General features: G+C 32.1%; 17 protein-coding genes and 2 pseudogenes across 37 annotated transcripts; 11 read left to right on the top strand and 8 right to left on the bottom strand.

Moving 5' to 3' along the window:
• The first annotated feature begins 4304 nt into the window (after positions 1–4304).
• On the top strand, positions 4305–6244 carry LOC114398059 (NAC domain-containing protein 2-like). Its single transcript, XM_028360185.1, has 3 exons — positions 4305–4574; positions 4725–5011; positions 5348–6244. Exons 1-3 carry the CDS (start codon positions 4397–4399, stop codon positions 5894–5896), a joined length of 1014 nt encoding a protein of 337 aa, XP_028215986.1. The 5' UTR covers positions 4305–4396; the 3' UTR covers positions 5897–6244.
• Positions 6245–9203: 2959 nt separating this feature from the next.
• Positions 9204–13545, bottom strand: LOC114398060 (syntaxin-71-like). The gene is made up of 9 exons (XM_028360186.1): positions 13390–13545; positions 13132–13257; positions 12499–12658; positions 12317–12402; positions 12075–12143; positions 11946–11990; positions 11765–11827; positions 11589–11665; positions 9204–9482 (listed from the first exon to the last, which is right to left on the bottom strand). Exons 1-9 carry the CDS (start codon positions 13543–13545, stop codon positions 9467–9469), a joined length of 798 nt encoding a protein of 265 aa, XP_028215987.1. The 3' UTR covers positions 9204–9466.
• A 5652-nt stretch (positions 13546–19197) lies between these two features.
• Positions 19198–27818, top strand: LOC114400510 (probable E3 ubiquitin-protein ligase RHG1A). 7 transcript variants are annotated; one of them, XM_028362991.1, is made up of 9 exons: positions 19198–19381; positions 20694–20751; positions 23514–23570; positions 25221–25391; positions 25520–26269; positions 26360–26772; positions 27064–27162; positions 27260–27397; positions 27493–27818. In XM_028362991.1, exons 4-9 carry the CDS (start codon positions 25292–25294, stop codon positions 27640–27642), a joined length of 1650 nt encoding a protein of 549 aa, XP_028218792.1. In that variant the 5' UTR covers positions 19198–19381; positions 20694–20751; positions 23514–23570; positions 25221–25291; the 3' UTR covers positions 27643–27818. The 7 variants fall into 7 exon arrangements, with proteins under 7 accessions (XP_028218792.1, XP_028218790.1, XP_028218788.1 ...); XM_028362989.1 differs by having other exon boundaries at positions 23514–23661; XM_028362987.1 differs by having other exon boundaries at positions 21091–23661.
• Positions 27819–29015: 1197 nt separating this feature from the next.
• LOC114398378 lies at positions 29016–29707 on the bottom strand (annotated as a pseudogene).
• Positions 29708–35431: 5724 nt separating this feature from the next.
• LOC114399190 (MLO-like protein 3) lies at positions 35432–44360 on the top strand. Its single transcript, XM_028361321.1, has 15 exons — positions 35432–35572; positions 35680–35737; positions 35852–36009; positions 36165–36284; positions 37778–37838; positions 39477–39565; positions 39781–39855; positions 39981–40072; positions 40204–40253; positions 40346–40386; positions 40484–40657; positions 40763–40798; positions 40918–40985; positions 41089–41149; positions 41532–44360. Exons 1-15 carry the CDS (start codon positions 35447–35449, stop codon positions 41811–41813), a joined length of 1491 nt encoding a protein of 496 aa, XP_028217122.1. The 5' UTR covers positions 35432–35446; the 3' UTR covers positions 41814–44360.
• LOC114399191 lies at positions 43086–44403 on the top strand. Its single transcript, XM_028361322.1, has 2 exons — positions 43086–43501; positions 43626–44403. The coding sequence occupies exons 1-2, from the start codon at positions 43235–43237 to the stop codon at positions 44136–44138; spliced, it is 780 nt and encodes a 259-aa protein (XP_028217123.1). The 5' UTR covers positions 43086–43234; the 3' UTR covers positions 44139–44403.
• A 4728-nt stretch (positions 44404–49131) lies between these two features.
• Positions 49132–50801, top strand: LOC114398029 (DNA-binding protein S1FA-like). Its single transcript, XM_028360141.1, has 2 exons — positions 49132–49304; positions 50344–50801. The coding sequence occupies exons 1-2, from the start codon at positions 49251–49253 to the stop codon at positions 50557–50559; spliced, it is 270 nt and encodes an 89-aa protein (XP_028215942.1). The 5' UTR covers positions 49132–49250; the 3' UTR covers positions 50560–50801.
• A 778-nt stretch (positions 50802–51579) lies between these two features.
• Positions 51580–53524, bottom strand: LOC114399688 (annotated as a pseudogene).
• A 2195-nt stretch (positions 53525–55719) lies between these two features.
• LOC114400612 (cell number regulator 8-like) lies at positions 55720–58643 on the bottom strand. The gene is made up of 3 exons (XM_028363141.1): positions 58239–58643; positions 57378–57580; positions 55720–56203 (listed from the first exon to the last, which is right to left on the bottom strand). The coding sequence occupies exons 1-3, from the start codon at positions 58480–58482 to the stop codon at positions 55964–55966; spliced, it is 687 nt and encodes a 228-aa protein (XP_028218942.1). The 5' UTR covers positions 58483–58643; the 3' UTR covers positions 55720–55963.
• Positions 58644–63487: 4844 nt separating this feature from the next.
• On the bottom strand, positions 63488–65765 carry LOC114398860. The gene is made up of 2 exons (XM_028360975.1): positions 64977–65765; positions 63488–63526 (listed from the first exon to the last, which is right to left on the bottom strand). The coding sequence occupies exons 1-2, from the start codon at positions 65763–65765 to the stop codon at positions 63488–63490; spliced, it is 828 nt and encodes a 275-aa protein (XP_028216776.1).
• A 6574-nt stretch (positions 65766–72339) lies between these two features.
• On the top strand, positions 72340–77510 carry LOC114398013 (DEAD-box ATP-dependent RNA helicase 57-like). Its single transcript, XM_028360120.1, has 12 exons — positions 72340–72533; positions 72635–72770; positions 72867–73000; positions 73085–73176; positions 73303–73399; positions 73557–73637; positions 73718–73950; positions 75288–75482; positions 75593–75683; positions 76116–76238; positions 76537–76687; positions 76839–77510. The coding sequence occupies exons 1-12, from the start codon at positions 72453–72455 to the stop codon at positions 77036–77038; spliced, it is 1614 nt and encodes a 537-aa protein (XP_028215921.1). The 5' UTR covers positions 72340–72452; the 3' UTR covers positions 77039–77510.
• A 1196-nt stretch (positions 77511–78706) lies between these two features.
• LOC114398136 (pentatricopeptide repeat-containing protein At3g53360, mitochondrial-like) lies at positions 78707–81844 on the bottom strand. 2 transcript variants are annotated; one of them, XM_028360293.1, is made up of 2 exons: positions 79321–81844; positions 78707–79245 (listed from the first exon to the last, which is right to left on the bottom strand). In XM_028360293.1, exons 1-2 carry the CDS (start codon positions 81218–81220, stop codon positions 78932–78934), a joined length of 2214 nt encoding a protein of 737 aa, XP_028216094.1. In that variant the 5' UTR covers positions 81221–81844; the 3' UTR covers positions 78707–78931. The 2 variants fall into 2 exon arrangements, with proteins under 2 accessions (XP_028216094.1, XP_028216093.1); XM_028360292.1 differs by having other exon boundaries at positions 78707–81844.
• A 2647-nt stretch (positions 81845–84491) lies between these two features.
• On the top strand, positions 84492–87242 carry LOC114398944 (probable beta-1,4-xylosyltransferase IRX9). Its single transcript, XM_028361034.1, has 3 exons — positions 84492–85361; positions 85679–85910; positions 86853–87242. Exons 1-3 carry the CDS (start codon positions 84691–84693, stop codon positions 86982–86984), a joined length of 1035 nt encoding a protein of 344 aa, XP_028216835.1. The 5' UTR covers positions 84492–84690; the 3' UTR covers positions 86985–87242.
• A 5526-nt stretch (positions 87243–92768) lies between these two features.
• LOC114400289 (protein IQ-DOMAIN 1-like) lies at positions 92769–97208 on the top strand. Of its 3 annotated transcripts, none has more exons than XM_028362662.1 (6): positions 92769–93054; positions 93698–93797; positions 93899–94222; positions 95275–95496; positions 95601–95720; positions 96260–97208. In XM_028362662.1, the coding sequence occupies exons 2-6, from the start codon at positions 93723–93725 to the stop codon at positions 96950–96952; spliced, it is 1434 nt and encodes a 477-aa protein (XP_028218463.1). In that variant the 5' UTR covers positions 92769–93054; positions 93698–93722; the 3' UTR covers positions 96953–97208. The 3 variants fall into 3 exon arrangements, with proteins under 3 accessions (XP_028218463.1, XP_028218464.1, XP_028218465.1); XM_028362663.1 differs by having other exon boundaries at positions 92874–93054; positions 93661–93797; XM_028362664.1 differs by having other exon boundaries at positions 92874–93054; positions 93532–93797.
• A 7753-nt stretch (positions 97209–104961) lies between these two features.
• Positions 104962–109786, top strand: LOC114400653 (interactor of constitutive active ROPs 2, chloroplastic-like). Of its 9 annotated transcripts, none has more exons than XM_028363207.1 (7): positions 104963–105154; positions 105569–105622; positions 105710–105829; positions 106398–106494; positions 107318–107498; positions 107676–109361; positions 109456–109652. In XM_028363207.1, the coding sequence occupies exons 4-6, from the start codon at positions 106475–106477 to the stop codon at positions 109344–109346; spliced, it is 1872 nt and encodes a 623-aa protein (XP_028219008.1). In that variant the 5' UTR covers positions 104963–105154; positions 105569–105622; positions 105710–105829; positions 106398–106474; the 3' UTR covers positions 109347–109361; positions 109456–109652. The 9 variants fall into 9 exon arrangements, with proteins under 9 accessions (XP_028219004.1, XP_028219013.1, XP_028219008.1 ...); XM_028363205.1 differs by having other exon boundaries at positions 104963–105207; XM_028363208.1 differs by lacking the exon at positions 105710–105829.
• A 1900-nt stretch (positions 109787–111686) lies between these two features.
• LOC114398947 (40S ribosomal protein S23) lies at positions 111687–113452 on the top strand. The gene is made up of 4 exons (XM_028361040.1): positions 111687–111842; positions 112597–112752; positions 112851–112977; positions 113122–113452. Exons 1-4 carry the CDS (start codon positions 111838–111840, stop codon positions 113260–113262), a joined length of 429 nt encoding a protein of 142 aa, XP_028216841.1. The 5' UTR covers positions 111687–111837; the 3' UTR covers positions 113263–113452.
• A 2236-nt stretch (positions 113453–115688) lies between these two features.
• LOC114400325 (flocculation protein FLO11-like) lies at positions 115689–120045 on the bottom strand. 3 transcript variants are annotated; one of them, XM_028362739.1, is made up of 9 exons: positions 119704–120043; positions 119396–119587; positions 119034–119312; positions 118635–118669; positions 118016–118114; positions 117712–117865; positions 117475–117612; positions 116972–117393; positions 115708–116731 (listed from the first exon to the last, which is right to left on the bottom strand). In XM_028362739.1, exons 1-9 carry the CDS (start codon positions 119828–119830, stop codon positions 115988–115990), a joined length of 2190 nt encoding a protein of 729 aa, XP_028218540.1. In that variant the 5' UTR covers positions 119831–120043; the 3' UTR covers positions 115708–115987. The 3 variants fall into 3 exon arrangements, with proteins under 3 accessions (XP_028218538.1, XP_028218539.1, XP_028218540.1); XM_028362737.1 differs by having other exon boundaries at positions 115689–116731; positions 116972–117612; positions 119704–120045; XM_028362738.1 differs by having other exon boundaries at positions 115689–116731; positions 116972–117612; positions 117712–117862; positions 119704–120045.
• Positions 120046–123897: 3852 nt separating this feature from the next.
• Positions 123898–133529, top strand: LOC114399251 (probable DNA helicase MCM8). Its single transcript, XM_028361399.1, has 17 exons — positions 123898–124155; positions 124830–124970; positions 125067–125184; positions 125322–125544; positions 125639–125802; positions 126689–126952; positions 127382–127477; positions 127666–127818; positions 128276–128346; positions 128444–128562; positions 129321–129450; positions 130699–130750; positions 130848–131028; positions 131127–131301; positions 132322–132492; positions 132576–132689; positions 133122–133529. Exons 1-17 carry the CDS (start codon positions 124015–124017, stop codon positions 133170–133172), a joined length of 2364 nt encoding a protein of 787 aa, XP_028217200.1. The 5' UTR covers positions 123898–124014; the 3' UTR covers positions 133173–133529.
• Positions 133530–134215: 686 nt separating this feature from the next.
• On the bottom strand, positions 134216–139174 carry LOC114398070 (nuclear transcription factor Y subunit B-10-like). 2 transcript variants are annotated; one of them, XR_003663494.1, is made up of 8 exons: positions 138968–139174; positions 138652–138879; positions 138419–138548; positions 138220–138225; positions 138032–138106; positions 137873–137923; positions 135921–135989; positions 134216–134601 (listed from the first exon to the last, which is right to left on the bottom strand). XR_003663494.1 is itself a non-coding variant. In XM_028360203.1 (7 exons), exons 2-7 carry the CDS (start codon positions 138864–138866, stop codon positions 134563–134565), a joined length of 516 nt encoding a protein of 171 aa, XP_028216004.1. In that variant the 5' UTR covers positions 138867–138879; positions 138968–139173; the 3' UTR covers positions 134216–134562. The 2 variants fall into 2 exon arrangements, 1 of the variants encoding a protein (XP_028216004.1); XM_028360203.1 differs by lacking the exon at positions 135921–135989 and having other exon boundaries at positions 138968–139173.
• Between the last annotated feature and the right edge of the window lie 1328 nt (positions 139175–140502).

Raw genomic sequence — 140502 nt, 5'->3', positions numbered from 1 at the left:
GCCATTCATTATATGCAAGACAATTTTTTTACAGGAATATACAAGGCAAATCGGAAGCCTCGGTTTAAACATTTATAATTAGGTAATTAAACAAATTGAAAAAAATAATTTTAAATTCTCTTACAATATCTTCCTATTAATTCTCTTATTTATATAAAAAATATTGAATTTTTTTTTATATTTCTAACACATTCACATTCATTTGTAGTTGGAATATGTTTTCAAATTCCTATTGGTATATTTAGATAATTACTAATTGGAATTTGATTAATATATATCAATATCTTTTTTTATATTTGAATATTTATAAAAAAATTCATGTAAAAAGTTAGATATTTTATTTTTTTACGCTTTATTTAATGTTTGGGGTGATGTAAATGAAGTCTTTCTTTAAATTTTACTGTTTGATTCATCCATGTTTATTTTTTTGTTTTTTTGAGTAAGTTTTGAGGTGGACAACCTTCATAGGCGGTCCATAATACACCATATTTTCTTTTAAAAAACACCTTTTTTTTTGAGAAATTATGTTTTTTCACTATTGGACCTAAAGACTCATTTGTTCTCATGGCTGGACAAAAACCAAATAAAAACATAAGGCTATTGTTTCCTGCACCTTCCAAGTTGCTTCCAACATCTCCTTTATGGCTTCTGGAATGGTCAAATCCCAAATGTAAAATTACATTACGGAATGCACCCCTTTTTTGGCTTCTGGAATGACCAATCCAGAAGGTAAAAAAAAAAAACATTCCAGAAAGGGTGCAGGAAGTAACAGCCGAAATATAAATGAATCAACTCCAGATCTCCATCTGATCCATTTAAATACATAAGATAATAAAAAATACTAAGTTAAGCGTATATCTACCAATAACTGTGAGGAGTGTGGGGCTTCTTCAAAGGACTAAAAATTTATTGATTGAATTGATTAGTTCCAAGAACAAGAAACCAAATTACAGAATCAACTTGGTCTTATTATGCTTATTCATCTTCTTTCCTTAATGTTCTATTTCTTGGAGTTTTGTGCAATAGGGTGTTGATACGGTAGGAATGACGCCAAATGACATCCTTCCCCCCCGATTCCCTTTGTTTTTGTAATATAAGCCAGGAAGAATAATAAATTTAAGCCTTAAAATTTTTGGGTTGAAATGTAATATTAAATTTAGTTATCTGATTATTTATGTTCTATTGATGAAGATCTTTATGATCTTTTAGTTTAAATATTATAATTTTTAGTTATATTAAATATTTTTTAATTTATGTATAATAATTTTAAATATCAAAAGATATGAAAAGAAAATAATATAATTCTCTTCTATGTCAAAGTATGAGACTCACTATAAATTCTTAGGCAGAGTTTTTTATGAAAAAAAGGCGCTGAAATTTAGCTGTGGTGGTAAAGTACTTACTAAAGAAAGAGAAAAACGAGAGTATAAAAATTAAATAAGTTAAAGTGGATGTATAATTACACCAAAAAAAAAAAACATGTAATGATGACATACGAGAATATATTGGTAGATTACAAGAAATTAATTAAGGTGATTTAGACAAAGAAGATTTCTCAAAAAAGCAGAAAGAGGAAAGTATACTGTATGGTTATTAACCCTCCGAAAGAGGATATAGTAAAACCAGAAAGACATAGGAGAAATCATTAAAAAGATCTCATTGTGAATGATAAATATCTTGAGAATTTGGTTTTTAACCAAATCCAAATATGTGTGATTTATGTAACTTGACTTCACCTAACAGGATACAGGCATTACTATTAACGGTGTATGAATTAATAAATGTGCCTTATCTGCTATACCCGTGGATTGTCTAAAAAAGGAGAAAGAGGAAAATTGCAAAAACTAGCACTGTAGTAGTACAATGTTTAAGGAGATTGCTTTGAATAATGGACTCTCGTGGGTTTCATGCATTTCTGAAATCCGGGTAGCATTTAACATGCTTATGGCAAGTAGTGCGGCAGTGCCCCTCCATGTTTTTCCCGGGAAACATATATTCTATATAAATAAAAATAATTAATTTTACATTAATTAAGAAAGTTAATTAAAATCATTTAATTTTATTATTCTTAAAAAATAATAAGATTATTTCTAAAATATTCTTCATTAGAATAATAACAAAGAGTTATTGAAAATAGAATTAAAATTAAATAAAGGATGTTTTAATAATGATAACACTAAATATGACAAAATTAGTTAGATTTTGTTTATATTTAAGTCCAATAAATAATACTTCTTTTTTTCTCAAATATAAGTTGAGAGGAAGTACAGTCAATTGTCAAAGGATAAAGTGAGAGAGAAAATAAAGTGTCAATGATTTCTTAATGGCAAATGCTAATTAATGTCCTAAGGGTATTTATTAAGAAACTTAAAGTAGAAATGTTTTTATTAGGAGATAGAAAATTGTGCCTTTTGTAATATTTTTTACATTCTCCTATGATTTAGATAATAAATACTTTTTCCGTTTAATTCTTTAATCAATGCCCAAAAGAAACTGATTAGCAAGACCCTTTCTTAATTATCGCTTGAGATTGTGATAAATAATACAATCGTCTCTATATATAAGACATTTTTTACTTTATTCTTTTAATTGTTTGGTGCATTAAGTATTTGTTTCCTATTATACCCTTGATAAATTAGATTCTCTCTATTGTTAGGATTGGAGAATAGAAGTAGTCACATTGATTAATTAAGTAAGAAGTAATTAAGTGAAGAGAGAAATGAAGGGTAATTCTAGAAGAGTAGTATAAATTATTAACAAATTCAATGTGATTAACTAATTAACTATCTTTTTTAGAGTGTGAATTAATTAAAAGTGTCTTATGTATAGGGATGAAGGTAATACAATGCTTCTTCCGTTCATAAGACTATTTTCAGAAATTTGTTTGTCCTGAAAAGATGTTTTTCTAATTTTTTAATGTATTAATTATTTTTTTTCTAACATACATTTACTTAATTATTCTATCTCCAAACATTAATGAAAAACAATTAAGTGGATATAAAAATAAGAAAAGAATAATTTTGAAATAATGGTATAAATAATTGACAGATTTAATGTAATTAATTATTTTTCTTAAGGAGCATAAATTAATTAAAAGAGTCTTTGTAATTAGAAAAGGAAGTATGTAAATATGTAATATATATAGCATTATGTTAAAATATTAACGATTAAAATTTTAACCAAACAGTGTGAGTCGCCCACCTCCCTGAGCTAACCTTGTAATTATTTGATAATCCTCTCCTACTAATGAGTTACGATTAAGTCCAATTCATTCTCATTTTTATATTTCAATCAGAGCCGTATCCCCAATCTGCAGAGCATTCTAGCTAGTACATCACTTATGTGGTTCCCATTGTAACAAAAGAAGTATTTCAAAGAAGCTACCAAAATATTCCCTTAGAATAATATGCTCCGGGGATGTGCCCTTCACTTCGCTGCAAGAAAATGCTCCATAGACAAGAGTTATATTTATTAATGGATTGACAATAAGTAATTATATAGATGTTTTTGCTGCTAGTTACAAATTGATCAGCAGGTATTATGGCTCTGGTGAATATTACCATAAGCCAATTGAGATTTGACAAGTCCGTGTTTTTTAGGCCATGCCTCCAATGATCTGTAGCAATAATTTCTTCACAAATTTTATATAGTTATTTTTCTGATTAAATACACCCAATCAAGATTATCTCCTCTTATTAAAATCAAGTAGCCAGATTATTATAGTTTCATCCGTAGATATTGCTACTTAATGTTAGTACTAACTCATAATCAAAAGTAGTTACTCCAGTACAAAAATGAAAACCAGGTATAGGTTAGTTAGCCACGCTATCTAGATAAAATGTTCAACTCTGCGCCATCCTAGGGATGTGACTTCCCCGGACATTCCTATGAATATGCAATCATATCTGAAGTTCTGAACCACTAGCTTATATTTTAATTTTGTAATGCAACTATATTACCTGCAACTTGAGGCATATAAGCTATTTGATTTAGAAATATTGGATAATTTAAAGCGGAAAGTTGACAAACTTAGCCATTGAATCCTCAAACCAAGCTGTATCCTATGTGTGATTCAACCTGACTTGCGGCGACCCCAGAACTCAATCTTTTGCCTAAATTGCTAAGTAACCGTGCTGATGAAATTATTTGGCATACCCTTTGAAGTTTGAAGCATGTCGGTCATACAACATGGGACAAACGGGTTGCTTTCAGTCTCTTTTCATTTCACACACCTATTTAGTATTATATGCTGAATAATTGTCCCTCTCTGCATGGCCAAGCAGCTTATATATATAATCCATGCACAGTGTTTCAAGCTTACAGACATTTTGATCGATAATATCGGTAACTGATTGATACATTTCCTAGGTTGTTCCTCCTGAGGCATCCTACCTTCATGTTCATGGACAAAGATGCTAATTCAGAAATCCAACTCCCTCCTGGATTTAGATTCCACCCTTCTGATGAGGAGCTAATTGTTCACTATCTGAGAAACAAAGTGACATCATCACCCCTTCCTGCTTCATTCATAGCAGAAATAGATCTTTACAAGTATAATCCATGGGAGCTCCCAAGTCTGTGTTAGCAATTGCACTGTTTTAGTTTGTGTTTCATTCTTTTCTTGAAGTATTTACTCAGTGGGATAAGGCTTTTGTTGTTATTGTTGTTGCTATTGTCTTGAAGTAGTAATTACTAAAGGAATGATAGCTTTTCATTTTGAACAGGCAAAGCTTTGTTTGGGGAGGATGAGTGGTATTTCTTTACTCCTAGAGACAGGAAGTATCCCAATGGAGTGAGGCCTAATAGAGCAGCTGCTTCTGGTTATTGGAAAGCTACTGGGACTGACAAACCCATTTTCACTTCCTGTGGGATGAAGAGCATTGCTGTGAAGAAGGCACTCGTGTTCTACAAGGGTCGTCCACCAAAGGGATCGAAAACCGACTGGATCATGCATGAGTATAGATTGCATGATTCCACGATCTCCAATTCAAAGCAAGGAGGGACCATGAGAGTAGGTCAATTTCATGAGTTCAATTTTTCAATTTGGTGGTATTTTATGACCAATAGAGTAAATTATTGAGGGAATTCTCAATTGCATTTCATTGATACTGTATAGTACACTTATAGAGTCTATGTACAACTGATTGACAAGAGATCCAATCTATCTTAATCTAAACTAAGTTGTAACTAATAGACAAGATCTTCATTTAAATTACAGGATCAAATAATAGATAAGATACTAGTACATAAGATTAAGATTACAGCATCATGTTGATCCATTAGAGTGATAGTATCTAAGTTTTGACAATATCTTGGTTTTGTTTTTGTTTCTGTCCCTGTGCTTCAGCTGGATGAGTGGGTGCTGTGCCGGGTTCGACAAAAGACTATCAGCCCAAGAAGCCTTTGGGAAGACTCAAATGAACCCATTTATGAACCAACAAGCTACTTTCAACAAATGAGCGAGAAATCAAATCCTGAACCAGTCAAAAACTCTCTGCATAGTGAATATCCAATGTTGCCTTATATTCTGGCTTCTAAGAGTGCTCTGCCTAATTCTATTGACATGGCCTCAAGCTCGAGCTTTGGCTGTAATGATGATGTGAAAGCATATGCTTCATTGCATGATGGCAACTTAAATAATATAATAATAGGAGCACAGTTCATAGCACCTGTAGCTGAGGACTTGTTTAATCCTCTGAAGAGAAGAAACATTGAAGAGAACGAGTTGGACTTGTATGCTCCCCTCAATAAAAAACTAAACGAAGAAGTTGATGTTGGGAAGCAAATACTTGAGAAAGATGTCAACAAAGGCTACAATTTCAATAACTTTGACCAGTGGACTTCCATCATACAACCCCAAGAGTTTAATAGCTTGGCCTTTACGAAATATGCATGAATAGTTTAGGTTCATATGTACATGCTTGTTTGTGTGAATACGTAGAACCTGTGGAGCTCTTTCTGCATGGGATGGAGATACAGTGAATTCTATATATGTAAATAAGAAAGAATGCAGTTAGTTTTAGTTCGTGCAGTGTGTGATTATTCTTTTCAGTAAGCAGAAATAATGTATAAAGGTGAAATGGTAAGGCATTTGCTATACTTAGTTATAGGATATTATTTTATTTCAGCTGTGTATAGGTGATGGATGTATGGGAGGTAGAATAAAGTGCCATCATAGTGCAACTGAGTTGGTGATTGTATTATGATTTGAGATTAATTTATGGAATGAAGTATTTCTTGCAAATCCTTTCTTATTTCATCACCGGTAAACACGTTATTTGTAAATACTGAAAAGTGAAAATCCCATGTACTAGAAAACTAGCGGTTTGAAAAACCATATTGTGAAGCCTTTTTGGATCTGTGTCGCAAAGTTACCGAATCAAACTAACATAATATCTTGCGGAATGTATGGGGAGTGATGAGTTCAGCTGCGACTACGCATCCAGCAAACTTTCTTCGATGAAATGTATCTTAAGCGGGCAAGTTAGGAATCATTGGCCAGCGACATGACCAAGACTTGGGAGTAAAGAAAGCAAGCCAACACTTTCTAGAGTAGATACATGTATGCCTAATGGTGAACTTTGAACTCTTAAGTTTTTAATTGAAAAAAAAAAGTTTTAAAATACAAGATCGACTAGAATTTTAGAAGAAAAAAAAAGGATAATATTAATTTTTAAATTGAGAAAATCATATAATATTTGTAAAATAGAAAATGAAGACATTAAATTCATGTTGATTTATCATTTTGCTTCTTTTATTTGAAAAATTAGCAAATTAAAAAATATTTATTTGAAATGAATTTTTTGCCCTTTCTATTTTCTCTTTTATAACTTGATGAAGAAATAGGTGAGAAATGAAGAGAAATTTTAAAAAATGAATCTCAAACCTAAATCACTCAACTTTAATTTAAATATTTCTTCGCTATTTCATTCAATTTCACCCTACCAAAACAATTCTTAATGGTTTGATAAGATATCATTATCATCAAGAAACCATGAAACTAGTGATCTTATAGAAAAAAAAAACATCGATTAGAGGCTGAACAAATGAAAATAAAATTAAAACTTAAATATATATAAGGTTCCTGATTAATAATTAAATTTTGTTTTGAGTTCTCAATATATTAAATTTTTTAGTTTGAGTTTCTGCTGTAAGTTAAGTAATGACATGTTATCTTATAAATTGATCTTTTCAACATTATCAGCGATTGTAATGGTGTCAGAGCATCACCTAACTAACAATGGAGACTCAAAATAAAAATTTTAATATATTAGAAACTCAACAACAAATTTTTTTTATTAGGGACCAAAAATAAAATTCGATCATTTATCTAAATCATTTAACATATTTAAACCTAAAATGAATACCAATCCATTTATTGCATTTTAGCCTCATCGTGATTTTAGGTCGCTAATTTCTATTTCGTTCAACCTCTAGAATCCCCTTTTGTCTTCCACGCTAATAGTGTGTTTGGATGAAACAATTTAACATGGAAATTCATTTTTTCAAGGAATTTAAAATGATTCATGATAAAATAGTTTGTTTGGATAGAGTATTTGAAAAGAGATTTAATTTTTAGTATTTCTATGAATCATTTTGATTGACTAAAACAGTGAGATTTCAAATTCTCTCAAAAAATATAGAATTTGAAATTATTTTTTCAGAGATGCTGATTCTAACTCACGTTTTTGCTCGCGACTCTTTCTCGTTCAACACTCACAACTACGGATAACCAAAGTTTTTACGATCGATATCGACATAAGTTGTTTTTCATTGATGTTGGTTGAGGTTTTTTCGTCAGAATTTTTTTTTATGATGTCAACCAAAGCTATTTTTTGCCGATATCGGCTAAATTTTTTTTGAGATGGTGTTGGTTAGGGTTATTTTCTCACTGATGTCAGTCATGGGAAATTTTTGCTAACGTCGGCCAAGGATTTTTTTGGTCGTTGTCATCCAGGTTTTTTCAATTGATGTTGACCAATGATTTTTTTGGCCGACGTTGGCTAGATTTTTTCTACTGACATCGATCATGACTAACTTTTGAGTAGATACCTGTTAGGGTTTTTCAGCCGACATCAGTTAGGTTTTTCTAGCCAACATCAGCCAAAACTATTTTTAGCCAATATCGACTAGGGTTATTTTATGTTAGCTAGGGTGTTTTGGTTGATGTCAACTAGATTTTCTTAGCCGACGTCGGTTAAGATTTTTTTGCTGAGATCAACTAGGGTTTTTTGACTGACATCACTCAGAGCTATTTCTTAACCACATTAGCTAGGTTTTTTGGTTGATGTTACTTAGGGTTTTTTCTGCTAACACCAGCTAGGTATTTTTGACCGACATCAGACATTACTATTTTTAATCGACATCGACTAGGTTCTTACAACCGACATCCACTAAAGTTTTTTCGGTCGACATCGGTCAAAGCTATTTTTTAGGCAAAACCAACCAAGACTATTTTATAGCCGATGTTGGGTAGGGTTTTTTGTCCGACATTGGTCAGGGCTATTTTTTAGCCAACTTCGACTAGGGATTTTTCGGCCAACGTTGACCAATATTGGATAGATTTTTTTGTCAACGTCTGCTAGGATTTTTTAGACCGACGTTGGCTAAAAATAGTCTTGGTCAATGTTGTTCGAAAAGATCCTAGCTGGTGTCGGTCAAACAAACCCTAATCAACATTGGTAAAAATATCTAGCCAACACCGGCTGAAAAATAGACTCAATCAACGTTAGCCAAAAAATAACCCCGACTGATGTCAACTGACAAATATTTCCGGCATACTTTGACAAAAAAAGCCTTATTTGATGTCGATCGAAAAATAGCCTTGGTTGATATCGATTTAAAAATATCATTGGTTATGGTAAGATAAAACAACCCTAATTAAAAGTATCAATATTTTGTATTTATAAATTATTAAAAATTGAAAATATTTTTAAATTAATATTTCAAATTTAGATTGTGTTTATTTTCTATAAAGTTTAATATTAAAATTTAATATATTTAAAATATAAAATTGAAATTTTGCATATAAAGAAAATTAAATTACCCTATCCAAACAAAAAATTTAAAATAAAAGAAATTTGAATTGATTTATCCAAACAAAGCATTTGTTTGAAAAATAAAGGAAATTAAAATCAAAGCAATTCAAATTCTAGACATTTCAAATTCCTTAAAATTTTAAAATTCCTGATTCAAACACAGGATAAATGAAAATAGATTACTTGAAATATCCTCAAGGCAAACATTGAATTAGTATGTTACACAAGTACAAATCTATACAGTTTGACATAATATAGCGGCATATAGAGTCGGTTTATAAAGGACAAGTGCATCTCTCAAGTAGCAAGACAAGTTCCAAAATATAGTTTTAAAAAAATCAGACGCGAGCTACACCACTATATTACGAAGAAAATACAAGAAATACAGATAAGCCATACAAATTGATCCCATGGTCTTCTATGCCGTATCATTTCTTTAGCACACTGCAATAAAAGAACGGCAAGTCAGACTCAGAGAAGGTATCTCAAGAAGCAAAAGGAAACACACAAGACTAGTAAAGCCATCTCAATTCAAACTCATGATGTTAAATAAAAATCTGGACGATGCTATCAAGAAAGAAACAAGAACCAACCACCTCAGAAATTTGAGGATTTCAGTTAAAAAATGGTTCAATTTGATATATATATATTAAGTATAGACGGGACACAATATTTCAACAACATAGCCTTTGAAAATTGATTCATACTGTAACTTTTATTTTTATATTTAAAATAGAGAATACAAGTGAATACGTGGAAAATAAAGACATCAACCAAGGTTAACAAATCAAAAGACAACATTAATATGATCCCTACACATGTAGTTAAGCTTTTTTATCTGTTGGTATCATTACTAACTTCTCAGAAGTCAGAAATTCATTTGGTCGGAAGGTTGCTAATAACCATTTCAAATTAAAGTTCTAGATTCGGTAGATAAGTTCTTATGCAATAAGCCAGCAATGGAAATGAAACAATCACACAAGTATTTGGTAGACTAATTATTATTAACTAGATCACCATTAAATAGGTGTAGAAAAACATTTGTCAACAAAAACATATAATCAACGCACTTATATAAAACTGAGCTTCTCCCCTTTTGGATGTATAAAATAAAGCCTTGCATAAACATATATACTCCTTTAATTTCAAAGGAATGCCTAATCAAACTTAAAGCAGACCAAAACTTCCCCCGATTAAAGCAAAGAATTCTAGTATTTTTATTATTGCAGAGATAAAAGATATCTTGATATGGATCACAAAGAAGACAAACGAGAATTGCATTTCAGAAAACTAAGAAAAGGGGCTGTACTAGGAAGGGAATATAATGAGAATAATTTATACAGTAAAGGCTGCATTGTCATGAATACAGGTTAGGGAATAAATATTCCTGTTTGATCGGAGTTTAGAAAAAAATTATTCCCTGGTATAAGTCATTCTCAGGGGAAAAAAAGAGTTCCCAAGTGGCAACGGATTTTCATTCCCTCACAATAGGTCTGGAAAGATGCATTCCCATGCATAGTAGTGAGAATAAAACTTTTTTTCAGAACTCCTAAAATACCCTCGTATGTCCCGCATAAACTTCTCCTCAAATCTCCGGTTTCCGCTCTAGTTCCCCTTGTTCTATGGCAGGCATGTATTCAAATGTTGGTATGACTCATCTAGGGTAGCTCCCCTTTGCACTCTGTTTATGGCTATGCCAATATCTTGCTATGTAGCAATTTGACGATGTGGTTTGCAGAATAATTATCAATGTGGCTATTGTGTTTCAAAATCCAAACAGTAATAATAATAATCATAATACAAAGTAACCAAAATAACTGTATTTCTGTTATTTTGTATCTTGATGTTACCACTTACCAGTAATTTTACCAACCAATAAATATATTAAAAAAACTAAAAAGAACGAATACTATTACTACTGCATATTAAAAAAGATAGAGTCCTCTAAAATAATATTTAAAAAATGAACACAACATATTTTATATTAACTGTATGAAAGCATAATATTTAGATAATATCTTCAATTTCTTTTTTAAAAGATAATATCTTCGATAATAGGGGCAATTTGATAATTGTAAAATATATTCCTAGAAATGTGTATTGTAAACCAAAAACATTTTAATTACTCCTAGGAATTTCAAAAAAGATTTCCAGGAATTTTAATTGGTAACCAAACACATTATATTCAAAACACCCAAGAATATCATTCCCATCATAATATTCTCAGGAATGAATTTTCATACCCTAAAGGCCAGAAAAAAATGCCCTCTAAAAGGAACATGCAATGAATGCTTTTTATCAAGAAACCAACACCAATTTCTAACCTAAGACACAGCTTAAGGTCATGAAATGAAATTTGACGTTTTTAAGTCTACATTGGGAGAAAGATTTAAATATTCCATAATCCACACAATCAAATTTCCAGTATTCAGGTAAAAAAGAGGCACACAAGGCAGTACTAGAATATGAACTGAGCTATAAATCCACACAAGAGAAGGGAGTAGAGACTAGCATATATTTTTATCTGTAGAAAAGAGATAGGAACCTTACTTGTACAAATAAGCAGCAATTCCCAAAATTATAATCAACAAAACAATATCAATACAAAAGTTCCGACTGGATCGAAGCTGGATCAGAACAAAAAACCATATAAGACTCTCAAAATCTGTCACTGATGCAACTGGAAATTGATGAAAATCTAAGACTAAGAGTTGCAGTTAAAAAACCTGGTTCACTGTGTCTCTAAGTCTAACATTGGTATTTTTAAGGTCAGAAGATGCCCTGTCCACCTGTAACGACAACAAAAAACCGTTCCCTATTAACTTTACTAATTCCAGTTTTGAAAACTTTGATTTCCTTTCCATGTTTTTCGGCTCAAGGGTGCAGGCAGAAATTCACAAATCTCACCTTAGTATCGATCTCATCCATCAGTGGAACTTGTCTATCCAGTTCCTGTATTTGGTACATAAATAATGAACTTAAATGTGGGAAAATAAACACAAAAAGAAAGAAAGACAAATACAACAGGAATCTGACCTCATTCATATCATGTGCCATGTTTTTCAAAGTATCCAATCCTTCTGCAATCATATCCAAACCTTGATCCTAAAAATGGTCCACATAATTAGATTTGAAACCATGTCTAGAACAACATTCAACATATATATATATGTATGTATGTATATATCTATGTATGTATGTACGTATGTATATATCATGCAAAAGACGATAGAAAAAACTGTCAGTCTTTCTGGTCGCAACTGCTAAAAGTTACTTGCCTGTTTCATTTTACGCATTTCGTACTCTTGCCTGAATCGACTTGATTCTTCAGTTTGTTGGAAGTATTCATCATCAAATTTCCCATCTGGAATTGACATGATACACAAAAATGAATGGAGGACCATCAATTACAATGTCTCCCATTGATAAACTATAATGAGACACGGATAACTTCAATTACCTGAATCAAATTTAATTCCAGGACGTGAAGCTGAAGCTGCCCAACTTCCAGTTTGTTTGGGTGCTGCAGGGGCCCCATCTGGGATAGCTTGAATCCTATCCGGCAATGCAAGAGCCAAATCATTTCGGGCAGCAAATTCTTGTGATGAAAGCCCCTTTACCTGCGAACACATCGTACGATTCATTGGACAAATGTATAACCCTATTAATATAGAGCATTTGCATGCCAGTGCCAGTAAGTCACTAATTCTTAAAAATTCCAATCAAGCTATTGAGAGAACATACATGCCAAATAAAATAAGTCAACAGTTTCTGGAAGTAGTCAGAACTACATACAGAATCAACAATAAATCTACTCCATTCCTAGAAGTTGAACATGTTGTTTTTAACTTGTCTTTTCATTGCCAAATTTTATTATAAAACTCAACAAAAGTAAACAACTAATATTTTCAGATAACATGTTATTAGCTAGATATCTTTATAACTGCATAAATCATGAATTTGCGTCTTCACTTCAGTTGAAAGTGCCAGCTACAAGATTTTTTGACAATTCACAATCACAATACTTCACGAATTCAATCAACCGGAGCTAAGGCAGATATCATATGTATTGAATGCAATTCATAGTTCCAACCTTTTTCATAGCCAATCTCTGCAACTTGGGAACCTCCTCCAACAATCTAGCCTTGGTTCGACGAATCTCGGCATTGATCGCTACAGTGGATGCCTTACTTTTCTCCTTGTCAGCGGTTTCTGCTTTCTGCACAAAATTGATTCCACACATTGTCACACATGTTTGGGAGATGAAAAAAAAATCGAAAATTCTCATGAATTAGGGCACAAATTCGCTCATTTAGTAATGAATTTGAAAAAGAATGAAGGAAAGTGTGACCTGAAGTAAGGCCTCGATGTCGGCGTCGACGGAGGCGTAGAGTTTGGCGAATGCATCGTCGGCGGAGAGATTGGAGTCCCTTTGCTTTTCGACGTCGTATTTGTCGTACTTTTTGCAAATGGAATCAACTCTGGTGAGAATGTCGATGACACTCATGGTGTGTGGTCTTGTTATTTGGGATCTTTTATGTTCTGAACAATAGTGTTGTTGTTGTTGTTGTTGTCGAGACCACGGTTACAGATCAGTGGGTACACCACACGACAGCTTGATCGGTTTGTTAAACTGAACACACAAGACTCTTACACCGTCCAGCCTGTAACAACTATGAACTCCAACAGCTTCTTTCTTGCTTGCTTCAGCCATGATCGTGTTTTGTTTTTGTCAAAATTGATTGACTGGATTGTTTAAAATTTTTAAAAATAAATAAATGGTGAATTTAGTTATTAAATTTGTATATCGCTGTATTTTAGTCTCTAATACTAAAAAATAAATAAATAAGTCTCTAAAATATTTTAAAGTTTTATTTAAATTTTTGTAACTAATTCAATATTATTTATTTTAGGTCCTCACTGTGGTATTTTTAGTTTTGAATTTCATAATTTTTAAAAATAACAATCAACTTTTAGTTTTAATTTTTAAAAAAATTAAATAGTTTTTAAAACATGATTATTTTCAAATACAATTATTTTGAAGTTTTCATATCATATTAAAATTAGTTTAAAAGTATTTTTATGTGGTGATAATGATAATATTAGTAAAGGTGATGGTAGAGAGATACCAATAATGACGATGATAGTGATGACGGTGGTAACAATGTCTATGATTATAGTGATATTGATGATAATGATGGTGGTGATACTGTTGTGATTGTGACAGTGATAACTAATTATGACTAGAATGAAGATGATATTGGTAATGATGATAATGGTGATCCCAACAAAAAATAACATTCTCAAGTGTGAAAAATGTATTTTTTAAACTAAAAATCAAATTCATAAACTTTTTTCTTGATTTTGAATGAACATAAAAGTATTTCAAAAAATGTTTTAAAATTACTTTAGCTTCATTTTTGTTAAACACATTTTATTTTGAAAATAAAAAAAATAAAAACTCACAGCCACTCCAAACATGTCTTTAATTCCTACACTTATGTTTTAAGTTGCAAAACAACGAATTAAAAATTATAAAAAATCAAAATTACAATTTAACCTAAAACTCGTATAAAATTTAATAGTTTAAATATGTTTTAAGTTTCTTGATGTTAAGCCTACATTCAAATATGATTTTGTCTCATTTTCACAATATCACACATTCACCGTCATATTTTTCATAATATTGTATATTTTATCCCCTAATGTCATGTAATCTCGTCAATGCCACATTATTATCATGATATCAATCCATGCTAATACCACATATAGTCAATGCTACCACATCAATTATTCACTAACAAAAGTGGAAGTGATTGATGAAATGACAAAATTTACTACATTTAAACCTTTGGAGGCAAGAATTCAAAAAAATAAATTATGTAGAAGCACAATCTGCAACACAATGAAACTCTATGAAGGTAAAAATTACAATTAAATTATTTTTATACAATTTAAATTTATACATCATTGTTTGCACTTGCCCGTCAAGTAAGTGCACTGAACAATACAAAAGGATTAAAATGCCTAGGAACAAGAGGCTTATTTAATTCATTTGCAGGCATAAATACTAGGGTCCAACCAAATATGAAGTAGAATTCAAGTTTGCAAGTTCTTGCTAGCAATCACTTCCTCTCAAGTCTCAACTGTCACCTTAAAACTAAAGTCTAAAAACACCAAAGTCATTTGAAGACCGGAAACAGGTAGCGTAACCATCCATTGGCATTGGATTCCGTAACAAAAGGCACAACAATTGTTTTTCCTACAAGAAAGGCATCCACCAGTTGAATCACAAGTCATATAGCAACTAGCAACCAACCACTCCCTCTCCCTTAGAATAATAATCAAGATTAAGAGATTTATCTAACTCATAATAATATTCACCTATATAACACTACCAAGTCCAATGGTGGAGGGACCCTGCTTCCATTGATCGTGCAGCAATTTCTCATGATCTTGTTTTTACTTGCCTCTCTTTATGGTCATGATCTTGTACCAATCTGTTATTGTCGTGTAACCAAACCACGTCAACTCTAAGGTCCAACAAATAGTATTCACGAAAGGGGTTGGAAATTGAAGTGCGTAGCACTCCAAATTAAACGAGTCCCGAACAGATATCTAGCCCGATTTGATTTAATTGTTGAGAAAATAAACTCGTGAACGTCCCCAGGAAAACGTGTACGAGTCATTCATGATTATCACTGCACCGCACAGTGCAAGCTGTGGTCTTAATTACGCTGCTTTATGGGTTAGTCATTAGTGTGTGTGACTTCATTGACTTAGAAGATACTTATAAGATAAAAAGGGCTGTCACTTTTTTTTTTCAATCTCGTTCAGAAATGGTGTCACAATCGTTTTTTTTTTTTTTACAAATTATCATTTTAGACAATTTATTTGTACGATCTATGCTAAAATAATACCATCGAACCTTATTTTATTTGTTTATTTAACTTTTGAGTTATAAATTTAGAATAAACAGGGTATATACTAATAATTAATAATGCAAAAGATTTTTGTAACATCATCTAATCATATAATCGTATGATGGTTGGTATAATAAATTTATTAATTTTTATCATAATTATCTTGAAAATTATAATAACAATAACTTTAATTGGTTGATGGTGTGGAAAAAATTATATTTATAGTGAATAAAAAGTAAATTCACAAGTTTATTGAATACAATATTATAATTAAGCAATAATTCTAACATTACACTTTTATTAAATAATATGATTAATTCATTCGATTTATCTTGCAGTATGGAAAAGTAAGAATCAAACTTTTCTGAATTATAGGAGGAAAGTTTATATGATATAAAAGGACAACAATATCCTTATTAACTTAGCAAATACTTCTATGCAAAGTCAAGAGATTCAAAATTTCACAACTAATTTTGGAGAGTATGTCATTCATCTTTGTGTATAGTCGATGAACTTTAATTACTTGACGAGAACATTACAAGATTTACTCATTATCTCAAACGATTCACAATCAATGTTAAATCTTAATTATAACAGATTTTTCATTTCAAATGGGCTCTAATTATAAACAAATAAACATAAAACATACATTACATGGAAGATAAAATTTTCAATTGTTTTGTGAATTGACCATCAATATCATTTCAATAATATTTTCGCAAGTGGATACATTTTTTAAACTTTACAACGAGACAATATATAAAACACACAATGGACATTAAAGAACACAAACTTGCACAATTAATCAACTTCTCACATTAATTTAATCCTTAGTGTATAGGCTTAACCTATGCTATGATCCAACACGAATATACACACGAGTTTCCAACACGAGAAAAAAAAAATACAAAAATATAGAAGAGTGCATTAAGAAAAAATATGGTGTAAAAGAAGTTATTATCACTACTAAAACTGAGTGACTTAATCATCATGAGCCACTCATAAAGCAAAGTCCATACAATTTTCATCAATTTGGTATTATAAAAATCTCTAATAACTAATTTATGCTAATTCATTTAATTAACTAATCTAACATTTGCTCTCCTGATGTATAAATTAAAGCACAGTTTCCATACTTTAGTTAATGTTGAAATACGCCAACCACCGATAAATACAAAGTAAATAGTGGTCGTAGGGCTAACATAAAAAGCATGCATTTGTTTTTCAAAGAAATGAGAATGCATCTTTTGTTGTTTTTAAGATGCTTCTTTGAAATTATATGGTGAAATACTCACATGTGTCCCCCCCTCTTTGTTTGATCGGCTAAATTCGTGTACCACTAAGCAGTGAGCACATTTCAAATTCGCAAATGAAAAAGCTAGTGGGGACCTGGTGAACTAATGCTGCCTATAAATAAATATTGTCGATCGAAGCATTACCCAAGCCAGACCCATTGCATATGCTCTCATTGTTGGATTGTTCTTTGTGAATTAGGTCCTTTTCCTTGCAGTGCAATAGTGCATCATATATTATTCATTTACCACATGCTACCTTTTTTGTCCCTAGAGTTGATTTTTATCAATGTTAAAGTCAAAATTTGCGTTTCTTCTTTTTTTTTTCCTTTATATTGTTAACATTATGCTCAAAAGAAGGATGGGATTCAAGGGAAAGAAAAGAAGAAGGGGATTTTACTTTATTGAGTTAAATGCTTTAAATTTATTTTTTAATAAGTAATAAAGCATTGTGTCCACATGCCATGGCCGGAATATTGCAACCAAAGAACGTGTCGATCATTGTGAAGGAAGGTAGGCACAGTAATTAAATTAAAACCCACAAGAATAACTTCCACCCGTCAATTGTACGAACAGGGCCATGAACTTTTCTTTTGTTGAAGTCAACCAGACATAATTCGGAAGATACATATATATTCAACATGAGGACCATGTGCTGAATGTATCTTCATCTCAACGTTTTTTTACTGCTCAAAATCATAATTAAACAAAATGTTAGCGTAAATTATTTCCTTTTTTCACTAAAACTTTTCTTAGTTAAGACATTCTGAGTAACTAAAATTACATTCATAGCAAAACAAAAAAGAAATTTATTGATGTAATTACTTTTTCATATAACTAGTGTGCAAGCAAGTTTTCATGTGACACCTTATTAAAACTATTAATATATGATTTTTAAGTAGAATATATTGTATCATCCAAGTATAATTTTTTATATAATTAAAATTTGTTGAATTTTGTTATAATAACTTAAAAAATATACTTAACTTTATTTTAATTGTCATAATATAAATATGTTTATACTAACAAATATCAAAATTAAAACTCTAAAGTTATAATCTATTTCTGGGGTTAAAAAATATTTTTTTTCCCGCTCCGAACATGATATTTCACACATTATAATGAGTATTCAATTAATTCAAGTCAAATTAAATTAGATTATGTGGATGAGAAAAATCTCCTCATAAATTTATATAGCATAATTCTATATATAATATAGTATGGTAGAATTGATAATCATACCTTTTAAACATGTTTAAGCATCAATTATATGCTTATTACTTTATGTTTCAAGCCGAATTCAGTTGTATTATGTATGAACTAAAAGTACACTTCACATGTTTCATGAAGTGCAAACTATATATATATATATATATATATGGACTTATTTTTTCTTTTATCAACATATTTAGTTAATTACACACATTTAATTTCTGTTAGTTTGCATCTTTTTAATCTCATAATTAATTTTGATTCGGTTATAATTCAATTTTGTCAATGATTTATTAATCTTGATTTCTGTATTTTTTTATTTTCATATTCAACATAAGTTAACATATAATATAAGAAAAATTGTCATAAAAAATAACCAAGTTATAAAAAAATTCAGTTAAACTCAAAAGTTTTATTTTATTTTTCTTAAACAAGTTAAACTCAAATTTTTAATTGAACTCGTTTGAATAAATAAGCTAAACTTAAATAGTTTATTATTGTTTTTAATTGCCAAATCTAAACTACAAATATTCTACTTAACTCAGACTCATTTAGTCAGTCAGTGGAGTTAATTATGATCAAAATGGAAGCATTAATTATGATCATTGTAGTTTAATAAAGAGGAACTGAAAATTATGAAAGGAGTTAACAGCATACGAGTTGCATCGGTAACCGGTAAGAACGTGGGAAGGGAATTTCTCCTCCTCTTGTTTTTTTCATTTTCCTTTTCATTTCTTATTGCTGCTACCAGCCGCTTTATTTCATTGTCTCCTTCTCACAACAAACAAACCCATTTCCCTACACCTTTCTTCTTCTTCTTCTTCTTCCTCTGCAACTCTCTCTCTCATCTTGCGTGTTTAAGATCGTCACTCAAACGGCGCCGTCTCCTCTCCGATTCCTCAGCCACGTTTATCAGGTTGGTTCTCCTTTATCAATTCCGTATTCTGACGTTTATTCGTTTCCCTGCTTCTGTGAGAATTTTGCTGACGATCATACGCTTTCTCTTTCTTTGGCTTTCGGTATGCACTCGCTTCATCAGTTTCAGCCTGTTTGTTTCTGATGCATCCTCAAGCCGATTTTGCAGTTTTTCAAGTTTTATTCTCTCGCGTGTTCGTTGTTGTTTGTTTTTGCCACGTGTTTGTTCTTTATGATGCTACTGATCCTCAGATTGTTCGTTTGCTCGAGAGTTTTGGATTTCCCTTGGGAAATTCTATGGTTTATCAGATTTTTTTTTATAAGAGTTTGATTAATTTTTTTTTTCTGGTTTTGTTTGTGTTTCGCGTTCCTTTGTGAGAATGGTAGAAAACATCGTGAGTCCACTTATGTTTCATCTTAACATTGATGTATCAACTTCTTATATTATATATAAAAGTAAAAATAAAGAAAAAAATTGTATATGTGGTGGCATAACAGAACTCTTGTTTTATCCACGCATGCTCTCTTGTTTTAGGAAGTTATGTGATTCTGAACCCCTCCTACAGGAATCTTATCGTTGTAGTAGATTCTTTCATTGTTGATGTTTTTGTGTGCTGTTGCATTTAGTTTTGTTGAGCCTATTTGAAGTGCCCCTAAAACCCTGTTTGGATCAACTTATGTACTTAACTTTTATAAAAGTTCTCTCATCTAACTTCTCCAAAAGTTGAGGTGCATGAATTGATTTTAACTTATGGGAGAAGTTTAATTCATTTTACTTTCTTATTTTCTTCTCTTACAAGTGCTTATGAAGAAGGTAGTCTAAACCGGGCGTAAATCACCATTTTTGCCTGATACGCTTGATGATGGATAGACATCGCAGAAAGCTTTCTTACAAAATATCTCTTTGTAGCAGAAGGGAAAAACAATGAATGTTGATATTTGCTTGTATTACACGACGTACATAATTTTTCTTTGCATGTGTTCATATCCTGATTTTTAGTTAGGATTTCCTCCCCTGCCTTGTGTAAGAAAGGGAAAATCTTATCCCAATGTGTTTGTCTCATGTTTGGTTGTCTGTATATCTGCATCACAGGGGGTGCAGTTCATGCCTTCCAGTATATTGGTTTTATCTTGTACTTTTTTTATTTATATTTTGATATTTGTCTTTGCAACTTAAGCTAACTTGCTGAATACTAATTTCCTGTCAAGAATTATAGTTTTTTATATTGGATGCTTTAGAAGATATTGTTGTTGGTCTGATTTTTATCCGATTTCTTTAGAATCAATTGGGTTTTGATGGTTTTTAATTGCAGGTTTCTTGGTGCTGTTTGAGTGTTTGTGCATTGTACATTATTATCTCTACATGTTCTGGTGAGATGCGCTTCCATTGGAAATTCTCCTTCATTCCCTCTCTTTCCTACTTTGTTTAAATAATAATTTACACTTCATAGATCTTTTAAAAAAACGTTTATTTATATACGTACTTATACCTGTGGGTTTAAAATTTAAATTTGTTATTATCGGCAAAAATTGGGTTCGCTTTCGCATTTGCATTATGCAGGTTATGGAAGTTGGTGATTTCTTCTTCATTTGGTCTATTCCATTACATTGTCTGAATTGCAGATGATGTTGTAGGTGCTTTCCAATCTTGGATTAATGGAGAGAAAATAGAACTGATGAGTGTCAACTTTGCATGTTCTGTTTTCTCAGGACTTATTAGCATGATATGCCACAATTATGGAGTGTTTTGTTAGCCAACTTTCATATAGGAAGAAGGTATATTGTGCCGAAGAATCTCTGTTAATTGGAAGAGTTGTATAGGCCTTGTTCAGTTGCATTGTGTCCTTTAGATCATGGTCATCCTTCTTTTGGAATTGGATGGTTGTTTGGCGTGAGATGGCTTAGCAATTGTTCTGAGGATACTTTGGCAATAGACTGGTCACATCCAATGTTTAGTGATGCAAGATGTCATTGTGAGCTGTTACAGGAAATTTAGGGAGGGTCATGGAACTTCTCATATACCATTGTTATAGTTCTAATTGGTGCTCTGAGGTGCTAAAATATGGATGTTGGTAAACCTCAGTACTATCTTCCTGTAACTTCTAAATTTTCTTGTTGAATGCTTGTTCTCTTAAATATGGAATCTGCCATGGAAGTGGTGCTGTTTAGTAGGGGCTGGTATAATGAGTGTAGGAGTACAATTTCCATAGAGCATTCACAACACATTAACATGCACTATGCAAACTGCCATTTTGAACCATTAGGGCATATGATAGATGGAGGAGGCTGCTGTAGTGATATGCATCCTCTCTTAAATGACATAGGCTGCTCTCTATGTCAGTTCATCTTCTGGTTCAGCAAACAGTTGGTTTCTCCAATAATGCAACAATTCATGGCTGGGATTGGTGTAACGCTGATGATTCTTTCTTTTGACGTGAGCCTATGAGTTCGTTGACATGGAAGCTGTTTGATAGGCATGAGTTGGTTATATCATCTTCCTTCATGGTTCTAAATGAGGAATGAAATGAAACTTATGTCAAGGTGTTGATAGCCTAACCAAATTGCAGGCATTCTTCCTTTTACTTTACCTATTTATGGGGGATGGAAAATATTTTACTTCCATGTTCGAGCCTGTACATCCTATTTTTTAATTGTCATGCCTTACTGGGGGCAATGGATGGTCTTAACAAGACAAACAATTATGTTTGATTGTGAACAAAATTGATTAGAATTGGATATGGCAACATGTTTCAATTGTTTGTATTCTGGTAAATGGAAAATTTTCTATTTGGAGATAGCCATAAAGCTTTTATACTTATTTGAAATTTTCCATTATTTTTAATGTAAAGCCAATATACCCCATGATTATAGCTTTGAAGAACAACATAAATAAGAATGTGTTTGGTAGAAATAAAATATCATGTAAAATATCATTTAACAGTGAAATCTTTATACTTTGAAAGCTTAATGACTGATTGTCTTTTTTGATGTCTTGGATATCATTTAGTATTTGGATTTTAGCAAAATCTGAAACCAAAGTTTAATATTAAGTGAGGCCTGTCTAAATATATTGTTTTCTGATGTTTAATTTCTTCAATAATTAATAGTTTAATTTACTTCTCCATTGAGTTTGGATTTATCTCACTTTGTGTTAACAAAATTTTATAATAAAAAATTTTCAAGACAGAGCTTTTCACTGAAAAACTATTTTTTTCATAAAAAATAAGCATAACGAATCATGTCAGAACAATGGCATATAATTATAATTATAAATATGCGTGGTGATACTCAGCTGCCCAAGCTCTTTTTAAAACAACTTTATTTGATTTATCATGATTTATTTAAGGTAACAAAATTTCTGAAGCCTTCTCTGCTTTCCACGTGGAAGCCGGAAGCTAGGTTTTTATTCTTTTAAATTCCTGCTTATAAAATAATTTTATATTTTCTATTTAATATAATATAAATTAATGCTAGAGTACAGTTGTGCCAATATAATATTCTCTTCTATGATATTTCTTGTTGTAAAAATACTGTCTAGCAGTAAACAGTTTTTTTCAGACTGTCTTATATGCTCTCATGAATGCTTTCCTCTACTTTTTCTGCTAAGGTATTAGACATACACCTTTCTCTATGTCTCTCTCTCCACCATCTCTAATAGAAACAATATCTAATTTTGTTCTTCAAGCAAATTTCATTATAAATTGCTTTGTATTTTTCCCTATCAAAAAGCTGTGGAGTGGAATATCCTGTATTTTTTAGTGGTTCCTAGGATTTACTTAATTTTTTTTGTTTCTTTGGTCTTGTCTTGATTATTGATTAGAGGGCAGATAGGAGTATTCCCCCCCCCCCCCCCACCATGTGCTCAATGTGCATAGTTGATTATTATTTTCAAGTGCAGGAAAAGATTAGAAAATGCTAACACCTTCTAATACTTGCTAAACCTTACCAGGTAATATCTGATACGTTAGTCATCCTATTCTCCAATCCTTCCTGTTTTTATTAAGTTAATCGTAACTCTTGCTGCCATTCATGAGAAGCTAGAGTGTGGATTCATCATCTAATTTATATCTCAGCAATGCCATTCTTTTTCTTGTGTTTATTTTTTTTCCATCCTCTTTGTTTTCTTGCCTCAGACTAGAAGGTGCTCTTTCTGTATCAGTGGATAGAGGCATATGGGTAAATGGCATCAAGTGAGTGGACTTATTTGGGGAAGTTGGTAATTTATTACTGTTAAGGAGACCATGAGTGCCAAGTATTTAGTGTTTACAGGATATTTTTTAGGTTGATTTCCTTCCCTCCTGAAATAATTGTTCATGGTGTTTCTCCTCTTTGGTCAAATTTGAATGGTCGTTATCTATGATTCAGTTTTCATGCATGCCTTTTGATGGCATTTCAACTCACCAAGCTTATAACCTTCATCTTTCATGCATTTTTGGGCAGTGTCAATGGATTGGTATTGTAGATATCAAATAAGCATATGTAAACTAGTTATTTGTTTCCTCAAGAAAATTAAATTGTCCAGATGGGGATCATTTTGTGGGCCTAGAAAGTATTGAATGGAAAATGGTGAAACCTGATGAATAATATATGAGAAATTGATGGATTTTTTTTTAATGATGTGGAAGTGGCAATGGTGGTTGTATTAATGTATATTCTGGAAGTAAAAAAAGAAAGTCTGGCTAGATGTAATAGTGTAGTACACTTTTTCTTTTTGGAAGGTCGAGGGGAAGACGTATTCTGATCACACACATCTTACATCAACTCTAGGTTTTGGTCTCCTGCTGTGCCTGTCAATAGCTACTCTTCCCAGTCAAGTCGTCCTTGACATGCTACTTGCAGTTTATGATAATGAGAACTACTATTAACTTTAACTTAAAAAAAGAAAAGAACCTGACAGAGTTGTGACTTCTGAGTTCTGACCCTACTCTCTTTCACATATTTGTATGCATATGTATCTCTAATGTCTTCTCTCCCTTCCCCGTGCAAATATCTCCAAATGATTAAAAGCATGTTTGGTTTCATGTAGAAACCACCCTAAACCTTGCTTGTGTATGAAAAGAAACCTCAAACACGGTGGAATCCTGTTTGGCACAGTTTAAGGCAAAATTAAGTTTGTTCTCAAATGTAGTTTTGACTCCTTAAATGCTGAAGCAACATTTTTGTTACTTTTGCATTAGGGGAAAAATGTTCATTTATGATTTTGACAAAAATACCTTTACAATTTAGTATTATATCACCCCAATAATATTTTATTATAATATTTATATCTTTTTTTGTAATTACAAATTCCAAAGTGAATTTGATTTATATCATCCTAACAACATTCATTTTGTAAAAAAAAAAAAAACATTTTGAGACAAAAGTATCTAATATAAATCATGTTACTCCAAACACAATTCTGACCAAAATAAAATTCACAAACTTTATCCAAGTGTATACTGATAAATTAGGTTCATTTTCAACTGTGCTTGATTCAACGTATCTGCTATTTGTTATGGTTTTATAATATATGGGTTGTCATTGAAAGTGTCTGAGTTGAATTTGGCATCTAGTCAAGTCTTGAGATTTTCCTTTACATAATTATTTTGAATAGGTTTGTATAAGTGATATGTATGGTACATATTAATATGACAATGCAAGGCTGACAGGCTCAATTGAGCATTTTTAACCAGTATTTAATAACAATTATATTTTGTTTTAATGTTATTGCATACACTGCAGTCATGATAAAGCTTTAGTCTTGCTAGTTGTGGATTGGAAGCAGCTTTGCTTGATTGTTAATTTTTATTTTTAATTTTGATATTAAGTTTCTTCAGTTTCAGATGTTATTTTCCTTGCAGGTTGTGAATTATTTGCAAATCTGATTCAACTACAGTGTCTATTTTGACTCCCAAGATTGCAAGTGGCAGTTATGGGTCATAGGCACTTACATAACACATCTTCATTGTTCGATGGTGAGCCTGACCAGAACTGGAATCATTTGCATACTGATCAACAATATGTGCACCTTGGTAATGTTAAATATATATGCCTCACTTCTTGTATTTTGGTTCATTAGTCCTTTTATTTTTTAAGTATAACCGACTTAGTTGATTGCAAAAGCACCATATTACTTATATTAGACGGCCCTCTATTGCAGGTAGGACTAACACTTCAGAGAATAGTTCATTTATTTATCCTGCTGAAAATATGTCCATAGATAGCATATCTTTCCCCTCTCATTGGAATTCTTCCTCAAGGTCAAATGGATATGCATCCTCTAGTCACAACATTGTTGTACCTCCTCACCAGTCAGATGCATCAGGCACTTCTAATGATCATTTTGTGCATTCGTCTAGTGCTGGACCATTCTTTACAGTGTCGGAAAATTATTTACACCAACCTTCTTCCTCCAATTATGACAGACAAACATTTCATGTTGATGCTGGTTTTATTGATCTTACAATGGGAAGTGGACAAGGGCATCACAAGCGTAAGAGCCCTGGAATTCCTTCAGTCTACGAGGGAGGCAGTACTAGTAGATACTTTAATGCTGGGAGTTCAACTGATCTTCCTATATCTTCAGAATTGTGGCAGGAGAAGCCAAATATTGATTCTCAATATATGCCCTGGGATCATTTTACTATGACACCCACATTCAGAGGTACTGGCCTTTCAATTAAGGGTGAGGGTTCTTTGCGGAATGTGAGGAGCCGTTCTACACTTGATTTGGATTCCAATCTGTCTAGGACCCATTTATCAAGTAATCATTCACACAATTCCTACCCTACTGTCCCACCAGTTGACCATTCTAGCATGGCGGATCTTTCTGGTCAGACTTCTGGTACATTAACAAGGGATTGGAGCCAAATGAACATGTCTCCAGCTAATGGAAGGGTGTTATTATCAGGTTAGTTTGCTGCTCATAAATGTTAGTATCAATACATACACATTCCATTCTCTTTGCCTTTATATCTAAAAAATCTGACTTAAAATGCAGATACAAGTTCTTTTGGTCTTGAAACAAGTCACTTCCTTGTTGGAAGTGGTGCTACTGCTAGCAATGCTTCTGTAGATGTTGGGGGCTTCCATCATGAATTTGGTGCAAGCAGAAATCCTACTGCTCCTCAAAGTTTTCATAATACTCATACTCAGACCGCTAGGGGAATTCGAAGCAACTATTCTCAGAGATCCACACCAACTTTTAGGGCTTCTTCAAGCTTGCGCTTGGGACATGTGACATCTGATGATGGATTGCCTATGGTAGCTGAAAGTTACTCTTCTAGACATCCAAGGCCATTGAGCACCATTGGCTGGAGGAATGGTGATAGAAATGGGAGGTCAAGAATTTCTAGTGAAAGATATCGATCATTGACTGAGGAGAGTGGTCTCCATGATCGATTTTCCTCTGAGGTATCTTTTGCCAGTATCTCAAGGAACTCTATTTTTGTGTCAGTCTTAATGGAAGGATATATCTGTGTAACATCTGGAATTTGGAACACCTTTTTTCCTTTTTTTGATTGTAAACCATAGTTAACCTTAAATAGGGATGCTTTGTTTATTTGCAAAATCTAAGCAAATTACTTCCAATATTCTTTTGAACCAGTTGCATTGTTCATTGAGAACAGCAAAATTGTTCTTTCTGGTATTACTACCACTGGCTGACTCATTTAATTTTTTCTTGCATTTTTTGTTGGCTTTCAGGGTTTCATGGTTGTTGAGCGTGCATCAGTGTATGGTTCCAGGAATATGCTTGATCAGCACCGAGACATGAGGATGGATGTAGATAACATGAGTTATGAGGTGATTATTAATTTACCACTGTTTCTAGTGTTGCAATTAATATTATCATTATTATGTACTAAGATTTTTTAATTATTTTGATGACTGGTTTGACCAGGAACTACTTGCACTTGGTGAGAGGATTGGCTATGTGAACACAGGAGTCTCTGAGGATTTGCTTTCCAAATGTTTGACGGAAACAATATATTGTTCATCTGAGCAAAGTGAAGACGAAGGAAACTGCGTAATATGTCTGGTATGTTTTTATTCTTCCATTCGTAATAAATATTTTAGATAGATGTCTTTGGATAGCATTAATCGGGTGCTTACGAGTTTTTATTGAGATTACAGGAAGAGTACAAGAATATGGACGATGTTGGAACACTTCAAACTTGTGGACATGACTACCATGTGAGCTGCATTAAAAAGTGGCTATCTATGAAGAAATTATGTCCTATCTGCAAAGTATCTGCTTTGCCTGAGGATACGAAGGATAAATAACTTCTGTAATATAAATTAATCCCATTTTGTGTATATATTTGGACATCCCTAAAAAATGAGGAAACGAACCTGTTTTTGGAAATGTTATAACAGGAATGCTACTCTATATCAATGTATTTGTTTTCGGCTTCGATCTCAATTACTCGAAGCCTTGAAATTATGTGGTTTTTTTATAATGGATTTGATTTACTCTAGCTTGATACGAGAAAACGTTTAGTTATTTTTTTTATAAACAATTATAAAAATGTTAAACTTTTTTTTGGTCCTTTCCCTTTAAAAATGTTATTTTTTGAATTTTCTATAGAAATCTTTAAAAGTAGACAAGATAAAAACAATGTGATAGTTTTATAATTATTTGTGAAAATGATTTTTTTTTCTTCTTATTAAGCAATTAAATAACAGAGAAGCAATGTGAGAAAAGATATAAATAGATTTAAATATATTAGTGGGAACTTGTATTATTCTTGATATTTTAAGAGTATTTTTCTTCCACTCCATTTACATCCATCTTTTTTCTTCTTTGAATCATGTCTTGTGATAACATTAAAATACAGTTCATTTACATGGATGTAAAATGGGGTGTAAATCTAAATCCTAAATAAAGTGTGTGAAAAACTCATCTCGTACCATTAGTTGAATTTTTGTTCCAGAGAAGTTGTTCTACATTTTTCATGCGAGTTCTGTATCGTACATTGGGTTGACTTAGTCAAATATGAAAGACTCAGGAGGTGATGTTCAACTTTAAATGTTGATGCTAAAGGTTATGTTTAACAAAATTTGTTCAAAAGTTAATTAAAAATTAGAATTAAAAAATTAATTTATTAAATTATAAGTATTTGATATTAAAGTAATTAAAAAGTGTAAATGACAATAAAAATAAAATTATAATTTATTTAAAAATAATAACTAGAAAAATGAATAAATATATTGAGAATAAAAAAAAATATAAAAAATTAAAAATTAATATTTTAAAAAATTCTATATAAAATTTTTTAGTCATTTTTCAATAGCTTCCAATATTTTTTGAAGTACTACTAGAAGTAATAATTTTTAAAACCTTATCTTTTAACTTCTAACTTTATATATATATATATATATATATATATATATATATATATATATATATTTAATTTTCTAATTATCTTTTTTAAATAAATCATGAATTTTTTTTTTATCATTTTATAATTTTTAGCTATTTTAATAACTTATTTTTACTTAATACTTATAATTTAATAAGTTAGTTTTTAATTTTCAACTTTTCAACTATTAACTAGCTTTTTCATTAATTTTGTCTAACATAGACTATAATCTATAAAACTAGTTATCTTAATTAATATCTATAAATAATACAGTTTGTCAATTCGTATATTTTGATTTTTTTTAATACAAACTTTTTTTTTTCTCTGGCACGAAAAATGACCGAATTCCACCGTAAATCCGTAAAAAACGTACACCACCGTATATTAGTAAAAATGCATAGTGCTGCTGGCAGTTCCTTCACTGCACCAGAAACTTCCGTCCATTCCTACCGTTAAGATCCAATATAACCGCCACCACCACCCGTTCCGTACAACCCCTAGCATAAATCTCCGACTCGGTGGGCGTACCACGCATTCACGAGCAGGTTTGCGAGAGCTCCGCCATCTGGTTCCCGATCACACTTACCATGTCGTCCACTCCGACGTCACCGTTCGACGGCGTGAGGTGGTCGGGCCGCCGCCGCTCATGTGGCCGGGGACGGCGAAGGGATAAGCGCAAACCTCGGGTCACTGTTTTCCGGAGTTTCCCATCCACGAGTAAGGGAGCGTGTAGCCCGCCTTCGAGGGGAAGGTGAAGTAGTGGAAGCCGGAGACGGCGCGGCAAAGTCTTCCATGGTGACGTCCTCGGCGGTGAGGATTAGGTAGATCTCGTTGCGGTGGTCGACGGGGAAGGGCTTAGCCTGGACGGCGGTGGCCATGACCTCCTGCATGGAGAGGCGCGTGAAGTGGGTGCCGTGGGAGTAGCGGAGGTAGGAGTACTCGCCGACGATGGAGACGGAGCGGGAGATGTGGCTGATGGGGAGGGATTAGATGGTCTTTTAATAAAACATTAAACTAAAATCAAAATATAAAATAAAAATATAAAATTTATCATAAATTGCTCAGGTTTGAATTAAAAAAAAGTCAAATTTGATTATCTAATGATTTTGTAATTCACATTACTTTTTATGATAGGACTATATGTAATATAGATATGTGTGACTTATTTTAAAATTAGTAATTAAGATGAGTTAAATAATACATGCGGAGAGATTAAAATAAGTAATTTTAATTTAAGTATAAAGACTATACTGACATAAGCGGTTTGATATTTAAATTCCTTAATTAAGATATGAGGTGTCATATAAAAAATTCAAATAAACTAATGATGCGAATTTTAGAAATATAATTAATATTTTTTATTTTCTTTATTATTTATAAACTTCTTTTTATACCCTTTATTTATTTAGACAGTCTCTTCTTGAAAGTGGAGTAATAACTTGTTACTGTGGTTCCTGAAAATCATTGCATAGGTTAAGAGTGAATCTGTCAGGTCTACTTAACTACATGGATGGCTTGTGGTCAAGTTGTGGAGAGGAACGGATTATAATCTGAAGTTCTTAACTAAGAACCACAGAGAAAGAATTGACCCAGCGTTGCTGCGTCCTAGTCATATGGACATGTCCATCCTCAAAGACAAGGCTTTCCGATTATTTGGACATCGAAGGAGATCATCCACTCTTTGAACAAATTGATGGGCTATTGGAGAAATTAGAAGTCACCCCTGTTGTAGTAGCAGAGCAACTAATGAGAATTGAGGATCCTGAACTTGCTTTGGAAGCACTTTTAGATTTATGAATGAGAGTGCAGACTAGGCATGTTTTGGAGTCTTCTCATCTCTACTGCCTCCGGTATAAGATGCAGAATAAGAATGAATGCCCTCTGCTATTTATTTACCCATCTTGAATAGGATGTTACAGGTGTGACTCTGCTCTTATATTCTAGGACATTCCTTTTTTTTTTTTTTTGGTTCTCTAATAGAAAGAACGTTGTGTCCTGATACTTGATAATCCATTGTTTTGTTGTCTGATAGAGCAAAGTGCTCTCATACTTCGTATTTTATTGTTTGATAGAGCAACGTGCTCTTATACTTGATATTCTCTGACATTGTATAAAACGTTTTGTTGTTCAAAAAATAGTGTTAGGTTACCTTTTGGAGTTATTCTTGATTAATGATTGATGGATAAGTTTATAAAGTATTGTTATACCATACTTGATCGTTTGATCTCTAAATACAAGGCTTTGAATGTGATAGAAAAGTTCCAGATGTTGTAAGGAGAATATCCAAGGAATTTTCTGATCCTGTGTTTCTCGTTCTCAATCATCTGCTGAATCCATCTTGTTGTCTCATTCATGTGCAAAAGAGAGTAAGTCCAAGTGATCAAAGATTATTAATGTTAGTTTTCTGTATTAAATATAATTTTGATTTCTTTATTTTATTCTATTTATAATTTTGGTCTATTTATTTTAAAATAAAGATATTTGTTCATTTTTTTAAAAATATTCATTATTTCAATTCAATCCTCAATTTTGTCTAAATTTTATTTTGATCAAATTGAACTCTAGATCTAACATATTTATTGAAGGTACCATCAAAAAATAATTTAATTAACTAAAATAAAAGAAATAAATTTAAATAAAATTGAGGATTGAACCAAAATGTTGTATTTTTTAAAATATGAAACAAATATCTCTATTTTAAAATAGAATGATTCAAAATCAAGGATTTGATAAAATAAAAATATCAAAATTGTATTTAAACCTTTTTTATACCTAGTGTTCAATGCTTGTTTTCTCTCTTTTTTTTTTTTTGTTTAGATAATTATTAATATTTTGGTCTTATTTGTTTTGCGTTTTATTTTTTGTTTTAGAAATTGGAATTGCATTTTGATCCCAGAAATTTTTCATAGTCCAAATCGTCTTATCATGTCTTATAAGCTCATAGGTTAGAATTGTTCATGGATTATGTGAATGCATTACTTTTTTGTTTATTGTCCTTTACATTGTCGTACTTGGTTTTAGCTTCTCCATTTTAGATAAATTATTTATTTAGTTTATTTTAAAGTTAATTTCTAATACTATTGTGGACTTTACCGCATTTGTTTTGTGTGTGAAAGATCTTAAAAGTTTTTTTTATCTTTGTTGTTAGGTTCTCAATTTCAGACTTGATCGTGTTTTTTATTTGAATGCATCACATTTTTCTTGTAGGCCTCTATCCTTCATCTGCTACTGCTATTTCAAATGGTTTTCTTCTTCAGCATCAACACCGATCTCCTTTTTCAGCTAGATCCTTTATTATATTTTGCCTTTTAATAGCTCTATCTCTCATTCCATTTTAAGAGTAGGAACATGACATTAGAGACTATTTTCATGTCTTATGACCTGAAATATAGTTTTCTTTTTGTGATTAAGAGACCTGTAATCAAGTTACGGGCCAATGGCATACAAAGTGTCTTTCGGAATTTGTGATATCCACGGACTAAAATCATATATTTGTAATATCTGAGATCTTAATTGATAAAATTGGAATCCAAGATATTAAAATCGCATAATTATAAAATATTTAAGAGACCAAAAGGATAATTAAACCAAACCAAAATGTTAATATAATTTGTATTTAATAAGAGATTTGGAGGATCAATAAGAAAATAAGTTTAATTGAAATACACTCAGTGTAAAAAAGAATCGACCCAGTGGGGGGAATGGGAGGAAGAGTAGTTTGCATGCCTAAAATTCAAACATCAGTATCGTCCTTATACACTAAAAATATTAATCTTGAATTGTTATATTATTAAAAATAATTAATTTTTATAATAATTATTTTAAAAAGTATACTTAAAATAACATTTAATTAATTGATAGTTTAAAATTATTTACACTAATGTGGTATAAAAAATAATGTCTTAAGCAAATGTTTAAGAGAATTTAAGATTATTCAAAATAGACCCTAAATTCAGGAAGGGTGACTAAAAATGTGTTTACCATCAATAAAGTCTAACATAGTTTATAGATAAATAGATAAATGAGGTCTTTAAACATGTCAGATATTTGATTGATACTTTATTGGCAGCTACAAAATCTATTTTAACGATATCTATGTCTAAAAAAATTGATTCAGATAATTGAGAGATATTATTGTTACACACAAAAAATAAAAACGCGTATAGCATCTAAGCATGACAGGCCATCTCTCAATATGAGGTTTCCACAAGGGAGGTTGATTTAGGAATGCATGACCAATCACCATGAGAGCACGACAGATCAAAAAGTCTGCAACCATGCTTTCCTCTTGAATATGTGTGTTGTCACTTCAGAATATCTATTTTCACTCCTATTTTACTAGTTTTATTTAAAACATTCCTTTTCTTTTGTATTAATGAAATTAGTAATGATGATATTTAAATAAAAGTTTATTATATAAGAGTAGCAGACACATGAGAGTGACAATAAACGCCCCCTTCCTAATCTAAAAGGATCTTTGCAACAAAGTAGCCAAGGGAATAAAATATTTTTAGAACATAGAGCTATTAATTAAAGTACACCTTCAAATTTATCGAGGTAACTAAGAAATTATAAATGTTAGTCATATTTAGATGCATTAATTTTAAGGATTACCACGGCTGATATTTATGATTCCTTAGAGATCAATGCAGAATTTTTACCTTCTCAAATCTCAATAATTAAATGTGTTGGCCACCGAGTTTGATCGAAACGGATGCAATGGGCTGAGCCTTAATGCCGTTTATGACTGTGTCTCTCACGATTCCTTTCGGAATGGGAATTCATTATGATTGATATTGTAGTCAATCTACTCCTCCTGATTTGCCTGTCTTGATGCTCAGTTGTATATTGTAGTTAGATGTTATGTTCATGCTCATTTATTTCCTATTGCCTAGAACAAAGACTGGTAAAATCTTCGATCAGTTTTGCAAGATTGAATATTGTAGGTAGATGTGATTATCAGCACAATTGGATTATATGTTAGTGTTTGTCCTCCATTTTTATAAAAGCACATAACTTTTTTGTTTTTTCAATTTTTGGTCTTCTGTTACAAAGTGTTGATCAAGTAACTTTCTTTTATTTTTTAATTTCTGCGCCAGGATTATGGGAAATGGGAAATTAAATACTTGAAAGGCAGAAGCTGAATAAAGATTTTTCTACTTGATTTAGCACATCTATCATCTATGTATTATTATTATAGAAATCAGAATGCTAACGCTAAGTATTAGATGGATATACCAGTTTGAGCATTCTAATTTCTTATAACAGAACTGTTTGTAGCACTCGGAGTTTACGTGAGGAGTTATAAGTGCACACATGTAATGATGTACAATGTATCTTTCATATTACTAAGAAACGATTGTTCTAGTTTCTAGAGGAGGTTTAAATCCCACCTCTGCCACTTTGTAAATTTCTTTTTATTTTTTATTAGACTACTATGTCAATATATTAATACCTCATCATCATATGCTTTAACAAAACACATAAGTCAGCATGATATCGTGTTGATGTCGGCAAGGTTTAGTGGTTCAATTAATGAAAAGAATTTGAGTGTCTGGGTGGTGGTTTGAATCCCGCCTTCACCACTTTGTGAATGTCTTCTTTATTTTTGCTCATTACTTCAACATGCTCAATCGACCATGTCAGCATGTGCCAACCAAACACAAGTGATGTCTTCATGGTAAAATCTGATAAATATTTAACAAGTCATTACCAAAAGAATTTGATTATGAATCTAAAACACTATCTTCATTTAAAATCTAATAAATATTCAACAAGTCATTACAAAAAAGATTTAATTATAAATCTAAAATATTATCTTTTTAAATTTTATTTGTCACATCAACAAATCCAACCAATGATTCAGTATAATATCATTATATAATTTTATAGCGAAATACATATAAGTAATCATATCAACATAACCTTAAATTAATTAAGGTCATATGTGAGTAACTTATAGTAAAATTTATTAAATATAAATTATTGATGAAATAATTTGATGTAATTAGGAGGATAGTTGGGAGATTCAATTTTCCTAATTGAAACTAGGAAACCAAAATTGTACTATTGCTATAGCTGGAGAGCGAAAGTGCAATTAAATTTAGTTGTTTTATAAGGAAAAATCTTCTTTCAATAAAAGAGGGATTTTTGAGATTTTTTTTTGAGATTTGTATGGATGAAAAAATAAGGAAAATGAAAACAAATGTCTACTATATAAATATAAGTGCAGTATCAACAATATGGTATTTAAATAATAGAACTAGTTTTAAAATACTGGTTTTGCCTTTGGGTTGCTCTTGGTAATTATTATAGCTTTCGCGTCGAATTGGACTTGAAAGATTTATTCTTGACAATTTGTGTCTTTTACAAGCAGAAAGTTCCTTTCAATTAGTTTCCTCAGTTGGCAGGAGTCTGGAACTGAACCGTGTTAAGGTGTTTCCATGGGCGAATTCTCATGAATGACAAAACTGACAGGAATTGAAGAAAAAAAAAGAGGCAAAAAGTCACGTATACACATCACTTAATGATTTTAGATAGACAATATTATTCATGAAAAGACTTGAGTGGCGCATATTAAGTAGCATGTGGGTAGATGGAAAATTTGTCCAGCTTTGAAAACAAAGGAGAGTGATATATATGAGAGAGACAGAATCATGGTACCTTGAATAATTTTATATATAGTTTCAACTGTACGAAACAAAAAAAACTAGAACTAGGTGGACATGGCAGCAGGGTACGCATCCGGTTATTCTCTACAACACACTCCAACATGGGCAATTGCCCTTGTTTCTTTCATTCTTATTTCCATCTCAATCATCTTGGAGCATCTCATTCATCTTATAATCCAAGTCAGAACCTTATATATAATGTTCCTTATACTAATTACCTTTGCTTTGTTACTTATATGTATACATAATCTGATTATATAGTTATGTCTATCTATGTATGGATGTAGTGGTTGAGGAAAAATCGGAGGAGCGATTTGGTTGAAGCAATAGAGAGGCTTAAATCAGGTTAATATAGGGGGGTTATTTAATAATGATTTATCATTTATTTGTCTTAATAGGTATAACTATATAATGTTTTGATATTTGGATAAGGTTTCCCTTTGTCGTTGTTTGCTGCAGAGTTGATGATCTTAGGATTCATGTCGCTTTTGTTGACAGTAACTCAAGACGCTATAATAGAAATCTGCATACCAGTGAGGGCTGCAGATACGATGCTTCCATGTCGTAAACTAACTTCCAATGATACTGCAATTTTGGATTCTTGCAGTGCCAAAAATGTATGTATATATATATATAATTACATCTCTACGTGATCAATTAATTAATCATTTAAATCCTAAAGTAAGAAATGCATATAGAGGTAATATATACTGTGAGTCGAACCGAGTTTTTAATTTGTCTCTTGATCAAAGTGAACTTGATTTGCATGCAGGCTAGTAAAGTTGCTTTAGTATCAAAGCATGGAATCCATCAACTTCATATGTTCATTTTTGTTCTAGCTCTCATGCAAATTGTGTACAGTTTTCTCACCGTGTCTCTGGCAAGGGCAAAGGTAAGAATCACGGACACGTAGTGCCTGAGTTCTGAGTTCTTAGTTTCTTGTGTGCTTTCTGGAGGTTTTTACTTCTTAAGTCTTAACATATAGTAACTAATATTTGCCGAGATTAGGGGTGACTGGAATGGGTTAGAATGAGTTTATTTTTGTCTCAATCTAACTAAGAATTTTGTTAAAGTCATTAATTTGAATTATTTGAACTCGTATTCAATTCGATTAACACTCGAAATATTTAGAATAAAACTAGGTTAATATGTTGTAAATATCATCTACATATATTAACATTTGTCTAGTTAAATCATATATGTGTGTGTGTGAAACATGGTGGATGCTTCAGCAAAAGGAGTTTCGGTGAGAAGCAAGCCCTGCAATCACAAAGTCAGAGTGTGTAAAAGATGCATACTTGGAGATATCTGTAGGCATAAAATGTCTTACGTAATAGTATTTGGCAGGTGAAATAATTAGATAATTGTTCTAAGTCATGGGTACATATGAAAACTCAAAAAAAATCAAACACTTGTCTCCAAGTTGATATTATTTTAATTAAACAACATCGATTTAAGTTAAATATATCCTCCAGATTAATATACGTAATTAATTAAGATATTTTATAATATATATTTCAAGTTAAATTCATATCTTTAACAATAATAAACGGGATATATATATCCCTACTTCATCTTCACTTCTTTTAAGACTTCTTAATCCTTTAACTGCTGTTGAAAATTGGTCCACTATTTTATTTCAACCTCAAACATTAGTTAAATTGATATAAAAAGAATTTAAAAAAAAAAAAAAAACTACACCAATTACCTGTACACTATGCAGCAAATCCAATTCCAAAAAATAAAATGTAATGAATAGGCACGCACGATATCAATAATGTATGTTTTCCGCTTGTCAAGTTAAATTTAATAACATGGTATATAAAATATTATTTATTAAGGAAAAAAATTGTATTGTTAATATATAATTATTTTAAAAAAATATACTTTTTTAAAAGAATGTTAAATTTTGGACTGTGTTCGGACTTGGGATGACTAAAAACTAACCCAAAATTATTCTAAAAAATGCATTGAATCTAATTTTTAAACTCGAACTCGTCAAAACTACCTGAGTTGAGTCGTGAGCATCTCTAAACTACACTTTCTGGTCATTTATATAAATATAATAAATAGTTTTTGCATGTATATTTAAATTAAATGTTGTGTTGGACATTTATTAATAAGATATAAATTATGTATGTTGTTTTCACTCAACGATAATGTAATTTAGAGATTGATTATTGTTTATCCGTTCTTTTAAATAAAACTTAATGCGTGTTAGTTATAAAATTATTTGTGTTCTTACTTAAACTTAAGCTTATGGGATAGTTTGTTGATAAAAATATTCACATAAAATCAAACTGTAATTCATAAATATCCATATTTTTTGTATCTGCCAATTAATTCATCTATGACTTTCCAATATCATTTGAATCGCTCGTGCAGATGAGGCACTGGAAAGCATGGGATGAAGAGACCCAAACAGTTGAATATGAAATTGCCAACGGTAAAGTTGCTTTTGAATAAATAACCTAATTAAATATTTATTTCATAAGATCATATTACATGAGAGTTTATGACTTATTTTGATAAGCTTTATTATGAAAATCATTAATATAAGTTTTAAAATAATTATATTCATAGACTTAAACCAAGTACTTGTTTTACTAAAGAGATTTACCTCAATTAATTGATGAAATAAGTTTTTATAAATTTTTTAATATTTGTCTCCTTCTTACAAATAAGAAGAACTAAATACTTATTTTTGTGTGCATATATGAACTTAAAAAATCCATAGAAGCTAACGCCCCCAACTTTTAGTATTCTATATTTGGTATCAGCAGCCTTGATCTAGCTCCTTAGTTAATTTTTTTTATGATCATACTAGTTCTGAATTTCGAAAGATACTTAACATTTTACTTTGGGGGTGCTATGCCTGATCATGAGCCAATCAAATTAATTAGTTTTTCAACGTGATTTTGAATAACCCAACCTAAAATAAAACACGCACTTGCCAGTATTGATTGGAAAGATAAAGAATTATTGATTTTTATAAAAACAGAAAAAAAAAACATTTTTTTGCTTGAGCGGTGCATTCTTTGGAAACGGTTTAATTCTCATGAACATCAAAATACTATATTATTGCCTGAAAAAATTATTATTGACATACAAATTATTATTAATTTTTTAGCTATTTAATTTTTAGTATAAAGTTATAATATTAAAGATTCTGTCAAAAGATGAGTATATACATATTCACTTAAAATTGTAGTAATGCGGTAATAACTTAATCAAAATTTAATTAAAATGATATATTAAAATTATATATCTAATATATAAATATAAAAATATATTTATTTATTAATTAAGAAATTTATAATTAATCAAATATATAAAGGGGTCCCCATTTTAATAATTATGAATGAAAGGCTCTAACTTCGCTCACTTTGTCTTTACTACGTACAATTCCATATTTTGATTTTCATTGCTTACAAACAACAAATGTATGCTGTTGAATGTATTCTTTTTTCTTTTTCTTTTATGTTGTGTTTTTTGGTTAAATTCTTTTATAATTTTGTCTCCAAGTGTAATAAAAACAAAAACAAAAAAAACTCCAAATGCCGTAATAGATGCGCTAAAACTACTTCTGAAATTGTCCACCTATGGACCAAAGATTTGAATGGCTCTGACTCATTAAGACGCTCTTTTTCCAGAATTCCCACAACTTGACGTTGAATTAGTGATGATAGCGATGCTGATTGCTCTGCATCTGGATAATCATCCCAACAGAATAATTGAATATTAACTAGTCATAAAAATTCTTATCAACGCTTATTTTTAATACCTTTTTTCTCATTGATTTCACTAATAAAGAATAAACTTTGTTTTAAAAAGTTGACTTGAGATTTCACCCATTAATCAAAGAATTATTAAGTTCTGCTAGCATTCTTAAAATCAACTTTCAGTTACGTCTACCATATTGTAATTTGTTTCTATTATTTTGTTCATATTGTGAATGTATGTCCATGATTCCATTTCCTTTCGGATGATGCCAACTATTTCATTTGCATAATAGAATAGACAATGTGCTATGACGCTTTTTGTTGGCAAATTGACCCTTTTAACGTTCATGGTTGACAATCAGACCCTAATAGATTCAGATATACAAGGCAAACAACATTTGGAAGACGGCACATATCTACTCGTACGCCATCACCATTATATGTTTGGATTGTAAGCCTTTTTCCTAACTTCTGATTTGATACATTTGCAACATTTCTATATTTCTCCTATTAATTATATCAGCGATACTTAAAATGTAATTAACGAGGAAATGACTAACTTGATTGATTTGGTTTAAAATGAATAATTGATAAAATCAGGGATACGGAGTAGAGTTTTTTTTTTTTATGGCTAACGTATTTCATGAATTTGTGAAATTTGGACAGAAATGTTTTTTCAGACAGTTCTACCATTCAGTAGAAAAAGTTGATTATCTCACCTTGAGGCATGGTTTCATATCAGTTGAGTACACATAACACACATCATCCTATTTCATTAGCCAACAAATCTCAAACTCTATGATTATTATTGTTATTATTATTATCATAGTTAAACCTTTCATTAAGATGTTCCATGCACCACTCAGGCTCACTTTTCAGCTAGGAACAACGACTTCGATTTCCAAAATTACATTGAACAGTCACTTGAGGAAGATTTCAGAATCATAGTGAGCATTAGGTTGTCACTTGCCTACTCAATTATGTGTTTTATCAATTAAGATACTTCAGTCAATTCGCCCAATCATAGTGATCAATGATCTTAGTTGTGTTGTGTTCATCTAATCGCATGTTATGTGTGTTCTGTGGCAGCCCTGTGATGTGGTTCACTGTTGTTATTTTTTTGCTGGTGGACGTACATGGTTAGAATGTTTCCCTCTTTCATTTCTATTCTTTAAAAATTTTTATCTATGTCTAAGTCACTAGTTATTTTTCTCTGTGTGAACTACATTAGGCTGGCATGTGTATCTCTGGTTATCCTATGTTCCCCTCTTGGTGAGTAATAAGCACGTTGCAGTTTCTTTTGTTTGTCTAAATAAAAATGAATATCTGCATGGCTTCTAATTCAGCTTTCCCTGCATTTTATTTACAGCTGGTTCTGGTTGTGGGAGCTAAACTTGAAGTCATTGTCGACCAAATGGCTCTTAAAATGAAAGATGTCAATAATGTGACCAAGGGGACCCCACTTGTTTGTCCAAGTGACAAATTCTTCTGGTTTGGCCATCCAGGATTTGTGTTAACACTCCTACATTACACTTTATTCGTGGTAAACCTTCTTCTATGTATGTTCATGAATATTTGACACGAAGCATGTTTGTGATATCCATGATGACATAATTAATCACTTATTAAACTAATTTGATCCTGACAGAATGCATTCGAGCTTGCCTTCTTTATATGGGTATCAGTAAGTTGCCTTTCTACTTGCTTCTTTAAAAAAGAAAAATAACATCAGAAATATTGATCCAATCTATTATTACCTTAACACCGTTCTCTTTATTTCTATATTGTTTTCTTAATTGCCAGACACAGTTTGGAATAAATTCTTGCTACCACGAACACAGAACATTTACAATCATAAGGGTGGTGATAGCGTAATGACAGCCTACAATTTATTATAATTTTTTTTGGCATGTTGATTTTCCTGGGGTGAATTTTCTTAATCCTCGGTGACATTCTGATTTACTATTTCATCAGGGTAGCCGTTCAAGTCCTATGCAGCTATGTTACTCTCCCCCTCTATGCACTAGTGGCACAGGTAAACTCTATTTAGACATTGATGTATTAGTGTGTGACTGTGTTCGGGTGAGTATTTATAAAATTGATCTTGGATGAAATTAATTTTATAAAATAAATTATGATTAAAATTGATTTATATACCTTTATCCTAAAAGCAAGTTTATGGTAAAACTTAGTGTAGATTTTTCAATTTAATGCAAAAGTCACTTTTTATTACTTCTACACATACCACGATTTGGAGACAACTAATTTTACCTAACAATAACTATACATTTGTATCCTTACTGAAATCATGTTCGATAGAAAGCAAAATCAATTTTGATACTTTGCATTGAGAAATCAAACAGACACTTAGCACTTTCTATCTCATGTGGGAGTGTCTTTACATTGGATTGTTACAGATGGGTTCAGAAGTGAAGAGCAAAGCATTGGCTAAAATGCTGAAGCAGTGGCATCTTGAGGTTAGGGAGAGAAGGAGGAACCGAGAACAACTCAAGTCTTTTAGTTTTAGGCACACAAATATGTCCTCAGAATGGAGCCAAGAAAATAAGAGTGCCCCTGATTTTTCTTCCACACTTTGTGAAAGCATTCGTTCCTCTGATGAAGGAGAAATTGTAGAAGAATTGGAGCATATGGAGAAAACAAAGGCGAGCTCATCAAGTGATCCACCATGTGTTGTTTAATTAGTATTGCCAAATCTGAGGGGTACATAATGAATTAGAACTTTAAATAGTATTGATTCTATTGGACGTCATATTCATTTTGGGTACATATTAATAACTTCCGATTTTAGTAGTGTAAATTGCGTTAATGTTTGAATCTCTTGCATCCATGCATTAGTTTGTACTTCTAATATAATATAGTAAAATCTGATGTGAATACAACAATATTATTTCTTTGTAGTACTATAATTAGGTTTTTTTTTTCTACTCAATTGAATTTTAAGATATTTTTATAAATTTTGATTTTTTTAGACTAATTGTGAGATTATTTTTTTATGAAACTTAATCACACTTAAATTTATTACATTTCTTTAAAGATATACAAAAATTGAACTTAAATCCTTCTTTATAAACTCAAATGTATATTATCAACTATGTGACACTTACAAGATAGAAAACTTGGTATATTATTTCAGTTCAAAACCATAACTCTAATTAAAAATTAAGGAATAACCACACCTTATTCCCTTAAACGTTTTTCTTTTGTTTATTTATTTATTTTGTTGAAGGGGATTTTAAAAGCATATAAACAAGAAAATCCTCTTGTAAAGTTCATTTACTTGTCGTATTTGGTGAGGACAGGGAGTCATCATATGCAAGGATGAATTTTCTTAATAGCTTCCAAAGATCAATAAGCAGTCACCTGAGCACATCCAGAATGAGAAGACTGCAAGTGGTAATAAAAACAATTTTCTTTCTTGTCACTATTACTTGACTAAGGTCTTAACCCCATAAGTGGTGTCTCTGGGGTGAAGCCAATCATGCAAAATTAGTAGTACTTTTTCCATGTCGGTATACCCCATCCTGATTCTATTGAACTTAACCAGCTTGCAAATCGGATTTTGTTGGTGTGACAACTGTAATGTTAAGATGCCCGAATCCATATTTGGATCAATTACCTTCATGTATTTGCTCTTTTTTTTACAAATTTTAAGAAACTTTTGGATTTACTGACAAGAAACAATTTATTTGGGGTCCTTTGGCTTTGAGTTGGTCTCTTATTGCTTGCTAGTGATGATGAATCATGAACCCACTCAACTTGGTTAGATCTAACTTGTTCTAGCATATGATTTGACATGCATGTATAGAGCATCGTATTCTCCTTTTGAAGCATGGACAGAAGAGTCATTTTATGAGCATTGAAGATGTGGAGTTTAGAATCCATGTCCCATGTCCATGGTGTGACCACATATCCTTAGTTGTCTAAGGTTGTCCCGCACACTTCTCCACGTTCATTTGCCTTCACTCGCTTCTCTAGCTACTTCTCTTTCTTTTCACCACCACCACACCTGCCGACAGGCCACTACTACTCCCTTCTGCCACCAAGTGTTACGAAAATCTCTCTCTCTCTCTCTCACACACACACACAAAGTACGCAAGCAATGGCAAACAAAAACTTTCTATGCATTATAGAAGAAATGGATAGGCTTTGGTTTCACCAAGCTATTCTTTTCTCAGAACCAACAGCATCAGTTATTTCATTACCATCTCCACCAGATGAAAAAAAACCTGTTCCTACATCAGAATCCGTGTCTTGCTCATCATCCATTCTTTCTTCACCACCTCCACCAGATGAAGAAACTTCAACGGATGAATCACCCTCTTCAGAGCAACAACTCTCATCAGAATCAATGTCAGTGCCTCTTCAGGTATAATTCAAAAGCAGTTATTTTTATTCCTCCCATCAACATTCTATCTATTCTATTATGTGTTAAATTTTATGTCATGGCCATTCTTTCTTCTTTTTTGTTTGTTATTTTTACTGCCACAAAGGATGGTTCAATCAACAATGAAGAGGAAAGGAAGGACGGGTTGACTAGAATGAACCTTTTGGATAACAGAACTCGTTCACATTCATCCTCACCATCAACTCAAAACCGTCACAGAAAATTGAGGAAACCAGCTACTACTTGTGCAAGGAAACTACAGAAGTCCATAAGTTGCAGAACACTTGGGGAGCTAGAACTTGACGAAGTGAAGGGTTTTATGGATCTTGGTTTCACGTTCAAGAAAGAATGTCTTAGTCCAAGAATGATGAGCGTTATACCAGGCTTGCAAAGACTTGGTGTGATGGACGCCACAGAAACGGTTGAAGGAAATCATATCGAAGCAGAGGAACAAAAGAGAGGCATCATGAGACCATATTTATCGGAGGCATGGCCTATAAAGAGACCCGATTCACCGCTACTGAATTTGAAAATTCCCAAACGTTGTTCATCTGCCAACATGAAGAAACATCTTCGGTTCTGGGCTAAAACAGTGGCCTCAGAAATCCACCAAGAATGAGTTATGGTCAATACTAAAAAATAGTCACAATTCACAAACTTAAGCAAAAAGCTATAGTAATAGTAATAGTTCATAATGTTTTTTTGATTCCATAAAGTTTTGGTGAATTGGATTCTGAGGGTTCACCAGAGTCATGGCAGTCCCCAGTCCCCAAGGCTTAATGAACACTTCCAGATGTACTTATAGATTATCTACCAATAAAGTTTTCACATCCTTTTCATATATGAATTCGTTTCTTATCAACCAGACCAAACTTTGTTGACAATAGTTCATAAAATGTGACCAGCCCGCCACGAGATATAGTATATGTCATGGCTTAATGACTGTATGTTAATAAAAGCAAGCATAATGAGAGAGGTAGCAAGGTGGTGCAATGCAAATGTGATTTCTGAATTCTGCCGTTTCCTTTTTGTCTCGTAGGCAATAAAAGGGAAGAGTTAGGAAGGTTCTTATTAGAACCAAATGTGGAGTTAATGAGTTTTGTTGTCGTGAGGAATACAAAGTTAGGTAGATAAGGCAGCAAGAAGATGAATACACAACTTAAAGGAGGGGACCCTACTGTGATGTCTGTTGCCTCACAAGTGGGGTTTCAGCAATGCACAAGCAATCGACAGCCCTATCAGACTGTTCCATTGTTTTTTGTTCGCACATATGACCGGGGAAATCGTTATTCGTGTCATGTCTGGCTTCTTTGTTCTTATAACATGAATGGAACAATGCCTATCCTGTCCTATCTATATTAGCTTGTCCACACACTGCGTTTGGAAAGAAGAGTAGAAACAAATTATGAATAAGAAAATTAACACTTGATATTTCTTACACATCAATAATAATAAAGAATAAATTACATCAAATTTGTCGAGGTTTGATGAAATTATAAAAATTCTTTTTATTTTTTACATTTATTCTAGTTTTTATATATTTTTCAAAAATTAAGACGAGTAAGCGTTGAAGTAAACAAAAGCAAAAAAAGTTTGTGCAATTTCATAAAGGAAAATGCTGAAAGTTACGAAGTTGTCTTTGTCAAAAGCATAAGAATGTGTATTCTGTTAAATTCCATTTTTTATTTTTCATTTTTCAATTAATATTTGTTTTTTTAAAAAGGATCAGTCGTTCAATTTAGGTTTTTTGTTATTCGTGCAGAGGCTCTTCGTACAAAATTGTAACACTCTCTCACAAAATATAAGAAATAATTATAATTTACTCAATGATAAATCATCAACCACTCGGTATGTAAAACTAGACGTACTCTCATGGGTTATTCTAGTCTAAATAATTATCACGAATTTTTTAGTCACCCAAATGGATAAAATTTGGATAGAGTATTATAGTTCCTATTTTCACGATTTAAAAAAATACACACAAAAACACAATACTTGTGTTGATAATAACTTTAATCAATATGTTTGTATCTTTATTATATAATACACTCATACAGTCATACTTGCATTGAAAAACCATTCTTAACATTAATAATTATATAATAACATTAAAAACACAATCATTTAGTATAATGATTATTAAATAATGAATTTGATGTGAGATGATTCACATCTTGTCTTTAACTGGATCACAGTATTAAAAAATTATTCTTTAACTTTTGGTCAAGAATTAGATTTAAAAAAAAATAGCAATTATTAAATATAACATTGTAATTCTTAAAGTCGATTAAGAAAAATAGATCACCCAAAATATAACTTGTTAACTAATTTCTTTTTAAAAAAATAAATGATTGTATATTATCAAACATGTATGGAGTTTATTAACTTATAACCTCTTATTTGCCATCCCTATCCCCAAGGTGCTTCTCACGGAAAGAGGGATGAGAATTAAGAAATTTATTTAAGGTCGTTTAAAATAAGAAAAAGTGCACCTATAGTCAAACCTAAATTTAAGGTATCTCATCTGCACCTTTAAATTTGTGACACTTGTTTCTCAGAAGCACTAACATTAGAACAAAATTGTCAAGCTGTGAACATTATCCACCGTTAACTAAGCTTTTGCATATTCATAATGCATCTTTTAACAGAGGGTACTCCATTTTAAGAATTAATGACTTGAACTTGATCAACATTAGTAAATGATTCTAAATTAGGCCAAGACGAAGAGTTCCCATATGCTGGGCCATAGTTACAGACTCACAGCACAGTCCATGACCTTTTTTGAATTCAGCGAATGGTAATGGTCTTGATTGAGTGACTCTACACCAACATCTCAGCCTAAAAACCGGAAGAGATAACGAAGCAACTGGTCACCCCAGCTATATTATCACCATCACCATTTTACCCAGCTATATTATAAGTACTGCAACACTGTCGTTTTCTGGGCTAGAAATATCTTCCATGATCGCATACCCAAAATAGATATCAATATCATTTTTTGTCTGTTCCAAGGTGAGGAATATTTAAAAATCAAATCAAGTTAATTTCTCCCAAAAAAATTGATCAACACCCAAAAACTTATTCAACAAGAAAAAAAAAAATAAAAAATATAAATATAATAAGATTTATGATGTGACATGAAAAGAGATAAAAATAAATAAAAATATTAATGAAATATTTAAAATAAATGATGACATATATATCATTAATCTAATTTCTCAGTTTTTAAAAATTTATAATTTTAGTTTAATTATCAATTTATTTATATATTTTAATCAATAAATCAATTTTTTTGATGAAATCGTAAATGAATAGGTTACAATTAGAATTTTAATTAAACGTAGAAAATAAATAAATAAAATGTATGAAAAATTAAATATTAAACTAAAATTATTATTTTCTTAAAATTAGGAGATTAAATATTTCTATTTTAAAATAGAAGAATCAAAATTGTGGATTATAGAAAATTGGAGCATCATATATTATATTTTAGACTTATTTATATGTTTGTAAAAATTGAAATTTGAAACACATTATATAATGAGTTTCAATTCCATGGCATGAAAATATAAGAGGGTGTGATAATATATAAAATACTCAATTTCAATTTCTAGAAACACGTCTTCACACATAAATTGGTCTATTCCAACTTTAAAATTTATTTATTATGAATCCTCGATTTTATTTGGATATTCGTCACGTGCAATTCGTGTTTAGATTTTTGTGTCTATGGTTGTATCAAAAAATAATGAGAGACTCATTTATCATCAAATGTCAATGAGTGAATCACATAATTTTATAATTTTTAATAAATTTTAATTAATAAAAAAAATTGTAGTCAGTAGTATTGTAAAAAAAGTGTGCCATTAACATTTTTCTTAAGCCAAAAACCACGCTATAAAATTGTATCCAAAAAATAATGTTAATTATACAAAATTACCATGCTATAAATTTGAACTGCCTCTGTTACTAACATTTTGGCGTTATCAAAAGGTAATATTTACTGTCAGTAACTATCTGGTAAATTGAGAGGAAAAAAATTAAAAAAATGGATTTAATTGCACTTATTTATTTCTAATTTTTATTTTTTAATAAATTTTACCTTTCAACAAATTAATTTAATGTATCTTATTTTTAAATTTTTAAAAAACATAAATTTTATCTTTGGGGGTTATGCTAATGTGTCAAGTTAATATAATTGCATTTTTTTCAACTTTTTTATTTTTAGCAAATTTTACTTTTAAATTTTTTCATTTTTTAAGCAAATTTTATCCTAAATTTTTTATTATTGACCAATTTTATCCTTAATTTTTATACTTATATTAACATGTTATGTCAGCGAAACAAAGGAAGGAAAATAAAGTTTGCATGTTTTTAGAAAAAAATTATAAGGAAATTGTGTGAAATTAATTTTTTTATCAAACTTCCAAAAAAAAAGAATAAAAATTAAGGTTAAACATAAAAATAATAATTATATCCTACTTTAGAAATATATTTTTTTTATAAAAATATAAGTATCCATATGCTTTTTACTCTTAACCCTTACTTTTATCCTTAAAGGTGTAATGCGCTAACAAATGAGTTCTAGAAAATTTAGTTCCCGAAAGTATAAGAAGTGCGACAAATATATTCGAATGTTAACTTTTGTCCGTATATTTTTTCATGATTGTTAATATAACTATCTCTAATTATCAACATAGGGGCATATTTTTTATATAATATTTTTTTATTTTTCGTTTTCTCACTCTGCTAATAAATGTGTCCCTTAAAGATAAAAATACAAAATTTAGTTTCCGAAAGTGTAAAAAGTGTGACAAATGTATCAAGACGTTAAAAATAAATTGTGACTAATTATTATAATTTGAAAAAATTTATAATGATTGCAAAAAAATTTTAGGAAAATTATATCTCACTAATAAATGTCTATTTCTGTTATATAATTTTTAAGCTATCAACACAGAAAAAAAAGAAACTTTACTATAAAACGATAAGAAAATCATTATTTCTCTGTAATCAAACACTATTTATTTAATTAATTTTTTTATAAATTTTTTATAATAAAATATGAATGTCTATTAGTATATACAATGACATCAAATTACAAATTTTAATAAAAGTTTGTTGATTTTTAAATTAATTTTTTTAAAATTATACACAATTATTTTTTATTGGCTGATCATTTAAAAAATCATAACCTTAAAAAAATTATTTCAAAGGAGGTGAGTGTTTTTTACAAATTAAAAATATTATTGCAATTGTAATTTTTTTCTAAAAATTATTCGTGAATCTAATTTAATTATAATAATTTACAATAAACATTTTTTTACTTGAATTTTTATTTATTGGAGTACAAAAAAGTTATTTACGAATTTATAAAATACTTTTTTTTGTTTTAGACTCAATTTAATTTATTAGTTTTTATTATTAATTTAAAGTTAATAAAGTAAATATAAAATTAATTATTTATTATATTTTTTCTTATTTAATTTTTTTTTACTTTCACTTCTTTAACCTTAATTATCTTTTAAGACGCATTTGTCATTTTGGGAAAAGTGATTATTTACCCAACTTGCACCAGTAATATTATTACTTTTTCAACTAAAAAAAAAGCACCGCATATTGATTTGGTTGGACTTGGTTAGATAAATCCGTTGCTGGTTTCTAGAACGCTCTTCTTCAAGGCGTGCCGCAAACTTTTGCATCCGAATCCCCGTTTGTTTTGGCAGAAGCCATGGCCGATGACTTCGACTTCGCAGATAAAGTTCCTCCTTCGTTCGATCGCGTGGTACACTTACAAATTCAAATGCAAGCATTTGATGTTACCATCGTTTTTTACTTAGATCTGATCTTAATCGATTCCTGCACGATGTTCCTCCTTCCACGTTTTTGACGAATTAATTGGGTCTTGAAGTTGTAGATCGAACCTTGCACGTGGTCTTGCCGTGTTTTATTCTCAGATCCTTGGAATCATTAGCAATTTTGCTTAGTTTTTCTATCTTCATGATGAAAATCCATCCGAGTTTTTCAATGTTACGATTCTAATGTTATGAATTCAGTGAAAATCAAATTAGGAATCCTCTTTTATTTTTTAATTTATTGTTCAGCTCTTCAGCTAGGATTTTGATCTGGTAAATGTTCATGTTCAGATTTAACGATTTAATTATGATTATTGAATTGTTTATTTTTATGAATTATGGCTATTATATTAGGCAATTTAATGGTTGGTTGCATTACTATTGTGAATTTGTGATGTGATGGAGCAATGATTCGTTGAGCCTTGTTGTGTAGGTTAAAATTTATTATTTTTATTCAATGCATATGTTGATGCCAATCCATGTTTTGGATTTTAGATGATCGTGATATTACTGAACAAATGGTTTGTGGTTAGGTTCAACTTCAAACAACACATGTGGTTTAAAGAAGTCGAAATGGTTTTAATGATTTACACACCCTCATAAGTTCATTTTAGATATTTTGTTTTGGTCTCAGATCTCAATCAAATGAGATTTGCACACCCACTGTTAAGCCCAATCATTTGATTGTTCTTTGAGCAATAATTGTATTAAGATCAGAAGAAGTTGCGCATTGTAGTCATTCATCAATTGTTCACATGAATGGATTGAAGACTCACCCTTGAAGAGAACTATAATTGATGTTATTGTGCAGGATGACCGACTCTGAATAACAGTTGTTATTGGTGATAAATTGCATTTGTTTTTTCATCTTAAAATAAGTGCATTTTTATTGTTTTTTCCGATTCCATTTTTGCCAAGTTCCCCTTGATATGGCCATTATTAAGTGCCTTTTTTTGTTGTTATACTCAGGGAAATGTGATCAAGGATTCTGGATCCAAAGCGTTCAATCCGGGTTTAATTGTCCTCCTGGTTGTTGGTGGGTTGCTTTTGACATTCCTCATTGGAAATTATGTGCTCTACACATATGCACAGAAGACCCTCCCTCCTAGAAAAAAGAAGCCCGTTTCAAAGAAGAAGATGAAAAAGGAGAGACTAAAGCAAGGTGTCTCTGCACCTGGAGAGTAGAGTTTGTACTCAGTTTTTGTTCTATGGTTTAAATTGTACTATTTAGATGAACTTTCTCGTTCTGTGGTGTTTTGCATTACGTTGATTTTCATCGTTCTATATACTGTGTATTACTGATAGAAAGCTTAGCCACATAAGTGCTTTTTTTTTTTTCGGTGAAGGCCACTAAGTGCTTTGGTAATGTAGGGGACTGGCTATTTAATGGTTAAATCATCATTTTGCTTCCCCACTGATTATGCTTACATGATGTTTGGATGACGAGCAATTGAGGAATGGAAAGGGAAACACATTTCCTTATTTGGAACTTGGAGGTTCAAAAATAGTAAAATGTTAGCAATATACTCTCTCGAGCTAACTGAAATTTATTAAAAATTATAATTTTTTTTGGACTCTAACTCATTTAATGAGTCTTTCATTATTTTGTAATTTAAAATTTTAACTAATAATAGGATGTTGGAAGTTGAATATTAGAGTGTGTTAATAAAGAAGAGCAATAGAGATTGTATTGCCAATACTTCTATTAAATATATAGAGACCAAGTACAAAGGAAGATTACTTTCCTTTAAATTAAGATAGAATTGTGGTCTCTTATCTATATTTTAATTTTTAATTTGATCTTTTAAGTTTAAAATTTTGATTCAATAAAGTTTCTTGGTTATTTTTATAAGTTGATAAAAAAAAACACATTTTTTTATAAGTTAACATTTGTTTATGAATACTTTTTTTATTCAGTGTATTGGTATTAAATTCTTTAATTTGTTGAGATAAAATTTGTTCTTCTTCATCTACTGAGAAACTTTATTTAATGTTATATTTCTCCTTGAAATGAAAAATATATTTCAATTTTTTTTACAAAAAATGGACATTTATCACCATTTATTTATAATTTTTTCTGCTTTTATTTTTATTTTATTTTGTTAGAAATTTGAGAATAAGAATTCAATATTAATATATCGTGATAAATAATAAAAATAATTAGTAAAATAAATATATTAAAAAAATAATTCTATACAAAAAAAATCTTCTAAATATATTTTTTTTATAAAAAGATTAATTGCTACATTTGATTCCAAGTTTTAAGTATTTATTACATTTCACGTACATGCTTTTTTTTTTTCCTTTCTACACAATCAAATAAGAAGAAAAAAAAATTAACTTTCTTTTCATTTTCTCTCCTACCAAAAAATCATCTTAGTTTTCAATCTTTCTCTTTCTTTTTCCTTTCACTTTTCTCTCCCAAACTAAGCATAACCTTAAATTAAACCACTAATTCTCCTGAGATTGATGACCACAGCCGGTACATGTATAGAAAGTAGTTTGCCCTTCGTCTGCTGATCTCATCTGAAATTGGAATGATTAAAATAAATAAATTTAGACGGTTAAATAAGAGCTTCAAATTGAATTGGCAAATCTACATTAAAGATACCTGTCTAGTATAATAGGTAGCTTCCCCATGGCCACATTTTCCACATTTCTTGCAAACCTGTCAAAAAACAATAACATTTAAACATACAAAAATCTGCTAAAAAAACTACTAAGTATTGCAGGATGCATCACCTAAGAATATTCCATCACCGTATGTTCCTCAATTATTTCCATTCCAAGCTCTTTTCTGATATCCTGCCAAGCACAGGATAACATAAGGAACAATTGTCAATACTCAACATAAAATGAAATATGTTCATGGTTACGATGAAATCACAAATTTGGCTTATTAAAGTACTCTAACTAGTTCATATGATAGCAACTAGAATCTGTCAATAGACTCAAGCCGGTCACCTAAGCTGTTACAACTAGTAAGTATAAATGTATTTGGTATCCTATTTGCACGATATTAATTAACTTATCAGAAATATTCAGAAACAAAACACACTCAAATTTTAAGTTCTCCCGCTTGACTTTTTGTCACATTTTCTCATTCCGCTCTGCTTTCTACCATTGCTACATTGATATTAAAATTCTAAACCGAGGTCCAAATTTCAAAATGGCTAAACTACTCAAACTCCCATAAGGGGGGTCTTTTCACCAATTCCCACCTGGACAGAGAGTAAGTGCGTGTTTGGATTGGCTTTGATTATGCACATTCAACTATGAATTGGCGTCAACTCTTCAAAGAGGACACAGAAGCTACTTGAAAATACATCAAAGTACCGCATATCTTCTCCTTTCGATGCATAACCAAACAGGCATTAAATCAAGGTAGGTATAAGAGCATGTACGAAAACAATTGTTTCTAAGGAAACAATCTCTTATATTCCAAAAACTCTCTCAGGAAGTTGGCAAGTGATTCTATATTCAAAATGAACCAAACTAAACACACACTTAAAAGCTATCAGTTTATCATGGATTTGTGATTCATGTGTCAAAGTCATAGTTGAAGTAGGCATATTCATTTTTTCTTTGAAAAAACATGAAAAATTGAACATATACCCCTACCCAATTATCAACTCACCAGACCATACATAAGCACATGAAACAGAACAGTGTTATATAAACCATACTAATAATGCATCATCATAAATATTAGGTGACAGAAATAAAGCATACCTCATCATGAATTGTGAAACTTATTTCCTTATCACAAACATCTGAAGACAAAGATATTCCGTTAAGACATAAAACATCAATAGAAGAAACTTATATTTATGTACCCATACATAATATTAAAGTAAATAACAGTAAATATGAAAGCCCGTTCTCTAATAAAAAGAAAATAAATGCGAATTAATTTGAGAATAAGAAGAGGGTTTGACCTTGCATGTCTCGGTGAGTTTTGCACAGTGGGCATTGTGCGTACTCAGTGGAAGGGACAGTGAGCAATGTCCCACACAAATGACAGAACAAGAAATCAAGCCGAGAAGAAGCCATCGATTTTCTGGTTAAAACGCACAATTTAGTGTGTACTGTGTAGTGCAGGAGAAGAAACACCAAAAACCCTAACACTAGCGTGAAGAAGGAAGAAGCATCTTTTCTTTTCACTAATGGGCCTAATAACCAACAGCTTGTAAATGGGCTAGTCCGGTCCTACCCCATGGGAGTTGCTAGGTGCACCCTGATACATTGCTAATACACTCAGCAATTATATGAATGGGTAAAATTGTCCTTGTTTAAAAAATGTGAGTACCTTCATACGGAGGAACCTTCTTCCGTATGAACTTATGGAAGAAGGTTCTTCTGTAGGTTCATAAGGAAGAACCTTCTTCCGTAAGGTTTTTTTTAAAATTATTTGTGACAAATTAATTTAATGCATTAAATATTTTTTATTTAATTCGGATTACTATTACAAAATTTAATGCATATTTAATTTGGGTTACTATTACAAAATAAAAAATATTTATTTAATATGTATTAAATTTTGTAAGTAAAAAAAATTGGTGATAGTAAATATTATTTATTTTTTAAAAATATACGAATTAAATAATTCGTATGATTTATATCAAAATTAATTGTCACAAAATTTATTATTTAAATTTACATGCGCATTAAATATGCATTAGAAATTTTAGTGTTATGTATAGTAATATTATTTATTTTATAACATAATTGACTGATTATCTTAGTTGGTTAGAGCGTTGTGCTAATAACCTGTATATTTTTTTAATCCGTATATTTTTTTTAAAATAAAAAATATTTACTATCACAAATTTTTTTTACTATTACAAAATTTAATATATATTAAATAAATATTTTTTATTTTGTAATAATAACCCGAATTAAATATGCACTAAATTTTATAATAGTAATCCGAATTAAATAAAAAATATTTAATGCATATTTAATTCGGGTTACTATTACAAAAATATTTAATGCATTAAATTTTGTAATAGTAACCCAAATTAAATATGCATTAAATTTTGTAATAATAACCCGAATAAAATAAAAGATATTTAATTCATTAAATTAATTTGTTACAAATAATTTGCAAAAAAAAAAAAAAACCTTACAGAAGAATGTTCTTTCGTATGAAGATTTTCTTCATACGGAAGAACTTTCTTCCATATGAAGAAAATCTTCCTACGAAAGAACTTTCTTTTGTAGAAACTTACAAAAGAACTTTTTTTGTAAATTTTTACAAAAGAACCTTTTTCCGTATGAAGAAAATCTTCACACAGAAGAAGTTCTTCCGTATAAACCTACGAAAGAATCTTCTTCCATAAGTTCATACGGAAGAAGGTTCTTCCGCATGAAGGTACTCGCTTTTTAAAACAAGAACAATTTTATCTATTCACATAATTGTTGGGTGCACCAGCAATGTTGTTGGATGCATCTAACAACTCCCCTACCCCATATAGGTGAGGGCTAAAAAGTCACTCTAATATTTTTGCTGAACTAACTTGACCTCAGAATAAAAATAACTAACTTTACCTAAACAAATTAAAGTCTAGCCAAATTTGCTTTTAGTTTCAAAGGTAATCAATCAGTAAAACTCACAAGATTCCACCTCAATGTGATAATGACAAAAAAAAACACATTTTTTTTCTGTTATCTTCTATTTCTTTTAGTCTCATTTTTTTTATCAATCTAAACAACACATTTTTGCCACAATCTTCTATTTTTATACTTTTTTTCTTTATTTGGCTTTTAATCTGAAAAAAGCATTAGTAATTAAAGTGTTGTCGATCCATTCATAATTTCCATATGATATATATATATATATATATATATATATATATATATATATATATATATATATATATATATATATATATATATTCATGAAACAAGTTATACTCAATTTTTTGGTGAGATTCTTAATAGTTAAACTCATTTTAGAAGACGATTGATCAAATATTCAAAATTGAGTCGATATATACCTACTTAGAGTAATAAAAAGTTTCTAACACTTATTATTCATGATATTCAAACACGAGATATTACAACGAAAATCAAGCTAAATCATGATTGTTCTCAATAATTAGTGATAAAATGTCATAGCCACCAATAGAGTTCGCTAATGTTTCGTTAAGAACAAAAGCAGGAAAGGAGTTAGGAGAAAACATAAGAGACCATCAAGTAATGACTGTTACTTTTTAGCTGCCTAATTTTACAAGAAAATTCCATTTCTATTTATCTATTAATTTAAAAATTCAAGATAGTATTAATTACAAAATTTCCATAAATGAAAGATAAATAACAATGTAAGTTATATAAGGAATGTAATTACGCATAGACACTAGGAAAAAAATTTCTCCCAAATCATTCCAATCTATATATGATACAAAACAGTAGGGAAGCAAACAGAAATTACGATGATGTTTCATGTTCTCATAATAAAAATAAAATAAAAAATACAGGACCCTCTTTTGATAAAGTCATAACACGGTTCAACAACATCAAATTATATAGAGACAAGGCAACAGTAATATACGCATGAATAGCACTTCCAAGATGAAGGATGAAATTTTCAAGCCTCACGTCCCATGGTCTGCTCTCCTGGGGGAATCATAACCAGTACTGGTTGAGCATTAAAGCCAGGATGAGGTAACCTGCGACGGAGCTCACGACCTTCTTGACAAAGAGCACATACATGACAGAAGACATGAGTTGCCAAGTCACATGTTGACTCACACTGTTCACGCTGCACCTCATCTTCCAAAATGCTTCCGCAGCATCCGCATGATCTATTAAGTGCTTCGCAACTTCCCTGAATCCCAAGGACAATAAATAATTTATACAAAGATTTGTTTTTTTTTTCATAACATAGGAATGTGATTTTTGTGTTTGAGGTAGTGACAGATTATAAGCAAAGGCAAATCTCACTTACACTTACGCAGGCTTTTCATTTACGAAGCATGGCATCATATATGAAATACTAGAAGACACCAAGTAATTTTAAGCAATACAAAGTCTACATACAAAACTTCAAACATACCATTTGGTGAGTAACTGACTATCAACTCCCTACAAAATCTACATACAAAATACCGAGGTTGTTCAATTAATCCAACTTACCTACAAATAATAGGACTATTTTCTTGACATACACCTCATTGTACCAAAACTATTTGGACAAGGTGTACAACATGTGACCAAACATATGAAAAAATGATCAACATAACCAAAATTCTCAAATCTACATAAGAATTAGTAGTTTGGTACATTTCTTAAACAGTGATACTGAGTTATATGGATTGATCATCTTATTATACATTAGACGGATGGGAGCCCAAATGTTCCAGCTTGACAGAGTGGACAACCTAATTTGCATGTTGAATCTAGCCTACTTGGGTTGTACTGCATCTGCATGTCTCAAGCTAGTGTTAATTATTTATTGCCAATATATAAAAGAGGTTTAAAGTGCACAGGTTGATCAATTAATAACCATGTCCACCTAACAACATTCTTGGGACCAGGAGAGTCACATTATCCAATATAAAATACTTGTGATATAAACAGGATGAGATCACACAGAAAAAAGTATATAATCGCTGGTGTCAGTGTGATATTAGCAGCAATATAGATGGATTTACAATGGATTACAATACTGAACAGAAGGAAAAAAGATACAGTAGCATAGGGTGTTTGAGATACACCCTCATCTCTCCCATGCACTCCTTGGTCGCTACTTCCTTACCTCCCCCCCTCTCTACTCTTCTCTCATTTTATTTTACTATAGCTTGCTACAAAATTTCCCTCCGATCTCCTCCAATGGCCATGCTGGCAGCTAACTACCCCCAGTCATGCCAATTCCTTTGCTCCATTAGGGCTGTAATTGCCTACAAATCTGCCTTGAATACACCCTCACAAATAGGAGATTTCGTAACACATTATCACTAGAATCTAGATTATAAGGAGCAAAGAATAAAAAAGTAACATACCTCTAAATTGAACCTGCGACGAATAGCAGTACGGCTAGGATAGGAAAACCACGGTGCAAGGCAATTCCAACCAAAGCAGGAATTTCCAATTATATACATTCCAGAATATGGCAAGCAGTGATTGGCAAATGTCCCAGGAGCAGATTCAAGTCTCTCAACATTGCTTCCATACAGCACGCAAGGAGCCACACTCCCAAGAAGACCTAGCCCATGACATCAGTTCAAGTATAAGCAAAGTGAATAAACGTTATATGGATCCAAATTGAAAACACATCAAAGGGAACGGGAGGCTTAAAATCCAGAAGCATTTTTTTTTTAAAATAATAGCACTTTTTTTGTTTTGTTTTTTGTTTCTTCCTGATTAAAATTTAAAAACAACCCGATATATAATAATAACACATGATTTCACCGGTCATATCATAATGGTTTAGGATTAAGGGAAAATTACCATCCAGAATCAACTAAACAAACCACTCATAGTGGGTGCTGATCTTTTCGCAGCTGAATTCATTGAAAGACACAGCATTCATTTTCAAAAAAAAATTATATATAAAAGCTTATACGGAAACAAGTTTCGCCCGGTCAAATGGAAACCTAACACGTGCGATTGAAACATTCATCGGAATCATTCCTAAATTCAAATTTTACGGGATACCATATAGACTCTAATTGATTAGGTTTTTTTTTTTTCGCTCGCGATTCGATTGTACGAGATGAAGAAAACATCGTTCGTTTGACCGCGGAATGAAAAGAGGAAAAAGAATAGAGAATGGAAAAAATAGAGCAGAAGTTAGGTCAAAAGTGATAAAATGCAGAAAAATGTTGAAACGAAATTGGCATGTGAGGGATGGAAGGACTCACAAACTTCGAGATCGCTGCTGCAGAAGTGATCGGTTTGGCCGAGACAGGCGCAGATGGAGGAGTTCCAAGGGGCGCGGCCCATGGGCTGGCCCACGACGCTGCCGTGGCCCAGCGGGAGCCCATCAGCGGTCCATCCGAGAAGAAACTCGGGAGTCTCAGGTGGCGTTGGTGGTTCGGATTTGGGTTGGGACTGGTGGAGAAGAGGACTTGCCTCCTCGTGATTGGGTTGCTTATTATCGGCCATTGAGATTGAAGTGAACGGAACGAAATGGGATCACGGGATTGTGAAGAGAATACAAGAGATGTCGGTGGAGACCGGAGATTCCCCGCGTCGTCGTCTCCTCCTTATAATATTATATCTAACTTTTATTACCACACGTAAATTGTTTATTCTTCTTTTCTCGTTTCCACTCTTTCTACCACGTCAACGCCACGCAAGACGCTACTATTCTTCTCTTCCTTCTTTAATAAGATACCTACACACAACCCTTGGATTCATTCATGCTCATAATTAATGTAGAGTTCTTCCAAGAAAAATATAGAGTTCTTTCTCGTAACTAATGTAAAAAGATTATAAATATTATCACTAAAACTTTTTAAATAGTTATTATAAAACAAATTTAATGATAATATAAAATTGTTTTATATTATATATTATTTTTCTGTTTATTATTCCCATTTTAAAAATATTTTTGATAATTTAGTAAAAGCTAAGATATTACTTCTAAAATTAATTATGAAAATGAATAAAAAAAAAGTTGAAATACATATGATATGACGGGTAGAATTAAAGAACAACAATTTTATTGTTAGTTTTTGACGAAGATGAAGTCATAAAAATGTAACGTAACAAAGTTACGACTCTAAAATGGTAGGGTTAAGCAATAGTCGAGTTTAATTATATTTGAGTTTGCAATGTCCAATTTGAATTAGAGTTATGATCATATTCATATATCTCATTTTGGGTGGATTAGAAAGAAATAAATAGAGATTACAAGGTAAGGAAGAAAAAGAAGGTAGAGAGAAAAAAAAATCGATGGGATATATGAGGGAAAAAAAGGTAGAGAAGATGTGATAAAAAAAAAAGAAATAGATAAATGAAAAAAAAAAAGGTAAAAGTTGGATGAAAGAGAAAATGGAAATATGAGAAGTATTTTCCTTCAAAATAAACCAACATCCAACGAAGGAGTGCGTTTTTCCATTGTCTACTGGTTTATTTGGAAAGCGAGATATGTGGAAGTGTTCAGCATCAATGCTTGGACGACTTGATTCTCTTTAAATCAGAATCAAAGCTTGCATGAAGTGCTTCTCAATACATCTTTGGTTCGGATTTATCATCAGCGTCAAATCCTAGTGCTTCGGATTCCTCTGAGTTCTAATAGTTTCATACTTCCATTGGCAATCCAAGCCTTTCGGCATTTGGTGGGATAATTCGTTATAGTCTTGGTAGATGGTTCAGTGGATAATTTGGTTCATGTTGTTTCACAGCTCCGCTCCATGCAAAAATGTTTGGCATTTACAATGGTTTGCAAATTGCTTGGCAGCAAGGAATCAAAATATATACGTGAATCTGATTCTCAGTTAGCAATTGATCTCATTCTTGGAACTGCTAATCATTTCCATCTTTATAGTTCTTTGATCATGAAGATTAAACAATTCCAGCGTGTGTTCAGGGAAGGTAACAAGATTGTTGATTGGCTTGCAAAAGAGGATTCTACTTCTCAGGATAATTTAACTATTTTGAATCAGTGCCCTAGTTCCTTTTATGTTATTTACCTTGCGGATATAATGAGACACTCCTCCTTGAGGTCCTAGCTTTGTTTTGTTGTTTATTTTCTTGTCTGTATTTTTCCTAGCATAAAAAAACCATCATCTTACTCTCTTTTTTTATATTAAAAATAAGGCCTAAGCCCAAAGAGATTATATAGGAAGAATAAGTGGGAGATGGACTCCATTCTTGTCTTCTACTCTGCACTAGAGTCCGTCGACGGTGGTGTTGGATGGAGGGACAGCACTCGCGATGCTCATAAAAAAAACATAATCTAAAGAACTATCATGCAGTACCAACATCTTAATTTAAGCCTATTTCCGGTTTGATTACCCTTCAGTTTGGGTGAGTCACAGGTTCGGAGGGCCATGCACTGGGCTGATTAGTTCAATGGGTCTATTGGCATCCCCAACTTACTCTTTTAACCCATAACTTTCAGTTTTTTTTTTAATATGAAAATACCTCTTATGGAAACAAGTTTATGTTGTGTTAATTCTTATAAAAAAAATTAACATAACAGAAACTTGTTTTTTTTTGTGTTAGTATGTAAATTCAAAATACACAATCGAAATAATTTTAGTCATGTTAATTCTTTTGAAAGAAAAAAGTTGTTAATTTTTTTATAAAAAAAATTAACACAATAAATACATGCTTTCTGTTATTTTATATTTCATAAACGAAAACATGTTCCCGTCAATCTAATTAACAAAAGAATATTTTTATCTTTTCACACTGGTTAGGAGATTTGGATGGTAACTTTGTAGTGTAGCATAGCACTTTTAACAATTTTAAATTTTAAAATATTCAAAGTAGGTCATGGTTATAGAATTGGGACATTAAAAGTTTTAGGGAAATGCCTTGAGTATCCAAAGTTTTGGTACATCCAGCCGTTTCCCAAAATGTCAAAACTGCCCTTATAGGCACTTTAGGTTATAAATAGCATCTTGTTTTTTTTTTTTTGCTTTGTTAAGGATACACAATAAAGTTGGTGGTTGTTTAGTATATTTTAAATAATATTACCAAATCAATATTTATAAAATTATTAAAATTATTGCTAACATATAAAAAAAATTAATTTCTATAACATGTTAAAAAGTAAACAAAATTTTAAAATTATTTTTTTTAAAAAAAAGTTCATACGAATTTAATGATTGGTATGAGTCATATAAATTGTCAATCCATATGACTCATAGATCAACAATCCGTATGAGTTTTTTTTATAAAAAAAATATTTTTAAATTTTTAATTATTTTTTTAAAAAAATAAATAAATAATTTAAAATTAAATGAGTTATACAGATTGTCAACCATATTTAACAAAAAAGTAAAGATATTTTAGTTTGGCAAAAACACAAAAGGGAACACTTTTATAAATTATTTACCAAAAAAAGACTCTTTTGCAAGACATGGCACGAGGGAGCAGCAGGGTAGTGTCCTTGACGCGGGCGCGTATGGTAGTGCCCTGCCACTAGGCGCCACTGACGCCCCTGCTGCAAGCGCGACCCCAAGCGCGTCCCTCCCCCACCCCCTCCAGCCCAAGGGCGGTCCCCCCACCCCCTCCTGGTCCCCCCACCCCACTGCATGTCAAACACTGGGTGTCCAAAACCAACTCCCAAAGTTTTAATTCCAATGCTCCAAAAGCCTAATTATATCTATATTTTAATGAACTATAAATTTAGAATCTCATGCTCTGGTTGCTTGTTAGTGGCGATATTTTATTTTATTGTTCAGTTCACAGGTTGAAAATTAATTGGTACTCAAGATCATCACTGAAGTCATTCTATAGGGTGAATAAGGCTTTTTCTTAATGATACAATTTGAATTTGTCTGGAAAAACATTTCTAGAAGTATTTTTAGGGGAAAAAAACAAAAAAAAAAAAAACCGAAATATTGTCTCTGTAAGCTAAAAATGAAAAAGTTTCACCACACATAAAATAGAAATTGAATCAAGACATTTTGTTCTGAAATGAAATTTCCATTATCCACAGTAACTCACATTGGCAGTTTCTTTGTATTTTTTTCCTTGGCGTTTTGATCAGCTGATCGCAGGTGCTGGAAGGTTTTGGATATTATTAAGTGGTCCCAAAACCGATATTGGTACAGACCCTTCTGGGACCAATCTCCTTGATCATGACATATCTTTTTGACAATATATGCAAATACAATCTTCCAATACCTTTCCAAAAATCTGTGAAGTTGCAATTCACTGTGCCCATTACACTTATAACCATAGTACAACCTTGCTGAACATTTGAGAGTTGTACAACAATTGCTTTCAGGAAGAATTTAAACTCAAATGCTAAGAATGAAATAAAAGGGTCAACATGAATTAAATAAAAGTTGCACTTTAAAGCAAATAGTTATAGCTTCTGAAAAACAATCCTCGTATACTCTAAATATCTTAAATCAGGTGAAGGCCGTTCCTAGCTAGATGGGGTCGTGGCATCGTGGGGTATGGCCGTATGGGGATAAGGTATTCAAATGTAATTACTCAGCGATTCTCTAGATTTTTTTTATTTTCTTTATTTATCACTTATCTTAATTCCCTTTTTTTTCTTTTTATCTCATAATAATTTTTGTAAGAATTTGTTATATAAGTAGCATTTCTCAAGTTATTACCCTTTATTTTAGTTCCTTAACCCTTATATGCTCGTGCGTAATCAATAAACGGTTGCTTATTTTCCATTTTACCTTTGAAATTTCGGCCTACGCGTTAAAGAAAAGAATATATGTTGATTTTTGCACATTATATTTCTTGACGTCCAAAAGAAAAACTATCCTAATTTCATAATTTTATCGGAGAAAATAACATCTTATATGCATATCTCTCACTCAGTGTAAGATAACAATACGTGAGGGGAAAAAATTTAATTTGAATGTCCACATCTTTGAAGGGAACATGAATGATGACATATTTCATATCTAGCCATTCATTTTTATTTTTATTTTAAGAAATGCAACATCATGAATACGGATCAAGGCCACAAAACACATCATAGACAAGCTTCAACGAAAATAAATGATCAAGGTTAGAATGTACATCGACTGTTGGGGTTAGATTTATATAAGAAAATTTAAACTTATAAAATTTTAAAATACTCGAATTTATATTTTAAATTTATTCGGATGTGATAAGGTACAATTGTATGATTATTGTTTTGTAAATCATTATATTTTAGTTATTAGAATGAATTTTGCAATTGTAATATTCTTATCAGGGATGTTAATGGCTTTGAAAAATTAAAGGTTTTCAACAATAAAGAAGGGGAAAATATGCTTTTCATTTTTTATTTCTTTAAAAAGTGCCATGTGAACTTTAGAGCGGTCGTTAACAAGACTTGATTAATAATCAAATCCACAAATTTTAGCCCAATAAATAGTTTTGCTAACAATAAAAATTAAATCAGTAAATTTAGTTTTGAATCTATGGCTTGCTTCATCAAATTCGTTGCCCAACTTTTCCAGTTTTCCTTTTTTTGTTTTCAAAGATTCAACTTTCCCGTGAGGTGCAGTGCCTGAATCTAAGGGGAAAAGTAATTAAAACAAGAGAGCGAATTACAACAAGGCTTCGTTAGGTTCAATATTCCGTTAACTATGCCATCATAATACTAGAAATTAACGAGATTTAATGCAGTAACAACAGAAGCAGGGACAAAGATGGACCACTCGTTCTCAACTAATAATTATCAAGTTTGCTGTCACTTCATCTTATTATAAATGCTATTCCGAAGTGTCACATGCCATTAACAAACGGAAAAATTCAACAATTCAAGCAGAGCAGAGACCATGTGTGAATTTTTTTATGGCCAAAAAACATAAATAAAATTGATATTTTTTTCAGAATTAAAATAAGGAAACACAACTATCGGTACTAGAGTTGAAGTGGTTGCGTTTTTTTTTTATATTTATAATCACCATAATTAAGTTTTGATTAAGTGGTCATTTTATTAGTATTATTTCTAGCACTTTTTAATAAATACTACAGGTGTTTATAAATATTTTTAACCAAAATAATCGTAACGCACATCTCAAATATGTAATAATTTAAAGTTGATTCTATCTAAATCAAATTTATCCAATTTATAACAAATCAGCAATCGTTAGAGATAGGCAGAGTGCGCTCCGATTGCACATTTCAGTATTTCACGACCATATTTTGAGGAAGAATTCTGGTACTGCTAGTTACCATCTATCCAATAAAATTATGTTCTCTGTGCTTATTAAAAATAAAATAAGTATTAGAAACAAGATGGGATAAAGACTGAGTCCTAAAAATACATACTTTCAATCCAAATTAACTTTTCACCCAATTGGGAAGTTAGTCAGAGCATCCAAAGATACTTAAATAGTTAATTGAACAACTTCAAAATCTTACTCCAAACTAGATGGCAGCTTAAAAAAAATAACTTCAAAATCTTACTCCAAATAATATATGTGCATTCATGCATTCATTAGAATAAATTATCTTAGAAACAAAAGCAAAATTATTAAGCAGAAAATTACGCTTAAATCCCATTTCAACCCGTTATTTTAGAGATTAATTAATGAACTTCGCCAAGTTCGATAATAAGTGAAAGAAACAAAAAACAGCACGTGAAAGCAAATTGCAGAAAGCAGCAAGTTCAGGTTCTTAACATCGTTGGCAGAGAAAAAAGAAATTCAGGCTTCAGGCTTGTGTAGTGTAATGACAAGAAATGCATTAACTACGAGGACAGAAAATAAGTACCTGAAATCACTTCTATACGTTCCCCTCTCTTTCTACTTTCTATTTTCTACACGCTCATACCTTTTTATGTTACCAACGACTAGGTGTCAAAGACTCAAACACATTCAATTCAATTACATATAAAAAAGACTATATTTAAATGAAGAGTAGTAGGAAGGAAGCAAAATATGGAGATAGGTACGAATTAAAAATAATGGGATTAATTAATCAAATTCCAACCTTCTTTTTTTCAACAAATTATTTACCAGAGGGTCAAGTCTGTGTCCGGTTCTCGCCGGTTCCGATTTGCACCTAGTGAGTACAGTAGGACGTAACACAGACTCTGTTTCTGTTTCAACTTCCTCAACCTTTTCTGGTTCGGTGAGTGAAGCAATTTTTTCTGTTAGAAACCCTAATTCGGGTTCCGTTTGGGGTCCCTCGGAAGTGTGTTGTAGTTCCGTTTCTTGGTCCTTGACGGGGGAACTCCAGAACCTACTAGCCAAAGAGGAGGATCTGTACGGAGCGGATCTACAGCGAGTTAAAAGCAGAGCGTTTCTCGGGGGAGTGCTGGAATTGGAAGCAAAATCACTATCCTTATCCACATTGACTCTCTCTTGGAACGGTAATTCCGATTCTTCGTGGGCGTAGAAATTGGGCTCGGACTGGGAGTCTTGTTTGAGCTTGGTGGGCTTTCGACGGAAGAAGGGCCAGTTGGGCCAGAGGGGATTGCAGCGGCAGGGGTTGTTGGGCCTTCGGATCCAGAAGCAGCAGCAGCGGCGGCGGCGGCGGCGGCACCGAGTGGGAGCTAAGTCGGGTTGGGTGGTGGGTTGTTTGGAAGCGCGTTTGACTCGGACCTGGCCCATGCACGTGACCTTGGGGGAAGAGGGTTCCTGGGTGTGGGTTTCGAAGGTGGTGTTTTTCTTTCGTACGAACATAGGGCTTGACCTGGACCTTCTGCTTCTGCTGCCCGCATTGCTTCTGAGAAACCTCATGAGTGGGGGAGGGAACTTGTCTGTGCGACCTGGACTCGAAATGGGTTTCGCAGATAGCTTCATGTTTGTGGACAAGAGAGGAATTTGAGGGAATGTGTTTTTTTTTGTGTGCTGCTAGTGACTTCTTGTGAAACGCAATTGAGATGGGTCTGTCTGGGGAAGCTTGCTTGCTCGCTTTCTGTAAAATGCTTTTCCCATTTTTGTTTTCTTGCGGTGGACTTTTTTAAATTATATTGCATCTTCGCACGGATGGGTGAATCTGCTTTACTGTCAAGATCTTTTTCTTTTTTTTTTCGAGGTCCTCAGCTTCTCTTTGTCCTTCCTCTCGAGGTCGCTTATATTTTTATTTTTTATGATATTCTTATTGCTTTGATTAATAATATTAGATTAAAATATATTTTTATTCTCATAAACTTTATAATATTTAGAATTTGTCCTGAAAAATGTTTAGTATATTTTTTCTCATAAGATTAAAATATGTCTTTTTTTTTACTTGAGACAAGATTTGAACATTTTGAACATAAGTACATTATTTTTTTTACATTAATTATATGTATAATTAGTATAAAAAATATTAGTATAAAAAATATCATATTTATCTTGCATAATTTTTCCATTAGTTATATGTACGATTTTTAGTTACATTTTCCATCGTTATATTTATAATTAGTATAAAAAATATAATATTTACCTATATGATTAATGTAAAAAATTATTATTGTAGGTTTGAATTTACTTGAATTCATGTTAATTCCAAAAAATGATCTAGATGAAAAACATATTAAAAATTTGAGAAAGACGAATTTTAAATATTTTTATTTTTATAAAGATGAAAAACATATTTTAATTTCAATATTAATATATATGATTATATTTTGATTTTTTTAGCTAAAGGCATCTAAAGCTTCTTAACTGATACTCAACTAATCTTCTTCTATCAAATTGGGATAAAATGATATCTTTAATTGTAACTTTAACTTCAAGTACATGACCAAATCTTAAATTTTGGTTAAGAAACTTAAATATTGAATCACTTATATCAGCAACTTTAGTTATATTTTAATTATTTATATTTCCTCTTTAAAAACACAATAATATTATTGAAACGTTACTTTATAAATAACATTTTGTATTATTAGGCAAAATTACATTAATCATATGGCTATAAAAAGTAAAAAACCAATCTTGATTAAAGGCCTCCTCCTTAGCAAGCCATTTTAACCAATGGTTGTCGTTTTGATCTCCCTCAGAGCGTACTTGTTACATTCGTGGTCTGAAAAAAGAATTAAATTAAATATTAAATATATAACATATTCGTGCTATTTTGCAATACAATCATTTTACAGAACTTCCATAACCATGCTCTGTTGCATAAGAACAAAACTGATGTTGGGGTGTTAACTGAGGAAAGTATATGCAAACTTACTATTGTCACTTTTAAAGCATATGTTTGGATTAATTTCTTTTTCTACTTGCGTGTGAGGGGTGTTTGTTCCATGGATTTTTTATTTTATTTTTTAAGTAAAATGATGTTTTAGAAACATAATCTTGGAAATTTAATGTATTATATCCTTCCTTCCGTGAACTGAACTTATCAATACACACAAATATAATTTCTTGTTGAGAGCAGTCCAATAGACCATAGAGTTGAGATTGGACCAAGCTTCAAAGTTGAGTTTACAAGAAAATAGTGACCTTTCATAGTTGCTCACAAGATACGTCATGCAACTACAATCACTTATCTCCATATTTTGTATATAGTTACAATTTTATTGATTTGCCTATTTCTTGTAATTGAGGAATAGGCATAGTGAATATACAATAGAAAGGTCACTATAATCCCACACCAGTTGTTTGGGGTTATCCCCTTTCCATATAATTTTCTTTTAATTATATATATATATATAGTGAGAGTGTGCAATCTTAGGTAGTTTCCATATAATTTCCTTTTAATTTTTTTTCTTTTAAAAAATATATATAACTTTTTTTTTTCTTTTGTCATGTTACGAGGCAATTATTCTGGACTTGAGACACACGGTTTGCTTTGATAGATGTAGATTGATGGATGAATTATCTTGTAAAGGAAGGATACATACATGGGAGAGTCGGGATCCAGGAAAAAACTAGAAAGTTAGAAGAAAGTAGTAAAAACAGAAGTAACATGGCAAGTGTTTTCAGACAATCCAGTCCACTCAGTCAATGAAAACAAATTTATGATTTGATTGTTTCTTCTGCTTTTTATTTTTTAAGTTGTTTAATTTTGGAGAGGTGTTAGTATTATTGACGGACGAGAAAGCTCTCACAGACTCACACTAATCAGATTCATCATTCATAAAATTATTTAGACATGATCTTTCGTGCTCCCACCTCCTTGGTCAATCTCCCTGTATTATTATGGACGAATAGTAGGGCCAGTTTCCCAAATTTTGTAGTAGGCAGCACAGGATGGGGAAAATTCCTATGCTCAATATGGCCAAAATATCCACAAAATTTAAACTTAAAATTTTATTTAAAAGATTCAAACTAAATCTTTACAAGAAAATATTTTAAATTTTTATTTAAGAAAAGTTTAATTTTTGTGTATTAATAATGTAAAGAATTTTTATACTGTCAATTAATTAAAATTTAGGATAAATATAATGTTTAAATATTTTTTTTATAAAAATCAATAAACTTATCATTTATAATATTTTTATTCAATAATTATATAAAAATTCTTATACATTGTTAATATACAGACTATTTTCTCAAGGAAATATATATTTCTTATTCCCCTCACAAACCTTCAATAATATGAAATAAGGTGGAATGATATTGATAGAAAATCAATACTATCAAATAAGGCGGAATACATTTTCCCATGAAAATGATAAATATTCTTATAAGCTATAATTTCTTCAAATTAAATTGATTTTGGTATTGACTCTTGGATGCATGAGTGATTGACCTCACTTTAGTTTATTTAATAATCCTTCTTAAATTTTAAAAATTCCTCAATAAACTATTTTTCTAAATGTGTGAGATTTTTTTTCACGATGATTATTTTGTTTGCTATAGGTTGTACCATGTACGCCAAAAGAAAACAATGCCATTGTGTTATGGACTCATGGGTTGTTTGTTTAAGTTTTTTTTTTTAAAGTAGTTTTGCTTTTTTTAATGTTTTTGTCTAAATAATTAAAAAAACATTTTTTTTAAGAAAACAACTCTTATCTACTTCTTATAAAATTACTTTTTCAATTTTTCTTCTTCTTAAAATTACCTTTTTTAAAAAAAATAAATAAACTGGCCTTGTTCTCCCAAAAATAGTGCTTCTAGAAGTTAGAAGTTGGCAAGTTGTTTTCTTAATAATCAGCCAAAGCCAAAGCCTTCTCAAACGCTATTTCCAACATCGTGGAACCATAGTTTGTCGTGATTTTTCTTATGTTCAATACATGTCCTTTTCATGGAAGACGTCTTAAGAAAAATACATATTCCGTATTTTAGTCCTGCTTCTATTCGGGCATTGCCTCTTTAGATTAAAATACATTCATGGGAATATGAATCTCAAATGTTTTGCAAGCCCTGAGGAGACAACGAATAGCCATCTGCAGCATTTTCTAATCAAAATCATTATCATTTAAGGAAAGGGGACAAAAGGGGTGGTGAAAAGTGCTTGCGAAAATTTGAACAAACATCAGTGATTGTTTATGGGTTGCCATGAATTATTTTTTCTTGTAAGAGAAAAAAACGCAATCCTCTAATGCATGCTGGCCCCAATACCATGGTCTCACGCCTTTCCGTACTGTCTCACAACATAGTGAGTCAACCCAGACTATGTTCAAGATTCCGTTAATAATATTTCTTTACAATCCTATCCTTATGTGGATGCAAGTTAGTTCATAGAACCACGCAAAATGTGGATGCAATTTAGTGATTTCAGTGTTACAAGAGAGCATAGAAAGCCGAAAAGTATTTCAGTTTCAGCAGCCTCAGTTCCTTGTGGGACTCGGGAAGATAGCTTGTGAATCAAAAAGCAATGGCATTATTATGTTATGGCCCCCGAGACAAGAGCAAATCTGAGATCAGTCTAACCCCAGAAAATAGACGTTGAAATATGAAATCCTCAAGATCAATTACTATATTCGCATGTCCATACTTCAAAGTACAGCACTATATGGGTTGCAACTTGCATGCATATATTCAAAATTGAAAATATGAATATGGGTCATCTTGAGATCTGCTACTTGAAGAATTATAAATTATCAACATCATATCCGAGTACGAGTTGCTAAATTTTATAATTATATATTGACCAAAAAACTGTTTATATATATGGAAATACTGTTTAGTATGAAAAATGTTAGACAAAATTGAATACGAACGCGTTACCATGATTTGTGTCATACGCCCAAATCTATCTTTTCCTTTTTTAGTTGCCAAATAACCAATTAAACATGTCCACATATATTTGTGTGAGTTTCGTGTAATTTCTTTTAGTAAGAAATAGCAACACTCATCACATAAGGCCAAATGATCAAATTAAAATCTGATAGAAGATCTGTCTATAAATAAAGTTACCGTTTTAGATGTATGCTCATATACATCAACAGTAGGTTCAGAATTAATAGGTGTTTTCACATCACCAATTTATAGCATTAACTCCGAGTCCAGAGTGTTACAGTCCCAATCGATGGTTCCATTGTGAGCCTCAGTTTCATGATCTGAGATTTGAGAACAATAGCGATATTAGAGATACAGCTTTTGCTAATAAAGCATAGTAATGCAAAATGAATGAAATGAAGATGCAGCTTCAAGGAAACAAAGCAGCATTGGCTTTAAAGAGAAGGGATCATGAATAGAAACATTTAATCATGCCTGAAACTGTGGATAGAGGGAGTTCGGAAAGGAGTGCAACACAGTTCTTTAGTGCCTGGAGTTCAGCTTCCTTTTCTTGGAGTTTAGATTAAGCCAGGTTTAGTTAGGATTCCAATTCCACAATCTGGTTTTTCTGCTGTTCTATCAGCAATTGACATAGTTTCTGATTCAGTTCTGATGGTGATACTCCATGGTATTGAGAAGAGTTGAAATTCAAGTCATCTATTCTATCATGGCCTTCATTTGGAACTTACCTGCAAAGGAGTTCCTTGGTCATACCCAAATTGAGATCATAAGTAAAATAAGATATATGTGGCCAAAAAGGGGACTATCAATAGTAAGCTTGATCACAAGATTTAGGCAGTAAGCAGATTTATAAATTTGATCAGAGAAGACAAACACAGAATTCTGCTTCAAGTGTAAGAGCACTACTTTCACATTCACCATTATCAATTACTGGGAGACTCCAAAATTTGGCATCAGTGTCTCTAAGTTCATTCTCCGTCTTCTTGAGCATTATTTCATATTTCCTGCCGCTCATTTTGCCACACTCCATACCAATATTGCCAACATAATCCAAAACTTGATGAGCACGTGGTGATTTTCTTATGATGAGCTCAGATTTTTTCCTTGGTTTTAGTTAGTTCATTGATCTCAGCTTTTCCAGCCATCATACACATTATGCCAAATCTAACTCCCGAATCAAACAATGCGCTAGCTGACGGTTGGATCATGTTCCTCGTCACTGCATTGCGCGAGGAAGCGCTTTGTGGCGAAACACGTGAACCCTGCTGCTACAACAGCTGCTAAGAGAAACTGCCACATTGAGAATAAGACAAAGCAATGATGATGCAAACAGAACTACCAAATCAAAATGTGCTTCCAGACAGGAAGATGCTAAACAGAGTCTGTTGTGTCAATGTGATCTTTTGTATTGCGTGGTTCCCGCTTCTATCCGTTTCGACTAAACAGAGAGTTATATTTCTTGCCTCAAACTTGTGTATTCTTTTAACTGTTTAACATATCGTTATTATTATTATTATGCATTTTGTTATTATTTTTTCAGAATATTAATTTCATGAATATGAATTGATTATAAAGTTTACTTGGGATTCATTTTGAATATAAATGGAAAGGAAACATGTCACAATATCATTTACTGATTCCCAAAATATATATGGCAAAATATTGCATTATTTATTTCTACATTATTATTTATATGATTTCATGGTAAATGTGATGAGACTACTTCCTGCTGATTCTATCTTGAAGAGGAAGGTATAGTAATTTTAAAACTGTCCAACCACCAAATTGCTTACACACATATTGACTGCTGGTGCAGTAGGGTCACTTTTTTCTCACAAACACATGCTCTCTTTCATTACACGGGATTGCTCTCTAGTTTTTCACAAATCATACGAAAACTAATTTTGTAATCTAAAATTTAGATTATAGGAACTAATTTCCATAATATATTTAGTTGCATTTATTTGTACTAGCCTACTAGGGTACACTTTTGTAAAATTATATTTAAAAAACTAGTTGATGGAAAGAGTATTTTTATCAAAAGAGTTAAAAAGAAAAAGAAAAACTAGCGCAAGTATGAAAAGGAAAAGGAAAATGTGATAACAAGTTAACAACTCCTTGGAGGAAGGTAAGCGAGGCCCAAAAAAAACTGAAAAGGGTTGGATAGTCCAATATGCACTTCTTTTTTATAAAAGGTATGGGCCGAAAAAAAAGAGAGAATTAAAAAAAGCAAAATTGTCTAGTTGGTTTTGGTTGCCTTCCTTGAAAAGTTGCATAACACAGTAGAAGTGGCCGGCCGCAGCGAACAAAAGAAGTGTCTGCAAAGCCGTTACTCTTACTCATCACCTAAACCCCTAATTCCAATCCCCAATGGCGAACGACTCGTCGTTTTTGTTCGCCGGCATTCGTTTCGATAGAAAGAAGTTCGGCGCCGATATTGCCAGGTTCCAGGTACCAATCTCTCTTCCTCTTTGTCTCATATACTCATTCACCTTTTCACTCTTATTATGCCACATGTTAATAACTGTTATTTTTCCATTAAATTTGAAAAGAAAAAAGACAGTGATACTGATTCGGCGAAGATTTCGAGCGCCGCCGAAGACGAAGGCGAGAAAACAATAGAACCAGTGGAAGAGAAAGTCGCAGCGTCAACGACGAAGAAGAGGAAGCGCAAGGGAACCTCTTCCGGTATTCACATTCTCGTGCTTTATTTATACTATGCTACCTCTTGCATTCAACTTTATGTATCTCACTTTTGCTTCGTTTTTCGTAAACGCACAAAAGAAACGGTTGAAGGATTCAATGTGTTCAGAAGTTCGACGTCTGTGGCGCAGTCGAATGATGAAGTCCGAGTCAATGAGGAGTCCGTTGAGCTGAATAAGAAGACAAAGAAGAAGGAACAAAATAAGCAACTCGAGGTTTCTTTTCTGTTTTGTGAAATACGCATAATTCTCGGTGTTTTTAAGTTTATGCAATGGTTTCATATTTTGATCTGTTTTCAGCGGGACGCAAAATTCAGAAAGCAGCACAACATTCATGTCTCTGGTTACAACGTGCCGACTCCGCTTCAAAGCTTTGATGAGTTGAAATCAAGGTATCTTTCATAAGAATATTATGTTATGTCATTTCTGAGAACCACCTTGTATTCCGTTTGCCTTTCATTCTGCTCCTTTTGTTTACAAGTAAGGGACGATTCTGAGTCTTAATAAATTGTTTGCAGATATAACTGTCCTTCGTATTTGTTGCGCAATCTGAAGGAACTTGGATTTAGAGAACCAACACCTATCCAAAGGCAGGCTATTCCAGTACTTCTACAAGTACGGATTTTCTGTCTGGGCTATAATTGTTTTGCATTTACAGATATAACTGAAGTTTGATCATGATTTTGTATGCATATTATGTTGTCCTTCAGTTAGGCTTAGGCATTAACATAATGTTGTTTTCGCTGCTGTATTCCTTCAATTGTTTGGGTAGGGTCGTGAATGCTTTGCTTGTGCACCGACTGGCTCTGGGAAAACCCTTGCGTTTGTGTGTCCAATGCTTATGAAGCTTAAGGTATTGCTTATTTTCTCCAACTGTGTTTGCAGTTCCCAACTTCCGTGTCCTTGGTTCAAATAATCAACTGTGTTTTACAGGATCCGGAAAAAGGTGGCATTCGAGCTGTTATCCTTTGTCATACTCGTGAATTATCTGTCCAAACATATCGAGAGTGCAAAAAGCTTGCTAAGAGAAAAAAATTTCGTATCAAGTTGATGACTAAGAATCTTTTAAGAAATGCTGATTTTTCAAAATTTCCATGTGATGTACTAATATCCACGCCACTTCGATTACGCTTGGCTATCAAGAGGAAGAAGATTGATCTCAGCAGGTGTGTGATGATGAATTTAGTCTCATTTTAAATTTGAAACCTTTAAATTACTAATCATGTAATCATTATAGTGCATGCATTTTTCATCCACGGGGAATACCTTGATTGCAGTTTTCTCATCATAAATAATTCATTGAACTATACTTTGTTCATTATCAATCAATTGCATACTTGATATGAAATTGTTTCCTGGGACGGCATGTATGATAAACTTGATGGACACTTTTCCTTTTAGTATTTATTCCCCTTGCTGTTTTGATACAAGTTTATACTTTGATATGATTCGTATGAAGTGGTTTTATGTGCTGTATGTGGTAATGTCAATACATTTTCATTTATTTGGTGATGAAATTCAACTTGGAAACATTATGATTAAAATGAAGGTTGTTTCTGAAGATCGATAAGCTATAAGCTATATACCTACTTTTTGGTTTATTAATTTTAAATGTAAACTATGAAATCCCACTACTAGTTAAAGTTAAACTGTCCTGACTAGTAGGCACTACTAGTAACTAGAAGCATTTCTACCTTTTGTTTCTATCTGAGCCTATGCAATAAATGCCGTAGACACAAATAACCAGTTGATCATTCAGTCTGCAAACAATAAGGCCCGAAGAACAAGATTGAAGTTTAGGATCTGGCCAGTTGTATTGTGTGAAGTCCACTTAATAGTCAATTTAAGTGTTATTTTAGTGGTGTAAAAGCATTTCTGAAAATAATACTTTCATACAAGTTGGGAAAACTAAATATTACACAAAACTAGAGCATCTATAATGGATGGTTGCTTAATTGAGTTGTTTATCTTAAATTTGTGGGTCCTACAATGCTGCATAGATTTGAGAACTTTGCACAAAAGTTCACTCCTATGATAAGGTTGCTAAATTGAATGCTAAATGTAATTTCCCTTATTTTTCTGCTTATTCTTGGCTTGAAAAGTCCCTTTTTCATTGATAAAAAATAGTTAAGCAACGTTGCTTATATAAGAAATGATGCTTGTATATGAAACACCATGTCAAATGCTCCAACGACAATTTTTGTTAAGCAACGTGTCTTATTTTTAAGCAACTTGTATAAACTCTTTTATTTGGTGTTGGTTTTGCCCCTCAATCAGGTATTATATGTAAGTAATGTAATGTCAACTGCAGTAGGTGTAGCTTCACTTTATAGCTCAACTACTTATAATGCTTTGCACATTACAACACACTTTTGCTGGATGCTTTTAGATTTATGATATATCTTACAAATGTGTCTACAAAGTCAGTAGCAGATATGTGATGTGATTTATTACATAGTTCAATGCATTGATTTTCTTATTCCAACTATTTTGGGTGCTTCAGAGTTGAGTATCTTGTCCTGGATGAATCGGATAAGCTATTTGAGCCTGAATTATTCAAGCAGATTGATTCTGTTATCAAGGCATGCTCAAATCCCTCAATAATACGCTCACTGTTCAGTGCTACTTTACCTGATTTTGTTGAAGATCAAGCTCGAGAACTTATGCATGATGCTGTTCGTGTAATTGTTGGCAGAAAGTAAGTTTGCTGCAAAACATTTACAAACATGGTGCTCCTGAGCATATTGTTAGTTAATACAGTTTTCTTCACATTATTTTGTTGATGCCCAATGCTTTTATGCGCATCAGGAATATGGCTTCTGAAACAATAAAGCAAAAATTGGTTTTTACTGGAAGTGAAGAAGGAAAACTTCTAGCAATTCGTCAAAGCTTTGCCGAGGTAAATTGCTAACAATAATGCTTCTGATAAATATCACTAGTCTCAATCCAATTTTCTTATGCATCAATCAAGAGGTTGTGTCTCACAATTAAAGATTCTTCGGTATATCTGTTTGAAAAAAAATTAGAATTGTCACTACAAATTACTATTAATATGTATTTCCTATTTTGTAGCCTGATGTTTGTTTTACTGATTATGTACTGCCTATACTATATATAATTAAACATTCTGCTTATTCTGGGTTTGGTGTTAGATAATGTGTCATGTACATAATATAAAATGACTTGGAATGCTTATTCCTGTATCACCTTTGGCTTAACTTTGGAACTTGTGGAAAGTCTATAATGTTGTATTCCCTCCTGAGTCATTCCTATTAGTATTTTTAAGTTGGTTGCCTTTTTTGACCTTTTTATTTACTGCAACATCTTGTAGAGTCTTAATCCTCCAGTATTGGTTTTTCTCCAAAGCAAGGAGCGTGCCAAGGAGCTGTACAGTGAACTTGCATTTGACAACATTAGAGTTGATGTTATCCATTCTGATTTGTCTCAAGCAGAGGTAGTTCTCAACCCCTTTGAACAACATAAGATATTTATTGGAAAATAAGAAAATATGAAACGTTTCCCCTCCCCACCAAAATAAAAAAGAAAACTGATAAGGTGTGTGACTAAGATATGGTCTTTAAGTCTTTACTATTTGTATGGAGACGACGACAAATTATGATATTCCTTTTGACCTCTGTTCTTTCATACTGCTTAATCTCTGTTAATCATCACCAATAGGTACTCTAATGCTAACTTGTTAAATTAGCAGTTTTTGTGATTTCCTTAATTCTGATCTCTTGCATTGTGTATAGCGAGAAAATGCTGTTGATAACTTCAGAGCTGGAAAAACATGGGTTTTGATTGCTACTGATGTAGTTGCCCGTGGCATGGATTTCAAAGGTGTGAACTGTGTGATCAATTATGATTTCCCCGATTCTGCTGCTGCTTATGTCCACAGAATTGGTACGTGCAGTTATATTAATGTTGTTTTAGATTTGGGAAAAGATATTTATAGGGATTATAATTTATATTATTCTCTCATGGAGCCTCTCGATTGCTAGATCACTCAATTATTATTATTATTTGCTAATAGAAAATGTTGATTTTTCATTAGGTCGTTCTGGCAGAGCAGGGAGGACTGGAGAAGCAATTACTTTTTACACAGAAGATGACATTCCTTTCCTTCGGAATGTTGCTAATCTTATGGCAGCATCGGGCTGTGAGGTTCCTTCCTATCTCATGGAGTTGCGCAAAAAGAAGTGGAAGAAGCACAGGCCAAAAAGAGATTCAATCTCAACAAAACCAGACCTATAACACTGTAACAGCATAGAATGGCAACATGCTTTTAACCTTGAAATTTCCAGTAGTGTTTATTTCTTAAAATAGGCCAGGCAGCCTAGTGGCAAGATTTTGTTGTTGCCCATTCCCAAATGCAACACGATGAAAAGGGAAGGGAGAGGGTAGGCAATTGTGACCAAGAGAGAATCGCGTTTTAGCTAATGCAATAGGCTGCTGGCAGTGTTGCCTAAATTTAAACCATGATTGTCGTCATATACTCCTCAGCCCTCACTGTAAGCCCCCTAAAGTGTAATCTCATGTGAAATGGGTATTCTTGTGCCTCTAGAAACTAGAATGTTTATTTGATAAACATTTAAGAAATTCATTTTCATTATTATTTTCTTTTATTGCAGGGGGTGATACGGATCACTTTATTTTGCTTATCAACTGCTGTAAGAATTTTTATTATATTTTGTAAGTTAGTTTTTGCCCAAAGCGGTTATTTTGATATGCTTATTCAGCCTTCTACAGTGTGTTGGCTTTCCTCACTGTACTATGATAGCATGGTGATTGTCCAAATGCCGGGCATGCATTGTCTATGCCCAGTTTGTAGTGTGTATTAATTTTTCGTTACAAAATAGATGCTAAAGTATAGGCAAAGCGGCCTACCCATAATTTGATTTCGGGATCAAATAGTTTCCAAGTTCCCAAGGAAACTTTCCACTTAATCCACGGCTCTATTGCGCATGAACTGCATGTGCAGGAAAAATTTAAGCAGACATAATAATAAACATTATAAGTTATTCGCCCTACTCCTTATTATAAGGCACTTTGAACATCAATCATATAAATCAATAAAAGTAATTAATTCGGTTGATTTTTATTGAAATAAGCATTTTCCATCCTCTATCCAAGGACACAATGATTTTTTTTTTTTTTTGGTGAAGCCAAGGACACAATGATCATATCACAAGATTTCTCACTTTTCATATCAATCAAACCAATCTATCATGATAAGCTGAGCTCTTTCTGCAGCCTTCACAGCTTTTGGATAGGGTCGTATCTCACCGTCCAACCGTGTGAGACGTTATGAAATATTTTACATAACTATCAACCTGCACAAAACAAAAATTGGTCCGACGCACAATTATGCATGTGTATGCAAATTGGAAAGATTTTCCTAAGCATGGATAGCAAGAACAAAAATGTGTAAAAGTTAACCAACTTGAATGTATGAAAAAGAAAAAGGCTCCCAAGAATGGTGCTAAAACCCCGGCAATTAGTGGATGTTTACCAGAATGGAATGTTAAGCAAAAAGGCTTTAAACCAATTTATCAGACCTATAATTAGTGCCTTAGTGGAATGACAAACCTAACTTACAACAACTACAATGCCTTAAACAGGATAAATCACATTTTGATATTGAATTATTTCCAATTCATATACATGTTTGTTCCGTGATTTCAAAAAAAATACATGTTTGTTCCGATGTGGTGGAGGCAGAGAGATTAGAGATTACGTTGTGTTAGGGTAAGTAACATTCAAAACAGTACTAAATGCATTATTCTGCGGTTTACGCCTCCAATGCAAAGCTCATTAGCACATAGGCACACTTTTCTCCTCACTTCAAAAGCCACATTTGTTATCCTCAGCGAAAATTAAAACTAAAACAATCAGTTATGAGTCAAATTTTAAAGCTCAGAATTAAAGAAATGATTATTAATAAATCACACATAAAAAACCCCGCCAATTACCATTACATAAAACGGGAATAATAATAACATTTTACATTTTAAAATTAACAGTGTCATTAACCTTTGGGATCAGTCAAAACAAAAAATTCTTGTAGTTCTGCATCAAAACTATCTAGACTCAAGGTAGTTCATAATCAATATAGATTCTGAAAGGGTCATAACCATTGGTGACTGCCTACCAAATGCTAATGTCTAACCTCTGACAAGGATCATAACCATCATCCAGCATCTGTAACCACAAATCTTCAAGCATTGTGTAGATGTTGCCCCTCTGTGGATGGGAACTATCTTCTGAGAAGAACACATGGATCTGATCCTTAACTTCTATCCAACTTTGACCAGGAACCTTCTGTACACCCATTTGTTTCATCAAGTTCCTTAATCGGGCAACTTCTTTCCAATTGCCAGCAGAAGCATGTATATTAGAAAGTAGCACCAGAGCAGCAGAATTGGAAGGATCAAGTTTTAGTATATTCTCTGCAGCCCGCTCTGCAATGTCAACATTACCATGAGTTTTACAAGAAGCAAGTAGAGTTTTCCACATAGTAATGTCTGGGTCAAAACCTGTTTTCTTAATAAAATTCTCTGCTTCATACAAGCATCCAGCACGAGCAAGCAAATCAACCATGCAAGAAACGTGCTCTCTTGTTGGTGGAATCCCTAGTTCTATTTCCATGGTGTTATACAAGTGCCAGCCTTCCTCTACCAATCCAATGTGACTGCATGCACTGAGAACCCCCAGATATGTGACCTCATTAGGCTGGACACCAAGATTCCTCATCATTCTAAAGAGATTAAGAGCTTCTTGTCCAAGTCCAAACTGAGCATAACCAACAATTAAACTACTCCATGAGACAATATCTGGGTTCTGGGTTGAATCAAAAACATATCGAGCATGTTTAAGTAATCCACACTTTGCATACATGTCAATCAATCTATTGCTGACAGAAACATCAACCACAAGCCCACTTTTAACACTAAAGCAATGGACTTGATTGCCAACTTCTAGAGATACCAATTCTGCACAAGTTCCTAATATGGTAGTTATGGTGATATTGTCAGGCTTATTTTCAGAAAAAAGCATTAGCTTAAATAATCTGAAAGCCTCTCCTGGTTGTTTGTGCTGCGAGCATGCTGATAGAATTGCATTCCAAGAAACTAAATTGCCATTTTCACTTATATCTTTGAAAACATTGAATGCATCATGTAGATTTGAACACTTTGTGTACATGGTCAGCAGAGAGTTGCATACGGCTGCTACCTTATCCAGACCCATTTTGATAATGTAAGAATGTATTTGCATGCCTTGGTTGAGTGTCATGGGGCTCCCACAAGCACAGAGTAAGTTAAGAAAAGTAATGTCATCTGGCATCAATCCCATATGAATCATCTGACAGAAAAAATATATGGCTTCATTAACATCACTGTTAGCAAGTGCTGCAATAATTGCATTCCATGACACTAAATCAGGGCTTTCAATCTGATAAAATGCCCTTTTTGCTGAAGGTAAGAATCCAAATTTTGCATACATGTCACAGAGGGAGCAGCCAGCAAAAACGTTTCTCCCTAAACCAAATTTAGCACACATTCCTTGTATTTGCCTTCCAAATTCTGGTTTGAGAAGGCTTCTGCAAGCACTGAATACACTGCCGAATATAAACTCATTTGGTTGATAAACACCTTGCCTGAACATATCTCTGAAAAGATATAAAGCTTCTATCTCATAACCAAGTTGGGTAAACCCCGTAATCATGGAAGCCCAGGATATTAAATCCTTTGTAGAAATCATAGTAAACACATCTGAGGCATGTGCAATTTGTCCAAACTTTGTATACATTGATATAAGAGCATTTTGTGCAATCAAGTGATGATCATACCCTGATTTAATGACATGACCATGCAGCTGCCCACCTAAATCTATATCCCCCGCAATGCAGCAAGCCTTAATTATGCTTCCAAAGGTTAACTGGTCCGGGAAATAACCTGATCGCAGCATTTGAATATACATGATGATGGCATCATTCTCTTGACCATTCTGCGAGTATCCAGAGATCATTATAGTCCAAGAGACCACACTTCGCAGCTGCATTGTGTCAAAAGCTTTTCTAGCATCTTTCAAAGAACCACATTTTCCATACATATTAAGAATATGATTTTGGAGAACAAGGTCTGGTTGACAGTTTGACTTTAAAATGTGATCATGGATTCTTTTGCCGTATTTAAGAGATCTAACGTTGGTGCAGGCCAAAATTAAATTCACATAGGTGCTTGGTTCTAGCTGGATACTTGAATTCTTTAGATGGAAATTGAATGTATCAAGTGCTTCTCTGTAATGCTGTTGCTTGCACATCAAGTTGATGTAACTGTTGGTTGATAACTCTCTACTAAGACAGGAGACAATTCTAGTTGGCACAATAGGTCTTACAAAATTATATATACATCGAATTTGGCTTTGAATGATCATTTACAAGGGATATTTAAAAGGCAAGTGAAGTAAAACTCGTTATAGTTGAGAACCATGTTGGGTAATATGGTGTCAGGACAGTAAAGTGGTCACAAATGAGTGTTTCTGATTAATGAAACAAAAAATCAATAATTGGATGAACCCATTGGTAGTACTTCTGTAAAGCAAGGTACAAAATGCAAATTAAGAAACTGCATGATTATGAAGTAGTACCCTCCATGGTAGTTAGTATCGTACGATTCACCATACGCATCGCACGATTGTATACGATTCCAGCAGCTACCAATATGAATCGGAGCTTGTCTGGTTTTTGTTCCTGAATCGTGGTTGAATCTCTGCATCGGGGATGAATCGTGTTTGAATCGCGATTTCCAGACGAATCGCGCGATTCTTCACCGGCGGATGGCCTCGTGATTCTTCACCGGCGGATGGCCTCGTGATTCTTCACCATGAGCAGACTCGACGGAGAGCGGAATCACTGGACACGCCGCGTTGGATCGCAGGATCGTGTAGACGAGCGTGTTTCTGCGTCGCTATTTTCTCAGCCGTGGCAGAGCGGAGTCGAGGTAGTTTCAGATATAGGGTTCCTGTGATGGAGATGACTGATGTTTGGGCTTGCGGATCGTGGACAAATTGGGCTCACGTGATTTTTAAACTAAGTAACCCTCCTCACGTGCCTTTTTAATACATAATCTATAACCATTAATAATAAGAATTATCCAATTTGTTATAAATAATTCGAATTTTAAATTAGTCCTTCAATACATAATTACAATTTTATATTTTTAATTATTTTAGAGTTAATTTAATTATCTTATAGATTTTTCTTTAATAATTTTAGAGTTAAGTTAATTGTAGAGAAGAAAATAGTACATTTATTATGTGGATAGATTATCAATGGAGTGAGTTTAACTTGATTATTGTCAGCATAACATTTTTAAGAAAATATATGCATACAGTACAACAACTTACATAGGTTTTCAAGTAGTCGTGACAAGAGTTCAAAAAATTTAAAAAAATTTAATTTTTTGTTCTACTTTCAAATTTTGTGATCCAGTCAAAAAATAAAAATTATTGCATGTTCATAGATCATCATCATATCCAACTAAAGTTTTTTTTTTCTCTTGGTAAGATTAACTCATGCTTTTAGTTTTCAAAAATTTATTATTTTTTAAAGAAATAAGTATTTTTTTTAAAAAAAATAGTTTTCTGATTTCTTTTTTAAAGAAATCAGAATTTTCTTAAATTTTAGTATTTAAAGTCGGAAATTTAGATTTGGATTGTTACTATAAAAAAATAGTTTCGGATAATCTGTAATTATATATGAAATAACCTATCTCAAAATCTTTACAAACATAAATGCCATATCGTGCATACACTTTTTTTTTAATCTTATTTTTGGCTATACTCCTTTTCCTTTATTTTATGTTATGATCGTTAGCTTTTGCATTTTTTGTAGGGACTAAACATCAACATTCATCCAGTAAAATAAATAAAAAAACATCAACATTCATAATACGTGTATGAAACCAGGTATGCAGTATTTTTTTTTTCTCTATTTCCTTCAATCTGCAAGTTTTTTCTCCCTTTCTTCTCTTTTTTTTTTTATGGGATTTCCTTCTTTTCTCTTATTCTTTCTAACTTTGTCCTTCTTTTTTAAAAAAAAAATTAAGTACATATTTTTTTTTATTTTTAAAAATTAGTTTGAATTTTATATTTTTTTAAAAAAATTGTTTTTTTTATCATTACCATTTTTCTCTCATTCTTTTTTATCATAATTTTTGTCATATTGGAGTGAATATTTTGTTAAAAAAATAAAATTAAGGATATATCTACTTCTTACTTTTCATTTTATAAATTTTTAAAAATTATATTTAGTTTTATAAGTTTTAAAAAAATTCCTATCATTACCTTTTATTTTCCTTCTTTCTCCTGATTTGTATGTTTGTGATATTAGAGTATTTTTTCAAATCTTAGTCATCAGAACTGTATGTTTGCCTATGCATTTGTGCGCCTCCTACGTCTATGAGAATTATTGGATAACTTTCTGATTCTAAAATACATGAAAATATTTTTTTTTTTCTTCTGATTCTTAATTATATATGATTATTTTAATGAATGGATATAGGTTTCAAAACAGAGGTCATCAATAACTGTGAAGTGATTTTTAGTGTGATCATCACAACTTGACCTATTGTTATAAGCTGTTATAAATGATTATGCATATTAAATTTTGCTTCTGCAATTTAGTTTTATTTTAAATTTGAAATTTAATATTACAGAAACTTTTTATTATTATTATTATCTAAAGTTTATGTTGTACAGATTAATAATACATATTTGATTTATTATTTTATTTATGTATGTATTAGATATAGGCAATTAATTAATATTGCGTGACTAAGTAAGTGGGAGAAACAAGATAATAGAAAGAGGAGTAAAGACAGATTAAAAAAAATCAAAGATTGAATACATCAAGAGAAAAATAAAACGAAAGTTATTTTTTTATAAAAGGTATATGAGAGAGAAAATGAAATCATATTTTTATTATTATTATTTTTTCACCCCACTCAACAACAGAAATATAATTTTGTTACCTATATGGGAGTGCAAAAAAGTTACAATGAAAACACGATCCTATTACACATTTATACAACAAAGTCATATTTTCATTATGCTTTATTTTTTTACCTAGCCATGTTCTGTCCAAGGGACAATTTCGCAATATGTCTAAAAGACACCCACGTGAGTAGTGTAAATAGCAAAGGTGGTAATTCAATAGCAATACCCCAAGAAAATATTCTGGGCATTGGCTAACAATGCCCACAAGTTTGAACGATCCAAAACCCACCCACTGTAAAGGTTACTTATCACCCACCACATTACAATAATTTTATAACTAACTGCCAAAAGATTCATTATGCTCATAATAATTATTTTTATAATCCATAATTTTTGTCCAAAATCATAATTATTCTGACAAGAGATCCCAAAGTCTTTGTTAATTTATTTATTTTTTCTTCAGATTCCTTATATTGGACTAGTCAACCTCAAATTAAAAATTAAACTCCTAACACCACGAGCATGATTACTAGTACTAGTTAAATGGCCTGGTACAACACATTCTTTATAGATGGATGTGTGCCATCCCACCTGCTATTTGGTGTAGATAACAACTCATGGTCTCACACTAGCTTTTTTATGCTTATTTTTATTATATTACTTTTACTTCAAGGGACAATCAAGCCACCCTCCTATGAAATGCCTCCAAACGAAAAAGCTAAGCAATCAGTTTGGCAGTACCAATCATAAGCTCAATAGTTGCAACATTTTCCTTAACACAAATGCGGTACCCTTAAAGCATCTAAGTTTATATTACATTAATTCCACAACCCTCCTCTTCATTCTGTGCCCCCCAACTTGTCATTCAATTCCACCCTGAAGATTGTGCTTCAGGTGGTTCAAAGAAGATGGGTTCACTAGAAAGATCAAAGAAGAAAGTTCTTCTATGGAAGAAGGCCATGCTCCATTTTTCCCTATGTTTTTTGATGGGGGTTTTCACAGGCTTAGCTCCAACAGGTAAATCTTCTCTCTTTTCCACCAAAGTTGCTGTCTCAAATAGGACAGAATTTGCACCACAACCTAGTGAAATGTCAAACCTCACAACAAATGTCAATAGAATTTGGATAGCTCCAATGCCAGATACCATGCCCGTGAAGCCTAGAATCCTTGAAAATGAAAAGAAAAAAACAACAAAGTTGCATGCAAAAAAACAGCCCCAGTTGAAGCCTAGAAGACTCATAATCATTGTAACACCAACAAGCACAAAACTACCCCACCAAGCAGTGTTTTTGAGAAGGTTGGCAAATACTATAAAGCTGGTTCCTCAACCATTGCTGTGGATTGTTGTGGAAGCTAAAACCAATTCCACAGAACTGCCAGAGATATTAAGGAAAACTGGCATCATGTATAGGCATGTGGTTTTCAAGGAAAATTTCACGGAATTAGAAGCTGAACTGAATCACCAGAGGAATCTTGCACTTAAGCACATTGAGCACCACAGGCTCAACGGCATTGTACACTTTGCTGGCCTTTCCAATGTTTATGATCTCCAATTCTTCCATCAGCTTAGAGATATTGAGTATGATTTCCCCCCCTTCTGTTTGCTATACTAATTTTAGTAAACTATTATTTGCATTATTTCTCTGGGGCCAATTTTTAGGGGGGAGAAAAAAAATGTGCTAGTGTCTAGTCACTACTCACTAGTGCTTATTCTACATTTTCTACTCCTATGTACTGGGTGGTAGTTTTTAACATAAACAATTTTGAGGGCTAGTGGATTTCATCTTTTGGTATACCAAACATGGGTGGTAATAACAATCATGCATTATATTTTCACCCCTCCAAGGTGGTTTTTTGTAACTAACATGTCCCCTTCTTAATTATGGATTCATTTAGGGTCTTTGGAACATGGCCAACCGCATTGTTAGCTGCACACAGGAAGAAAGTGAAAATCGAAGGACCTGTATGTGATTCATCACAAGTCATTGGTTGGCATCTTAGGAATATGAACAATGAAACTGATACAATCACTCCCCCAATTCATATTTCAAGTTTTGCTTTTAATAGCTCCATCCTTTGGGACCCTGAGAGATGGGGTCGCACTTCCTCTGTTCAAGACACTTCTCAGGTATACATTATAATTTTATACGTTATGAGTGTGGACCAATACTGTTTAAGAAATATTAGTTACTTGCCTTGCCTAAGTAATTGTCTTATTTTAAGTTTTAGTTAAGTTTTAATTAGTGTCTACACAATTTTCTCCTAACCATATGTTTACTGCTAGAAAGTTTTTGGAGAAGTTTTATACTATTAAAAAGGTTTCTCTAATGTTAACATTAGGCACAAAACTTATTTGTACGTGTAGGCACTAAAATTTGAGAAACGGAGAGAAAAAAAATCGAGAGGATCTATTCTCCTAAAATTTAAAATTGAGACAAATATAAGGATTAAGTAAATAGTGTAACAAAAAATGCTTAATATTACCTTTTAATTACTTTAAGTTTTAAAATACATTTTATATTTTTAGCATAATAAATATGCTTATTTCTAGTTATTTAGTATCAGTATACTAATAATGTGTTAGCATTCTCTTAATCATTTTCACCCATAAAAAACTAGCTCCCACTAGATTCCTTACCGTAATGGTTGTGTACATATAAAATTAGATTAGGTCTCTTCGATATAAAGACTTTGCTTATGCTACTTAACGTTAGGCCAACCTCCAACTACTTCAGAAAGAAAAAATCAAAAGAAAAAAAAGAGTAAGATATTAGGTAATATAATGACACCTTGATTGACTAGTTGAACTAATCACAATACTAACTATGTAGTGTTTTCTACTCCGGCATAATACCATTGATAATGCATGATGCTTCCTTATACTCCAAGATAGAATCCACTTTCAAGTTTCAACATTATCTCAATTAGAAAACGTAGTCCATTTGATATACAAACTGACAAGATAGATGCATCACTATCATCTATAAATAATTAATCTCTAACAAGGAGTTTTGTTGCTTTTAATTTTTGTCCTTATTATTGTGCCTTTCTTTTGTGGTTCTTCTACTAGAATTCAATCAAGTTCGTGAAGCAAGTAGTTCTAGAAGATGAGGCTAAATTAAAGGGAATTCCACCAGAAGATTGCTCCAAAATCTTGCTATGGCGTTTCAATTTTCGTGCCCGAACCATCACAAATCACTAATTTCTAGATTCTGGCAGTACAAAAACTACTTTCCTACTACTATATAGAATTTATTCATTTTTTTTTCTCTTTTGCAAATTTATCCTATGTTTATAGTTTTATTGATTCTTCCTGTTTTCAAATTTTTGTTAGCTTATGTAAGTGAGAGGGTCTTCTGCTAAGAAGCAAAAACATTTAAAGCATAAATGAACTTTTTCGAAAAAGCTTCCCGAGTGTATGGCATTTTTTTTTTTTAATTTGGAGAAACAAATTGTTGTATTAATTGTGTAAATGCTAATGATTTATTCATGAAACAACTGGATAAGGGTTGGGTTTGGGCCTCCTCTTTTGGACCCGAATAGAAGTCAGAATATATGATTAAGCCCAGGAGAGGACAAAGCTATCGCTTCATTCCTGTTTTGGGTGAAAGTGTGTAGTTAGTTTGTTTTTTTTTTTAATAAGACTAACAATCTTCAAATAGAATAAAAAAAAAATGTGCCTTTTTCTTCGGTGAAACAAATGGGCCGAATCCCCAAGTACATAAAAACAATTTTTTAAACAATATCTAGGTACTACTATGGACATAAAGCTTCATACTATAAAGTAGCATATGAAAATTGTCCCAACAAAATTAATAAGCCTGGAAAAGCCAATCTCAGGAACATGCAACTCTTTGAAGATCAAAGTCAAACTCAAGCTCCTGTGATGATCTTGTATAGATTACGGGATGAATTTGAGTTTTTGTTTCTATAATTTTTTCTAGAAGCGTAAATAACTTGAGCTGAACAGAACTTTGAATAGCTCAACTCAAAGTAAACTTATCTGGTAATAACTTACTTCATAAAAAGAAAAGCAAAATCAATATACGATTGGTGTTAGATCATTTGAAAGTTTTTAATAATCGCACATGATTCTGTTTAGGAGAATTTTATATTTTCTCGTATTCGGTCCAATTTAAAATATGGTCTATCCAAAAATATCACAATGGTCGTTGCTGTGGGGTATGGTTAACGGGCATCCATCATCCCGATTATCAATGTATGCGTGGAAAACTTTCAAATGTTCTGATATATTGAGAAATACTCATATCTGTTCGAATTTCCATATACAACTATTGTCATCTATTTATTAATAAATGCATCGAATATTATTCATTCTTTTAAAAACACTAGTTGGTGCATGGGTGACACGTTTTTGTTTTTATTGTTGTTGTTCATATATAAAAACTATCTCTAAATATTATTTGAAAAATTTAAGGGATTAACAAAAAAGGAATATAGATAAAAGTCGAAAGTAGTCGCCTATAAATTATAAATATGACTATGCTTAGTTTTTTTGTTTTTTTTCCTTTTCTGGTGGATATATTATGATGCTTAGTTGGTGAAGGATTAATCAGCTAGATTGTGTTTAAAAACAGAACTAAATAAAAAAATAAATAAAATGAAAGAGAATTGAAATTCGAGCAAAGCTTTCTACTTTTTAGTGGTCGTTCACGTGACTACATATCGACCTTTAATGCGATTCACATGTTTAGCCTGAGGAGCGTAAAATTTATTATTGATACCCGAAAAATATTGTACATTGGTATTTTTTTTTTTAAAAATTATAGGCAATATTTTTTTACTTATTGCATATTATTAATATTATTATGATAACCAACAATAATCAAAGTGAATGAAACTTTAGCTCCTTAATCATGTGATCAATGATTCAAATCCTGTATGAAAAAATCATTATTAGGACTTGAAAGGAGACAATCCATAAGTATCACTAGATTTTTTGAAGGAATTTATATTATTATTATTATTATTAAAGCTCGATTGAATCATGAAAATAATATTAGGTTAAATTATTATAGTATATGTTATTTACAACCAAAATTGATTGAATTCTATTAATTTGAAATTTATCATCAGCTAAAATAGTTGTTAGGAGATTAAACACTTAAATAAATTTTAATATTTTGGAAATTAATCCATGATTCTCGACAAAGAAATATCCAACAAAAAAAGATAAAATGTCATTTTAATTAAGAAAAGTGTTATTTAAAGACCTATGCTTACAAATTTATAAATAAAAAAATAGAGAAAGAGAAAAAGATTTTTTTTATTTTTTTTATTTTTCATGACTTTCTTAAAAAATGAGTTAGACTGAGTAAACCCATTTAACTATCAACACATGTGGATAGGTTTATCTATTTTGACAAATTAAGTTCAACCACGAAATAATATTTATTAGCAATTACAATCAGAAATTAAATAATACTGAACTAAAATTGTTCTAATTATTATAATGTTTTATTTCTTATTAAAAATAAAAAAAGTCTTTGTCCGACTAACCGTTTTGTTTAGTTTTGAATTAGTCTAAAGTCTAAACGATTTATCATCCATTCTTGCAAAACTGATTTTTAATTAATGAAGCGATCTACTGTTTAGTTATCGGCCTAACTAATCAATTTTGACAATTATACTTTTGACGAAAACCAAATTACTTTTCTACTTTTTAAAATTTTTGAATAAAAATTAGAAAAAAACTAATATTTAATTTTTATAAAAAAATTGATATGGGTATTTTTTATAATATTTGAAAAAAATATATGATTTTAAGATCACTTTTCAAATATAAAACGGGTTTTTGTATTTATGGAAAACGAAAAACAAAAATGGATTGCTCTTGCTAGTTGAATTAGTCTGCACCTTGTGTCCCAATACTATAATTAAAACAAATTAGTAACTTATATTTATTATGCCTAAAACATTCACCAAAAAAATGAATGCATAAATAGGAGATACCTATAAAATTAAACGGCGATGAACCCTATCACGCTCCTACTATAATTTGATGACGTATTTTATTAAGTTGTCGTAATGGTAGAAATTGCAACTTAGGCACTATGTTTATTGTTGAAAACCTTCTTGCTACCATATCTAAGAAGGAAATTGACTTTGCTAGGCTCGATTACCAACTTCATTTAATTTAATACTACTTCAATCAAATAAAACTGGTTTATGCATTAATATGTTCAAGACTTGATGCAATTTTATTTTGACAACAAGTACTGTAGGAAAAAGGATGTGGTTCAGACATTTTCGGTACACAATTTACGGAATTGTTTAGACATGTAGATATAGGAGTTTGTTCAAGAAGTCTACACCTAGTATAAAAAAATATATATAAACTCTTCTAATATAACTGCAAGAAAAGTGAGGGAAACCATGAAAATGCAAGAAATCCTTTTAATGAAACGATTAAAAAAAGTGTAAGTTGATCGAGATAAGTGAAGCACTTAAATTTTAATTAGACATATGAACAAAAAAAAATGTGATAGATTCAATTTGATATTTTATTTTTTTATTTAAATAATAAATTTTAAAACCTGAATCTTTATTATTTAATTTTTTTTAACGATCTTTCTATCAATTTTCTTCTTGAAGTATGTACCAAGAAAAATCTTTTCCTAAAGCATTTTTTAAGTTTTATTATTTTAGTTTGAAATAAAATTTATGTTATAAAGAGAATACAAATTTTGTTATAATAATACAAGTTTTAATTTAATGGTTTAAATAAGGTTTTTATCTTTTTTGTCCTTATAACTCCTTTTAATGAAAATGGGTGAACACATTTCTTTTCCTTTACTAATTTAACAACTCTATGGGAGGATTGAGACCCTTACCTATTTTTCACATGTGTTGTACACTGCACTGCAACCTCTCGAAAGTTGTTAAGAAGTATCAAGAAAATTGAGTATGTTGGAAATTAGAAGATACAGTAATTATTTGTTAATCAGTATCATAACATTTTTTTTAAAAAAAATTCAATAAATACTAAATGAACTAACTACTCATGTTGCCATTTTCTTTCCACATCTCAACAAAACATTAACATACTCTGTATACTTTATCTTATGTCATTTATTCAATATTAATTATTGAAAAAAAATTGCATTAACTAGGTCTAGCAGTAAATAGCTTTATTGATCTGTATCACTTTCGGGCAACTTTCTCTCCAATCACTTATAGTCTTTTTAACAAAGTCATAATTCATAACAATTGGTTAGTTCATCCTCACAATATTATTGGTTAATAATGTACTTCCTCTTCATTCCAGATTTTACGGGGTTTTAGACAACAAAAAAATCATTTTAAAATACTAGTAACAAAATTAATGTTACATTAAATAAATATTTTAGGATTTCCCTTAATAAATATTTAGTGGAAGAGTAATATAAACTAAGAGTAAATGAGTAATTAATTTAAAAAATAAAGAATGTATTAAGATGTTATCGAGTGTTTTCTATGAATACGATGGATTTAATAAGTTATTTGCATTTCTTAATTCCTGTGTAAAAAATTTAAACATCATATATAATATGAACCGGTTGGAGTATTAAATAAGATTAGTTGTTGCTTTGGAAAATGGTCAGTTGACAGCAAAATTCAGAAATGTCAATGGTTTTAATCAGTTTACCAATATCCCAAAACATAAGTTGATTTTCAAAAATATTAATGAATCATTATTAACATGCGCTAATGTTATGACTAATTCATTGATTACAAAATAAATTAACTGATCATAATAGTATTTTTTTAAGGTAACTTATTATTATAGTATGAGTATGATTTTACAATAAAGAAACTTACTAAGAAGAAGGAGAAAATTAAATAGGAAATTTCAACATGCTTGTGTTAGTAAAAGTGAAGCGTAGATATTTAGAGTAGAGTCTTGAATTTGAGTTTTATAAAAAAATATATAATCGGATGGAAAAGGAATGTTGGTCACATTTTTTTTTATATTTTTTCTCAAAAATTCTCTATTGGTTATAATTTATTGGTAATCATTATTTTTATAACTTTTGTTTCTAATTTAACATAAATCGGGAGAGAATCATGAAATAAAAAGAAAAACATAAAAAATAATAATTTTAAATAAATTTTAATCAATTACAAAGAGAATTAAAAAAAATCTCACAGAAAATGTCACTAGCATCTCTCTCCACAATTATCTCAAAAGAAAATATTTCTTTAAAAATAATCAAACAAGTTATTTAACAAAATATTAGTAATCATAACACTAATGTAATGTTTAAGGTCATAGTAAATATTCATAAAGAAAAGTTGTAAATCCCTCTCGTTTTCCCACCATTGCATATTGTTACTTATTAGGTATAAAATAAGTCTTTTTTCTTTTTTTTTTTACAAATATGATTATTCCATTTTATGAAAAAAAAATCAAATGAAAGATTAGAGTCGGTAATATAATTTTGTTTAGTGCAATAAAGTTACATCATGTCTATTTTTATTTTTTATTTTCTAGCTTCACTAAACAATAAAAAATAAAAAGCTTATAAGTGCTACAAGACATGAATGTAAATTGTCAACATCACATTAACCATTATCACCAACATGATTTAGTGATGATATTATATATTGATAAGGTTTAAATATATTTTTTCATTTCAATAATTTAGCATTTTTGTATTTTTGTTCTAATAAATTTTTTGTTTTTATAAAATGTATTTTTTTCTTAAAACCTTTTAGATAACATTTAGTTTATTGTTAAAAAAATGCTAAAAAAAAGTTTTTTAAAATGTTTTAAAGACAAAAAAAATAAAACAAATATATTTTATAAGATTTAAAGTAATTTTTTTAGAGACAAAAACAAAAAAAAAGCTAAATTGCAGAAAAATATTTAAACCTGTTGATAATAAATTTTTACACCACATTGATTTTACAACTTATATTTCTCCTTTATATTTTCTTTCTATATATTTCCCAAGTCATAAAATTGATTTGCAGCAGCATTATCCTTCACACATTAGTGGTTAATTTGATACTTTGAACATGGTAAAGCAGCTCCGGGCCCACCGTGAGCAACCCAAGTGGCAAGGTCTCTCAATATTAGCAGAAACAGCTGGTCCTATAATTCAAACTATCCTCTATCAGCATTTGGCAAGATCTGATTTCCCTCTTCACAAGGAGAGAAAGAGAAAGGCATAGTTTGCTGCAGGTTTGATCTTCAAGTTGCAATCTTTTTGTTGTCTCGACTGGGTAAGAAGAACATATTTGAGATCTGTCACTTTGTTTCAGTCCAGGTACCTCTCTCATTTTACATCCTCATTGGACCATCCGACTCTCCAAGATTTTAACTTTATCTTTGTTCTGTTTGTTATATTCTATCTCACACTTTCCCATTTTCTCTTTTCTCTGTAATGCCTTCTTATTCTCTTGAGTTCCCACATTTTTCTATCTTTTTTTTTTTTCCTTTGCTGAAAACCTGGTAACTTCAACTTTGGCTAAAAGCCTGCTAATTAAACTACTTGAATCTGAATTCTCGTGTGTCTATTCTATGTGAAAATGCAAAAGGGGAAAATTAATTCGCTAACATTCTTTTTTTTTGGGCTCAATATTATATATTATTCGGTGAACGAGGTTCAGAAAATAGAAACCTCTTTTGTTTTCTGGAAACTTGATTTACTTTCATTTATGGGGTACCTACATAGAATTAATGCAGAATTGATATACAACTAGGACTATTAGGAATTTGAATGGCTTTCTACTTCGTGTTACAGAATTATTATCGAGACTCTTCCCTCTTCACTGTCAAGTTTTGTGGTGCTAATTATGACATTTAATAATATCACCAGATGCCATTGGATTTCTGTTAGAAAATTAAATTTTGTTGGTCTGTGAGGTTTCAGATCTTCAAAGTTTCCTTTTTGTTCTTTTGGTGCAAAGGATTAAACTAAGGAATGCCAAGAAAATGGGGAGGAAGGGAAATTGGTTTTCTAGTGTGAAGAAAGCTCTCAGCCCTGACTCGAAGGAGAAGAAAGATCAGGTTTGGGTGAAATTTAATTCAACTTATCCTGATTAATTTAATTCAACTTATCCCAATTTTCTGGGTTTTTTCTTTAAGAGTTTTATCATTTGTTTCTGCAGAAATCAAGTAAATCTAAGAAGAAATGGTTTGGGAAGCAAAAATTTGAGACTTCAGTCTCATACTCAGAAGCTGATAAAGCACCACCACCACCACCTCCTATTCCTCCACCAGAAGAGATTAAATTAACTGATATTGAACATGAAATCAGTCATGATCACGATCAAGTTGTTGAAGTTGCAACTGCCATGGATGCTGAGGAACTTGTTCCTTCTGTTCAAATAGAACCTGTTAGGGTTGAAGCTGCCCTAATTGCTCATTTTGCCGGTAAACCAAAGGATGAAGTGGCAGCTATCAAAATTCAAACAGCTTTTCGTGGATACTTGGTATGAGTTGCAATTTTGATTTTTAGCAATATAAATTACTTCGTTAATTATCCCCCCCTCTTATCTTTTTCACAATTCATTTTTTTTTGGCAAGTTTTCACAATTCATTTAGCTCAACATTCAATGAGTCATTCTATTTTTATAAAAAATCCTACACAAAACTCCCTTGTATTTATTAGAGATGATACGACAAACTCTAAAATGCTATTCAGTATAAAGCCGAAAAAAGTTGTTAAAGGACAAAACTTAGATATAGTTCCATAAGTGCTTTTGGTATCATTCTTCAATCAGAATTGGAATTTTGCCTTGTTAATCTATGTTGACCTTTGATGCAAACCTTTATTACGTGAATTACTGATATGAAACTTAAAATTTGATTGGACAACACCACGAAAAGTACCTAAGGAAATGCATCTAATTTTTTTTCCTTTTTAAAGTTGGGCCATTAACTCATTGTTTTGTAATCAAATGCCATTCATATTCTTATTGAGCCTTATAAGGAACATATTTGTTTAGTGCAACTCCACCTTTAATTCATGTGGTTGGGAACCAAAATGAACCTTCAATTCAACCACACTAAATGAATGCATTCTTCTCCTTTTCTCAATATTACAGTTAGGGCTCAACAAAGGCAGGGTTGACATTTGGTCTCAAAATATTCTCGAGTTCAGTTAACAACTTAACAATTTTTATACAATGGGGATTATGTAGGTTTTCATAATAAATGGGTTAAATGCAAATACAGGGGATGAGATCATGAGGTTTTTTTTTGGTAACAAGATTATTTTTAATATTTTACTATAAGAGAAAAAAAAAACCTGTTACAAGAACAATGTAAGAACAATGCGGCAATGTCTTGTTTAATAATTTATTTAAAGTTTTACTGTAACAGTAGATCAAAGTTCAATTCTTTAAATTTGAATCCATGCAATATCTTTGTTAAATGTACTCTTGATACACACAGTTATTAAGCTGCCAGTGTCCATCAATAATTGCCACAAAAGAAATTGCTATTTGAATTTCAACCTACACTTTCTTTTGCAATCATTTAGGCAAGAAGAGCATTGCGGGCTTTAAGGGGGCTGGTCAGGTTGAAATTATTGATGGAAGGGCCGGTTGTTAAACGCCAAGCCACAAGTACCCTCCGCTCTATGCAGACATTATCTCGCTTGCAGTCTCAGATTCGTTCCAGGAGGATCAGAATGTTAGAGGAGAATCAGGCTCTGCAGAGGCAGCTCTTACAGAAACATGCTAGAGAGCTTGAGAGCTTGCGGGTCTGGGTTTCATTTCCTAATTTATTTTGAAATTCCAATCTCGTTGGACTTTTTAACATATTATGTTTGGAATGCTTTTAACTTGCTACAAATTATCATAATAGATGGGAGAAGAATGGGATGACAGCCTACAATCAAAAGAACAAATCGAAGCCAAGTTACTAAGCAAGTATGAGGCTACTATGAGAAGAGAAAGAGCACTGGCTTATGCATTCACTCATCAGGTTTTTTTAAAAAAAAAAATTCTCATCAATTTACACATGCGAGAAAATGGGTGAAAAATTTAATACGAACTGAAAAATCTTTCAAAAATATCGCATATTATAAACACTAAAATGAGAAATCAAGCATCCTTATTATACTATATGGATATACTCTTCACTGTTTCTTTATCTCTTGAATCTGTTATACTTTCCAACTGAGACTTAGGCCTGATTCCTGATAAGTGCACGAGTCCTTTCCTATCTTGTCACTATCTTCAGAGCCATATCCTCTGCACTCTCCTTTCTCACTGCCACGATGATCTTTTGCATAATCCAATGATATGCTAATGCTTTGTTAAGTAAGTTGCAGCGTAAATTCTTCCTCAATTTTGTCAATGGAAGTATTTTGTTACTGAAATAAAGTGGCATGCTATATTATGTAACATATTTTGAATGAATAGCATTCTGCCTATGATATGATTTTCAATCATAAGTGTAAGTTCCTTGATGCTGTCAACAAATTCAGTGTTTGATATTTGGGGGCAAAAAATATTTGGCAGCAAAACTGGAAGAACTCGTCTAGATCTGTAAATCCAATGTTTATGGATCCAACTAATCCGAGCTGGGGTTGGAGCTGGTTGGAACGATGGATGGCAGCCCGACCTTGGGAGAGCCGTAGCCATATGGATAAAGAGTTGAATGACCACTCCTCCATAAGAAGCTCAAGCCGCAGCATTACCGGTGGAGAAATCAGCAAGTCATTTGCTCGTTTCCAGCTCAATTCGGAAAAGCACTCTCCAACAGCCAGCCAGAATCCTGGCTCCCCTAGCTTTCAGTCCACTCCTTCCAAGCCAGCTTCATCATCTGCTAAGAAACCAAAGAAGGTAAGTCCAAGCCCAAGGGGCAGCTGGGTTATGGACGAGGACTCCAAAAGCTTGGTCAGTGTACACTCTGACCGGTTCCGGAGGCACTCCATTGCCGGTTCATCGGTGAGAGATGACGAGAGCCTTGCTAGCTCTCCAGCAGTTCCAAGCTACATGGTGCCAACTCAATCTGCAAAAGCCAAGTCCAGGACACAAAGTCCATTAGCCTCAGAAAATGCAAAAGCAGAGAAAGGTTCCTTTGGGAGTGCAAAGAAGCGGCTTTCTTTCCCAGCTTCACCTGCCAGGCCAAGGCGCCATTCAGGTCCACCAAAGGTTGAAAGCAGCAGCTTAAATGCAGAGTTAGCTGTGGACAAGGGTGTGGACAGTTGATCATACAAGTAAAAGGATGGAAAAGCATTAAAGTAGGATTGAAAATATATCACTGAAGAAATAAAACAAAAAGAGTTTATTTAAATTGAGTGTTCCATTTATTTATTTTTCATATTTTTACGTGTATCCTAACGTTTCTTGGAGGCTTTTGATTTGGGGTGAAAAAATTGCTTTGCTTACTATATTTACCAATTTTCATCTTCATTTATTTGCTTTCACACTATTTGCCCCGATGGAAAGAAATGTGGTTAATGAATCATGATGGTCAAATTACAGAAGGACAAATAAACTGTCCGAATCCTTTCTGTGCTTCCCCAATCAAGGACAAGTATCATTCTGGTCAAAGTTCCTCTTTCATGATTCCTTTAGTTGTGATATAAATGTAAATTTAATATCATTGTCTCATTTCTTTGATGCTACTATGTTCTGCTTTGAAAATTATAATCAAGGTACTGATCAAATAAAAAACAAGAACCTTAAACGAATAATACCCTTGTAAATGTGATTAGCATCACTGAACACTGTTGTTGGATCTTACTTTATTGCCTTGATGCTCTGGAACAGAAAAGGTCTGTGCCAGCATGCACTTCTATTTTATTTATTGCTGATTTTTCAACTTTTTTTTTTCTTTTTGGGGTGGAGGTTGGGGATACATATTTCATTAATCGGTGGTTGAAGCGGGGACTTCCAGCTCATATTAGTACTCTGATGGAAGCTCCCAATTCATAATAGTAGTACTCAACTGTGCCTAATCTCCCTCTATCACAACACTTTTTCATGTTAACTGCCTCATTTTTGGCCAACTAAATTTGAAATTTTCAGTTTGTTTTATAATGTGTAGAGGATAAAGTACATTGTCTTTAACAAAAAAAAGGTACGTTGTATGTTTGTCAGATACGGAATTTCAACTTAAATTTATAATAATAGAACAAAACTATCAAGCATTAGGCATTCTCTTAATAGTGATTGAGATTATGCAAGTTACACATTTTAGTCACTGGGATTTTAAAAACCTTTTATTAGTCCTGACTCTGCAAAATGACAATGAAAAATAAAGTGAAAAAGAAATAAAATGATTATGAATATTGCAGAGTTAAGGATTAATAGGAGGTTTTTAAAAATTTAGAAACTAAAATGCCCAAGCCATACTATCTTGAGGAGTAGAAGATTTACTCAGTTTTTAAGCAACCATAAATAGATATTGTGGGTGGCTACCGTAGTAATTGAATCATTTTCTATATATGACACCGGTAACCATTTAGAATTCTGCTTTTTATATTAAATATAAACAAATTATATATCATATTTTATTGTAAAAATACATAATTGAATTGATATTAAAATGAAATGTTGATTTATGTACTAGAATTTTTTTTAATCTTTTGTTCAAAAGGGAATAAAAGAAAAAGGAGTTTTTATTTGCAAGCGAAAATATTAGAAGGATAAAAAGATAAAGAAATCTTTCTACAAAAATATAAGGTTGACCTGTGTTTGGAAAAGAGGGCTTTAGGGTGAAAAGAGAAGTGAGGGAGAAGATATAAAATTTTCACTTGATAAAATATTGTAATTTTTAAAAAAAATTTAATTCAAATATTATCCATATCTAATAGAATATCTTTATTTCTATAAACAGTAGTGCATTAATTATTCCTACTTTTTAAATTAATTCAAACACCAAATCTACTTATTAATTATATTTATTTGTCTTAATTTCACATAAAAATAATTAATTATCTACTATATTTATGTGTATTGTTCATAGTTATGAATGGTAATTTTGAATAATAACATAAAAATCCAATTAAAAATGCCATAATTGATTTTCTTTTATATAAGATACTAAAAACATAAGAGAATTAATATAGTTCATTAATTATTTATACTTTTAAAATTTAAAATTATCACCCTATAATAAATCCACATAAGAGACCCCATCACTCTGTTTTAACAGCTGAGCAGCTACCTAAGCTATAATGGAATCATATAACAAAAGCTCTTATGATTCCCTCACAAGCTGCACGTCCAGAGGTATGATTCAACTTGATGACACCTTCTGAGGAAGTTTTCGAGACCATAAAGTTTTCATATCCACACTAGTTATTAGAGAACCCTGACACCTTTGTAGCCCCTTGGATAACTTTACTGTAGCTAGGAATATGGGGAAACAAACCATGGAGTAGTGTTTGGATAATGACGACTTCTACCATGGGAGACTTTGTATGTCTTCCAATGTGAGAAACTTTTTGTAACCATTATATCTTATTAATTTTAAATGCTTTCCATTAGTGATAAGTCATCACAAAGCAAAGTGTCCCATTTAACCAAAATGGAACCATAAACATGTTTCATCACGTATCTTGTCTGTTTGGAATCTTTGGATAAGTATTTGTAAAATTTATTTTGAAGTGAAGTAATCTATGAGTTTTTTTATTTATTTTAAAAGTAAATTAATAAAACTCAAGTATAATTTTTTTTATTCAATGCAAAAATACTTACAACTAAAAGTGTGAAAAATTAACTTAAAATCATGTTAGTTCGTATTTCAGCGTAGATGATCCAACTCTGAACCCTAAACCACTCATGTTTTAGGCAAACAAGTAGTCATAACCTTGCATAAAAAAATATTGAAGTAAAAGATGTATTAGTTGGAAATACCACATAGCATTTTGAAGCTGTTGTAATCCTTTCTCCGGATCATCATAGATAATAGATATCAATTTCAATTTTAAGGGTCTTCGGCCGGTATTTTTTCGTAGACTCGATTGCACACTGCACAGTGGGAAAATTAACATGCATGCAATGATGCAAATAAATACATTCATTGAAATAAGAAGCTCTGTTAATGTTGTAACAAAACTAGCTAGTTACGAAGGCTTAAAACCAAAGCATTTTACTTTCATCATCATTAGTACCACATCCTTTCATTATTATTTAGTTTACCCCCTCTTGGTGCCCTGTTACTGTTAGTTTCTACTTTGGGCTTTACATCCAGGAAGTTTGTTAACCGATTCTTTTTTTTTTTTTTAATTGTATTTCTCTTTCCTTTACTTTTTAAAAGCCATGATCCAGCTGAATAAAGAAAAAGTTCTTCCTCCGTTTGGACAGAAGAATTTTTCGGTTGACATGATGCTGGTATTTGATACGCGTAAGTAATACGCCAGAACCCTTTTGTTTCCCCCACTTCAGGTACATATACCATGTTATTTAGACGCACAAAATAAAATGTTTTGTAAACAACAAAAATTGTTTCAGATAGAAATGGCGGTATATAGTGTCCTATACAATGTCAAAATTTTATATGTTAACTAGCAGAATTGATCAAACCTTAATATTCCCCAAAAAAAGGCCTTTCAAACTTCAAATTTGTTATCTGTATATTTTTTGGTATCTTCAAAATCTGGTCCTACGTGACTTCTCTTTTTTATTCAGTGGAAGAAACACTCTAATAGGATCAGACTGTTCATGTCAGACATTATTTGCTTAGAAAGGGGGAAGGTAAGGAAGACAATGTAGATGGCACTTTTTACTTATACCTCTGAAATTCTTATGATTCAAAATTTTAAGAATGGTCTCTCCTTTGAAGCTTAACCAGGCATAGGATTAGGAGCAGTCTGTGTTATTTACATCCAGCCTAAGATGTTGATATATGTTAGCAGTTTCGTATCATTCGGAGTTGGAAACAGATACTTGTGAAACATCTTCCTTATTTTCCTCGAATGCAGTTTCCTATTGTCGTTCAATGGGACCTTGCGGGGTTCCAAAAAGAGTAGGAAAAAAATCTTCCTATGGCACTCGTCACAGAAAAAGAAATAGGACAATACCCGTGATATGTATTCCGTCATTCATGGTGGGACCACTCTATCGTCCAATCCCTGTTTTTATTTATAATTGAAAATGGAAACGTAAGATTCGCACAAGTAAATAAATAATTAAAAAAAAAAAAGTTTAACTCTGCTGGTTACAATAGAAAGAAGCATAATTTATGATTCTGCCTTTTCGATATACATAATAAATTTGAAATATGTATTTAACACATAAGATTTAGATCGCATCAATTTAGAGCAATCGTTGAAACCTTGGGTAAGTATATCCATGATTTGAATTTTGGGGAGGAGTTACTACTTTTGCGTGTGTCTATAACTAGTTAACATCATCATCACACTCAAACTTAAAGATGGGCTTGTGTCGATTGAGCTACGAGTTGGTGGAATCTCTATAAACAATCCTTCATATTAAAAGATACCACTGACATAGATTAAGTATGCTATTTATTTTAATACATTCTTAATAACTTCCAAAATCTACAATTTAGCCTGCAGAATGTCAGAAATGAATAGAGGAATGCACCATAAAGGGTCATGCTATGTATCTCATAAGTATCTGGCAACTAATAATAGAATATATTGTAGAAATAATGATAGAAAACACAGAACATAATAACAGCAATACACAAAGAAGATCGTATTCAAACCTACCATTTGTGTATATGACCAAGAAATCCTGCTAATTCAGTATTCACGTTCTGCCTGACTGTACATGGATTTCAACCAAAAAAGTATGCCTCTTGTTTGACACTTCCTCTGCACGTGAAGTTATTCAATGTCAAAACCCCAGTTGGATACCTGCTGGACAACTTCCTCTATAAATGGCTGCATGTTTCCCTGACGAACTGACTCCTCCATATTTCTCTGCCAAAAATTCTTCAAATGCTGGATCTTCAATGGGAATTTCACCCTGAACATATGAATTATGAAATCGATTATGTTAAAAGATCATGACAGCTTTTAAATTTGTTTCTACTTCCATGGACATCTACAAAAGCTGCTATTGAAATGCAGTAATCTACATAGTGCATGTTTGCTTGTTCATCTAAAATCCATGTTTAGGTGGGAATCACGTAAAAATTTATGTAAAAACAACTAGTTGTTGCTTCCAATGATCCACGTCAAAGTTAACTACAGTGGATCCAAACATGCGGAAAATATATAATATTAGCTTGTTCTAGTAGTACGTTCAAATTTATATTCAAAATTCAGCTTTACTTGTACATTCAGATGACAGTTCCACCAAGAGAGACAGAATAGGAAATGCATTTTTAACACAGACTAGCATTTTATAATTATAACAAAATATTTGCTGTCAGATACAGGTGAGATGAAGCTATAACACATTATGGTCTATACAATTTAGAGGAATGATGATTATACAAGATATTCCAGCATACATTAACACGTCTTCTATCATAGTGCTAAATACTAAGGCCTTGTGGGTTTAGTTTTTTTATTAATAAAAGTAGCTTCAACGCGTTGGATAAAGTAAATTATAAAGAAGATGCATATATTGGATAACTATAGTTTCTTGAATACCTAGTAACACTAGTTATTTCTAGCTGACATTAATCCACGTCACTATTGCCAATACAGAAACAAAAGTCAGTGCTAATAAATACAGCACGCATACAAGTTTTTATCCTTTCCAATCACAAACTCTCCTTCTTTCCTACTCAAAATGATAACTGCTTGTTGATCTGATCATGCTTTTCTGGCAAGAAGCTTTTCCGATAGAAAAAAGAGACAAGTTTGGGAAATCTATGAGCCAAGGAATGCATAAATCTCCTCCTTGGGAGCCTCTTATCCCAAGTTCTCTTCATCTCGTTTTTAGTCATGTGTACGTGGTTCATATGGAATAATCATAGGGGCTAACATTGCAGCACCTGCAATTTCAGGTGATCATGAATCACATTAGAATTTACTATGTGTTTCTTTTCTTTGTTTTGGGGGTTGCCAAACAAAACATATTCACAAGAGGTAGGCAACCAACTAGAAACTACATTTGGTGCAAAACCACAATCCACTTACTTTTTTTTTTCAGTTTCTTTCCCAATAAATTTAATGAATGCAGACAGAATCCACCTAAGACACCTTTAACATTTTTTTATTTATCATTTTCAATATTTTTTGTGAACTTTTTGTCTTTAAAGTTATAAATTTGCATATTTACTCTCGATTGCATGTTAGTACACCAATGTCTTGTTAATAATCCATGTCAACGCCTAATGTATTGAGACATTAGCATTAGAGTCCCTGTCAAACAATCAACATTTCTCACCATTAGTCAATTAATAACAATAGACGTCCAACTAACGGTTGGACAAAATGAAAAAAAAAAACTACAATAGTAAAATGCGATAAAAAATATTTATGACAAAATTCAAGAAATAATGAAACTTAGGTTATAAAATATATAATTAAACCTAATTTATAAACAAATACCTATTTTTACCTTTTTTATTTTTTTATCACATTTATATCTTTCTTTTCTTTCCGACTACCTAAACCCATATGAAAATCTTATGCCATGAGAGACTTTTGTAAGTATTTGGGTGTTAATCTCACCAATGTAAGGTCATGATTGGTTTGTCAAAGCGATGGATTTGAAAAATACAATTTGAGACATTGGGGTGAATTCGAATTAAATGAGGACCCTGCTATGTTCAACCATTATTGGGGAGTTCTCCGTTGTTATTCCATACTGAATGCAGCACGTGTTTCAAATTTGTTTCTTACTTTAAATGGATAAACATAAATAACAAGTATTTGCTGATATTATTATGCAATGAATAAAAGATTACATTGACTTCCTAATGAATGCAGTTAATACAATTTTCCAAGCAATGCAAAGACACAAGTTCGAGTTTTCTCTACGAGAATATAAACTGAAATAGTTGGAAAAGATAAATAAGATCCAGTCTTGCAGATAATTTTAATGATTTTTAAAATATTGAATATTGGTAATATAAGATAAACATTTTTGTAGTGAAGTGTGAAATTTGGAATCTCGAGATATAATTTAAATCCATGAAATTTAAGTGTGGTATATGAGTATTTCAGGAATCCTGAAATTTTAAAATATTTATACTTTGTTTGAACGAGGAAGGAAATAAAGAAAAAATAGTAAAAAATAAAAGTAGAATAAATAAAAGAAAAGTTAAGTTGGAAAAATATATTATCTGGATTAATAAAAACAATAAAGAATTTTTAAAAAATTTGTCTACTTATTTTTTTAGGTTACTCATATTATTTCAATTACTTATTTTAATTCGTAATACTTGAAATCAAAATCTTAAAGAATTTAAATTAATATCACTCGAACTAATTACATATTAGTGTAATCTACTTATTTCAATTAATACAAAAATATAAAAAAATAGATAAATTTTGTATAGAGATGTTTTCATCCTTATAAGTATTTTATTATTTCCTTGTATAATATGATTTATTTTAAATATCTTAAAGATATGTCATTATTCTTGAATTTTAAAGGGGGTTATTTTTAAAATTATTTAAAAAATTATATGTATTTGCTTTTAAACAAGAAAACACAATTTTATTTTCTTCCTTTAATAATGAATAAAAGAGAGCAAAATGGAGAAACGACGTGACTTGTTTCCTATGCATAACCCATTTGTCAGGGGAGAAAAGTAGTTTAATTTGCAGATTTCATGTTCTAAGCATCTCTTTCTCCTTATATTACACTCTTCTAAATGAATGAGAAAAATTGTTTAAGTAGATCCCATGCTCTAAGCATTTCTTCCTTCTTATGTTACACTCTTCTAAATGAATGAAGTATTAGTATGTTTGAAATATATTCATGTTGAGAATAAATAGTTATTCTTTTTACGGTGAAGGTAAAACATTAAATATGTATTTTGACTCTTTCATAGTATCTGGCATGGAGAAGAATTGATTTTATATGTTATTCAAACACATTATATCACATTTCCATCCAATTTCTTTCTTCTATATTTCTCTCTTCCATTTTTATCAAATCAAAATAAACTCCATTAACATATAAGTAACTATTTTTAATCTCTTTATTTTCCTCTCAACAAAATAAAATGGAGAAATGAGAAATGCCAATAATTCCAGTAGTCCACACAGTCCACCCCCAATGAGCATTGAGTTGAGGTCGCATAATAAGTGAAGTGGAAAGAAGCGCGTGGAAGCCAAAGAGCGTTGTCATTAATGATGTCTTGGCTTCAAACGTATTTTTGGTGTTGGCTCCTACTTTCGCCTCTGACACAGAAAATACAATGACACAAACTCGGGAACTGAGCAACAGCACATAAACCAAACTCATCTCACTCACTCACCTTCCTTCTATATTCTAATTTCTAATGCCTTCTCTTCCCTCCAACACTAGGTAGGGTTTACCTCTCTTCACACTTCACACATTGCCATTTGAACATTATTTGGGTGAGACTTCTCATAAACTCATTACTATACTCTCTTCCGTCAACTGTTGCTGCTGCTCCACATTGATTCTTCTTCTTTTCCTTGGTTGCGTTCTCAATTATATTCAGTGTTTTTTTCAAACAACATTTGATTTTTTTCTAAAGGGTAATTTAGTTTAGCGATCCTCAGTTTGCTGGCTGCTGAGTTGGTTTGTGTTTGTTTTATTTCTCAATGTTTTGCTTCTCTAACTTTCTCCTAAGAACACTTCACACTTACAAGTTTCTTTCTTTTTAGTCTTTTGAATGTCCCATTCTCAAGTTGGGATTTTTTTTTTGGCTATTTGCTGGGGACACTAATTTTGAGTTGGGTTTTTGTTTTTTAGTTGTTGTTAAAAGATTGTTGGTTGCAACACAACATGTAGCTTGTTTTTACTGAGGTAGGTGCAGGATCTCTGCCCATGCTGTCTCTGTGTTTATTTTACTATTCCTTTGTATTAGTTAATACTGGTTATTTGGTATTTTAGGATGCATGTCATGTAGATCTGGGTTTCTGTGGGTCAAAGATTCGTGTGCTGTCATTGGACTCTTCAACTTTGTGTCTTGTTCCAAACTGGAGTTTCACTCAACTAAAAAGAAGAAAAGGGGTCAGAAAATGAAAAAAACTGTTCCTACTTTTCTCAGCTTCACCTGTCTTTTTATGTTTCGAAAATTTTGGCAAGGAATCTGGAAATTCACTGTTAGCAACAAGGCTTATAGGTTACGTTGCAGAAGAGGAACTGAAAAAATGAAAAACTATTTCTTAAATTCTGAAACTTGAAAGTGTGTTGAAACCTTGGTTGTCTGTGTGAACTTTGCCTGATAATTTCTTATTACAGAATTTAATGTTAGTGCAGCATTATGTGGTTGTGGTATGCTAACGGACACTGGAGTGGCGTTAATGACAGTTATTTAAGGATTTTGGTGCAAGGTTTTATATTTATTTTGCTTTTTTTTTTTGGTATTTTGAATTTGGTAAGTGGTAGTGGAGTTAGTTTACTTGGAGTATCTTTGAAGGAATTATATGCTGTTTGTTATGGTTTTTTACTTTTTTGTTGTTTTTGTTAAGTTAAATGCTTATTTGTGGTGTGCATCTGCCGAGAACTATTTATTTTTTGTCATGCTATAAATCAAATTCCTTTTTGCCCTTATTTCTTACTCAGTTTCCTATTGCAGGAATTAGTGGGTCAGGGAGTTTAAAGAAGTGATCTTTTCGTTTTCCTTTGTATCCCAAGGCTTTGGGAGATTAAAATATGCAGACACCAAAAGCAAGGTAAGATTGGATTATCTAACACTTTTCTTGCTTTCTATTTTCTCTGTCACCATACATGACTGTATAACTATTTCTGGGGTCTAAATGAGGGATGAATCACTCTCTTTTATTAGATTTGGATGTGTAAATAAAGGATTGCTAGTTTGTAAAATGAAACATGAAAAAATAATTATGGATGCATCTCTTTAATTGCAGTTGATTAGTAAACTCCAAAACTACCACATTATGAATGTTGCTGAAAGAAATTTGTAAAGTAATTTTTCTTTGTTGCTAGGTGGAAAAATATTTCCTTTAAATGAACTTCTCCCAGCTCTTGTTGTGCTTGAGGCAATCTTCTATGCTTCTCTACTTCATTGCCTGATCCATTATGCTTGTGTGGCCCTAGTTTTTTTTTTATACATGTGGCCCTTAGTTTTAGTTTCACACACTTACGTTGGAAAATGTGATGTTGTTATTTGGCTTGGGTGACATCACAAACTTCTAGTTATCAGGATGCCTTAAAACTGAAGGTATTAGTAATAAGATGAATCTGAAGAAAGGCCTTTTCATTTCTTGCGACAAATATATCATTCTTGTACTTTAGCAATTATCATCTGGTCATGATATTGATCATAAAGTTATTTGGCCTCAACTTTAGCTAAATCTGAATTTGTCACTGGTCTATCCTTGAGAGGGCAACACCTGTTTGAATGATGCTTGAAAATAGTGTTGCATATCTTCATCCAATTGATGGATTCTCATGATTTGACCACTTCAGTATGTTACATTCTAATTCTTACATTTGTTTATGCATATTAATTGGCTTATGGCTGACTGTAAGTAGAGTCGGTATGTCAGAAGTGCCCCAAAAGAAATCTCCTGCAACCCCTCGAACTGCCCATCAGTTGAAGACACCAAACTCTGATGCAGACTCTGTCTCCTCTCCAAATGCTGCAAAAAAGACTTCAAAAGATAGAAGTCCAAAGATCATTGAACGCAGGTCACCTCATAGTCCAATATCTGAGGTATTTGAAGTTAACTCGTGTCTTGAGCTGAATTACCCGATCTTGGGTACAATTATTTAAGCATTTCATAAATCCATTGTCTATATGTATATATATAAAATATGAAATATTATCTTATTGTCAGTTTATAATTTTTATATTCACTCTGTCTTCTCTCTCTTTATCATCTGGCTCTAGAAAAAACGACCTAGTAAGGTCCAGGAATTGGAATCTCAGATTGCTCGGCTTCAAGAAGATCTGAAGAATGCTAAGGATCAACTTAACTCATCTGAGTCATGGAAGAGAAAAGCTCAACAGGAGGCTGAAGAGGCAAAGAAGCAACTTGTAGACATGATGAAAGAGCTTGAGGAATCCCATCAACAGCTTTTGGACTTTTCGGCTTCTGAAGAAGTGAGGCTTCAAGAGCTCCGCAAAATTTCTCAGGATCGAGATCGAGAATGGCAATCTGAAATACAGGCTGTCCAAAAGCAACAGGCAATGGATTCGGCTGCCTTGGCATCTGCCATGAATGAAATACAGAAATTGAAAATTCAACTTGAAAGAGTATGTGAGTCTGAAGCTACTCAGATCAACAGTGCAGAATCAGCTCATGCTGAGATTCAGGAATTGAAGATGGAGCTTGATAAAACTCTCTTTTTGGTAGAAAAGCTAAAAAGTGAGCTAAGTGATTACAAAGAATCCGAATCCAGGGTCATGGAAGTAGTTGGTAAAATGCAAATGCAATTGGAAACAGCAAATCAGACTGTGGAAACACTTAGGTCAGATGGCATGAAAGCAGCAGAAGCTTACAAATCTTTGGCTTTAGAGTTGGAGCAATCAAGAACTCAAGCAAAATCATTGGAAGCACTTGTGAGTAAACTTCAGGCTGATTTGCTTAGCAGTGCAAACAAAAGTATATCAGGTTCAACTCCAACCAATGAAAATGGACCTTCTCAGGAAAATGGAGAAAATGAGGAAATAAACCAGCTCAAAGCTGAGCTTATCTCTGCAAAAGTTGAAGTGGGGAAGTTGAAGTCTGCATTGGATATTTCTGAGGTAAGATACCAGGAAGAGTATATCCAGAGCACATTGCAGATTCGATGTGCTTTTGAACAACTGGAACTCACAAAATCAGAATCTAGTCAGAGAGAGGTTGAATTATATGAGGAATTGAGGAGAGCTAAAGCTAATACTGAAGAGCTAAGGGCAAGCCTGATGGACAAGGAATCTCAGTTTTTTAGTGTGTCGGAGGAGAATAAGGAGCTCAATTCCAAGATCAAGGAAAACCAATCTACTAAAAGGCAATCTGAACTTGTGATAGAGCTAAAAAAATTGGTTGCTGATGTTGAAGAGTTGAAGGAAAAGTTGTTAGATAGAGAGACAGAACTGCAAAATATAGCGGTGGAAAACAGTATGCTCAAGATGGAATTAAAAGAGTTCAAGACGAATAAAATCACCAATGAGGCCCTTGCTTCAGCTGAAGCAGCAAGGGCAGCAGAGCAAGAGGCTTTGACAAAACTTGGCCACATAACAGAAGAGGCTGATAAAAGCAACAAAAGAGTGGCTCGGGTGACCGAGCAGTTAGATGCTGCTCAGGCTGCAAATTCAGAGTTGGAAGCCGAACTAAGGAGACTGAAAGTTCAGTCAGATCAGTGGAGAAAGGCAGCCGAAGCAGCCGCCTCTATGATTTCTGCTGGAAACAACGGGAAATTTGTGGACCGAAACTGCTCACGTGAAAACAGCTTCAATTCTGTTACTGGCAAGATGAATTCACCTTATTTATTAGACACAGATGACGAGTCACCTAAGAAGAAAAATACAAACATGTTGAAGAAGATTGGAGTTTTGTGGAGGAGGAACCATCATTAAGTAGATGCGGCCCAGGTAATGGTAATCATTGCCTACACTTCGATATGTTGGCTAAATGGCTTTACTTTTATGTGGTTTCTCATTGTTACGTTTTTTTGGTCATTGGTAGGTATTTTGTGGTATCAAGTTTCATGAGTAGTGACCATTTAAGCAGCTCCTCAGGGAAATTGTGATAAACTCGTGACTGATATTGTGTAGTAGTTAGATATGTCGAACCTGCAGTAATGAAGCGGCTTCTTAATGACGCAGAGTTAATGTAGACCACTATATTTGTTTCTACGAATCATGTATGTTTTCTTGCCACCATATCATTATAGTTTACGAGAAATGCGACCCCCAAAAAAAGTGTAGGTTCCCTTGCAATGATGAATTTATCCATCATATTATCAAATTGTATTTGCTCATATTTATCCATCATTTATCATATGCCTCTTTATTCATTCTACGTAGCTTCCTATCATCGTTTTCGTCTTATGTTTGGACCCGGCGATTGGCAGTGAAACGGGTGGAATGGTTAATTTTTCATTGAGGATATATTAGTTTTTGAGGAATGTTTAATTATGATTAAAAAATAACAAAAAAATAGAGGGCTATTATGTTATTATATTAAATGGTTTAAAACTGGTGGTTCAAAATCTAAAATAATCAAATGTTTCGGAAGGGTAACACTCAATATTTGAGTAAACAATTAAAATTATTTTTTAAAAGATACAGAATCAAAGTAAATTTTAATAATTTTTTAAAAAATAGAAGTAAGAAACTAGAAATGTATTTTACTCATTTGAATCTTCATGATAGGTTTGGATGCGCTTCAGTGAAGCCTTAAGAGCATTATAAACAGGGAGTTACCATTGGTCCCATTGTAATTGCTTTTGGTCTTTATTAAGAGGTTGTTTCTATTTTTTATTCCAAAAATGTCATTTTCATGGAATCATGATTTAGTTGAATGATGATTCTTTATTGTGTAATTATTTTTGCATTTCCTTTATTACAATGAAATTGTAATTTTTTTATATAATATCATGTTTTTATTGTATTTTTTTTATCACTTCAAACATAATAACAAAATCACAATTTTTGTTATTTTTTTTCATCCCCTGTGATTTTGTTGTTTAATTTGTTTTCATAACACAATTTTGTTAAGATGAAAAAACATTGAATAAGAGAATCTAAATCAAAAAAATAGATAACGGAATCATAATTTTATTATGACAAGAAAGGAAAGGAGGAGGGTTTGGAAGAGAAGGGCTAGGAGAGGAAAGGAGGACACAGATGGGGAGAGAGAAGGTGGGAGACACAGGGAAGGGAAAGAAGGAAAAGGGAGGGTTGAAGAAATTTGAAGTTGGGACAAAAGGATATTTTGACAATAAGGTAGGGATCAATAGTAGCACCCTTATAAATAAAGTCTACGTTTATGAATCTCTTGAACCCAACTTGGTTATAACAAGGATGCCAAGGACAACACCCATTAGTAAGAAGAGTAACAAGCGCTTTCAAATTTGAGTAAACTCTGATCTTACGTAAGTCTCTTCCTTAATTCAGCTTAAGACCAAAAAGAATTCCCAACAACTGTCAACTGGGCAGAAAATACAACTATAAATTCAATAGAATAAAAGGGCAAGTTCAACCTTTTTATTAAGGTCCCTTACCTTAAGGGCAGTGCCCTGGCAAGTGCCTAGTTGTAGGATCCGTTCTTGAATTCCTCACATCCATTATTCAAGGCATATTAGAGAAGACAATATATACTATATTGTAAAACTATTGGCCAATGGCGAATCGCAACAACGCTTTTGGTTTTAATATAGAGATAAACACATCAAATATCATCTTGGGAAAAAAGTATAACGTTTCTCATCTTAGGATATGTAAAAATTTTAATGATTAGAAAAATAACAACAACAAAAAAAAGATTTCTATAGAAGAAAACAAAAGCTGAACTTTTACGTGAGACAAAATAAAGCACTTAAAATTAAACTTTAACTATTCTTTTAACATTTTGTAAAGTACTTTTTGATAAACAATTTCATTTTAATATTTTGGAAAGTATTTTCTATAACGCAAAACAATATTTCAAAAAGTAATTTCCAAAATGTTAAAAATAAATTGTTTCAAAATGTATTTTTCAGAATGTTAAAATCAAAACATTGTTACGGAAAATATATTTCTGAATAATGATTTTGTATGAATGTTATGGATATAAAGGGTTTATATGACAATAAAAATAGAAAAAAATAAAATAAGAGTGCACTTAGCAAAAAAGGGGAAAGGATGTAGCAAAATCCGAAAAGAGCCCGAAGAAACTGGATCCAAAGTCGTTGAGCCGAACCTAGTAGTCTAGAAAGAGAGGCCCTGACATAATAGCCTTCAATCTTTATATAAACACCACGACACTCCTTATTCAGGGTTAGGGTTTTACACTGCGGCAGCTACTTCGGCTCCATCTTCTTCGATCTCTCAAACTCTATCGGCGCAGAACCAATCCTATATCACTATGGGGTAATGCAACATTACTTTTTCGACAATTATTATTGTTCTTCTTATTTTCCTGAACTAATTATTATTGCAAAATTCTCCTGAAATTGCTATGTCTGATTCCAAACTTTGATATTTTTGTTAACATTGGAGATTCTTACCGCCCTTGATCCTTTTGTTGCTCAATTTTGATTACCATTGGATAATTTGCATTTATGGTCTGTTTTTGTTTTATTAAGGAGCTTATATCATGTGGTGTGTGTTGTTTAGTTATTGCTGCTTTGTGTGGATCCATGTCCAGCAAATCTTCTCATGGCTTTTTCCGATATGAAAACTTTTTTTTTCTAGTATCAGACTTGTGTAGGGATTGTGCTGTGTGTTTTGGTTCATTTCTTGACACTACGTTCTAATGGTGTTTGCTCTACCAACTACTTTGTTGACGATGTTCCAAAATCATTTTTTGAGTTTTGGTATTGCATTCACTAGAACATTAATTGAATTTTGTCTGTTCATTTTGCCTAGTGGGATAGGACTATTGTCATGGTGTTTTAAGATCAATAGAATGTGGTTTATTTGTTTCCATCAACAATAGTGGTTTATCCTTTTAGAAATGATATTCATAGAATGTCGAGTGGGATATAGGACTATTTGTTGTTAAATGTCATTATTCCTTTATGCATGCAGATTGCAAACTAATATAGGACTATTTGTTTTTAAATTTTCATATGAACCCATGGAGTTAGAAAATTAAATCTTTGTCTTTTCTGACTTCTTTCAGGAAGACACATGGAATGGGAGCTGCCCGCAAGCTGAAGTCTCACCGTAGGAGACAAAGGTGGGCTGACAAGTCATACAAAAAGTCTCATCTTGGAAATGAATGGAAGAAGCCTTTTGCTGGTTCATCCCATGCAAAGGGTATTGTTCTTGAAAAGATGTAAGATTAATATAACTCGTACTGTGTTGCATTTACTTGCATACTTTCTCAATTAGATCATCTGGTGTTAAGAAATTATTATGTTATTCTATCTGCAGAGGTATTGAGGCTAAGCAGCCCAACTCTGCCATTCGAAAATGTGCCAGGGTTCAACTCATCAAAAATGGGAAGAAGATTGCTGCATTCGTGCCAAATGATGGTTGCTTAAATTACATTGAAGAGAATGTAAGAAGTTAAATTGATCATGTTATTTATATTATTTTGCTGCTATTGGTGATGCTGTTTTTGCCTATGCTCAATATACCATAAAATGTGGAAGGACAATTTTTTGAGTTGCTTTATAATACGGGGTGTGGTTGATGTTTGTAGGATGAAGTCTTGATAGCTGGATTTGGACGAAAGGGTCATGCCGTGGGTGATATTCCTGGAGTCAGATTCAAGGTCGTGAAGGTTTCTGGTGTGTCTCTCCTGGCTCTCTTCAAGGAGAAGAAAGAGAAGCCTAGGTCTTAGTCTTGTGGGACGTGTCCTCTCTAGTTTCTCCAAAAAATTATTATGAATTTTACTTCATGAGACTGGATGAGTTCTATGGACAATTTTGTATCTCTCTGGTAGCAATTTTTCTGAACTAAATTTGGTTCATATCTCATACTTGGGCTCCATTTTTATAGAGAATGCTTTGTGTGAAGTTCGGTCAATTTTACCTCATTTGGTACTGTGAAATGGTCACTATATGGTTTTAAAATAATTTATTTTTGATTGAATGAAGAATTTTACAAAAGTAATGTATCTTTCGCACAAATTTAAAATCCTTCAATAAAATGATTTTGTTTGGTTATTTAAAGCAACTATCTTGTAAAATACTGAATAACTCGTGTAACAGGGTATTTGATTGCCAGAATTTTTAATTAACACAATAGAATATGGATTTTAATAGCGTATATTGATCCGCAAAAGGATTTTTAATTGGTTATAAGTTATAACCTCTTCCTTTTTTCCTCAACGTCATACACGTGATGCTCTCTTGCTTGTCACCTCCTTTTAATCAATATCTTTCATTGTTGAAATTATAGTAAAAATTTAGAATGACTAAAATTCCTACAACTCATGCAAATCACGGTTCTCCCACCTGAAGCACGTCTCAGTCTAGTTGGCCTAGTTTAATTATTACGAAACGAAATTGTCCTAACTTGATTCCTATGTTTTTGTTAGGTCCTCTTGAAGACAGATAAGAGCAATGTAGAAGTGTTAAAACTATGCCTCCTGAATCCTGATTCTGGGCAAGTGGTAGTCAGAAATATGCAAGTTGGAAGCATAATTATGATTTTGGTCGCTTTTGGATGTAAATCAACAATTCACACTTTATTCTTGTTTGTCCCAAGTGACAAAATGTTACTTCCGTGTCATTTGTACCACTTGATGCGGTTTTATATTGAGGATGTTGCTTCTTGCACAACAGGAAGAAATAGTAAGAGTGTAGAAAGTTTTAATCTTATATTGAAAGGCGAATATATTGGAAGAGTGTTCAAACAAGCTGTTAAACAAGTTGGCTTCTAAAAGTATTTGGCCTTGTGCATTAGAATTATCCTCAATTCTTCATTAATTAAGTGGGAAGAATATTTTTATATCTTTATTCTTTGCTTAGCTATGAAGTTCTTAGATTAATCTTAGTCATTAGATGGCTAATGACTTGGTTTAGGGTGATTTTGCTAAACTAGTCATATATTAGTGTATTGTATCATAATTTAGCAATTCAAACCCTAACTCATTAATTAAGCATAATTATACTTAATTATCTCACTAATTAAGATTATGATTAAGTAAAACTAATCTAATTAAGCTATTAAAGTTAGTGTCTTTAATTGTAGACTTTTAGCTAATTGTTGTTTGATTGGTAATTCTAAATTTCTCTAGATTAAACTTATAAATTGAGGTACTTCCAAGGTAAGGTGTTTTGAGTTACTTATTTGAAGGGTTTCCTTATTGGAAGTTTTGAAATTTTCAATTTCTGTCTGCTAAACTAAATCTAAATGTGTATTCGTATTTTTTTGTCTAAGAGCTATATTCATTTCTTTCACAACATTTTAAACTAATGTTTGAATTTCTAAGTCAAAGTATTAACTGACAAAAGTTACAAATACTAAAGAAGTATTTTATTAAAAATGAGAAATGTTTTTTTTTTTTAACTTTTTACTCATTTTGCTATTTTGTTTGGATAAACAATTTTTCATGCATTAACTTATTTCTCCTTCTAGCTCACGGCAGTTAGTTGGATAAACAATTCACTTAAATACTAAAAAATAGAAAAGAAAAAAAAATGAAAATATACTGTTAAAAAAAAGCTAGATTAGGTGACTTGGTACAACGAGTTATATATATGTACACGCTACAGATGGAATTCGTTTTACCAAAAAATATGACACCTTTAAAAAAACTTAGTTTAGATTTAGGTTTTTTATTAAGTTATTTTTCTTTAACTAAATGCACTAAGACTAAAGTCTTTGGTTTGACTTATTTTGTCCAAATTAGTCCTTCTTATTTATTATTTGAATAGTTATAATTTTATACTATCTTTTACATTATAATTCATTTCTTATAAATAGAGATAGTATAACTAAATTTATTAATTAAATAATATAATAATTAATGACATTTATTTTATTTTATACTAAAAAATTGTTAGTTTAAATTATACTAGACTTGATTCTTTTAAGTAATATCTTCAGTTTAAATCTCGTAAATGAAAAAAAATATAATTAAAAAAAAATCACACAAGTCGATAAATAATTCATACCAACATAGTAACAAAAAAATAACATTTATTTTATGCCTAACTCAACTCAATAATTTGTTCAAGATTTATACTTATTCAAAGAATAAAATTTTGTTTATTTATTTAAGTCACTTCCTTATATAATGTTGGTTTCTGCAAAGGCATATAACAATGTTTAATGAAAATGCAAACGAATGCATCTCAGGCATTTAAATTCCCGATGGGAAACAGAACATGAAATCCAAAAGGATACACGACACCACGAGGTTCTTCTCGTTCAAAACATCGAAGACGAATTCACAGCAACGAATCCATGGGTAATACATCTAGAAGACCCATCAAATTAAAGTATAAATAGTATAACAAGTATTTCAAAAATGATAAAGACTATCCATTCATGACTTGGACAGTTTTGCACAAAGCAGCAAACTCAACAAACATATAGTTCAACTTAATTACACAATCTCACTCGTTTTCTTTCATAATAATGCTCTCCGGCACAGGCAAGTTGGTCGATTTAGCCTCTGAAACTGTTGAATCTGTAAAGACAACACCATCCATGTTACAAAAGGAATCTTTGACCGCAAAGGGTCTCCTTGTTGAAGCTACCACATCAAAGCTGGTTGGGGAGACATAAAGGTATGTAGTAGATAAACCATTAAATAATTCGTCTTTCTTAGGACAATCAATAAGCTCTTTGTGACTAGATAAATCCAGACCATTGGATTTATCTTGGAAGCTGATATCATTCTGCAATAAATAAAGGGAATCACTATTAAACTTTTCCCCTATCTCAAAATTTATGTCCATATGTCCAACTTGTTTGCTCAAACAATCAATTTGATCATCATGATGAGCATTTTCCTGGTTATTGACACCCTTAAGTGGTGGCAAATCATGATGAGCTTTCTCCACTACATGGAAGTGTGATGTATTTTCAACAGCACCAATGGATATGTCGGAAGAGCTTTTGCCATTCTGCACGCTATTAGATGTCTTAATTGCAACATCTAATGATTCATGAAAAGGATTTGGATGTGGAGGTTGCTGGTTGTTGGGTTTTGTATTATCAATTGAAACAAAAGATCTGGATGGTTGCAGCTTTCCAAGTTCTGCTTTGTTTTGGCCTTCTCTTGGACTTTCAGCTCCATGTTTTGGCAAGCCACCAGGTACAACAGACCCACGTGGAGTGCGCACTAAGGGCTTCACCTGCACAACAATATGACACCAATTCAACAAATGCAGTGTAATAGAGAGATAACGAAAGAAATAGGAAAAGTAAAATATCATAATTTGCAGAAGCACATATTCCACCAGGAAAACTCACTAAATAGTATGTGACCAAAGTCATAATGATATGAAATCTGTACATTTTTCCAATAAAATGGTACTAACCACTAACCAACAAGGTTTCTGGCTTACATCAAATATAAACAAGGCAAAACTCACCCCATCAAAATAACCAATCTTTGGTGAAGGCAGTCGAAGGCCTGAAGGTTTCTTGGAAACTGGAGGAAGAACTGTCGCTCCAGGCACTGTCCTTTCCTTCTGACTAATAATCCCACTTTGCCGAGCCTCTTGCCTTTCTAAGCTTGAATCACTCAGAGGAGTCTGAGGGTGTGTACCTTGATCTGCATCAGTGTTCAATAAAACCTTTCTGCTTGACCCACAATCAATGCTGGGCCTTGAACTATTACACACACGTTTAGCCATAGAAGTTGTTGAGGATGACTCTGATGAAGACCAGTCACTGATAGAGCTAGCGGGCGAAATACTAGAAGAAAGCTTTGTGGCAGACATCAACCTTGAAAGACTAGAAATCTCAGGTTCAGCTTTATTTCTTGAAGCAACCCTTGAAGGTGTTTTGACAACTGGGCAACATGAGGTTGGCTTATAACTTCTTTTTAAGTAACTAAAAGAAGATTTACCAATATTGTCAGATAAATTGTTACCAGAAGATGTGGAAGTCACTGATTTAGTCCTGGTTGATACTGTCGGACCAGAAGGTGATTTGGATGGTAGTGTGGGCTTAGGCACAGAACCTCGAGAACCTCTAACAACAGATGCTTTTGCCACTGAACTGACTCTATCTGAAGAGGTCAAAGGAAAATGAAAGTTAACTACAGCTCAGAAAATGGTAACCATTATGCCAAAATGAGAAGTGGAAAAATGCTAAAGCAAGGTCTAACCACCAACTATTCGTTTTGCCTTGTCCCTTTCACTTTTGACATGTGGATTGCCAAGTGAATCTCTCTTGGATGGAATTGTGGAACTTAAACTAGACCTTCCGGGTACCTTTGATTGCATTAAAATAGATGACTCTCTCCTTGTAGCCACATGCTTCTTCAAAATAAGAAAAATAGTTAGGTATATAATCAGTTAATCACTCAAAATTTCATTGAACAAGCCTCAGTGCTTTGGTCCTCTGCCAATCATTAGTAAGCAAAATTAGAAAAGCCACTGGTTCTCTTCAGTGGTTTTATTTAGTTATACCTGTGGAATTTGGGGGAAAATAGGATTATTCTTCTTCGTCATTTTCCCAAATCCTTGCATGCCAGCACTTGGATTCTTAGAAGCAGGTGGGACCTTCATCTAATGGCAGTACAAAGTTATTGCAGATTTTTATTTTATTTGTGTGTGTGTGAGAGAGGGGAGGGGTTACAAAATGGGCCCATGGGACTGATGGGAGGCAATGTGGCAAACATTGTGTCCATATTCACCACCGTGCTCAAGTAGAAATCCTCTCCATTTCTCAAAGGAAATGGACATCTCCATTTACATGGCTGTGTGTGTATAAAAATGATCATGTCTATTTGTTCAGAGTTGCAAATTTCCTTTACTCATCATAGAAATGAAGATGTCCATTTTCTCAATAAAAATGGAGAGGGTCTCTACTCACCATGCACTCTGCGATAATAGGTGCCTCTGTGATAGGATAACTTTGGGGACACATACTACACCCATAAAGTCTTGTACAGCTGAGCTATCAACCTACAGCTGAACCAACACACTTGGGCAGCACCATAAACATTTTTTTTTGAAGTATTCTTGAGAATCATTCAGACATTAACATTACAAAAACTTTCTAGTCTTTATCACAAATGCAATTTACCTTATTGCAAGAAACCATGCCAACCTTTTTCGAAGCTGAAAAAAAAAACCAGAAATCAACAATTTGACCAATCGGGTATGAATCAGTACACCAAAATAAAAGCAGAGAAGAATAAATAAATTTCAAACACTCGTCAGAAATTCAGAATGCACACGTTTCGATTTTATTTTTTTAAAAAGGCATCTAAAATATTCGTCCACTCATTCCATGCATCTAGAAAAAAAAATTAGTGTTACAAGTTTATGAAAAAACAAATCCTTAATTGTGATAACTAGTTAATATAAAATCACGGAACCAATCTGGCCTCTCTCAACCTATGCTTTATAAATGCTCTTCATAATTCACAAACAGATTGCAAGGATCTATGCTGAATACCACAGAGTGGAGACAAAGACATACAGTCATGAGTTTGGAACAATGGAACCGAAGGGGAAGATGGCACTTTGATGTTTGACGCTGCAGGGCTGGACTTTTTGCTAGATTTCTGAATTGAAGCTCTTACATCCTCAAATAAATCACCCTCCATCTCCACACTTTCAAAGGTCAAGCTATCACTCGCTAACGTAGAAATGGACTCACACGACTTGTACACATCCTCTTGAATAGACGGTAATTCAGGCTTCTCATCCTTCTCAACACCTTCAATTATAATAGTCAACTCCTCCGGATCCAAAACCCCTGAAAATCACGCATCAATTAAACACAAAACTACTCAACATCCAATCAAACAAAACAAATTGCAAGTACAGAAAGAAAGGTACCGGCGCTGGTGAAAAAGGCACTGTCCCAGGCTAAACTCTTGCGCAGATTGCATTTGCTGTTTTTCTTAGGTTTTCCGATTCCGGATGAGTCGTTGGAGTGAGGCTCGTGGTCCCATTGTTGGAGTTTGGTGGCGGCGTCTTCGAACTTCTTCGAGTTCGGCGTGTACAACACATCGGCCTGCTCTTGGTTCTCTGAAATGGAAGATCTGAATGAGTTTTGTTTGATCTCGACGGATGCATAAAACGGCAAACAATTGAGAATAAGTGGTGTCGTTTGCAGTTAAATGAGAAGAGAAGAGAAAGATAACCTGAACGTTGGTGGCTGAGAGGGTTTCCATCGAGAAGCGAATCGTCGGCGGAGGAAACGTCGATGATGCTGAGGCGCCGGTCTTGGAAGTTGCTCTTTCTCAGGGAACTCGCCGGTTCGGAAATCATCGGAGGAATGGAGAGAGTGGCGAAGAAGGAAAAAAGAAAAGGAGGGAGAGGTTTTGGTTTCTGAAAATTTTCAACTTTGGTGAAGCGGCTAGTGTGTAAAAAGGAAGGGACTATTCCACTTCAGTTTGAAAATATTAAATATAAAAGGGTGACACTGTGACCTGCTAGCAAATCCGATGAACGGGAGCGTCTTGTGTAACATCATTCGTCACCACGTGCGACTAGCCATTTCTTTTTCTGCTTCGTCTGTCCTTTCAGTTTTCAACTAATGTTCCTTGATTGTGGCAAGTTTTTTTTTTATTTCTTTTTAAATTTTCTAAAGAATAATGATTTTTTTTTAAAAAAAGTAGGAAAGAAATTTATTTTAAATCAATGGAATTTAAGTTATTTAAACATGTGGTTAATGGTTTTTATTTTAACATGTTATTGTTACAGAATAATTAATATGTGTCAGATAACTTTTATTGAAATTTTGTGTTTTAATAATAATTAATGTGAGTTAATATTAACATAATTATAATAATTATTTGCTCTTGTTATTCATATTTCTGTTTTTTAAGTACACTTGGTACATCCCTTTTTATCTCAATTATTTATTATATTTTTTTCTTAAAGAAATATACTCATTTTATTTTCCAAAAATGAATTCTTGAAATTATAATTGATAGTTTCAGATGTACACTTCTAGAATATGTATATATTTTTTAATGAAATATTATTTAATAATTGAGATGGTCGACGAGAAATAAAAAAAGAACATAAATATTTATCTTATATCTATGTTTATTAGTCTTATTTTCATTTTATCTTTATCATTCTTTAAACTCTAATTATAAACTATATTCATTATATAATAATGTATATTTATTATTATTATACGGTATTTTGTGTTTTCCTTCGAGTGGCACTACATTTCAATGTACCTTTGTTACTAACTTCATATATTATACACCTTAATTACAAAACAAAACTTTTGATGATGATTTATTTTCTTTAAGCATGTTTACTCATTTTTAATCTAAGTCTACCTCAATAATTCAATGTCAGGTGAATTTAATGATAAACGTACCTTAAAAAAACATTGTCACATAAAGAAAAACATAAAATATTATATAATAATAATGAAAATACAATATTGTATAGTGAATATATGGCAATGACAATTTAAAATCAAGGTTTAAAAAATAATAAAGATAAGATGAAATAAGATTTTAGAGGATTTAAAAAATATTAATGATAGGATGAAAATAAAACCAATAAACATGTGTATAAGATAAATATTTATCATTCTTTTTATTTATCGTCAACCATCTTAATTCTTAAGTGATATTTTATTAAAAATATATATACATATTTCAAAAGTACATCTCCGAAACTATGAATCATAATTTCAAAGATATATTTATGGGACAAATAACTATGAATTGTTGTGGAGATACATATATGAAATAGGTATATGTAATCTTGGAAATATATGTCTTGAAAACATTTCTTTAAGAAAAAAGGATATGACGGGTAATTGAAAGGTAGAAAGGAGATATGTGTGTACTTAGAAAAAATAGTGGGTGTAAATAACAAGAGCCTAACTATCTATCATTTTTAGCTTAATCTATGTGAACTTAAATGAATATATATATATATATATATATATATATATATATATATATATATATATATATATATATATATATATATATGTGAGTGTTTACCCATAATGAGAATTTTATTAAGTTTACACAATATAAGAAGACTATAATTTTCAATATTAAGAATATATATGGTTTTTTCTTTCCATTTGAAAAGTTAAAAAAGTCCTATTGTAGAATAAAAAAACTTTAGTTGATGAAGAACCATAAAGCCACTGTTTACATTATTCATCGATGGTTCATAATTCAAGGATTGTTGAATAAAACTTAGATAAAAAATCAACTATGAATCTAAATATTTTATCTATTTTTTAATAATGAAACATTGAAAATATGCTTTGATATCACTTTTTGAGATTTTTAATCCTTAATCCCAACACTTGATTCTTTAGTGTGGTTCTTCCATCTTAATCACATTTTTTTATAAAACAAAATTTGAACTTAAAATCTTACTTAAAAATACTCAGCAATCCAAAGCCAGACTAAATCCCAGGGGTCATATATAAAAGGTTATATTTCTAACTTTTTTATTTAACAAGTAATAATAGTTATATTTTATGATATTTTATAAATTTAAAATATTTTAAATATAAATATTTAAATTTATACGTACAAGAGATGAAACTTATAATTGTAAATAAATTTGGTCAAGCAGTAAATAGTGTGTGGAAAAATAAAGGAAAGAAAGATCAAATCGCACAAATAAAGAAAAATACATAAACTCAAAGTTCTTAATTGTAAGAAGAAAAGTTGATAGATTCAAATGTATTGCAGAAGTAATAGAAAATATGAAATGAGTAATTGAAATTTTATATATAATACTAAAATTAATAATTAAATATAAGAATCTAAAGACAAGATGAAGCAAGCAACGGAGAGAAAAAAACACTAATATATAATATCTAACACAATAAACTTTTCCTAAAATCATTTTCTTATATATATATATTGAAATTTTACTCTTGGGAACAAAAAGGCCCGTAGCAAACAACCGCAATAAAATCTATCCATGATAACCATAAGCTACAATAAGTATAGTAAAATTGTTACTAAGAAGGGGCCATGGCCCCCTAATCTATACACATATATTTGTCTCTTGATTCTAGTATCATTCGGACCTCGCACCAAAGACCTGTGAAATTTTTTACAAACCATGTAAATTGATGATGCCCTAAATATAAAACAAACAAAGGAATGGTTGGTTGTCCGATGGCAATTCAATATCTATTCCTCAAAAGTTATCCTAGATATAAAATAAACAAAGGATTAAAAATTGATAAAATAATGTTTAATTTTGAACAATGAAAATAAACAAGGAACTAAAAATATGAAATTTTTTTCAGAAGAACTAAAATACTGATAGAAAATTAACGAATGACTAAAAATTGTATAAAAAATGTAGAAAAGTTTAAATACTAAAAACTTAACTAACTCATAATATATTATATATCAAAATTTAAAACAATTTGTGCCAAATGTTTTTTTAAAAAATAATTAGTTATATAGAGAGAGAGATTTTAATGAAAAGTCATACATATAATAAATTTATATTTTAATTATTAAAATTTAATAAATATAATAGTTAATATGTATGTAATATATTATGAAAATATAATAATTATTACAATTTAATTTATATTTAGGTTACTGAAAAAAATAATGATTAATACTATTTAAGTGAAAATATTTTTTTTACTTTATAAAAATGTTTATTTATATTTATAAAACACTAATTATTGATATTAAGTGCTACGTTAATATGTATGTAATAAATATCATTAGTGTGAACAACTTAATTGGTTGTTAAATGTAGTTAAATTCACTAAATTTGATTAGATCCAGCTATTCTTAAATTTAGATTTTGATAAATGATTATAATCTGTTAAAGTCTCTTTTACTTATAAAATAATAATACTACTAGAGTGTATTGATATGTGCATTTTTTTATAATATTTCTGAACATTTTTTATAAAATATTTTTTTCTTAAGATTTATATTATGAATTATTTACCATTGAAAAAGTTTGATTTGTATTAGCAGTGGATTGTAAAGTAAAACACTATTAGTTATTAGTTATTGTTGTCCATAAGTTGATTAGATGTACAGTAGACTATAATTTTTAAAAGTACAATAACGAGAGAAATCAAAATTAATTGTGTTAGGTAGGATAATAATTTAAATATTTATTTTAAAATAAATTTTAAATTAATCAAAATATTTGTATCATTATTTTAAAAAACAAAAGGTGTGAGAATAGGTAAAATGATCATTTCAATATTTTGATTATTTTAAAAAACAGTAGGTGTGAGAATAACGAAAATCAGAGTGAGAATAACAACTTCCTTTGATGTTTACCCGCACAAGGCCCAAGCTTATTAGCATCAAAAGCCCAGAATTGGCACCGGCGTATTCATTAACTTTCTCAATTTTCCCGCCAAGAAAAAAAGAGCGGCGAAGAACGTCGTCGGAAACGGGATGCACGGAACACCAGAAGAAGAGACGGAGCAGAGGATCGGATAAGGTTTCGGATCCGTATCCATGGATCCGTTCGTGTTAATGGATATACTTGGCACTTACTTTCCTCAGCAACTCTTCACCGTCGATGATATCTTGCTCAATCTCACTTCTGCTCTTCTTTCCTTCTTCTCTTCACCGCCGGGACAAAACCTCGTTTCTCAGGTATCGCAATTTCTCTTCCCTCTTAAACTCTTTCATTTCTTATTCTCCTCATTGTTATTGAGATTGATTTGTTGAATCCATTCCCTGAGGTACTTAGGAATTTAAATTTCAAATGACAGACCTGGATTAGGTTTCTGTTTTGTGTTTGCGATATTGCATTCGTTAACCACGGAATTTGTTGTCGATAACAAATAAGCAAGAGGAACCTGTATATTAAAATGAGCATCAGAAGAAACATCTATATTTACCATAATAAAATTATTTCTTAGTATCCTATGGAAAATAGTCAATAAAGTAAGAAGAATGGAATAAGGATCTTTTCTTTGTACTATCAAGGTAGCTTTTTTTACACTACCAACCACTTACAAATCTTTCTTGTTAAGATAGTTACTGTAAAAGTGAACAAACATACCTACAATTTGTGATTGGATGACACGGTAAAAGTTATTTTCATTGTTAGTGCAAAGACTATTTATTCATATGCAGATTATTTAAATAGTTTTTTTTTTTCATTTTAAGTAGTGTTTGGTAGCTTTGGTTTGTGAAAACACGGGAAGGGGAAAAACTAAAAGAATCTTTACTCTTTTGAAGCTTTCTAAGCTCCCAGGTTTTGGGATACAGTGATAAATTTGACAGTGTGTTATCTTGGGGATAATTTTGTGTTATGCTGACAGGTGAAAAATGATTATGGCAACTACGTCTTGTCACTCGACTTTCTGCAGTTGCAACAAATATGTCATGTTGAGGAATTTTATAAAATGTTAACGGAGAAACCTAAAATTGCTCTCTTATGTATGAGTGCGGCTGTTCATAAGGTATGCTTGAAGTCGTGCCTGTAGTTGTTGCACAAACAAGTGCTTATATAGTGTTGACCAAGGTTTTATACTATTTAAATAATAAATTGGAAATAGGTTTTGCTTTCCAAATGGGAGAATGGCGATCTAGAGCATGGTGCAAAGGTAGATATTCGTCTTCATAACTGTCCTGAAACTATGATTGCGCTGAAGAACTTAAAAGCAGCTTATATTGGTATATCATATAATCATTGTAGTGGTTTTTATAATTATTATTATTATTTTTTGGCTTGCTTGCCAAGGTTGAAGCTTTCCCACTGTATAGGAAAGAGAGTAATTTTAATATTTTATCATCTTTTGGTGATTTTACAGACAAGCTTGTCTCAGTTCGTGGTACTGCTGTGAAAGTCAGCACTGTCAGACCTCTGGTGGTGGAAATGAGTTTTGAATGCAGTAAATGTAAACAATCAATTACACGTATATTTCCTGATGGGAAATATTCTCCACCATCTACGTGCAATTTGAATGGCTGCAAGAGCAAATTCTTTAATCCGTTGCGATCTACTGCTCAAACTATTGATTTTCAAAAAATAAGGTCAGCCTGGTGCTTGACTCATTATCTCTATTCTCTCACATATGTTGGAACATCAGTCCTTTAAAACCCTTTTCTAATGCTTGTGCCGCACTAGAGTTCAAGAATTATTAAAGCCTGAAGACCATGAAGAAGGACGGGTGCCTCGAACAGTGGAATGCGAGCTTACCCAAGATCTCGTTGATGCGTGCATACCTGGAGATGTGGTGACTGTTACTGGAATTATAAGAGGAATTAACACTTACATGGATATTGGAGGAGGTATGCCTGAGCTTGCATGTCTTTGTTATTCACCATATATGGTTCCCTGTTTTAACACTTGCTTGGATGTTGAAGGGAAAGCAAATCCAAGCTCTGTTAGTCAAAGATACCTGAACTCTTAAATTTTACTTGAATATCTATCTAATACCGTTTTAATATCTGTGTTTATTAATATTTGATAAATTTTTCTACATGCAAAATCAGTAATGTATCTGTAATTTTTTTGCCAATAAAGAACCTGGAACTCTGGTTATAATAATAGAATACTTCTGTCAAAGATCAAGTAATGAAACACAAGTAATCACACTGTCCTAGAATCATATCTGTATAATGAGTTTCCTCTTTCCCTCTGATGTTGGATTACCCCAGCTTCTGCTTAATTCTTAACGGCTACACACCTGCTTTTCTGTTGCCAAAATCTGATACATGAAAAATATAGCTTCAAAGCTGACAAATTATCGCGAAGAAAATTATAGCTATTAGCAAATCTTATGCAAAGGTATGTGACATCCTTTATTTCATGACAACCATAACAAAGTAAACATCTAGATACTGTGGTAGAAATTATATAAACCACCTTGTTTACACGTTATGAAGATCAATCAATACCAGGCAAACTATCACTTGGTGGTTGACACAAAGATTTATATAATTATTTAATATAAAATCATAATGCATTTGTTGTTTATTGGTTTAGTTTATACAAATATTCTGGTGCGGTTGATGTGGGACTTCTGACAACCTAATGCATTTGTTGCTATCTTCAGTATTTTGTCTGGCTAAAAGTTATCTCTGCTTTATATGTCTAATTACTTTACTTAAGATGCAAATTTATTCATTTTCAGCCATTTCTCGTATCTCATGCAGCCTGTGGGTATTTATGCAGGGAAGTCAAAGAACAAAAACCAAGGATTTTACTATTTGTACCTTGAAGCTGTATCCATAAAAAATTCAAAGTCACAGTCTGTACCTGAGGATCTGCCAGATTCTAACCCCAAAGCCAGACCAACTGAGCTGTTTGATTTGTTTTCGTTTTCTTCAAAGGATTTAGAATTTGTTGCGAAGTTTGCGCAGGAGCATGGTTCAGATTTATTTCGGCAAATCCTACAATCTATATGCCCGTCCATCTATGGGCATGAGCTTGTTAAAGGTAAATATATAACATAATGAATTGTGACTTGGTGCTGGTGGTCATCGGTTCTAATCCTGAAAACAACCTTTCACTAAGGATAAGATTGTGTACATCTGACTTTCTCCAGACATCGCATGGCAGAAGTCTCATGTTTGGGTCCACCCTTTTAGTTGCTTGTTTAATGACATATTTCTTAGGCCTTCTGTAATTGTCAGTATAACCTTGTTAATGTTTCCCATTTAGAAGGTCATAATCTAACTAGCCCAACATTTTTTTTTTCTCTTTTATCTTATGAATCCATTGGTTGACACGTGCATTGTCAGAAACTGTTCGGGAAGAATGTGACTCAACATATTTCTTATCCTCCAATGGCATTATATGGGGAAGATGTTTCAAAATTGGTTATTGAAGGATGAATCTAATATTAGTTTGTTATTATTTTGACAGCTGGGATAACTCTGGCATTATTTGGTGGTGTACGAAAGCATTCCATGGATCAGAATAAGGTTCCTGTCAGGGGAGATATTCATGTCATAATTGTTGGTATGCTTAATGTCTTTTGCTTACCTTCTAAACGGAATCAGACCTTCAGATTTTTTATTCTTTTTACGAAGAAGTGGATTTATTTGTCAAAAATGTTACTCCAGTTTAAAGTTGGCATAACGGAGACAAGGTAAGAAGTTATGGAGATGAGATGACAAACTACTAGTATTGCAATTTCGGTTTTCTAGGTGATCCTGGTCTAGGTAAGAGCCAGTTACTACAAGCAGCAGCAGCTGTTTCTCCACGTGGTATCTATGTCTGTGGTAATGCAACAACCAGAGCTGGCCTCACAGTAGCTGTAGTGAAGGATCCCATGACAAGTGACTATGCTTTTGAGGCAGGTATATGTTCTTAAATTCCTTTTATGGTTGTACTCAGCCAAACTCTGATCTTCTGGCTCAATGTGTACCGTTATTTCCAGAATTAGGAGGTTACTTGTGATTGGTCATGATTGGTAGTAGGATGCTTTTTGACTTCAAATTGTGTTCTGCTAAGATTATGTTTTATAGTTTGATTCTTTGAATTGATTTTTTTGTTCTAGATTTTGAAATCTTTGTTTTGTATGATAAATGGGGAATTCAAAAAGTGTTCAATAAGTTAGGAGCCAAATTATCTGGTCACTGACAGGCCAAGCAGTATGGGTTGCTCCTTTCATGGTGGCTAAATGATGATATTATCTTTTTTTCTTTTTTTTTTTTCTTTCTTTTTTGGTGCTTGTTCTGTTTCTTAAGCTCAGCAGAATCAAGTTACAAAAAATTGTTAGCATTTTCTGTGAATGATGGTTGGAATTCATGTTAGGTGCTATGGTGCTGGCTGACAGTGGATTGTGCTGTATTGACGAGTTTGATAAAATGTCAACAGAGCATCAGGTTTGTTCTCTGGTGTCTGGCAATCAATTTCTTGTTACTACTTTAATATATTTTAAACTTTTACCTGAAACCTTAACGTGAAATTGTAATAATACAGGCTTTACTCGAGGCGATGGAGCAACAGTGTGTCTCTATTGCAAAGGCGGGATTAGTAGCAAGTTTATCATCCAGGACTTCTGTCTTAGCGGCTGCAAACCCCGCTGGTGGTCACTATAAGTAATTTTCTATTTTTGTCTTGTTCCCACAATTTTCCTTTAATGGGTCATTTATATTTTAATTTTCTGTCAGATTTATCGTGATAAAATAGTATATAAACACTAATAAATCATACAAAGTTCATTAATATCCATTTTCATTCTCTTTAAATGAGGTAGATGTTATTAAAAACAAGAGGAATGTAGCGATACTCTTTTTCCAACTCTATGTGATTGGTTGGAATTTGGTTAAAATCATCCATTTTGGTGGATTTCATATCTAAATTAGGAGAGAAAATCATTAATGATAAGTGAGACCTACCAAAATTGGTGATTTTCAACCTTGAGATCACAGAGAAAGTGTTGAAAAGAGAGTGTCAGAGAAAGTGTCGCTAGCATTCCTTTAAAAACAAATCAAGCCTAACTCACTTGGAAAAGCTAGTTAAGGAAGAAAACATGAGACTTCCTTATACATGCATCTTATGCTTAGGATTAGATATACGGAGCATGAAGTTTGTAAGATTGGGCATCTTTGGACAGTCAAACATTAAAATTGGATAGACTCTAATACCATGTCAGAAGTAGACTAAACCTAACTCACTTCCAAAAGCTAGCTCAAAATTGTCCAAGTCTGATAAAGTATTGAGGTTCTTTAATTTGTATAAATTGTATTCTATTATTTACTATCAAAATAAAGCCAGTCATGTAACGTAGCAGTGCTTCTTTGACAAATTTTGTACAAAGGTATCATTATATTGAAAGCTATATTCCAAATTGCAGCCGAGCAAAAACTGTAAATGAAAATTTGAAAATGAGTGCTGCTCTCCTGTCTCGTTTCGATTTAATTTTCATACTGCTGGATAAACCCGATGAACTTCAGGACAAGCGACTCTCGGAGCACATTATGGCAGTAAGCAAATACTGTCTTCTTACTTTGTGTCTGTGCTTGCATGCACATAAATGAATAAAGCATCAATTTGGTCCTTGAAGGATCACTCTCTTTCCTTAATAGTCCTTAAACTAATAAAAGTATATAAGTAATTCCTGAAATATTGAATGTTCATCAATTTTGTCCCTAGGTTGATATATTTTACTAACATTGAGGGATTAATTTGAAGAATTTTTCACTACTTAAGGGACTATAGCATGATTTCTAATATTCAAGAATTTCTATAGGAAAGAGGCAGAGAATGTGATACTTCATGGACCAAATTGATTGTTTATTCCACATAAATACATGTTATCACTTATCACATCTCATTCATTTTGTTTCGCATCTTGATGTATTTCGATAAAAGTTTTGGCTATTATAGATATGATAAAGTATAGACATATAGTGCTATGGATTCTGCAGAAATCCTCCAATCTGCTATAGCGCTATGGATGTGGGACTACATGTGACTTTTTCCCCAGTCCCAGTGTCCCACACTCCCACTCCCCCACTCATGTAGAAACTTTTAAACTTCTCTCGTACATGTTACTTATAGTCTTAAACCACTATTCACGTAAGGAAGGACTCCTCTACTCCTCCATCAGCACATGTTCACCTCCTCTTGAATCTGACTGTCTATGTTTAACTTCTTTTTAATGTTTTCATCAGTATTTTGTCTTCAACAATTGAGCTTTTGAGTTAATAGTATATCTGTATATAGTGATGCTATCCACTATATAATATATCAAATTTTTGGCTTTCTGCCATTTTCGGTGATTTGCCGTTGATAACACATAATGTCTTCTCCAAACCGTTGCTATGTTTCTGCTTATATAAGGGATATGAATTATTAACTAAATATTTCATTTCAGCATAATTATTCTAGGTTTAACCACCCTCAAATAAAGAAGTTAAATTAGTAAATAGGTTTGAACTTATGTATTAGAGACATGGCATGACTTAAAGAAGAATCAACAGAAAAACGTGTGAAGAATGATGGGAAACATCATTTACCTTTCGGCTTAGGTGAAATCATATTGGGTTTTCTGCATGTTAGATTTGAGTGTTCTCGCTGTAGGACAATTTCTCTTCTCACAGTAAACATGTTTTCACATTTTACCATATTCTAAGTCAATGCTATTGCTTTTTTTGTTTTTTCATTTGATCCTGTGTTTGTGTATGGTTCTTTTTAGTACTAAAGGTTAATGTTTCAAATGTATCTTGCAGCTTCATGGTGGAAATGCACAACATTCACCGGTGTTGAAAAAGCGACGTGGAGGTTATTTTACCACTCCATCCGGCATTAATTTTTAAATGCTAGAGCATTCTACTGAAAAATCCAAATTTACTAACTGTAAATATTCTTCTTTAATCAGATCCATCTGATTCCATAGCTGGTGTATCACAGAATGCCGAAGGTTTTGATCTGGGCGTTAGATCTGGGTCTTTAATTTCAAGTTTGAGACTTGACCCCCAAAGAGACTGTGACTTTGTTCCATTACCTGGTCAACTTCTTCGCAAATACATTGCTTATGCAAGGAGTTTTGTCTTTCCTAGGTGATTTAATGTCTTATGTATACCTTATGATTCTAGTCTTAAGTATTCCCGTGGTCTAAGAGTCTATTTTCTGTCTCTTCTCTTTTATTTCTTATTAGGATGACAAAGCCAGCAGCAGAAATCTTGCAAAAGTTTTACCTAAAACTGAGAGATCATAATACTTCAGCTGACGGTACTCCTATCACAGCTAGGCAGCTGGAAAGTCTTGTAAGGCTAGCTGAAGCTCGGGCTCGGCTAGACTTGAGAGTAGAAATAACGACCCAGGATGCAACGGTTAGTTTTACAATTTAGTTTGACCTGAATAATGTAAAGAGGGTGGGTTGTCTTTTTGCACTCTCTTTTCTAACTACACACCCCTCACATCGTCTGTTAATACAGTTCAGAATTTACTTTACAGAATTATGTAAATATGTTCTGGAATCTAATTTCTGAAATTGATTACACACTTCCGGAAATTAAATTCAAGAACCATTAAAATTTTACACTTCTAAAACTAAATTATATAAGTGTTAAAATTTTGTATACTTGCTGTCAATTTTTATTTTTTTTTGTATACTTCAAGAATTTGGCAGAAGTGTTCAAGATTGTTGCAATGTCCAAACCATCTTAACTGATTTTGTCATTTTTTCTTCAATCCTTGCTACAAAATATCTCCTCGTGTACAACCATTTAATATCTTGTCCTTTCTTGTGAAGTCATACATTCATCTTAGCAGTCTCATTTTTTCTCTCTCTTATTCTCTTTAAAGTCTAACATTCATCAATCACCAGTCACTAATAGAGTATAACCACACATATAATAATACAATAAAACTCGTCTTTGAGGTAGGTAAGTACTTTATGATAAAAAATAACTCTTGAATCCCTTCTTTGTTTCACTTGTATACTTTATGTGACATCCTCATTATTTTGTACTATTGATCTCAAATATTTAAATTTAGAAACTTGTGAATGACATCTTCTCATGGTAATTTCCAAGTCACATCTTCTTAAGGCTAAGCTTTGATGTAACTTCTCCTTATAGGAAAGTCTTTAGTCTCACCTCCTACAATTCTCATACTAGTGGTTATTTCATCATACATGTTTTGTATAACTCGAAAGTAAACTACGCAAATATCTTTCTTTTCAAACTCTTTCACAGTACTTCTATTGGCACTCGATCATGAAGTTTCAAATGAGGAGAGTATCAACAACTGAACGTTTCCTGTCCATAAAGTTTCAAATGACCATGCTTTTTCTTATCATGAATTTCTCGTGTCTTTCTGGATTTCTGGTAACGACAATTGGGGTGCAGGATGTTGTTGAAATCATGAAGGAATCCCTGTATGATAAATATGTTGATGAGCATGGTGTCGTGGATTTCGGTCGAAGTGGTGGGATGAGTCAACAGAAAGAGGCAAAACGCTTTCTAAATGCCCTAAACAAGCAATCGGAACTGGAACAGAAGGATTGCTTTTCAGTATCTGTATGTGGTCTTATTTTTCTTTTTGCTGCATTTCCTGTCGGTAGTTCTTGCCCTTAGTAAAAGACTTATGTGTTATTTTACAGGAAATATACAGTTTGGCGGATAGGATTTGTTTGAAAGTTCCTGATATTGACACTTTCATTGAAAATTTAAACAGTGTTGGTTATCTACTAAAAAAAGGACCAAAGACATACCAGGTATGATGGCATTTTCACTCCCCGGTCTTATATGGTTTGTTTGGCTACAATTTCGTATTTCATTGATTCATTTATATTTTTTTGATGCTTTACACGTTGTTAGTATGTGTCTTTCTGTTTATTGCACTATAAGCCTATGACTTTACACCAAGAATCTTCAAAATGGTTTCACATTCCAGCCACCTCTACGTGGACAAAATTTTAGGATTTGCCCTTTTAAATGTAAAAAATACATTTTAGAAAGTAGAATGTAAAGCTATAATTATTAGTTAAAAATAAAATATTTTTTTAACAAATTCATAATTTATAATTTTATTATACTGCATTTTTTCACAATCTTGATAATTTTTCAATCAATGATTTTAAGTTGATAACTCTTTTAAAAAAGCCAATTCCAAATTTTGTGACAAAAGCATCCTTTGGCTTTTGCAGGTTTTATCCTCTTCCTACGCACGAAGCCAACCGTTTAGGACAAGGGACTAAACTGAATTTGAGCGGTCTACAAACATTTTTTCCTTATACTGAAGATCCCCTTACAGTCTACATTACTAGCTCTAGTAACAACTTCGTCCTATGATTGTTATATGCCATGTCATGTACGGGGACAGGGTAACTAATCTCCCATGGTGTAAGTTCTATCTAACGTAAGTTTGTAGTAAAAGTATAAGATTGCGTAACAAGGCTACCAATCATTTACTAGGTGAGACAAGAAATTCATTAGCAGTGCACAATTAGGGTCAGAATGAAAAAAAGTGTACAATTAGGGCAGAAGCCGAATCACTTCTCATCTCAATTTCTTTTTGCTGACATTATAAAATAAAATGTTTTTTTTAAAGCATACACTATGAAGGGCCAAGATTTGGGGTCGATAATATGCATTTTCAATTAATATGCATGGAAGAAAGATAGTGACAAAAGACATTAAATATATCGTAGAATGGGGTTGAGGAAGGCCTTGCATATTAGATAAGGCGTTGCATATTCGATTGCTACGCCACGTCCGCTATTTTCCTGCAAAACTATTCACTAATATTTTTTTTGCTTGGTTTTTTTTTCTTCGGAACTATTCACTAATATGATACTAATAAAATTCAACATAACTGATAGATAATTAAATTCCTTAAATATGCTAATAAAAGTTTCTTTCTCTTACTATGATGAAATTTTTTTTGTTGAAAGAAATAAAATACACTTTGATCTTTATTCTTCTAGAGTTAAGAGTATTATTTAACACACTATTATTTGCTTTCAATTTTCAATTATGAGGATGTTTTGCTTCCAAAAAAAATTCACTGATATGTTAAAACAAGTTTTGCCATTATTCGTGATGCACAATTTAAATTAGTTAATTTCCAATAATTGGGGAGTTTAAATTCTAAAACAATGGCATAAAGTCACCTTATCCTATTTGTAATTAGATAGAAATGGTACAATGACCTAATCATATCCACCAACATTGTGTTAAGTAAAAGGGCCACACTGGTACACGGGTGCACCACACAACAAAGAGTCAAGTAACGAACAAATATAAAAAGAAGCTCGAGCCTTTTTCATACATTATTGCACAAAGAAATTAGGAAAAGAATATTCGGGTTTATGCTTACAATCAGTCCTAAAATCTCGGTCTTTGCCAAGCCGCCTGATGGATTCAGACAACAGGGCTCTAGGATTTACAATATAATAACTTTCAAATAATAATTCGACTCCAAAGATAATATACAAACCTTACTTTTTTTTTTAAAAAAAAAGGACACAAGAACCATCTCCTATGTCAGTATTCACATAACATAAAAAGACATTCAATATGCCGTGAGCACTTGGTAACTGGCGTGGAAAACATACGTTACAACAGGAGGGTTAATAAACTTGATACCTACTCCGGGCCTTGCATTGGAACCATCATATGTTGACCCTGAGAAGATTCAAAAGAAAAAAGAAAACCAATTAATATCACAAATTCAACATCTGTAAGAGTTCTATTACTTATGATAACATCAATTCCTTAAATTAGAATCTAAACTTGCAAACCGCAGGAAAAAAATATGTATCATAAATAACTATGTATTTTCAATCTTATGTTCGTCATTTATATAAAGGTTCAATGGACTCTTAAGCCACAAGGTTATCCCACCAATGTGGCATCTTTAGGGATCAGTTGTGCACTCAGGTAGACTGACGATTTGTAATTCCATTGAGTTGGCCAGCGAGGAAGGGGCAACAAAAGGAAAGGATAATTGCCTTAGAAGGGTCAAAGTGAAATCAATGTTGTTAAATAACTGTTATGGCACCGCCATAGTGTGGCATTTTTTTACTCTTCCGCCATTTGCCATCTGTTATTTGCCGTGGTATGGCGCTTTTAGTCAATGATTCTGTTGTTTTTAATTTATTTATGCTATTTTTTGCTGTTTATTTTAGTTTTTATACACACACATACATAGACTTAAATAACCTTGTAGTCCTTGAATAAAATTTTGATTTTAGTCCTTTTAAGATTTTTTTTTGTTTTAGTCTCTACTGTTAAATAACATTAAATGAAGACTGGCAACCCGTTAACTTGCAACATCATGAAGAGTTTGAAAGGGCAATCGCGTGTTTTTTTTTTTTTTTTGGGTAAATTGTCTATCCTCATTTGTTTAAAACAGTTGGTGACATCAAACTGGTTAATGAGGGATTTCAAAACACGATTTATAAGAAAATTACACGTAACGTAATTGCCTGATTAGACTCCTTAATGATGTGACAAGTTAGTGGGGTGCCAAGGCATTGTTATTTTATAGGGACCAAAAGGTTATAGGCCGCCATACCATCCACTATATGTATATGGCAATCCATTCCAAGTGGGCTATTACCAATACCAACATTCAAAGACATTATATCCCACATTGAGTAAAGACAATAACTAAACTTAAAAGTCATGAGACTGCTACCCAATAAACCAGTTTTATGGGATGAGTTCTTCTCATAAGGTTGATTCACAAGTCATAACATTCAAGATAACAACAACCAAACTTATCACATTTACACAATACTGATTGCAAATAAGCTTATTACTATGAAATAACATCACCATTTCCACCCTTTAATAGTTGGGTAAGAACTAAGTCACTTTTGGATCTTTTTTATTCAAGCACTGAAATTTAGCTTTGATATTAAACAATAATTTTTAAACCTCTGGAGCTATGATAAAATATTCCAGAGTACTTCAGGAAATCCAGTTCTCAAATCACTCACAATTTAAGGATCAGGTACCCTTGTAGCTTAAGATACTTCAATGAATTTGTTTCATTCACCCAGAATTCACTGCCAGAAATATTTTGAATTTAAAATCATGACCAGTAGTAGTAGCATTCTTTTGTTATGCATTTGCAAGAAATAAAATACCAATCTTAAAAACAAGGTAAACTTCATGATATTTTAACACAACCACAAAATAATGTCCCATTTGTTCCCTAAAATAGCCTAGGAAAGTAGCTCAAAAAAACCAAAATATAATACTTCAATAAACAAGGTGGGAAACAAAGCTTGAGCTGTCCAAGCCAGAAATTTCAGCAATCAAGTTTAAGATTAAATCTTAAAGATATATAATTAATAACACTTACTCCCTCCGTTCCAAAACTATAGATGCTTAAGGTTAGTGCACACCCATTAAGAAATATTAATTGATAAAAATTTTAGACTAAAATACCCCTATTTAATCATGTTGGAATCACCATTAACCATAAATATTTGGATAGTGGAGAGTCTAGAGACGATGTTAAGTGGATATTCTCATTGATGAGTGGTTGGCTATTGGTGTCTATCTTGGATAACAAAAAATAGTCAATGCACTAATAATTGTAAACAAGGGTGAAAAAGTTGTGAATTTAGTCTTGGATTTGTAAAACATCTATAGTTTTGGAACAAAACTAAGATGCTAAAACATCTATAATTTTGGAGCGGAGGGAGTATCTATATTAAATAGCATGGATCAATCCATAAATGGCGTACTAATGCCAAAAGCATCATTCACACACACCAATGCTGATTAGCACAAAAAACTATATAACATAGGGGTCTGAACTGCTAAGAAACCTCCAGCCAACCACCACCACAGGATCCACAAAACCTCATTCAATACTAATGCATTATGTAAAAGAATTTTAAAGAAGCTTGGGGCCACACAGCAAATTGACATTTATTATTGTGTGTACTTTGTAGAATCCATTAAGGAGGAAGAATTTCCAAGAACACTCAGTGCCCTAACAAACTGAGAAAGACTGCCCTTCAAAGATGGACCACATATTAAATAACCCCAAATCAACCAAAAAATGCCAAAGTAAGGTGGGAGACAGCATCAAGAGATAAAATCATTGAGAACCTAAATAAAAAAAATCTGCAATTCACACAACTATTTATCAAGGACTTTAATGGGTGAATTGATTTTGCTACCAACCAAAAGTAGCTGACACATTCACAAGTATTATTAGGCACTAATTCTAAGATGGACCTTTTACATATGCCGTGCAAATATGTTTTCTAATATCAAATCAATATGGTATTAGAGCCAGTATCGTGTGGAGCATTTTAACTAAAGATTATAAGATTTTCTGAGGAAAAGGGATTAAACTTAGTTCTGCAAATGGAAGTATCAGTGAGTCACATCCTATTTCTGTCATGAATGCATAACATATACTACCTCCGGTCCTATATATAAGAAACAAATACCCTAACTCATCAAAATCAAGACCAATAAGAATAGTTAAGTTAGTTAAATTAATAATGTCATAAATTTAAATTTTATTCCAAAAATACCCTTAAAATTAACTAGTTTTAAGTGTTGGTTATATTTAATTACACTACTCATAAATCGTAATTCAAGAGATAACTTTTTCAACCAATGGGTGTGACTTGTTTTGTTAATAAGTCAATAAATACATTCACCTTCATGGGAAATGAGTGCATATATCATTAATAAACTCCACAATAAATTAAGGGTAAAAAATATTCTCTCATTTGTTTCTTATGTATAGGATTGGAGGTAAAAAGTAATACTCAATGTTGGAAACAGAAAGTCTATAATATATAAAGCAGTTACAATTCAGAGTTCAAACAAACACCTTAGCCCCTTCATTTAACATTCAACACCGACAGCGCAGAAGTGCAAAGAAAGGGAAGATAGCATGAAACAAGGAGAGCAGAGTTACCTGAGAAATTGTGTAACTAACACCTTGTGAGAAAGAACCTTGATGAGCAAGCTGCCGATTTCACAACAAAAAGATTCCAAAATCAGATGTTATTGTATTCTACACATATTCCCACAAATGCAGTCAAGCATGATTCGCACATTCGTGGGTGCATTCTACCTGAGCATTAGGACTTGGCTGAACATCTTTCTTAGAAGATGAGTCTCCGCCCTTGGCTGAACCCTTCGTATCACCCTGAAATACCACACATTGAAAAACGGTAACAATACCACATATTGAAAAACCGTAACATAAAAATTACAAAGCAGAATAGCTATTCAATCATTAGAATAAAGATTCAAAATTACCTCCATCTGCAACATTCCCAATTCGACCACGGTAAAGCCATAAATAAAAAAAATAAAAAAAATACTATCAGTAAAACCCAGAATCCAACAGCAGAAATCCCTAAAAAAATAAAAACCACACGGTAGACAATTTTGTTTCGGGGGACCAGAAAAGCTTTTGAAATTAAAAAAGAAGTGAAATTATGTAAATCAAAATTACCTCTCTGTATCTAGTGAGGTAAATTTTAAGAGGATCGATATAATCCTCAAAACCAAGAGTGGCCATGGCCCAGAGCAAATCATCACCGTTAATAGTCTTTCTCTTTTCCCTCTGACACTTATCAGAGGCCCTACACGATTAAACGGATTCGAAATTAAAGCACGGGATGATATAATAAGAGAAAAAACGGAAGAGAATGAATCATAAGAAAAAGAAAAGAAAAAGACACTAACTCGCTGGTGATGAAACTGATGAACTCGGATACGCATTCCTGAACGGTCTCTTTGGCGTCCTTGGCGATTTTACCGTTCGCAGGTAGTGCCTTCTTCATGATGCGGCTTATGTTAGCGATGGGGAGGTACCTGTCCTGCTCGCGCACGTTAGAGCGAGGGCTGTGCTCGCCGCTCTCGTGGCTACCGCCGCCTGGACTCGCCGGACCGTCGGCCATGCTCGCCGGAACCCTAATTTGAGAAAGGGAAACATGGTGAAATTGAAACCCTAGAGAAGAGGGGTGTGTGAGTTATGTTTAGGGAAATGTTAAGAAGATACCTGGGTAGGGTTGTAACGAATTTGTATTTGGCGCGAGATCGGTGAGAGAATCGGACGCTGGAGAAGAAAGCAAGGTGGAGACGATTGAGATCTAGACTGAAGCCTATCACCACCGTTCGTTTTCTTTTATTACGCAACACACTAACCTCACTCGCTTTTCGCTTCTTTCTCCACCTTTTTATTTCTCTCTCTTTTTTGGAAGACTGAGATAATTTATTTTAAAAGGTTTTCGTATGTGCAGAAAAAATCAGGTTTGAAATGGATATCAATAAAACAATTATGAACTATAAAAATATTTTTTCAAATTGAACCACACATTAATTATCTATCATTTTTCAAACTTAAATATAAATATGTACTTTAAAAAAATGATGAAAAGGTGTTTCTGGTGGTGAATGTCATAAATGATTCTGACAAGGTGCGTGATTCGACCACGTGTTGGGACTGTGTAATGTACTCGGAGTCCCTCCTTTCTTTGCCTTTTCCTGTTTCTGCGGTTCCTTCTTTAATGCTTTCCAAATTGCTATCAGAATTCAGAAGTCGTTTCCTCCTTTTTATTTACGGACTGGACATTTTGAAAAACATTTATTTTTTGCTCATTCATTTTTGTTATTTATATACCACTTTAATTCATATCTATATTAATTAGACTACAAGTTTATTCTTTTAATAATCTTATAATAAATTATTTATAGATAAATAAAAATATAAATCTTTTACACTATAAGTATATTTAAATTAAATTCTGTTTATATAATGTGATTCTTTTTCTTCTCAAAATACTTTCTTCATCTATGATGAATTGTACATCCTTTCTCCCAAATTAGAAGCTTCAAGTAGTGAATATTTATTTCATTCAATAACTTTCTTATCGTCACTTCCCCCTCTCATCTTCTATTGATGTTTTTTGCTTGTACTTATTATTCATCTCCCAATTCTAATTTTTTTTACCATTCTGTCTTTCTCTCATGTCTATGTTTTGATCTTTTCAATTTTAATCCAACAATTTAAAGTGATCAACCCATTTTAGAGAGTAAAGTAATTTCAATTGCGAATGAAAAAAAAAAAAACTTTTGATATTACAAGCATATGCATACATATAGGAGTGTCAATTATTGATTTTCTTATCAACAATTAAAACTACTTACTTTACTTTTACGTTAAAGAAACCAAATCCTTTCATATAATTTTATAATTTCTAAACTCGAACTTGTGCCGTAATAAAAAAAAAATAGCTATGAAACGTAATAAAAAAAAAACTCGAACTTGTGCTAGTAATTATTGTTTCGGAAGTCAAGGCAAAAAAATTCAACTCTAAAACTTACGTTCTGAAGTTTTAAGGGCATTTTAAGTATTAAAAGAAAAAAAAAAGCGTTGACCAATACAAATAGAAAAAAAGGTTTAATTAATCATTAATCTCTAAACCTGCACATTTTTTGTTTGTCTTTATACCTAAAAATTCTACATTTTAATTTTTACATAAATTATACAAGCAATTCTCTTTAAAAAATCATTTTAGTCCTTATGCCTCTATT

The sequence above is a fragment of the Glycine soja genome, chromosome 19 (assembly GCF_004193775.1).
Source record: "Glycine soja cultivar W05 chromosome 19, ASM419377v2, whole genome shotgun sequence".
NCBI classification, from domain to species: Eukaryota; Viridiplantae; Streptophyta; class Magnoliopsida; order Fabales; family Fabaceae; genus Glycine; species Glycine soja.
This window is presented reverse-complemented; position numbering and strand designations above follow the sequence as displayed.

What these genes read in the sequence shown, in the direction of transcription:
- LOC114398944 (XM_028361034.1), top strand. Translation starts at nt 84,691, where the DNA reads ATGGGTTCACTAGAAAGATCAAAGAAGAAAGTTCTTCTATGGAAGAAG. An exon ending in CATCAGCTTAGAGATATTGA is followed by an intron (nt 85,362 to 85,678) that starts GTATGATTTCCC and finishes GGATTCATTTAG; the next exon opens with GGTCTTTGGAACATGGCCAA. An exon ending in CTGTTCAAGACACTTCTCAG is followed by an intron (nt 85,911 to 86,852) that starts GTATACATTATA and finishes TTCTTCTACTAG; the next exon opens with AATTCAATCAAGTTCGTGAA.
- LOC114400612 (XM_028363141.1), bottom strand. Translation starts at nt 58,482, where the DNA reads ATGGCCGATAATAAGCAACCCAATCACGAGGAGGCAAGTCCTCTTCTC. An exon ending in CAGCAGCGATCTCGAAGTTT is followed by an intron (nt 57,581 to 58,238) that starts GTGAGTCCTTCC and finishes GTCATGGGCTAG; the next exon opens with GTCTTCTTGGGAGTGTGGCT. An exon ending in GTCGCAGGTTCAATTTAGAG is followed by an intron (nt 56,204 to 57,377) that starts GTATGTTACTTT and finishes CTTGGGATTCAG; the next exon opens with GGAAGTTGCGAAGCACTTAA.
- LOC114400289 (XM_028362662.1), top strand. Translation starts at nt 93,723, where the DNA reads ATGGGGAGGAAGGGAAATTGGTTTTCTAGTGTGAAGAAAGCTCTCAGC. An exon ending in CGAAGGAGAAGAAAGATCAG is followed by an intron (nt 93,798 to 93,898) that starts GTTTGGGTGAAA and finishes TTGTTTCTGCAG; the next exon opens with AAATCAAGTAAATCTAAGAA. An exon ending in CTTATGCATTCACTCATCAG is followed by an intron (nt 95,721 to 96,259) that starts GTTTTTTTAAAA and finishes AATATTTGGCAG; the next exon opens with CAAAACTGGAAGAACTCGTC.
- LOC114400325 (XM_028362737.1), bottom strand. Translation starts at nt 119,830, where the DNA reads ATGATTTCCGAACCGGCGAGTTCCCTGAGAAAGAGCAACTTCCAAGAC. An exon ending in TCTCAGCCACCAACGTTCAG is followed by an intron (nt 119,588 to 119,703) that starts GTTATCTTTCTC and finishes CTTCCATTTCAG; the next exon opens with AGAACCAAGAGCAGGCCGAT. An exon ending in GCATGGTTTCTTGCAATAAG is followed by an intron (nt 118,115 to 118,634) that starts GTAAATTGCATT and finishes TACTGCCATTAG; the next exon opens with ATGAAGGTCCCACCTGCTTC.
- LOC114399191 (XM_028361322.1), top strand. Translation starts at nt 43,235, where the DNA reads ATGGCAAACAAAAACTTTCTATGCATTATAGAAGAAATGGATAGGCTT. An exon ending in CAATGTCAGTGCCTCTTCAG is followed by an intron (nt 43,502 to 43,625) that starts GTATAATTCAAA and finishes ACTGCCACAAAG; the next exon opens with GATGGTTCAATCAACAATGA.
- LOC114400510 (XM_028362988.1), top strand. Translation starts at nt 25,292, where the DNA reads ATGGGTCATAGGCACTTACATAACACATCTTCATTGTTCGATGGTGAG. An exon ending in TCAACAATATGTGCACCTTG is followed by an intron (nt 25,392 to 25,519) that starts GTAATGTTAAAT and finishes CCTCTATTGCAG; the next exon opens with GTAGGACTAACACTTCAGAG. An exon ending in GAAACTGCGTAATATGTCTG is followed by an intron (nt 27,398 to 27,492) that starts GTATGTTTTTAT and finishes TTGAGATTACAG; the next exon opens with GAAGAGTACAAGAATATGGA.
- LOC114398136 (XM_028360292.1), bottom strand. Translation starts at nt 81,220, where the DNA reads ATGATCATTCAAAGCCAAATTCGATGTATATATAATTTTGTAAGACCT.
- LOC114399190 (XM_028361321.1), top strand. Translation starts at nt 35,447, where the DNA reads ATGGCAGCAGGGTACGCATCCGGTTATTCTCTACAACACACTCCAACA. An exon ending in AATAGAGAGGCTTAAATCAG is followed by an intron (nt 35,738 to 35,851) that starts GTTAATATAGGG and finishes TGTTTGCTGCAG; the next exon opens with AGTTGATGATCTTAGGATTC. An exon ending in AGAATCATAGTGAGCATTAG is followed by an intron (nt 40,073 to 40,203) that starts GTTGTCACTTGC and finishes GTTCTGTGGCAG; the next exon opens with CCCTGTGATGTGGTTCACTG.
- LOC114400653 (XM_028363203.1), top strand. Translation starts at nt 106,475, where the DNA reads ATGCAGACACCAAAAGCAAG. An exon ending in ATGCAGACACCAAAAGCAAG is followed by an intron (nt 106,495 to 107,317) that starts GTAAGATTGGAT and finishes GACTGTAAGTAG; the next exon opens with AGTCGGTATGTCAGAAGTGC. An exon ending in CTCATAGTCCAATATCTGAG is followed by an intron (nt 107,499 to 107,675) that starts GTATTTGAAGTT and finishes ATCTGGCTCTAG; the next exon opens with AAAAAACGACCTAGTAAGGT.
- LOC114398013 (XM_028360120.1), top strand. Translation starts at nt 72,453, where the DNA reads ATGGCGAACGACTCGTCGTTTTTGTTCGCCGGCATTCGTTTCGATAGA. An exon ending in CTATTCCAGTACTTCTACAA is followed by an intron (nt 73,400 to 73,556) that starts GTACGGATTTTC and finishes TTGTTTGGGTAG; the next exon opens with GGTCGTGAATGCTTTGCTTG. An exon ending in TGCTTATGTCCACAGAATTG is followed by an intron (nt 76,688 to 76,838) that starts GTACGTGCAGTT and finishes ATTTTTCATTAG; the next exon opens with GTCGTTCTGGCAGAGCAGGG.
- LOC114398029 (XM_028360141.1), top strand. Translation starts at nt 49,251, where the DNA reads ATGGCCGATGACTTCGACTTCGCAGATAAAGTTCCTCCTTCGTTCGAT. An exon ending in CTCCTTCGTTCGATCGCGTG is followed by an intron (nt 49,305 to 50,343) that starts GTACACTTACAA and finishes TGTTATACTCAG; the next exon opens with GGAAATGTGATCAAGGATTC.
- LOC114398070 (XM_028360203.1), bottom strand. Translation starts at nt 138,866, where the DNA reads ATGGCCGACGGTCCGGCGAGTCCAGGCGGCGGTAGCCACGAGAGCGGC. An exon ending in AGCCAAGTCCTAATGCTCAG is followed by an intron (nt 137,924 to 138,031) that starts GTAGAATGCACC and finishes TGAAATCGGCAG; the next exon opens with CTTGCTCATCAAGGTTCTTT. An exon ending in TTAGTTACACAATTTCTCAG is followed by an intron (nt 134,602 to 137,872) that starts GTAACTCTGCTC and finishes GAATCTTCTCAG; the next exon opens with GGTCAACATATGATGGTTCC.
- LOC114398060 (XM_028360186.1), bottom strand. Translation starts at nt 13,545, where the DNA reads ATGAGTGTCATCGACATTCTCACCAGAGTTGATTCCATTTGCAAAAAG. An exon ending in ACATCGAGGCCTTACTTCAG is followed by an intron (nt 13,258 to 13,389) that starts GTCACACTTTCC and finishes AATTTTGTGCAG; the next exon opens with AAAGCAGAAACCGCTGACAA. An exon ending in TGGCACATGATATGAATGAG is followed by an intron (nt 11,991 to 12,074) that starts GTCAGATTCCTG and finishes TACCAAATACAG; the next exon opens with GAACTGGATAGACAAGTTCC.
- LOC114398860 (XM_028360975.1), bottom strand. Translation starts at nt 65,765, where the DNA reads ATGAAGCTATCTGCGAAACCCATTTCGAGTCCAGGTCGCACAGACAAG. An exon ending in GACACAGACTTGACCCTCTG is followed by an intron (nt 63,527 to 64,976) that starts GTAAATAATTTG and finishes TTTTCCCCTTAG; the next exon opens with ATTCAGGCACTGCACCTCAC.
- LOC114399251 (XM_028361399.1), top strand. Translation starts at nt 124,015, where the DNA reads ATGGATCCGTTCGTGTTAATGGATATACTTGGCACTTACTTTCCTCAG. An exon ending in CTTAAAAGCAGCTTATATTG is followed by an intron (nt 125,185 to 125,321) that starts GTATATCATATA and finishes GTGATTTTACAG; the next exon opens with ACAAGCTTGTCTCAGTTCGT. An exon ending in AGGATTGCTTTTCAGTATCT is followed by an intron (nt 132,493 to 132,575) that starts GTATGTGGTCTT and finishes GTTATTTTACAG; the next exon opens with GAAATATACAGTTTGGCGGA.
- LOC114398059 (XM_028360185.1), top strand. Translation starts at nt 4,397, where the DNA reads ATGTTCATGGACAAAGATGCTAATTCAGAAATCCAACTCCCTCCTGGA. An exon ending in TAATCCATGGGAGCTCCCAA is followed by an intron (nt 4,575 to 4,724) that starts GTCTGTGTTAGC and finishes CATTTTGAACAG; the next exon opens with GCAAAGCTTTGTTTGGGGAG. An exon ending in AGCAAGGAGGGACCATGAGA is followed by an intron (nt 5,012 to 5,347) that starts GTAGGTCAATTT and finishes CCTGTGCTTCAG; the next exon opens with CTGGATGAGTGGGTGCTGTG.
- LOC114398947 (XM_028361040.1), top strand. An exon ending in GGTATTGTTCTTGAAAAGAT is followed by an intron (nt 112,753 to 112,850) that starts GTAAGATTAATA and finishes TTCTATCTGCAG; the next exon opens with AGGTATTGAGGCTAAGCAGC. An exon ending in TAAATTACATTGAAGAGAAT is followed by an intron (nt 112,978 to 113,121) that starts GTAAGAAGTTAA and finishes TGATGTTTGTAG; the next exon opens with GATGAAGTCTTGATAGCTGG.